Source organism: Martes martes, assembly GCF_963455335.1.
Source record: "Martes martes genome assembly, chromosome: 16".
Taxonomy (NCBI): domain Eukaryota; kingdom Metazoa; phylum Chordata; class Mammalia; order Carnivora; family Mustelidae; genus Martes; species Martes martes.
This window is the reverse complement of record NC_137904.1, coordinates 27221702-27363311: the sequence shown is the minus strand read 5'-3', so window position 1 is coordinate 27363311 and position 141610 is coordinate 27221702. Positions and strand designations below refer to the sequence as shown.

Here is a 141610-nt window from a genome sequence, read left to right as displayed (position 1 = left end):
ATCTAGCAGGCGAGGAAACATGCCAGTACTTTCTCTGTGACACAAGAACCCTTGTCTCCAAGCCACAGACCCCAATTAACAGCTTAGCACCAAAGTTCCCAAGATGCTTTCCTGTCTTTGGATACACTGAATAATGGAGATGTTTCTGGGGCTGGGAAGAGAAGGATGGGAGGTAGGATGTGAACCTGTAAAAATGTAGAAAGAGAGATTTCAGACTCCTGGGTGTTACACTTCCTTCACACTTTTAGGAAGGTGTCTGGCTCCTGAAAGGAATCTTGGCCCAAGTATAATTTTCTTGTAATTAAACCCCTTCCTCTGAGCTCACACTATCATCGTAAGTATTGAGGAGTGAGAGAAAGAGATAGGGTTTTGCCTCCTGGGGTAGACCAGCCGTTGTCCTGTGGGAATGTGAATCCAGTGAGGGTGACATAGCTCCCAATGGGGAGGAGCTTCCAACCCAACAAACTATCATGGCTGCCTCCCTTGGGACATTCTTGGGCTGATGGGGAAGATAGAATCCTTGTCTAGTGGGGGAAGTGGGGGGCTGGACTGAAGGAGTTAAAGGGACTGAAGGCAGGAAATATAAAGTTCAAATGCAAAAAGATGAAATAACCAAAGAAGAGCATTCAACTTGATGCTGGAGGGAAGAGGGAGAGAGGTAAGTCACCCTCAGGGAGCCCAGGGGTAAAGTCAAAGGGGGTGTGTGTGTGTGAATGCATGCGCACACATGCAATCACATACCCAGGACAGGAACTCCTTTGTTTGACAGAGACTGTAACAAGGAAACCTCAAGAAAAGGATTCTCTTGTCTTGTCATCTGGGGCAGAAAAGCTCAAATTGGAAACACTTATAAATATCATGCTTCCTTCTACCAAGTTGAAGTTGTTAGACTTTGTACTCTTTGTTGAGTTATGAGAAAAAGGTCTGGAAGTCATAAGAGCACACTTGGTCACTGTGTGACTTTAGAAGGCTTGTTTTCCCATTCTGGGCCTTAGTCGGGTTGACTGAATTTAGAAAGTCTCTCAGATCTTTTCTAGTCCCCGACATTCTTGTTTTTATTTTTGTTTTGTTTTCCCCTTGTGAGCCTTCTCAACCAGCTTCCTGAAGGGGGCAGGATCTGTCTGTGGTTCTGAAGACCACGGGGCCAATGAGAATCACCCATCTAGCCCAATTACAGTCATAATTGAAGTAATCTGAAGTTCAAGTGGCCTTTGCCTTCTTGGATTTTGCGGCGGTGTTCAAAGGCTTGTTGTATATCTGAGATGAGTGAAGCAAAGAAGAGAGGACAGAAGAGAACCTGTCATTCACTCAGTCCTCAGGAGAATCCTGTGAGGAGGGATTGTTATTATCAGACTAGTTTTAACGATGTGAAAGCAGAAGTCCAGACAAATTAAATATTTGGTCCAAACTGACCAGTTAGGAAGTGGTAGATCTTAGTTTCTGGTACAGAACCCATACTTCTTCCACTGTACAATGAATGGCAGACTAGGTGTAAGAACAGAATGGGTCTACAAGAATCTCTTAGTGAGTCCTTTCAGATTTCCCATCTCTTCCTACCTGCACCCCTGTCTTGGTTGTGGCAAGCAAAATACCAGATTTCTTCTCAGAGTCAGTCCATCCTTCTCCCTTCTCTGAAGAGTGAAGCTGGGAGGGGCTTCTCCCTCTTTATCCTTGCCCTCCAGATCTCAAATATGCCTCTTGGGAGGGTTTTTGTCACACAAAGTGGCTTTGCAAGATTGGAAATGTTCAAACAGCCCACTCTGCTCCACAAGGGTCATTTGGTGGCTCCCTAGAATACTAAATCTGCAGGTGGGGAGACATCCTGCTGGGACCACTCTACTCACCCAATAGCTCCTGCTGATGCCGTTCTTTCTCCACTTCTCACCTCTACATTGTGTACAGGGAATTTGTGAGTAGTAACTGCGTTAAGGGAGAAGAGCCCCCTCAAATGCCCAAAGGAAAACACTTTCCTGTAAATGTTAGAAATGTGATGGATTTGTCAACATTACTAGAAACCAATTGCATCAGTTGTGAAACACAAGTCAGGATTCTGTTTATTCTGCATCAGTGTAAAAATTGCTAAGATGTCATCAAGAAAGGAAGTAAAAGCAAAGGAAGCAGGATGAGAGTCACCAGAATCCTGGGTTTAGAAAACAATCAGGATAAAGTTTATTAGCATGAGTCAGCACCACGGACAGAGACAGAAGCTTGTGATCCGCCCTCCCCCTTTCTCTCTTTTTCAAGATGCTGTGCCTATGGCTAGGGTCAGGTCCTCCAACTGGCAGGCCTCCTTCTCCTGACCCCTGCCTTCCCTTTGCCCTAGCTTCGGCATCTCCTGGGGGCTGTGAACAGCTGGCACTGTCCTGGCACACTTACAGGATGAACTTGCTACTTTTCAAAGCTCAGGCCTCCGACATGGAGGGCATCTGGGCTGCTCAGGCCTCCTCCCCACAGGGTAGGTGACCTTCTTCTTTGATGAAGGAGCAGGTGGGTCGGTTTGGCTCTAGTGGGGATTTTTTGCTGTGACAGGTGGCCTAGAGCGATTGGACAGGAACCCTCTCCCTTCCCCCACATCCAGGAGACTCTGGCTGCAGGGAAGAAGGAGAAAAATTAAAACTACAGTTTATTATAAAATTAGGGCCATAAAACCACAGGCTATAGCAATGTAACAGCTACAACCATAAATATGGAGCTCATTCGATCATCGAATAGGCGATTTTACACATTAAGTAGAAACACTTATGTACAGGTAACAGAGAGCAACTCTCGTGTTTCTGTTTGTGGCAATAACTGCCCCTTTATGGAGTTCTTGTGGCTGCTTATTGTTGAATGGACAGAGGTCTGGGATGGGGTACGTCAGTGTATATAAAACTGTAGCCAGCCTCCAAGGAGCATGGGCCCAGTGTTCAGGTCAGATGGGTAATGCTTACATTGGGACGTAGGAAGCAGGACGTTGTTTGCTTGTTGTTGTTTTTCTAATCAACATTTTCATTAAGTTTTGCTCTGTGGTATGCAGTGTAACCCTATCTTTCCTCTTCTGATGAAATCTTCAGTAATACTGGCTTCACTTGCTAAGACTTTATGATGGATTTGGATCAGCCGTTGGGGTCTTGGACCTTCCTTAAGGGTGGGTGCAGGTTGCCAACCTGGAGCTCTCAAACTGGTTTCCAACTCTAGGTAATTTAAAAATGGTCCAAGCATAGAGCAGAAGCAGAAAGAGCTTTTGTCTTGAAACACCATGAATAATGAAAGTCCTGTTGTGTTTCGTGAGCTATCATCAAATGTGATACTGGTTTTCCATAAGACCTGAGCTTTTTGGTGGCAGGTTATTTCCCCTCCTAGTCCTTCTGTTTTTCCTGGCTCCAGCCTCATCAGTAGAGTCGCTCTCTCTCTGCTAACTCTAAGGACAATGCCAGCCCGGGCTCTTCCAATTGCCCAGGTTCCAGCTTGCCACATGGAAATAGAATGTTTTGAAGAATTCCTTGGGTTTTTCTCCCCCACCTCCCACCAACCCAATTTTTATTCAGCGAGTCATGGCCACTGTCAACATTCAGAACTCAGCTCTGGGGCTGGTTTTTGAGCTTAGGCTCCTCTCTTCTCATCCTATAAGGGTTTCTTTGGCCTCTCTGGATCTGTCAGGGTCACAAGACAGAGGTGGATTTGTAGAGTAGGGTTTTTTTTTGTTGTTGTTGTTGTTTTTTTGCTCCCTAAGTTCTAGAAAAGGCTTAGAGGTACAGTTGACCATTATCCAGAAATGTCTCTAACAACGAGTGATACATTCTAATCTCTAAATTCAACAAACATGCTTTCAACAAAATTTGATGAGCACCTATGGTATGCCAAGCTCTGGACACAGGAGTGTAAAGTGAATTAGACACAATGCCTTCCCTCAAAGCATTCCCAATCTGATGGGTGGGGGAGTTGTAAAAGTAACAAATAAGTGATAATGTAATAGGGGATGTATAACAATAAGACTATGTATAACAATAAGACTATGTAATAGGGGATGTATAACAGTAAGACTATTGCCATGTCATTATCTGGGGGCTAATACATTATCTGTGGCTAAAATACTTTAAGAACTGGGATGTGCTTAACTCCCACAAAGGGACCTAGAAGAGGTGAGTAGTGCATATTAAGACCTCTTTTGTGAAGGGAGAATGTCTGTGATTCCTTGTTGGAGGGTCATATCCAAGCTCCTACCTATGTCCCAACTGGAAGAGCCCACCTCATCTTCCCCATCCCTGCTCCAAGCTTTCCGATTCCAAGGTTAACTCCTTTCTGCCATTGCATTCATTACCCCTAACCCCCAACTTCCAAGCCCCTTCTGAGAAGTGAGTACCTCTGGGTCCAGTGTTCCCTTACCCACAGATAACATGTGATGGAGGGTTGACTGCAGTTTCATTTGTAACTCAGCTCTGTCTGTGGCTTCCTTCCACGCCCAGTTAATTGAGATTTAGCCATTTATATAAGCAGCAGAACTATCCTGCAGAAAGAGGTGAGGATCACTTGCTGGGGGACTCTAGGCAGTCTTTCTGAAGGAGGGGTGGCGTGAGATATGGGACTTTGAAAGATGTAGAGATATATAATTAGCTTGGTTTCATATCTGTGAATGTTGTAGGATGTGGAGGCTGGTGTGGGACAGGTAGCTGACTTACCCTCTTCTGCCTCCCTTGTGTGTATTCTGGGGAGGACCCTGACCAGGCTTATGCCACAGAGGACCCTGAGCATCCTTCCCCTGTCAGATGGCAACCCGATATTCTGTAAGCTGGCTCTTGTTCGTATTTTTTCAGAGGTGGGAAAAGTCATACCCTTCCCTCCTCTCTCCTGCAACAGTTATTTCAGTGATCTATACTGCCAGGAATAATCTTAATATGGCTGCAGAACTTTGTAGTTGATGAATCTTTCCACTTGGCTGTAAGCAGAGCCCTATAGTATGGATAAATTGGGAAAGAACTATCAGTTTCATTTTACAGACAAGATGCTTGAGCCTCAGAAAGATTGCCTCAGGTGGAGAGCTGGGACCAGAACTCAGGTCCCCTGACACCAAGGAAGGACCTTGTTGATCTACTAGACCGGAAGCTCTACTTCAGCCTAACCTGAATACCTATTGCTGAACATGACTCTCACTTCTTCATTCTTGGGCTTGGAGAGCTTCCACAAGGGGAATCCCCACATAATTTAAAATCTCCTGGGTTTAGCCCATATCCCCTGAATGGTCATGATAGCTGGCACTTACTAGATGCCATTTGTGGGCATTGTTCTAAGTTCTTCACATGTATTAACTCATACATTCACACATCTCTAAGAGGTCAGTCCTATTATTATCCCCACTTGACAAATGGGAAAATCAAAATACAGGGACGTTAACCAACTTACTCTAAGTGGCAAATGGCAGACTGGGCAGCCTGCTCCAAAGTCTATACCGTTAACCGCTATACCACAATGTCTCTGGAGGCGACATGTGCTCAAGCCCTTGTTCTGCATTTACTTGCAGTGTGACTTTGGATGAGTCGCTTAACCCCTCTGGGACTGAGCTTCATTCATTGACAGATAACAACAATACCTCACATTCATGGGGTACTGTGTAGTTTACAAAGTGCTTTGTCAGGCACCATCTCATTTGATCCTCACAGATGCCAGCGAAGATGACAATCTTGACTTTCCCCACGAGAAAGCCCAAGGCTAACTAGTATGTACTGACGTAAGTCCTGGAACCCGAGCCTTGGTGGTTTCTTTGATGTGGATTATGTGTGTCTTGGACTAAATGCTGTCCAAGGGTCCTTCCAGCTCTTGTCTTCTCTGTGCTGGGAAAATAAGAATCTGAGGTGGTCTCGGTCAATTTGGGGTGCTACAATAAATTACCATAGATCAGGATGACATAAACAACAAAAACTTATTTCTCGCCGTTTTGGAGTCTGGATGTCTGACATCAAATCGCCAGTATGGTTGGATTCTGGTAAAAGCCCCCTTGTGGGTTGTAGACTATCCACTTCTTATGTCCTCACATAGTAGAGAGAGTGTGAGAGAGATCTCTACCAACTCCTTCGTAGGAGAACTAATCTCATTCATGAACGTTCTACTTTCATGACTTAATTACATCCCAAAGGCCCCCACTTCCTAATACCATCACACTCAAGGCTAGGATTTCAACATATGAATTTAGGGTGGACACAGACATTCAGGCTATAACAGGGGTAATAGTGAGCTCTTAGCTTGTGGCCAGCCCAAGCTGGTGGTACGGATAGCAGGTCCTTTGTACGCAGCACTCAGACATCTGAAGCTGTCCTTTGTAATCCCTCACCAACCACAAGGCTTAATGAGAGCCTCCCACAGACCATCCTCCCAGTAGAAGCTGGCTTTAGAGAACAGCCATGAAACCACCTCTCGACCTTCTCTTCCTCAGTCTGAGAAGCCTCCTCTCCCTTGCCCTTTCATTTTTTTTCAGATATCAACCCTGAGGATGACCAGGAAGCATCTCTGAGCTGAGGCTTTGTCCCCAGAGAGGCAAAGGGAAAAAGGGCAAAAATATAAAATAAAGATTATACAGAAGAATTACCCTGCGTGTTTCTCCCATCTCCCTCATCTCCCCGTGTAAATTACCCTATTATTCTGCTCCCTTAGGACGCCTGATCGTCCTTATTTCTTCTTTTGAGCTAAAGTCACTCATGCAGTAAATTAGTTCTTTGCTTCGAAACAGCTCTGATTGTGGCAGTTGCCACCACCAGTAGCAGCACCACATCCCCCGGACAGTTTCCAAAAACAAAAAACAAAAACCAAAAAAACAAAAAAAAGGAGAAAAGAAAGAAATAAAGAAAAAACCCTCAACAACTCTCCCTTCCTCCCACTCTATTCACATGTATGGAAAGACATGGGGTGCCTATTTCCTGGGAAATGTTTTCTTCGAAAGGCAAGTAGGTGTTGAGAGGGAGTCCAGATGGAATCCTAACTAAGAAACAACTCAAGTTGGACATGGCCTGAAAACTTCCACTCTCCTGTCTCCCTTTAAAAAAACAAACCTTGGTTTACCTTGGGTTGCTGGGGAAGCAGAATAATCACATAGAGGTTAAGGACCCAGTGTTGGTGTCAGACACTCCTGGACTGAGTCCTGGATTCTGCCACTTTTTAGCTGTGTGACCTTCGGTAAGTGTCTTAAAAAGCCTTAATGTGCAAGTTTCCTTTAAACATTTATTCATATTCATTTTATTTTTCTATCTGACTGTCCATCAAGTATTTATTTAGTGCCTACTATGTGCCAGTTTCTGTTGGAGAAGTTGGGGGTTCAGCAGTAAGGAAAATATATAAAAACACCTGCTTTCATGCAGCTTACACTCTAGTGGGGTAATTCCAATATCTGAGGTCAAATGATGTGCAAGTAATTTCTCTCATTCTTTGGGTTGTCTTTTCAATTTTTTGATAATGCCTTTCGATGCCAGTAACCATATTCTTGCTTATTATGGCTTTGTAGTGAGTTTTGATATTGAGGAATTATGAGTCCTCTGACTTTGTTATTATTTATCGAGATTGTTTTGGCTGTTCAGGGTCCCCTTACATCTCCACATGAATTTAAAGATTGGCTTCTATATTTCAGAAAAAAAAAAAAAAGGCGATTGGAATTTTGATAAGGATTGCGTTGAATCAGTTAGTATAGGCACCTTAACAATATGGTCTTCTTACCTATGAATATGTGATGCGTTTTGTTGGGGAGGGAAAATTTTCCTCTACCTTTGAGGTTCTTTTGGCTGGTCTAAGAATTAAATTGATATGAATAGACTACAGGAGAAAATCAGGTTTAATCATGCACTTACAGGAGCTCCATAAGAATATGAGGCCTCCAGGCAGTCGGGCAATTGGGGCTTGTATGCCATCTAGAGCTAAGGAGAAGGGGGTATGGGTCTGGAAGAGAAGGAAGACAATTCACAGGAGCATGAAAAGGAGTAAATATTTGGTAAACAAATATTTGCTGGATCGTGCAGAAACAATGGGACACAGAGGAATTTTAACATGACTTTGTTGGATTCCTTCCTGTCTACCACACCTAGTTCACATTATACTGTAGTTGTCTATGGTGATAGCTCCCTTCCTGGAACAGGTTCTCTGTGTAAATTTCTTTTAGGGAGCTAGAGGGGAGGCAATAAAGAAAAACTTCTTGAGTCTCCTATTTCTTAAAAATAATCAACCTAAAATAAGCCACATGCCAAAGAGATACCTTATGGGGTGGTAAATTTTGCTCCCTTAAGTTTCCATTTAGTTAGGTCTTCTTTAATTTCTTTTGACCATTTTTGTGGTTTTCAATGTATGAGTCTTTTATCTCCTTGGTTAAGTCTGTTCCTAAATGTTTTATTTTCTTAGATGCAATTATAAATCTTTTTGTTCTCTTAACTTCCTTATATTGCCAGTACATAGAAACACAAATGATCTTACACCGTACAACTTTGCTAAATTGCTAGCTCTAACAGCTTCCTTGTGACTTATTTGGGATTTTATACGTATAGGATCATGTCATCTATAAACATAAGTAGTTTTGCTTCATGCTTCCAACATGGATGCTTTTTATTTATTTTTCTTGTCTAATTGCTCTAGTAGTTTAAATAGCAGTGGTGAAAGTAAGTATCTTTGTCTTGTTCTAACACCTATCTTTTGAGTTACCTTGCTTCTTATTACTCCTTGCCCTAGTTTCAGTAATTTTGGAGGGATGGATGGGACTATTACATATTTCTCTTACTTATGTTGACCCTAGAAATGCACTTAAGTCTGTTTCTGCAGGAGCTAGTCATTTTGTAAAAAAGACCTCTTAGGTTATTTAGTCTCCTATGGCTGGAAGCAACACAGGATGACACTGAAAAACTCTGACATAGAAAATAGGAGATTAGTTCTCATGGCCTAGCTTAATGGCCCTCTCTCCATCTCACCCAGAATAATAAAAACAAGCTGTATTATCACATTAGAAACTGAGTCCCAAAGAAAATCTGGAAGCTAATCAAACTTATAGGGGTCTGAGGTTGGGGAAGGCTCTGGGAGAAACAGGCTTGAAGGATGGGAGATGAATAGATCCTGTATCCCATACAATAACCAAGTTTGTTCCATTTCTCAGCTAGGTGTCTGTTGTCCAATCATGGAACCCCTTGGAAATGTGTCATCAGTTGCTAGGGAACTTACCCTGGAGAGCATGAGTCATACTTTAAGCTGTGCATCTGTATATTTATGAGACAGTGGCGGGGGTGGGGTGCGCAGGAAGAGAGGGAGAGAGAATGAGATAAGGGGGAGATATACTAGTTGTCTCATGGAGTCCTCTAAAGAAGAGAAGCAGAGAAAATACTTTGGCTCTTCCTCCTCTTTCTTTTCCTGTCTGTTCTTCTTCCTGGGGCCTCTGCACCATCCTCCTTTCTCTGGATATCTGGGCACCCCCTCGCTAACTCCTGTGAGCCCAGGTGTGTGAGGGCGGACATGCTTCCAACTGCCCAATAAGCTGTTGAGCTCTGTGACCTGCTGCCAATGCCTGGGGGTGACGTTGCCCAGCTACAGTTGCTGGGGGAACCTCAAGTTAGAATTTCTTCACTTCGGGGCGTGTAGAGTCTCAATCACTACCCTGAATTAATGTTGCTTTTCCCTGGCTAAATGTAAGCGAGTGTCGGCTTCTGGGATGATTGAAGTTAGAGCGTTCCTGCTTGGATACTGTCAATCACGCCTTCCTCACTCTCTGCTGTGTGCGCTCAGCCTGCACAGCCCAAGTGGGAATCATGGGGGGAAACACAAGAAACCACCGGCAGGCCTCTGAAAATCCCCTATCAAATGGTAGGTACATCCAGGGAGGACTTCTGGTGGAGTTAGTTCCCATGCTAAGAGCATTCCCAAGCTGATGGAAAAGACAACTTCTAGCCTAAGGAAGCTCCTGGTGTGATGGGGGGAAGACCAAGGTCCTATTTAAAGTAAGCACTTAGTCTGATGGGGGAGACCTAGTCCCTGCCCTGGGGAACCTCCAGTCCTAGGGGGAGGACACTCATTGGGAGATGGAAAATGTGGATGGCACCATGCTGTCCTTCAGATGTCCTATTTGATAGGTGTGATCAGGCCGGCTGGGCATGACTGTTGACAGAACTGCTGGGACTCATGCTGACTGACGTTCTGACGCACAAGAGCTGTAGAAGCCTAGCTGAACCCTTATTTCATGCATAAAACCCTGACCACTCCTTCCTGCTCTCACCCCAAGGCTATTCTGAGTTTTTTCCATTCTTGACCAGCTTTGCATCCCCTCTTTGGACTCCCCTTTCCCCCAAACATTTATTATGAAATTTTAAATCTGAAAAGAACTCTGAGTACTCGCCATTGAGTACTCAGCATGTAGAGTCTACAAATGTGAACATTTTGCTCTGTCTCCTATCCATATGTCTACGCCTCAATCATCTTATTTTTGGTATACTGTAAAGTAAGACACAGACCATCAGTATACGTTACTCCAAACACTTCATCATGTATATCATGAAGCAGAATTCAGTGTTTGCTAGTGGTTCTTTGTGTGTGTGTGTGTGTGTGTGTGTGTGTGTTAGGGTGTCAGGTGTGTTAAATTTGTATCAGTGAAATGGTTAAAAAATGCAGATTATAAGTATATAAGTATATTCTTCCAGAAGATTTGACAACTGCTTACACGTGTGTAACCCAAATCCCTACCAAGATATGGAACATTTCTATCACAGAGAAAGTCTCCTCATGCCCCTTTCCAGTCAATCACGGATCTTATCTTGCAGCAATCAGTTTTCATTTTTTTAAAAAAACCTTTCTAAGATTTCATGTAAATGGAACCAAATAGTATGTACTCTTCATGTTTTGGGAATTCACCCATTTTCCTGCATGTGTTGCCACTTTGTTCCTTTTGTATCACTGAGTAGTGGTAACAATTAGTTTTTCCATTTTCCCCCATTGTGTGGGGTTGTTTCCAGTTAGGGGCTACTGTGAATATACTTGTAAAAGTATTTTTGTAGATATATATTTTCTTTTCTTTTGGGTAAATACCTCAAAGTGGAAATGCTGGGCCATAGGGCAGGATACCTTTAGTACAGCCACCTTATTTTGAAATGTCTGTTCAAATATTTTGCCCTTCTCTTTATCGGGTCGTTTGTGTTTTTATTGTGTTTTTGTTCCTTATATACACTTGATATAATTTCTTTAATGGACATGTTTTGCAAATATTTCCCCCTAGTCTGTGACTTATTATCCCTTTTCTTTCTTGGATAGGAAGTAGGCTTTATTGGTGGGGCGTGAGTAAGGAGGGCACGATGCAGAAGCTGTCAGGAGTGCACGACTCACCATTTGTCCAAGGGGAGCCACAATTAGGAAAGTATTTAACCTCACAGCCAACCAGGATACACTGCTTTTCAGCTGCCATATCTCCAAATTCATCCGTATCAAACTTGGTAAATCCCCACATCTTGGAGATGTGGGGTCACCTGGCCACCGGGGAACTTGAACTTGGCTCTGTGAAGGGCTTCAGCCACATGTTTCTTGTTCAGCAGCTTGGCGTGGAAGGACATGATGACTTGGCGAGTGTGGACCATGGTCACTGTGCCCTGGGGCTTTCCAAAGACACCCCAAACACCTGACTGGAGCCTAGACTGGGAGACAGCGTGAGATCAGACATGTTCACTGGAAAGTGTGGTCTCCAAGGTCCCTTAGGACAACCCCTATGCAGCAACAGGCTCTGTACACCACTGAGGAGGCCGCTGTGTGCAGTCATTGCACACTATCATTTTCTTAATGAGGTATTTGATGAGAAGTTTTTAATTTTTATAAAATCTAAATGGTGATTTTTTTCCTTTGATAATTATTATTTTTTGTTTCCTGCCTAAAAAACCTTTGCCCATCTGTAGGTCATGAAAATACTCTCCTATGTTTTATTCTAGAAGCTTTATAGTTTTACCCTTTACCTTTAAATCTGTCATTCACCTCAAATTAAATTTTGCATATTTTGTGAGGTAAGGATCAGAGTTCACGTTTCTCCGTATTATTAGCCAATTGGACCAACCACACCTGTTGAAAAGACTGTTTTATCCATAGAATCTTTTTGGCTCCTCATTGAAAATCAAATGGTCATATGCATGTCAGTCTATTTCTGGACTCTCTGTTGTGTTCTATTGAATTACACTTATTTCTTTACACTACCATCCTGTCTCCAAGACAGTTTACCAGCTTTATAACAAGCCTTGAAGTTAGGCAGTATTAAGTCCTCTGACTTTGTTTTTCTTTATCAAGATTGCCTTGGATATTCTAGGTCCTTTGCATTTCCATATAAATTTTAGAATAAGTCTATCAACTCAAATAAAGCCTGCTGGAAAATGGGATTAGGATTGTGTTTGCACATGTAGATCAAATTGGACAGAATTGATGTTTGAACAGTATTGAATCTTCCCAGAAGACAGAAACATTTATTTAAGGCTTCCTAAATGTATCTCAGTACTTTTTAAGCAGTTTTCATATAGTTCTGGTACATCTTTTGTTAAATCTATTTTTAAGTATTTAAAAAAAATTTTTTTTTTGCTGTATTGTAAATGAAATTTTTAAAAAATGTCTTCGTCCAGTGGTTTGTGGCTAGTATGTGGGAATATAATTGATTTGTGAGTATTGCTCTTTTATCTTGTGTTTCTTTTTTAAGGTTTTATTTATTTATTTGAGAGAGTGAGAGAGAGCTAGAGAGAGAATACAAGCAGGGGAAGAGGCAGAAGCAGACTCCCTGAAGGGGGCTTGATCCCAGGACCCTGGGATCATGAGCAGAGCTGAAGGTAGCCGCTTAACCTACTGAGCCACCCAGGTGCCCTTACCTTGTGACTTTGCTAAATTCATTTATTCCACCTAGTTGCTATTTTGTAGGTTTTGTAGGTTACTTGGGATTTTCTACATAAAAAAAAAAAATCATATCACTTGTACATAAAATTTTAGTTCTTCCTTTCTGATCTCTGTGCCTTTTATTTCTTTATCTTGCTTTATTGCCTTGGCCAAAACCTCCAATGAAACATTAAATGAATGTAGTGAGAGTGCACATCTTTGCTTTGTTCTTAATCTTAGGGAGAATGTATATTAACTCTACTAAATATAGTGTTAGCTATAGTTTTTCATAGATGTACTTTATCAGGTTGAAGAAATTCCTTCTCCTCCTAATTTTTTCTGATTTAAAAAAAAAAGATGAACAGGTATTAGATTTTATAAAAACAGTCATGGTTTTTCTTCTTTATGCTGTTAATGTAGTGAATCACATTAATGAGTTTGAGTGTTCAAACAATCTTGCATTCCTAGGATAAACCTACTTGCTCGTGATGTATCTTTCTGTGTATTCCTGGTTTTATTTGCTAATAATCTGTTAAGGATCTATGTTCATGAGAGATATTGGTTTGTCTTTCTTTTTTCTTTTTTTTCCTTTTGTAATGTTTTTGTCTGGTTTTAGTATCAGGGTTAGTCTAGCACCATGAATCAAGTTGGGAATGTTTATGTTCCTCTATTTTTCTGAGTTTGTATAGGATTAATATTATTTCTTTCTTAAATGTTTGGTCAAATTCATAGTGAAAACCTCCAGTTATGGAGTTTTGCTTGTGGGAAGGTTTTTGATAACAAATTAACTTTATTTAGTAGATAAAAGGCTATTTAAGTTTTTCTATTTTATCTTGTGTCAGTTTTAGTAACCTGTATTTTTCAAGGAATGTGTCCAGTTTGTCTAAAGTTGTTCATAATGTTCTTATTACCCTTCTAATGTCTGTGGAAAATGTAGTAATAGTCCCTCTTTCAATAGTCCCCCTTAAGTCTCTGATATTAGTAATTGTGCTCTTTTTTTTCCCTTCTTCAACCTACGGACCCTCCCCCAATCCCTACTTTTTTGTTTAAACTAATGCTCTTGGGGAGCCTGGGTGGCTCAGTCAGTTAAAGCCTCTGCCTTCAGCTCAGGTCGTGATCCTGGGGTCCTTGAATTGAGCCCCACATCGGGCTGTCTGCTCGGCGGGGGGCCTGCTTCCCTTCCTCTCTCTGCCTGCCTCTCTGCCTACTTGTGATCTCTGTCTGTCAGATAAATAAATAAAATCTTTAAAAAAAAAACACTAATGCTCTTGGCTCTGATTTTCTGGGAAAGTCAAGGGTGGACCTCCTAGGCAAGTCAGTTCACCACTCTTTACTTCAACATGATTTATCTTCTCTTTCTTCCTTCCTTTTGACCTTAAAGGAAGAATTGTCCTTAATTCTTCCTGTTTGAATGCTCCTCTGACAGGAGACCCATATCCTGAACGCCCAGTAGGGTTCCAATCCCCCCAACACAACATTCTTCTTGATGCTTCCCTCTTTCCCTTTTATGGCCCACACTGCTCTCCAAGCCACGGTGTCCATAGGCATCTGCAGCCTCAGTTCTGGATCTGACAGTCCCAAGTATCAGAGTGACTTCTAAGTCTAGAACATGTCATGTTTCACTCACTGGTATTTTCCTCAGGCTTTGCCTCCATATGGAGTATGTTTTCCCCCACAGTCTTCCTGGAGAACATTTACACAGTCCTTGAGTAACTTCCTCCTTGAAGTCTGGTGAAATCAATCACCTTTTTGTTCTTCGGTCTACTTGGACTGCTACTGTGGATAAAAGCATCTGTTCTACATCATTGTGTGCATTTGTTGATGTCTTTGCTTCCCCCACTGATACCATAAAGTCCCCGGGGCAGGAACCATGTCTGTTTATATTTATATTTCTCAGTGCACACTGTAGGCTCAACATATGTTTGTTGACTGAATATAGAACATTCGCATTTTGTGAAGATCAGGGTTTCCAATGTGGAACTATTCACCCTTTTTCCCATCAGTCCTTTCTTCTCCTGTTCTCTTAATCCCCCTCCCTTTCTTAAAAGTGTGATGTCACTGGTGAGTACTTGCTCTTCATTATTTGCCAATTTCTGCTCTGCTGGGTCCTTTTCTTTTTCCTCCTATCAGTCTGTATTTTCTCCACTAAATTTTGAAGCAGCATTACATTACTCGTGAACCACGATCTCAAAATCTGGTTCTTAGACTTTCCCCTTGCCCCACTCCAATCCATCCTTCCTACTGTGCAATGACTAATTTCCTTAAAACATATTGGGAAAAATGGGACTACATCAACATAAAAAGCTTCTGCTCAGCCAAGGGAAAGGTCAAGAAAAAGAAAACAACCTACTGAATGGGAGAAGATATTTGCAAATGACATATCCAATAAAGTGTTAGTATCCAAATATATCAATACAACTCAGCACGAAAAAAATAAATAATCCAATTAAAAGCGGGAAGATGAGATCAACACACACTTCTCCAAAGAAGACAGATAGATAGATGGCCAACAGACACACGGAAAGATGCTCAGCATCACTCATCAGCAGGGAAATGCAAATCAAAACCCAATGAGATACTACCTTACACCTGTCAGAATGCCTAAAACAGAAAACACAAGAAATGAAGTGTTGGTGAGGATGTGGAGAAAAAGGAACCCTCATCAATTTGCTGGGAATTCAAACTGGTGCTGCCACTGTGGAGAACAGCATGAAGGTTCCTCAAAAAATTAAAAAAATAGTATTACTATAGGATCCAGTAATTCCACTACTGGGTATTTACCCAAGGAATATGAAAATATTAATTTGAAAAGATATATGCACCCCTATGTTTATTTTATTTATTTTTTAAAAGATTTTTAAAAAAATTTGTTTATTCATGAGAGACACAGGGAGAGAGGCAGAGGCAGAGGGAGGAGCAGACTCCCCGCTGAGCAGGGAGCCTGATGTGGGACTCAATCCCAGGACACTGAGATCATGACCTGAGCTGTAGGCAGATGCTTAACCATCTGAGCCACCCAGGTGCCCTGTGTCCCTATGTTTATTGAAGCATTATTTACAATAGCCAAATTATGGAAGCAGCCCAAAAGTCCACAGACAGATGAATGGATAAGGACACACACACGCACACTAGAATATTACTCAGTTGTAAAAAAAAGGAATGAAATCTTGCGATTTGCAACAACATAAATGGCTCTAGAGGACATAATGCTAAGTAAAATAAGTGAGAGAAAGACAAATACCATATGATTTCACTCTTATGTGGAATTTAAGAAACAAAATGAACAAAGGACAAAGGAAGCAAACCAAGAAACAGACTCTCAACTACAGATAACAAACTGATGGTTGCCAGAGGGGAGGTGAGTGGGGGGAATGAGTAAAACAGGTAAAGGGGAATAAGAGTACATTTATTGTGATGAGCGCAATAAGTAAGGTATGGAAGCAATGAATCACTATATTCTATATCTGAAACTGATACAACACTGTTAACTATACTGGAATTAAAAAATATATAACAGGAAAAAGCTTCCCTCACTCTTCGTCATTCACAGGACAAACCATAGTTCCCACTGAGTACCATTGCCTTCCGTGTGCTGCATACATGTTAGCTTAGTGTTACATCTTAGGGGCATGTATTAGTGTCCTGGTAAGGATAAGAAAACTGAGGCTTAGAACCATAAATTACTCAAGGTCATTCAAGTACTAGGAGGAAATGGACCTAGATCCCTGCCTTCCCTTGCAAGCCTGAACCTTGTTTCCTAATTCTCTGCTCTCCCCATCTTCAGGCAAAGTTGCCAGTAGTGGAAGCCTTCACAATTTTTTCTTTTTTCTTTTTTGTAATGCGAGGGCTGGCTTATGCTGTGATTACTAAAGCATCCACTTCAAAGACCGCGATCTCGCCATCTGGAATAAATATTTAGCTGGCCACAGGCTGGATAAAGAGCCGGGTCACCTCCTCCAACTGAGGCTTCTCTGTTTTAGAGATTGTGGCTGATTTTGATAAGTGACAATTGGGGCCACTTGTCTTTTCTCTTCTCTGTGCTTTAAATTCCCGCCTGTATATTTTAAATTCACCAATAAAGAGTGAGCCTGAGAGGTGGTCAGCCTCTAACCTTGACCCCAGTGAAAACAGAAGCCCGGTCCAGGTGGCCTCTCTCCACCTGTGACTTCACCGTGTGGCCCCAGGTGTGCTGTGTAATTTCCAAGTATTATAAGTAATAATCCTTTTTTTTTTCATTTTTTATAAGTTTTCTGGTGGTTGTTGCTGAAGCATATCTTGCAACCGTAATGAGAACCACAAGGGCTGATCTAGTCATGACGTTGGTTTGGAAAGGGGAGACGTCTGCAAGATGCTCACCCAGGCCCAGGTGAGTGCCCCCAGGCATTTCTAGCCCATAGCATTACCGCTGATAGGTTGAGACCTCCTCACACAGAAATGTCCTGTAGAGAACCCTGGGGCCTACCCTTGTGTGTCCTTCATGGTCTTCCAGAAGGGCCATGTGCTGCTACCCTGGGTCTTGGCTCTCACTGATCCCCTTTCCAGAATGCTCCCTCCCCAGCCCCCCCCCACCTCCATTTGTGGACACTTGCCAAATTTCCACCCCTCCTTCATGCCTCATGCAACTCTCACCTCTTCCTGGAAGCCTGACTGGTTATACCGTCGGGGATATCACGACCCTTTGATCGCTCCTTCCTGAAGGTGCTGGTTGCCTGAACCCCGCATAAGCCCTCCGAGAGCGGCTGCTGTTCATCCTGTCAGCCAGCACAGGGCAGGGGCTCACAGACGCTTCTTGTCATTGAGGATTTCCTGTTCACCTCACAGCTGGCTCATTTGCTCACTTGGTCTTTGTTTCCTCCCCCCTGCTTTACTGACATTTAATTGACATATAATATTGTGCAGGTTTAAGGCATATAATGTGATGGTCTGATACATGATATATGGTGAAGCAATCACTACGGGAGGGTTAGCAAACACCTCCATGCCCTCACATAATTACCATTTCCTTTTTATGGTGAGAACATTTACGATCTACTCTTTCTGCAGCTAATACAGTCGTCCCCATGCTGTACATTCGGTCACCAGAGCTTATTTTCCTTGTAACTGGAAGTCTGTGCCCATTGGCCGACATCTCCCCATTTCCCCACCTCCCAGCCCCTGGCAACCCTCATGCTCCAAGGAGTTTCTACAGGAAACTTTTCAAAATTCCACATGTAAGTGAGAGGATTCAGTACTTGTCTTTCTCTGTCTGACTTACCTAACTTAGGATAATGTCCTCACATGCCATCCTGTGGCCGCGAAGGTCAAGCAAGATCTCGTTCTTTTTTAAGGCCAATGAATATTCCGTGGTGTATGTGTACCACATCTTCCTTATCCACTCACCCGCAGTAGACACTTAAGTTGTTTCTGTGTCTTGGCTTACTGTCAATAATGCTGCAGTGGCCACGGGAGTACAAATATCTCTTCAAAATTCTGATTTCATTTCCTTTGGCTTTGTACCCAGAAGCGGGATGGCTAGATCGTAGAGTAGTCTTAATTTTGTGAGGATCTTCCTTCTGTTTTCCATAGTGGCTGCACCAATTTACATTCCCACCAAGAGTGTACAGAGGTTCCATTTTCTCTGCATCCTCGCCATTGTTTTTTAGGTCTGTCTTTCCCCACTGCCCCAGCTTTACTGATGTATAATGGACAAAATTATAAGATATTTAAAGTGGTATGATGGTGATATACATATACATTGTGACCCGATTCCCTCCATCAAGTTAAGCAACACACATTCCCTCACCTCAGATAGGGCATTATGCTAAGTGAAATAAGCCAAACAGAGAAAGACAGATACTCTTTGCCGTCACTCATCTGTGGAATCTAAAAAAAAAAAAAATCGAGCCCATAGAAATAAAAAGTAAGGTTGTTGGCAGGGACTGAGGAGTGGGGGAAATAGGAAGAGGTTGGTAAAAGGGTCAGACTTTCAGGTATAAGATCACTAAGGCCTGAGGATCTAATGTGTGACACCGTAACTGTAGTTGATAACATTCTGGTGTATAACTGAAATTTACTAACAGGAGAATTTAAATGTTCTCACCCTCCCAACAAAAAAACAAAACCCCAAACCAAAAAACCCCACTTTGATCTTTGAATAAGCCCGGTCAAGAACCAGTCTTTGGGAAGGTGACCTAGAGCTGAGACTGGTGACCGGATGCTAGGGACAATGACATGAGCACACAGGTTCTGGGACACTTGTTCTGTGCTAAGTTCTATTCTAAACCCTTTACATGGATTGCAAATTCAATCCTCAGAATAATCCCTTCAGGTAAGAACTTATTAGCCTCATTTTACAGATGAGGAAACTGAGGCACAGAGTTTTTTTTTCTTTTAAGAAATTGGTCAGATGGTAGCTACGCGTGTGGTGAGCAGAACGTAATATATAGAGATGTTGAATCACTATGTCATACACTTGACACTAATGTAACATTGTGTGTCGACTATACTCAAAAAAAAAAAAAAAAAAAAAGAAACAAGAAACAAAAGAAAAGAAAGAAATCTGCCCACAATCACACGGTGAATGGCAGATCAGGAGCCAGGCGTCTTGGCTGAGTCCAATCCAGACAGCTGCGGAGCTCCCGTTTCTGCGTAGGTTTACTCATTACAGACTAATAATGATAACCGCCACTTATTGGGTACTTAAAATGTGCAATATATTATTCTAAGCACTTTAGATGCCTTGTTTCGCTTTAATCCTCCCCCCCGCCACCAAAATCCCATGAAGCCGGTATTATGACTCACATTTCGCAGGCGAGGAAATAGATGTTCAGGGAAAGTTAACTCGCTCAAGGTCACACAGTAAGTAAGATGCCGAGTTGGGACCTGAGCCCAGGTCTGTCTGACTCCAAAGTGTGTGCTCGAGACCGTCCCATTCGGCTGCCTCTGGTGTCACAAGATCTCGGAATTAGAAGAGCCGCCTTTAGAATCTCCTGCTTGATGTGGAAGTTGTTCTGAGAGTCTCTGACAGAGGATCTTCTCAGCCCAATTTGATTGCTTCCAGGGGTGGGGAGCTTGCTCCCTCCTGGGGCAGCCCTCCCATGGTTGCACAGGGCTGATTGGCAGAGAACTCTTTTTTTCCAACAAGCCTAAGAAGTCCGTCTCCCTCGGTCCCCAGAGAGTCCCTTCCCGAGCGGCCTCTATCCCCCGTCCTTCAGGACAGACTGTGTGCTCCTCCAGCTTTGCCTGTGGGAAGACGGAGTCAAATCTCCTGGGCCAGATAGGGCCTGACTGGCCTAAAGTTGTGCAGTGGGGGTGGGGAACCAGGATGTACCAGGCATCCACGGGCAGAGATATTCTGGGTCTTTCATCTTAAGTGGTTTCTGATTTGTCTGGCTGAACAATTGCCTAGAGCCACTCCTGTTTAACAGTCCTGTAGACTCCAGGCTGGGCTATTGCAGGAGTAAATCACCCGGGCCTGACTTAGCCCCCACCCAGTCCCAGCCCCCCAGGACACATAGCCCCCTGGTCTCCATGGCAACAGGGCCATCTGTTTCACGCAGCATCCCAGGCCAGGAGAAGTTCATTCTGTCCCAACTCTGCTAAGTTATCGGTTGTGCAGGAGGAAGAGGGAGAAAGGAGCCTCAGGGCAGGAGGGTGGGCTTTTGTAGTTCCTTGTGATTGCATTTAGAACAAGGCAGCCTGTCAGAGCTGGAAGAGCCCTTAGAGGGCCACTGGCCCAACACCCTCACTTTATGTACAGAAACTGGCTAGAGAGAGGAAATGAGTAGTTAGGGACAAAGCTGGGGCTAGCGGGTAACCAATAAACATTTGCTAAATGAATGAATCACAGAATCAAAGAGTTGGAGGCAGCCAACAGATTATGCCAAAATTCTCATCCAGTGCATGCAAGTGTCCAGAAATTATACTCTACAACAGATGGTCCAAACTGGGCTTGAATGCTTGATCTGTGCTCGATCACTACCTTAACTGCTTCCATTGCTGTACTCTTTGAATAGAGAAAGCTTCTACATACTGAGTGGAAGCCTGAGTGCCTGTCAGTTTACCCATGGGTTGTGATTCTGTCCTTGGAGTCCCGAAGATTCCAGCCCTTCGTGGGTGTTGTCCTGTTTGACTAGCTCTGGGCAGGGGTGGGTGTGGGGTGGGGAGTGGGGGATGTCTGAGAAGGGGCGATTCTTCATCTTCTAGGGGTCTCGGGGGTGAAGTAATTGACCAGAGGTTGAGCGAGCGCCAGGTAAGAGTACCTTGGCCCTTGGGTGGGCCCTTGGGTGGGGGCAGTTATCTTTTATCTCCTCCGGGTGCTTCCCATTTCCCTCCCATCAGGTGGGCTGGCCCAGCCCTTTTCTTGTCTGTACCATCTGTGGAGTTAGTTTCTGAGCTGCCTCTGCTCCCCTCCTGCCTGCCCTGGCCTCCCAGGGACTTACTGTCTCTGTAAGGCAAGAAAGCAGCCCCCTCCCCCTCCCCAGCCCAACCTCAGGGCCGGGTCTTGTGAATGGGTGGAGATGGTGTCAGATCCCAAGTCAGATCCCAAGTCTCCAGCCCAGCCCCTCCCGCCAGCAGGCCCTGGCCCCAGGCGCCAGCAGCCTCCCTGATCCCAGGTGTGGAGGCTGAGGACATGCCAAAGGGCCAGGGATCTCTCACCTTCCTGCTGTAGATGCTCTGTTGTGTGATTTGGCGGGAACTATAATCTCCTCCTAACATTTCTGTTTCCCTTCTCAGTGTCCCTAAGTGTCTTGTATTTCTCGCAAGAAGCTCCACGTGGGGAAGGGTTTGAACGGGTGGGCTTCCGGTCACAGTTCCATTAGGGGGTCGCCTTGGCAGATGGGGACAAAGGAATAAGTGTTTGGGGCAGGAGGCAGAGTTAGGGCTGCAAAAGTGGCAGCAGAAGGTGATTTTGGGAGTCTCTCCTCCGTCTTCTCTTCCCATACATCTTAAATTCTGCCCCTCCCTCCCATCTTCCAATTAGGCTAAGAAGCTCAGAAGGGTAACAGAGCGTCCTTCCTGGACCTCAAAATAAGCCGAATTAATCACATGGATTGATAACTGGATTCCCTCTGCCTTAACTGGGAGCTTGCTTTCCACCAGAGGGGGCAGTGGTTTAGCCAATCAGTGCAGGCATGCAAATAAGAGACTCTCGAGTAGCCTTTTCCCTGGCCATTCATTGGCCAGACTTACACCCTCAGCTCTATGATTGGTCCGTCACAAGACTGAGCTTGGGAGTTCAGGTTGTTATTTTCTTGAATAACTGGACCAGTGGGGGGGGGGGGAGCACTAAAGTAGATAATTAGAACACGCACACACACACACACACACACACACACACTCTCTCTCTCTCTCTCTCTTTCAGTTTACTTTGGAATGCATTATATCACAATTTTACATCCTGTTTGACTTCAAATAATGCAACCATTAGTCGCCTTCTGTTAGATGGTGTGGGGCATTGCGAGAAGGTTGGGAAGGGCAGACAGGGACAAACGTGGGATGGATATGGTAGCTGCCACCGCCACCCCTACCCAGTCACACTTCCCCACATTATATCCTGTCTCTCTTCTGATTGGTGTCAGAACCCTCTCTGTGGCCCCCTCCCTCAGATGTGTTCACTGAGAACGCTCCCACCATTTAGCACCAGGGCCTCGGGTGCGCCCTGAGTGGGGCTCTGTGTGTACAGACCAGACATGAAGATGGATTGCTCCCTGCAATAAATATCGACTGATTCATAAATCTGGTTGCCAGATTCAATCAAATTCGCTGCCTGCATAATCCAGGAGCGTAAGATGCCAGCTAATTCTGTGTGGGGCCTGCTGATTCCCAGCAGAAGATGTTGTATGAACGTCAATGTCTCTCAGCTCCGTGCAACCTGGAGGCTGTGTGCGGGGGCTGGGGAGAGCACATTTTCCCAGCCGAGGGGGCAGGTGGTGAAGACAGAGGGAGCCAGGGGGCAGAATGTTCCACAGGGCAGGACTACCACCGCTTCTCTCTCACCATCCCCTAGGCTCCTCCTCTGGAGCCTGTCTTGACAGTAACCGCTGTCAGGCTGAACCTAGGGAATGCTGAACATCTGGACAAAAAGCACAACCAGCCAGCCCATCACTCAGCTATTTCTAAATACCCAGAGCTTTGTACTGAAAACAAAACAAAACAAAACAAACAAACAAAAAACCAAAAAAACCCCACACCCCACCTTGACGATGATGATTTTTCACTTTTCATCCAGATGTTGGATGTCAGGTAAATACAGCCTTGGGGGCCCTTAATTGCTCTTTCCTAGAACCCCTCTTGTTGATGTGGGGCCCCACAGCCCTGTGAGGGATTTAATAGGAGGGATAAGCCAGTTGCTCTTGCTGGCACATTCTTTTTCAGGTGCTTTGAGGCGGTTTCTTCTTGCACTGGGGTTGGCTGTATGGCTGGTGCGGCTGGGGTTGTTGGAGGGGAAGATGGAGGGACCCGCCCCATCTGCCTTCCACCACCCCTCCAGCACTTGGACCCAGCCTACGCTCACCTCCGCCCTCTCTCATTCTCTCGTGAGGCGTCCTTTCAGTTCCTTGCTTTGTGCAGCCCTTCTGCTCTTGTTCTCTTCTGGGCTCAGAGTCAGTAATCCAAACTGCTCTCCCCTCCCCAGCCTATTACAGGAGCGACTCCAAGAAACCAGCCCTGCCCTGCCCAACCCTGGACGAGGCTGGGTTCCCTACGCTCCAGATCCAGGAGAGGCAGGGCCAGGAGGGTACAGGAGCTGGGCGTGGTCAGGCCAGGGGCTTGGGTGGGGGGTGGGGGTGGGGTCTGCAGTAGGTACAACTGCTAAGAACGTGGGCTAGGCTGCTGGACCCTCTGGGCTCTCATCCCAGCTCTGCTACCAGCTCTGTACCTATTGTACCAAGTGTGTGGAGCATCCAGAGGGCGCAGGTCCCTGGCTGGTACATGAGGGTGCAAAAGTCAGTCAGAAATAGTCTCCATCACGCTCCTGTGTGATCTCCATAACGACTGCAGGCAAGGGGCAGAGGGCAGGCCTGGGTCGAATGTTCCAACCGTTTGGAGAGCCAGGGAAGGTCTGATGGAGAGAGGGAGGATGGCCTCTGCTGGGTCCCTGGAGGATGAGTGGTTATGATCGGTGTGGGAGGACACTTGGCGGGAGGGCACTAGCGTGAGCAAAGGTGCAGAGACGGGAAAGCACAGGGTCTGGAGAACAGAGGATGAGAGTGGGAGCTCAGCTGGAAAGGGAATGTGGTGCTGAATCGTGGAGGCCCTAGACTGCTCCGTGAAGGACTGTGCCTGATCCCATAGGCCGCGGGAGCCCTCGAAGGCTGTGCAACAGGGAGGGAATCAGAGCCGCATGGTGATATGGTCTCTGTGGTGGAGATGTGGCATCAGGGGGCGAGACTGCCTTGGGGGTGGGGTGCCCCAGCCCTGAGCGAGAGGCTGTGGAATGGAGTGGATAGCGACCCCACGTAAAGTGAAGGGCGGGTTCCAGAGAGCTGGCACACCCCACCAGGAGAAGTAGGGTGTGGGCAGCAGGGTGGGACACACCCATCTTTTGTGGTGGTTATTCAGTTTCCCTCCGGGAAAGGGGCACAGCGGCCACCCTCAGGAGGTAGGTCATGGGATTTGGAACAGAACCCTCCTAAATCCAGAGAACACTAGAGCTGGAGACACCCAGAGAGACCATGTGGTGCAGCCCTTGGATGAAGTCTCCAGACGGTGGAGGATAAGGGGTAAGGAGGGCCCCCCGCTGCTCCCACCCCCGCCGGGCCACTTCACCCATTCAAAGCTAGCCAGTTCCTCAGAGGTGGCCAGCTGGTGCTGCCCGCCAGACACCAGTGAGGCACGCGGGAGGGCAAGGTCAGAGCAGCGCTGGCCCCCCTCCCAAGAGCCCACGCTGCAGCAGGAGGGTGACGGGTGCTTCCAAGTCCACGCGTGTGATCCATGCTGCAAGAACTCCAGCAGCATGAGGTGCCGCCGTGTTCCAGCAACAGTGAGATATTCTCGGCAGCTCAAGCTCTTCCGTTCACCCCCTCTGCCTTCCCGTCAGTCTCTGGCTGCCTGTTGACTCTGCATATCTTTTTCTAAATTTTCCCCTTTCCTTTCCCTCCCTCCCACTCACACCCTCCGTGACTTCTAGGGACCCTCCTGATGGAACAGCTGCTTGTGCTGCAGTGGGGACAAATGGGCGGTCCTAATGGTCATGATCCTTGGGACCACGCAGCGAAAATGTCCTGCCTGGGTTGGCCTGGCTCCCGCCGCCCTCACTCCCACACTTGCTTGCAGCTGGCTGGGTTTACAAGTGCATGCTTGTGATATCCTCCCTTCACCTCCGAACACGCACCTAGACTGTGGCCCAGGTGGTGCTGGCTCCCACCTTCAGAAGGCGAAAGACCTGGGGAGGGTGCACGTGTGTGCCAGGCAGGACGAGATGCTGCGGGGATAAAGCAAGCTGGATGAAATCCATGCTCTCCCAGAGCATGCGTGGGATGGACAAACACATCCGTACATTAGGACAAAATATATTGTACTAGATGGCCAGAGGTATTAAGGAGAAAAGACGAGGAAGGGGGTTAGGCCATAGTGGGGCTGACTTGCAATTCTAGCTGGTGTTGCTGGGGGAGGGGGCTCTCTGAGAGGATGATATGTGAGTCAAGACTGGAAGAAAGTGATCCAGCCATGTGATGTCTAGAGGAAGTGCAGGCGGAGGGAACCGCAGTTGCAAAGGCCCAGAGGAAGGACTGAGCGTGCGGTGTGTGAGGAATGGTGAGATGGCCCATGAGATTGGGGAGGGGCGAGCAGCCTGGACTAAAGTAGGACGTGAGGTCATTGAGGTCACAGGGCCTGGGTCATACAGGTCCCTGGCAGCCAGCACAGGACTGTGGGCTTTTCCTCTGGCTGAGCTCCAATCCCTGGGGGAATCCTCCTCAGGCCCAAGCCCTGCAGGAGAGCAGCTTCCATGTTCTCCGGCAAGAGCCTCCTCCTCTGCCCCTTCTTCCTCCACCTCTCCAGAACTTTCTGGGATGGGGGAGGGTCCTTCCATGCTCCTGGCGCAGTACGTGCATTTCCATCGAGTCTCCACGCCTGTTCTGGGGACGTCCAGGTGCCTTGGCCTTGGCATGGCTGGGCTGTGCACACAGGTAGGGTGAGGCTCTGCGGGAAGAGAAGAAAGGCCAGATCCCAGGCAAGCGTCTGATCCGCGGGTGCCGCGGGCGGGGATCCACCTTGGCCAGAAGCAAGGTCAGCTGTCTGCCGGCTTGCTTGGACCTAGCACTTGTGACCGACAGTGTTGTTTTTCAGTGGATGAGATGACCCCCCCCCCCCAGCCCTACTCTGACCCTCTCCACCTGGCTTCCCAGCTTGTGGGATTTTCAAAAATAGTATTGGGAAGAGTGTGGGCTCTGAGGCCAGACAGCTTGCAGTTCTAGGTCTCCTACATGCCTGCTGTGTGATCTTGAACAAGTTGCTCAGTTTCTCTGTTCCTCAGTTTCTTCATCTGTAGAGTGGGCAGAGTGGAATGGTGCTGCTGTGGGAGGGCTGGGTATGACGATTGTGCCTGGCACATAGCAAGTCCTCACTGAATCTCGGCTTCTGTTGTGGCAGCAGTGAAAACAAAGGTAGATCCTGGGATCCTGGCCTCACTGGGGGGGGGCTGGAGGAGGGAATAGAGGCACCAGAGCCACTATTGCTCAGTGCCCAAGGTCCTGCTTGGGGCGCCAGGGGACTCTGCAGGTGGCTGTGGTTCTCGCACTGAGGGTCACCCCAGGACTGTTCTCATATTCGTGCTGCTCTCTGTGCAGCTTCTGTCTTCTCTCAGGTGCCACTTGCTGGTCCCTTTACCTCCTGCTTTTCTCTTTAAGTGCATGGTTTGTGCATGTGATAAAAAATGACCCTCTGCAGGAGAGGGAGGAGAGAGAAATCCACACAAGGGACCTCAGGAAATGTGGGTTCTCACCCTACCTGTGCTGTGTGGCCTTGGACGGGTCACCTCTCCTCCCTGGGTCCTGAGCAATCATTTCTGTGAAAGCTCCAGCTTGGCCCAGAGGATCAGGGGGTCCCTCTGGCTGGGAAAAAAATCTATTCTGAGGATCAAAAAATAAATCAAACCCAGGTTCTAGTGCCAAAGTTGAAAGCCTCTCATCTGTGAAAAGAGGGTTTAAATTACCCTGTGTTTAAAAAAGAAGAGAGAGGGGAAAAAAAAAATTAATGGGGCTTAGAATGGAAAGTCTGAGTGCAACCCGCTCTGTGGGCAAAGGTGGTTGGGGGGGAAGGGTTATTATCTTTAGCATCTGAGCTTTTGGAATCTGTTATCTCTGATTTAAAAAGTTTTGCAGGTGTGGGGAGGGGGTGGGGGAGTTCCAGATTAGGTGTTAGATGGGAAGCAGGTAGGCCTCAGAGTGGGAAACTGGGGAAAATGCAGGTGGGGGACAACTGGAGGAATCGGGCCAAATATGGCTAGTCTGAGGGTGGGGGGTGGCTCGGAGGCTGGACTGGTGAGAAATTTTCTCAGTCTAGAGAAGGAGTAAGGTTTGCTGAGGAAAAGCCTGGCAAATGGTTTTTGCCAGTGAGGTAGCCTCACAGGCCTGACTGGGTCATCAGAATTTGCATCTGCTTCCCCCTGTAGAATTTGCTTGAACATCAGTGCCAGCCAAAGTGAGGACTGGCACAAAGGATGTTGTGCCCAGTGCAATTTGGGGCCAGGCAGGACCGAACCAGGCTGTGTCGGGGAGAGCCGGGGCAGGCCAGGAGTGAGTCTTTGGCCGTGGCCATTGTGTCAGAGGTGGGGGTGTATAGAGCCATCTCAAGTGATTGGGGGACAAGGGTTGTTAACCAGCTGGAGGACTGGAGGAATTAGGTCACTGGGTGTGGACCATGAAGGACAAAGATTTGTCGGCAGGGTGTTCCAGGTCAAGGGATGGCATGACTCAAGGCTTGGAGGTGGGCAAGCGTAGGTCTGTTGGAGGAACAGGAGGTGGCCCGATGTCAGCTATAGTTTCTAGGCCCATTGGTCATTCTAGAGACCCAGGACCCTCTGACAGTCCAGTCTTATGTCTAGGGAACTCTGGCTCTTATCGGCACAGCTGATTGGATTACGGTATGCTGAGCCGAGCAGAGAGCCCTGCTCCTGGGAATTGGGAATTTGGACTCAGAACTAGTCAGATGGATGGTGGGGAGGTGAGTGGGCAGGAAGCCCATCATGGCGGCAGAGATTGGGGGCAGACCAGGTATATCCGCCTGCCAGCCCAGGGCTATGGGGCCCTGAGTAAGCAGAAAAAGCCAGCGTGTAACGAAGAGCAGGAGAGGATAGTAGAGAGAGGACGGAGGCCGATAGGACCCTGGAGACCCTATCCAAGGTGTCCCGTTCTGCTTCCATGAAACTCCCTTGAGTTAGTACCAGCGGGTTTATGTTTCTGGCACCAGCAAGGCCTGGGCTGGGCCCTCTGGCTTGCTACAGGATGGCGCACGTGCGCCGGGGAGGGGGCAAGTGTTAGAGAGGAGTCCAAGGCGTGGGGCCAGGTTGGGCAGGGTTTGGAACGGTGGGCTTCCAGATCCCATGTAACTCTGTGGGTCGTGTGCAGACGGAGGGTTGCTGAAGTTTTCAAGTGCCTCGGAAGCCCAGATGTTGTGGAAGGGAAGGGGGCGGATAGAGCCGGAAGTGAAGGCTCTGAGGGTCCCCAGACGGAGGGCCTCAAGGGCAGGAGGCATCTCAGAGGGTTGCTAGATGCTCCTTGCAAGGGCCTGGGCCCAGGTCCCCAGTGGATGTAGGAGGCACCTTCTGTCAGATTCCCTAGCATGCTCCCCGTCCCCAGGACCGGCAGTCTTGAGGAACCTGTCGCTGAAACCACACACCCAGGCACCCCCAGCCATCCAGATTCATGCCTGCCTGGCCCAGCCCACAAAAACAAGGGCCCTCCAGCTCCCAGCACAGTGGTATTAAAAGAGCCCGGCGTTTGGATTCTGACAGATCTGGGTTCCTATTCTGGCTCATACTTAAGAGCTGTGTGACTTTGAGCAAATCCCTTATCCTCTCTGAGCTGCAGGGACCTCATCTGTAAATCGTGATTGATAATTCTCCCACCTAGAGTTGTTCTGAAGATTAAATGAGGCACAAATGTAAGAGGCCCAGTGGGTGTCCAGCACGTGGTGTGTACCCTGAATTCCCTTCCCTCCGCCCTCCTCCTTCAGGAGGTAGGGCTGGTCCCATCTGTCTACACTGCTGTAATCGCTGTGCTGTAGGGTCCAAGAAAGTCTCCCCTCCCCAATGTCGAGGGCACACCTGGCACTTCCTGAGTGTTTAATATGTGCTTGCTAAATAAATGAATGCATGTAGACATGATTCCTAGAGATGCCGTACCTGGAATCTGGAGGCTACTACCTCTTTACCTAACTCTTCCTTCTCTCCACCGTGAGCGTCCACTGTATAGAGCTGGTTCTCTGCTCGGTCTGGGGAGACCAGTTTGCTGTCTGCTATAAGCTGGCAGTCCCCGGGGGCTAGACCCAGCTTCCAGCTACTTCTCATCTCCCTCATCTCTCATCTCCCAGTGGCCTCTCCCACTGGTGTCTGGGTACCCTGTGCCCCCTGCTCCCTGCCCTGTCCCTACCCCAGACTTGGCTGAGGCCTCCTGCCTCCCTGAAGCTGGGTCCCTCTGAGGCTATGAGTGGCCCCAAATTTGAATCCCACCCTATAACTTGACATTAGTCTTGTTGTCTCTGATACCCTGTCCTTTCCTCTTCCACCCCTCAACCCTCTCTCCTCAGTGATAACCACTGTTCAGAGCATGACAGGTGTTCCTCCAGACCTTTTTCTATACATAGCTTAAAATCCTTCCCTTAACATAAAATCCTAACTCCATACTGTAGCTGACAAAACCTTTTCTGAGCCGGCCTCTGCTTTCCTCTCTGACCTCACCCTCTGCTCCCCTCCTCCTCTCCCTCCATGAAGCACATACCAGGCTTCTACCTGGCTTCTAAACACTAAATAAACTCCTTCCCACCTCAGGGCCTTTGCACAGGCTGTTCTGTCTGCCAGGAACAATCTTGGCCTTATGGTCACATGACCAGCTCCTCATACTTAAGTTTCCACAAAATGCTACCTTCTTGGAGAAGTCTTCTCTAGCGACACTCCTTATTTTTTTTTTTTCCCCACAACGTGTATTATTGTTTAAAATTACAAACTGCTGATTTATTCCTCTGTGGGTCCATCTCTCCCTCTGGAATGATGTAAGTTCCACGAGGGTGGGGCCTTACTTTTTCTTTTTTTTCTACCCTGTATTCCCTAGTAGCTAGATGAGAAACAGCATACAATGGTCCGGTGAATATCTGTTAAAGGAATGAATCCTTCTCTCTCTCTCTCTCTCTCTGTGTGTGTGTGTGTGTGTGTGTGTGTGTGTGTGTGTGTGTAGTTTATTTAACTGAAGTAGGAACACCCTGTAGGTTTTTTTTTTTTTTTAACTTGCATCTTTCACTCAGCCGTGGGGCAGGGGTGTCTTCTTCCTTCAGCGTTCACTGTCAGTTTATCTGCCTGTCACTGCTAGTCTGAGAGCTCCCAAGGCAGGGCTCACCCAGGGAGGAGAGGGAGGCAGGGAGGTCCGTCTGTAGCTTCTTCTGGATCTGGCTTTAGTCCTGCTTCAGGCTGGCTCCGTGGCCCCAGGCAAGTTCCCTGGAAGCTTCTTTTGTCTCAGCTGGGATCCCGACCATGGTTCCCACTTTGCTTTCCAGCCCCTGAGGTTGAGTGTCAGCCTGTGCTCCAGGCCCGGCCCAGCTGGCTCAAGGATACACCACCCGTAAACCAACCTAGGGTTTTAGCTGGATCTGTGGCACCAGGCTCTGGCTGTAAACCCAGAAGGTGGCCCTACCCCTTGCCGCCACGGCCCTGGCCTCCCACCTCTGTCCCCTGGGAAGCAGAAAGGCTGTTCCCGAGGAGGCCAGATAGCCCTGAGCAGCCAGCCTGGCCCGCTTTGCAGCATCTGCCCCTCTGTTGGGAAAGCAAAGAACAAAAACAAACCTTGCTGTCATCATGCAATTAAGTGGAAATCAAATAATCCCAAGAACAGAAAAGCCAATTAATAAAGGAGCAATGAAAACTAACAGAACCATGGGGGCTGTGGGGAAATGTTGCGCAAACACAGAGCCGGATGCTGGAGCTTGTCTGGAGACGGCTGGGCTCTGGGCTGTGGCCTGGGGCGGGTGTGCAGTCTGAAGGTGCCCTGCTGCGGGGGATCCTCTTGGGCACAGTACAACCCAAGGGCGCTGCCCAACTCGCTGAGGAGACGTGGTCTCTGTCCTGGAGGTTAAAGATTCGAGTTTATTAAGTGGCTGTTATATGTCAGACCCGGTGCAAGGTATTTTTACACAACATTAATTCCCCAAAAGTTATGACGCTCAACTTGACCATCTTGTTTGGCATAAAACCCAAAGTGCTCCCTCCTGTGGCTTGCACACCCTACTCACTGAGGTCCCCATTGCCTCTCCAAAATCCTCACCTACAATTTGCTTCCTTCTACCATCCTGGTCTCCCTCACGCTCTTTAAGCACTGCAGGCACACTCGTGCCTCAGGGCCTTTGCACTTACTGTTTCTGCCTGCCTGGAACCTGCTTCACCTGGACACTCACAGGCCTTGATCCGCTCACTTCATTTTGCTCAAGTGTCACCTCACCCTAGAGGCTTTTCTTGACCGTTTTTCCTAAAATAGCACCTTACCCCACCCTTCAGTCCTCTATCCCTTTCTCTGCTAACTTTCCGGCGTAACAGTTATTCCCACCACCTGACCCTTTGTATGTTGATTTGGTTCTTTCCCCTCTCCTTCCTACTAGAACAGAAGGTCAGAGGGAGGAAGAGTCCTTGCTTTATCTCCAGCTTAGACCAGCCTTGAGCGGGTATTCTTCGCATAGGTGTTGCATGAATGAGACCTGTGAGGGACAGGGAGGTGGAGTTATTTGCCTAGCTCCAGCCCAGCATTAAGTGGCAGACCTTACCTGCTAGCCTAGACCCATTTGTCCTCATTACACAGCGTTCCAGGCTTCTGTGGCTTCTGGCAGGATGTAGGCAGACAGGGGCCTCCTCAGGATGCTTGCATCCTAACCCCTGGAAGTGTGACCATGTTAGATGAACAGCAAAGGGCAAGTAAGGCTGCAGATGGAATCATTCGTTTACTGGCTAAGCTTACGAAGAGGCAGCACGGTGCCCCGTTATGCACGTGGGCCCAGAGTAATCACAAGGGCCTTTCGACACAGAAGAGGAGGGCAGAAGAGGCAGTGGGGAGTGTGATGGCAAAGGCAGGAGTGAAATGACACAATGGGAGGGCTCCGCTGGCCCTCCACGCCATAAACCAGGGATCCCCGGGGGGCCTCTAATGCCTCCAAGAAGGAACCCAGACTTGTGACACGTTGGTTTCAACCCAGTGAGACCCGTTTCAGACTTCTGACCTCCAGCACTGTAGAATATTAAATCTATATTGGTTAAGTCACCAAGTATGTGGTCATTCGTTACGGCAGTCACAGGAAACTAATACACATCATGTCTGGAAGCTGCCTGGTCTCAGGGTGGGAGCTTGAGCAGAGGGGGTGGCTGGGCCTGGGGACTGCTCAGGGCACAGGCGGTCAGTGAACCCTAGCTCCTCAGGGCTGTGGGGTGGCGTCTGGGGGAAGGGGCTGGCCTGTGGACTGGGCTGGAGGGGAGAGCTGGGGGGAGGCAGGCAGGAGGAGGTCTCAAGCCTGTGCCCTTGGGCTGGTGGCTGCGGTGGGGGCTGGGGTGGACAGATTTTTCCAGAGCACTGTGAAGCCATGCCCCGGACCCCCAGTCTCTCGGTCATTGCAGGCACTCTGTCCTGATCCCTCCCTCTCCATGCTTGCCTGTGGCTCACAATTAAGCCCACATATACCCCGGTGGGTACCAAGTGCAGTGGACCTCTGCCCCGGCCTGAGTGAGGCTGAGGGATGGGCTGGAAAGGGAGGCCAGCTAGGAAGTGAGGTGCGGAGCAGCAGGGACAAACCGATAAATCCTTCAAGGGCATTAAAGCCTCCCAGGCAGCCCTGCAGAGGCTATCAGGATGGCAGGGAAATCTTGACCTGAGGGTACCAGGTAGGAGGCCCAAGGCCAAATCACATACGGACGCCTCCCAGTGTGCAGAGGCCAGGGAAGGCCTCAGGCCCTGGACATGGACAGGCTAGAACCCCACGCATGGCCCTGCTCACACTCACTGGGTATCCCTGGGCATGTTTGTTCCCAGAGCTTTCTTGTTTTCTGGCTTCAGCTGTCACATCCATAAAATGGGGACAGTGACAGAGGTTCAAATTCCTTACCTGGAATTCAGGGAGCGTACAGTCCCTGAAATCTTGAAATGAGTCTCGAAACTCATTTGGTGACAGACTTGATTTGAATTGACATGAGGCTATGAACACCGAGTTTACTTATTTTGTTTGATGTGAAGCGTCACGAGTCTCACTGCAGACATGTTAATGTATTTGATGATGGGATGCACCCCCGGGGGCTTTATCAAATAAACATTTTATGCACCGAATTACTTTTAAAACATCTGGTTCCCAGGGTTTTTGAAAACCATTTGGACCCATTGCCTCCACGCTATGGGGTTGAAAGGAAGCAGTCTTCTTTGGGCTCTTGGGACGCTGTGGGCACTCGACAGATGCTCAGATGACCCCTGGAAGGAGGCGGTAGTGTTCTCATTCTACACGTCAGAAGACAGGCTCAGACAGGTTAAGTAACTTTCTCTGGGGCGTCTAGCTGCTAAGAAGCAGAGCGGCACTCAAACACAAAATTCCTGGGCTTAGCCACTCTACAAGTCACTGAATTAGATGTCCGCCATCAGGGGACTCGTTCTTCCGAGAGTCAATCCAGGGTAAATTTCATCCCACGACTTCTGTCCTGTGCACCCCCCACTTTGGTCCTGCTGGAACTGGGACTCAGAGAAAGGCTAGCTGGAGTTCTCGGTTCCTCCTTTCTGACCAGGTAGAGGTTGGGAACCCCTAACTTCCACATTTCTGGATGACCTGTGTGCAGAGAGCTCTTGAATGCTTGGTCAACCATGACCCTCCTCCCTCCCTACCCTGGCCGCTTTCACCAGGGTCTCTGGGCATTGGCAGTGGCAGGCTCTTGCTTCATCATAGCTGTAGCTTGGAGTGGGCTGGGGTTGGCGTTCAAGCCCTCTTTGCTATTTGAAGTCTGTGTGACATCTAAGTCCATAGAGTCAGGGAACTGTGGGATGCTTGGGGGTCAGAGAGGGCTGGCTGGAGGTGCCTTGGTACCACTGGACCACCTGGGGCCATGCGGGGGCGTGTCCTATGAAGCCAGGGTCCCCAGTGAGGCCCTCTGGCGCGATGGCAACAATGTGCGGTAGGAATGGAAGGCCTGCTGGCAGTTGGCAGTTCAAGCAGCCCGAGCAGCCCACGCGTGGATCACCACTGAAGAGTCAGGGGAGATGGGGGTGTCTTGTACCCAACGACACTCAGAGTGTCCCCAGCGGAGCTCAGGAGCCCAGCAGCCAGAGGTGGAGTAGAGGCCAGAAGGGACTAGGGAATAAACTGGATGCTCCAATCAGAGTCCACGAGGATCTCGGTTGATTGGAGCAAACACCAGAACTGAACAAGGTGAGGCTTAAGAGGGACAAAGGGGACATCCCACTATGAGTGTCCCAAGAGCCAAGGTGGGGCCCAGCAGCAGGAGGGATGGTGACCTGAGGGCTTTAGCAGATAGATAGCGGACAGTAGGCAGCAATGAGTCTTTTGGGGGAAGGTATAGCTATCCAGGCAGGAGATGTTTTCCTAGGCTCTGCTGACGTAAGAGCCAAAATAAGGGGCAAGAGGGTTCTTCTGGGGCCAAGTCCAGTTCCTAGTGGAAGATTCAGGAAGGATATTGACAAAGCAGGATGTCCACATCCAGGGGTAGCCCTGGGGGGGTCTGGACCTGGCACTACACATCGGGGTTTAGGGTTAGGGATGAGAAACTTCCTGAGAGGTGCTGGCCCCTGTCTGGTTTTAGACAGCAGTGACCAAGAATGCCTCAGACTAAAGACTGTAGGGCATGGGAAAGCAGGAGGGATGGGGCCAGAGACAAAGCACATTGCGAACTGTTAGGAATACCAGGCTCAGGCATCTGTGGGGACTAAGACGCCCTCCGTGGGTGGATGGGCTGGCTCAGGGCGGGGCAATGGCCCTGGTGCTCTCAGGGTGTCCCTCTCGGTCCCCCAGGGCATGGCTGTGAGCGCCCGAGCCAGGAAGAGAGGAGCATAGTGGGGAGTGGGGTGAGGAGCCCGGGGACTGCTCTGTCGGAGACAGAATGGCAGCCTCAGCTGGCTCCGAGGCCCTGGGAGGGAAGGAGGCGGGCAGGGGCCTAGCGGAGTGCACTCTCCCTTTTAATTACCCCCTCGGCCTAATTGGTCTCCCAGCCTCCCCTCCCTCTGCGAGGAAGAGGCCTTTTGTTTGCCGCCTGCATGTTTACCAAGCAAATGGTTTTTAAAAGCTTTCGTAGACACAGAGAACCCATTTAGGAGGCTCAGCGGATAAAATTATTTATAGAGATGAATGGTTATCGTTCCTGTGCCTTTAGGAAATCAGGAGCCATATGCCCAGGCAGGCGGGGCTGGGGCGCCTCTGCTTGGCTCCCCGCTGGCCACGCTGGCCCCGCGCCTCCCCTGCACTGCTGGACTGTCCCCTGGCCCCGGTCCTTTCCGTGTCCTCCGCATCTTGTCTGTTTCCTTTCGGAGTTCCCTGTAGCTTTCCACGCCTCTGCTCTCCTGGCCCACCTTTCCCACTCTTCCCCAGTCCACTGGCCCCTGCTTCCCTTGGCTGGCTTCCTCAGCTCTCCGTTTGCGTTTGTCCAGGTGTCTCTGCCCCTCTCTGTGTTCTCGGCCTCCCTGCGTCTCTGGCTATCCTTTCTCTGCTTCTATCTTTGTAAGCCTGCAGCTCTGTCTCTCTCTCTGTCCTCCATCTCTGTCTCTGTCTCTCCTCCATCTCTGTCTCTATTGCTCCTCTATCTCTCTGTTCCCCCTTGATCTCTCTGTCCATTTGGTGCTGTCTCTCTGTCATTTCTCTCCCCCCCATGCCTTGGTCTCGGCCCCGCTTTCCCTTTCTCTCTATCCCTCTCTCTCCCGCTGTACCCCGGGGTACTTTGTCTGGCCCACCACACTGGGCTGCAGGCCGTGGGGGTGAGTCCCTCTCTAAGAGGGTCTCCTAGGCCATTGTGAAGCCCTGTGAGTGGCTGGTGGGAGAGGCGGCTCAGGAATGAGTTGGGCCTGCCTGCCTCGGCTGGGGTGAGTACATTCTGGCTGCATGTGTCTGGGGCCTTGAGTGGGGGCCCTCTGCTCCCCCCCTGTAGAAATAAGGCCCACAGTAGAAAAGCTTGCCCCCCAGGGTCACCCAGCAGATGAAGAGGGGACCAGAGAGAGGCGAGACTGAGAGCCAGATCACTCCCCAAGCCCTCACTTGTCCTTAGGCTCAGACTTACTGGGATGGGGGTGGGTGGGTAAAGTCTAAGGGGGCATGGGAGGCTCTCAGGGGTCAAGGATTCCAGGGGAGCTCTTGGGACCTGGGCAGAACTTTGTGAAATTTCTTTGAGATCTGGTCCACTGAGGCCTACCCCAGTTAGGCTCCTGTCTACCTGCTAAGCCTACCAAGTGCACCCCAGTCCTTCCCTGTAGTCTGATGGGGTCCCTCAGGTTTGGGAAACCCAACTGTGAGTCCAATAGTCTGCCTTCAGGCAGCTGTGCCTGAGAAAGCATCATCTCTTCCCTGAGCCACTCCCAGCTGGGGACCCTGTGTCTGGAGATAGAGAGGGGTCAAGCGTCCCGCTTTGGGAGGGCCTGGTCCGAGGGGGGAGATGTAGCCTCCATGCATGCGGCAGCCTTGTGGTAGCCCAGAAAACAGTGGTCTTTGGAGAATGGGGACAGGCTGGGCTCCAGTGCTGATTAATGTGTCACTAGCCGTGTGCCCTGGACTGGTCACTTGGCCCTTGAAAGCCTGGTTTCTTCCTCTAGAAGATGGTCTGGGGATACTACATCTCAGGGTTGATGGCAATATGACATGGTGATTAAAGCCCAAACTTGGGGTGGGAGATCACTGAGAAACCCAGGTCCTAAGTCGTATTTCCCCCCTTCTTCTTAGCTGTGTGATATTAGGCAAGTTACTTAACCTCCCTGAGCCACAGTTTCTTTCTCTATAAAATGGTGATAAAAATAGTCTCTTTCACCATAGAGTTGTCGTGAGCATAGTTCAATAAGATCTTGTATGCACAGTCTTGGCTTGGACAAGTTATTTAACCTCTTTGGGCCTTAGTTTCCTAATGCGTGCATTGGGGTTAATAACAGCACTCACCTTCCATGGTGGTGAGGGGGATAAATGAAATAGCAGGTGGAAAGCCACTGGACCACTGCATGGGACGGAGTAGGCATCGACCGGAGGCTCTCCCGTTTAGCACAATGCTGGGCCCGCAGGAGGAGGTGGTCCCATCCCTGCCCCTCCCCTCACGGTCCCGGCTTCCTCTGGCTTCCTCCGACACCCTTCCTCTGGGAGTTCCCCCTTTATCCTATCCTGTCTGCTATGACTAGAAAGAGGGGAAGCTGGGGAGCTGTGGTCTCCTGGGATGATCTCTGTCCACATTCCTATTCATCCATCCATCCATCTGTGAACTTGCAGCTGGAGCCTCCAAAAAGCTCTTTAATGAGCCCCTCTGGGGGCTTTCACATCACCTGCTTCCCAGGAGGCCCATGTGCTGCTCCCAGCTGGCTGGTGCAGCCCCGAGGAGGTGGAGTGGGAATAGGGTAGAGCATCCTGAGTGGAAGCCCCTAGGTGCAGGAACCTCTTACCCCCTTGCTCCCCAACAAGGGTACCTGGCGTTCCAAAGCCAGGGTTGGGAGCAGCGTGCAACCTGCATGGCCCTTCGCTACACTGTGGTGGACACAGCAAACTGGGCTCAGGGCTCTTGGGATTTTGGTGTCGGGTCCCCTGTGGTCATCCTTATTGTTCTGCCTGATCTGCTCATTAGATGGTCCTGCCCATCTTCCTCCCTGTGAAACCGAGGAGGGGAATTCAAATCCGGGTTGCGGGGGCCCGCAATTCTGGTTTTCTGACTTTGTACTTGAACTTACATTTAGAGACACTTTGTATCTCCTTATCATCTGGACCTCAATTAGCCGGTTTATAGGATGGAATTAACAACTCTGACCCCACTTAGCCTTTTATGGGGGGGTAGATTAATAATTAAAAACCACACTGATGCCTGCCAGCATTTATTCCGAGTTCAGTGTGTGCTGGGCACTGTGCTAGGGCTTTCTGGCATGGTCCTATTTACTGCTCGCGACCTTATGGGGCAGGGGCTATTAGGGTCCCCGTCCTCCATGTGGCAAAGCAGACAGGTGAAGCCCTTGGCCCAAGGTCACACAGCAAGCACCCTGTGGAGGAGCTGGGGCTCCAGCCTCACTTTGTCTGATGTGCTTCTGGTACACCTACCACTGAACCACACGGGGGACTCTAAAGACCCAGGAGCTTCGGTGGGGAAGGGTGCCAATTTCTAATCTGGGGAAGGAGACCCCACTGTAAGGACATCTTCCGAGGGGACGCTGTGGCGTCGAGGCAGGCCAGTTGCCCTGGAGTCTGGAGAGCTTTGCCTCCCACAGGAGGATCTTTGGCCAGGCTTGCTTGGGCTGGGTATGGTGGGAACATAAGGTCTCTCTGGTTCCTTAAGGCCCTACCTGATGCAGGGGCCAGCTGGAACATGAGTGACAGCAGGGCCGAGGTCTAGGGAAGTTGAGACAGACCCAAAAGGGGAGCGCTCCTGGTTGGCTCTGCCCTCAGAGCACTTAACACATAGCAGGGGCCTTAATTACTGTAGCTCGAATGACAGGGGCCCAGCATAAAGATCCGGAGTGCAAGCCCTGTTTTGCAGAGCCCTCTTCTGTGAAGCCCACGTTCTGGGCATGACTGAGAAGAGGGAGGTCCCTTTCTGCTCAGAATGTGGGGCTGGGGCCTCTCCTCAGGTCGGAACCCTGACGTCTTTCCATGTTTCTGTTAGCAACAATGTTGTGCAACAGCTGTTGGGAGAGATCACTGGAAGTCCCCCACCACCTTGGCCATGCCCCATGAGCAGCACCGGGACCGGTCAGACAAGTGGGGGCACACCGTGCCCCTGAGCCCCCCGCCTTCCCAGTTTCCAGATGAGAAACTGCCAGCCGTCTTGGGAGTATTCAAGGATAATTTATTTTGAAAAAGTACCATCATGACTCTCATACAGAAATAAAGTGAACACGTGTCAAGATTGTATTTAACTCATTAATTAGTGAGGGACCTCGTGAGATGTTACAACCTGTTCAAAGGAGAATTCGAAGTACCTCTCATATATAGTCAAATAAGGTATGCTGGAATGAATTTACAAATAGCTGCAAAAACTGGCAGGTCTAGTCAGTATCCACAGAACAACAATCAGTTGCATGCCTCAGAAAGCAATTTGCATTTCTATGGGCAAGAATTATTTACCTGATGATCACTTGGGATGTGAATGACAGCAGAGCAGGGGGCCAGGGAAGGAGATCAGAAGGGCCCCGTGGTTTCCGGAGCTTTCCAAGTTTGCAATGGGCAGCCTCCCTGCACTTGGCCGACCCACTCCCCGTGGGTGGGCATCATCTGCAGGGGCTGTGTGGGGCGCACCTGTGCACAACCAGGAAGCAGGCGGAGCTGAGCGGCCCCTCTGAGACCTGCATTTCACCTGCTGGTAAGCAGTTTGGGGCCTGAGCACTCCACCAGGAAGAGTCAAACAGTGCCGGTGACCCCGCCCCTGGAGGTGCCCTCTGCATTATGCACAGAGCACATTTGAGACGGTGGGGCCAGCTGAGGGAGGGCCTGCTGTGGGAGGAAGTGGAGAGAGGAGGAGGAGCTCTGGTGGGGACAGAAGGTTGGGGAGGGAAATTTTGCAGGGAGAAAGGGAGAAAAGCTGAGAGGTGGTTTGATGAGGAAACAGAAGTGTCAGCCTGGAAACCTGGGGCTGAGGTCCCACCCTTGGCCCTGGCATTGGTGGGTGGAGCGTTTCTTTGGTTGAAGGGGTGACGTAGGATGGTAAGATCAGCAGGGCCACAGTAATTCTGACTTCTCTGTGGGTCTGGTGGTACTTAGGATTGTGCTGTTCCCCAGACCTGCCACCCCCTTCCACGCCTCTGTGCCTTTGTCCATGCTGTTTCCTTTGCTTGGAAGGCTTCTCTTCCTTGTCCACCCGCCTGAGTCCTATTCCCTGGCAGGGCCCGTCCTTGTCAGAAAGTCACCTTTCTTTAGCGTTCCAGACTCTCCCAGGCGTCATCAACTCCTAGGTTGTAGGTAAAGAACGAGGGACTTGAGATCAGACACACTGGGGCTCAACTCCGGCTCTGCCACTTAGATGTGCTACCTCGAACAAGGCTAGCCTCTCTGAGCTTCAGTGTTTCTGTGTCTGAAAATGGGACCATTTCATTCCAGTAATGGCACCCACGTCTCAGTGTGGTGATGTTTTGGGAATCATGCTTGGAAATCCCCCAGCCCTGTCCCTGGCTAGAGCCCGTGAGCTGTTAATATACACCTGTAAGATGGAGCACAGCCCTCAGGTCACCGCGGTTGGTTGTGACCATATGCCCCACCATGCCGGGCTGTGTCTCATCTACTTGCGTGCCCCCATGCCGGGTCCAGTGCCTGGACCTTAGCAGGCTCGCAGTGAATCCCAGTTGGGTACAGTGATTTTGGAAATTAATGGCAGAAGTGGAGCGACAGGGAAGGACTGAGAGGAGGAGAGGCCCAGCTGGGCAAGGTGTGGAGGTCTGAGCTGCCAAGAGGAGCTGCCAGGGACAGCGATAATTAGCTTGGGAGGGAGGGGTACGGGCCCAGCTAAGGCTGGCTGCCGGTAGGAGAGCTGGCATCTGGCTGGGGACTTATCTCCCAGGGCAGGAGCCCTCTGGATTTTCTCCAGGACACTGGAACTGTCCCCTGGACGTGCCCAAGGATGGATGGAGATGAGGGTGTGGGTAAGAACCGATCCTTGGCTTTCTTGCAGGGAAAGAAAAGAAAACTTGGTGGCCATCCCGGGGGACTCCAGCTAGGAGATGATCTCACCATTCTCCCTGAGATGGGGACCAGGGCAGGAAGGAGCAAAGCACTTGCTGGCTGCTTTCCTCGTGCTGCCTCATAGGAACTGAAGCCCAGAGACAGGCAGTGACCTGCTTAAGGTCGCGCAGCAAGTCGATCCATTCTGCTTCATGATCACATTTTACAACCACAGAATTGTGGGAGGTAGGGAGGACAGAGCAGGTTCTTTCCATTGGACAGATGAGAAAATGAGCTCTTGGAAGAGGCAGGCACAAGCCTGGGACCAAGAATGAGTCAGCAGCGGAGCAGTGAGCTCGAGCTCAGGACCCCGGTCTCCTATTTGGAACAGGAGTCTGTCCCTGGCTCTTGGCGGGGCTTTGTTCCACTTATAACCAAGTTTTGGACCCCAGAGCTCAGTGATGGGACGGTGAGAGGCCATCCTGTCAGGGCTTAGGCAGGGGCACCTCACCCCACTGGCAACTGGCTTGGCAGAGTCCCAGGCTCCCAGGCTGCCCTGGAAACGGAGGGGCCAGGGGCTGCCAGGTTTGTTGGCAGTGTGGCAACCCCACCCTGGGAATGGGGAGAGGATGGGATTTGGGCAGTGGCGTTGGGCGGTGCTCCAGCATCCTGACTCTGCTCCTGGCAGTGCCCACTTGGATCCCAGCTGCTCTGGGCCCTGTCCTCCTGCCACATAGGGTCCGTCCTGGCAGCTGATTCCAAGCCTGGATGCTGCCTAGAAAATCCACCTCTTCCCTACCCTTTACTACATCATAAAGGGGAACCCAGTCACCCCATCCCATGGTGGGAGGGCAGGAAACTCAGGGGCCCTGAGCCTCCAGCCTGCCTCTGCCCCCATCACTCTCTGTTCTAGCTGCCTGTCTGCTCTGCCAGGCTATGCAGAGGCTCAAAGGGCAGGTGAGGGGGGGTTAACTCCCCTTCCATGGGGATCCTGGGCCTCCCAAAGTGGGAGGGTGGGGAGGGGGCAGGCAAACACAAACATTTACTAACAGTCTGTGTGTGCCTGTAGACATCATTAATCCTCCCAAAGACCCTATGAAGTAACTGTCCTTGTTCCGATTGTACAGACAGGGAAACAGACGCAGAGACGCCAGTGCAACCGCACAGAGTCATAGCTCGGAGGTAGTGGGCTCATCTCTCATGGGGGAGGCCTTTGGAGCCGGGCCTGGCTGAACAGGTAAGGACGTCTTCAGGCAGAAGAAAGAGCCAGGAGGCTCTGGGGGCTACAGCAGTAAGGCTGGAATGTCCATCTAGAAAGTATGGGCTGCATCCTGTAGGCTTTATCCGTTGGGGATGTGACTATTTGATTAAGGTCTGTCTCTCTTCCCAATTTGTAAGCCCGGTGAGGGTCAGGGCTTGTCTTTATTTACTTCTCCTTCCCAAACTTGGCACACCATAGATGCTCAGTACATCTTTGTCCGTCGAATGAGAAGGGCCTGTTTGAGTCCTGTGCCCAGCACCCCTTGCTCTGCCCCTCCCTTCACCGTTCTCCCACCCACCCTGAGCTTTCCACCGGTAGGTCCTTCATATGGGATTTTTCTGCTGGCTCTGGGACGGCCAGAGGGCCAGAGGATCCTTCCCTCTGGGCTGAGTCACACCACCCAGCCAGGCTCCTGGGCTCCGGTGGGGTGTGGGTGGGGAAGGGTGGGGCTGGGGCTGGGGTGGGAGGAGGCTCTCCTGCTGCTTTGGCCTCTCTTCTGTCCCTCCTGCGCCCACCCGTGCCTACCATCTGTGGGGGCCCTGGGCAACGGTGCAAAGGGAGGCCCACACACCATACGTCTAAATCCCTAAATGTCACCGAGACAGCCACCTGACAGGCAAACATACCTGCGTAATGACAAAATTGCAGAGAACGCATGAGGCTACAGTGGTAAACTACCGAACAATCCGATGATGCCTATGCACGTCCCGGAGTCCTGTTGGTGGGCTGCTGTCTGGATGAGTAATACAATAAAAACATGTGAGGAAGCCGGACGCCAACGAGTAGGAGACACAGGATTCTGTTCACGTGAGGTTCAAGAACAGGCAGGCTGCATCTGTGGTTACAGAAATCAGAACATCTGTGGCTTCTGGGAGGTGGGTTTCAGGGAGAAGGAATACGACGGACATGTCTGGGGGTGTCTTCTATCTAGAGGGGGGTGTTGGGAGAATGGGGGTATACACCGAGCCAGACTCATCCAACTGGATTCTTCAAATGAGGCCGTCATACCATACGTCAATTACACCTCAAATACAGTAACAGAAAACCCCGTTAACATCAGAATCACGAGAAATTTAGAACTCAGGATTAAAAATCACACAAAAATAGCTGTGCGTAATGCTTAAACTGTCACATATTTACTCCACGAAATTTATTTCTCTTGCCATCATGTCATCAAAATCACCAATTTTGTTGTTATAATTAGGATTTTTGTATAATTCGTGTTCTATTTACAGGAATGATCTAAGGCAACCTTGCCCGGTAGAAATAACATGAGCCAAAGATGGGAGTCACATTTGTAATTTTCTGGCAGCCACATTTTAAAATGTGAAAACAAACTGGTGAAATTCATTTTAATAATATATGTTATTTAATCCAAGGTATCCAGAATGTTTATTTCAACAAGTAGTTGATATAAAAAATTACTGACATTATTTTGTGCTCTTTTTTCTTATTAGATCTCTCTCTGGAATTTTGTGTGTATTTTATACTTAGAGTATATCTCAGTTCAAACTGGTTACATTTTATGGGCACCTGAAGGGCTCAGTAGGTTAGGGGTCTGCCTTCGGCTCAGGTTGTGATCTCCCAGTCCTGGGATGAGCCATGCATCAGACTTCCTGCTCAGCAGGGAGTCTGCTTCTCTCTCCCTGAGTGCTTCTCCCCACCACTCATTCTCTCTCTCTCAAATAAATAATATCTTAAAAAAAAAAACTGATCACATTTCAAGTGCTCAAGTATTGTATAGAGAGTGGCTACTGTCTAGGGTAGCTCAGCTAAAGGATGAAAAAAAATCACATGCAATCTTATTCCAAGTGTACAAAATTTGAATGTACTTTCATTTAAATACTTAAGTCCAACTGATAGAAAAAAATTCAAAACTTAAATTTTGTTCATGTTTTTTAAAAGCACAAAATGATTGATTTAAATCAAAAGATGTAATTACCTATTGTGATTATACATTATAATTAATGAATATCAAAAATTTAAATCAAAATTGTTTACATAATGAGGAAATTTTATTTTAATTTTTTGGAGAAGATATTTATCATTCAATTTTTTTTGAAGATTTTATTTATTTATTTGACAGACAGAGATCACAAGCAGGCAGAACAGCAGGCAGAGAGGGGGAAGCAGGCTCCCTGCTGAGCAGAGAGCCCGATGCAGGGCTCGATCCCAGGACCCTAAGACCATGACCTGGGCCGAAGGCAGAGGTTTTAACCCACTGAGCCACCCAGGCACCCCTCATTCAATATTTCTGTAAAAAATTTTCATAAGAAAATGGCATTAACTGTTCCATTTTTTATTAACGTAATGAATCAGTATCATGCTTTTTACATCTCGACCTGCCTATAGACCATATGATTAATTTGACTTGCTCAACGTAACAGAATGTTCCTTAGTTGCTGTGTCAACTGTGGCAAATACTACAGGTAATAACTTGGTAATTGGGAGTGCTTCCAGGAGCATTGATTGGAGCAGTCAGATAGCTAGAAAAGGACACTCGGCATTACTTGGAAGCGATATTTGTTTTTCGAGGATCTGTTGCATTCATGCTATCTAAAAGTGAGGATGTTCGAAGAGCTAATTAATTCTTCTTCTTGGTTACCTAAGGGTTTCCGCGGCTCTGTGCTTTCTCCACGCTCCCCATTCTATCAAGTGGAGCATGATGGCAGCGGCGGCAGCAGGTCCCAGAAAGCTTCGCAGGTATCTGACTGGCGGTGTTTCTCTTGGAAACCTGCAGCAAACGACATGGATGGGGAGATGCTTGTCCCTGGGGCCCTCACCGGGCAATCACGAGGGCGGGCGCTTAGGATCATGGATCGTCTGATGCCGGCCCTGAGCATATCCTTCCCGAGCGGCAAGAGGCGCCCTTGTGTTCTTTATGGGGTGAACTCATATGTAGTGAGTTCCAGCAGCTGCTGCCTGGTGTTATAATAAAGCGGTAGCGCAGTCACCCCGTTTGCTCAGGGACTGTCTGGGGCCGCTTTTGAACTGCATGGGAACGACCACACTGCGTGGCTGCAGGCCTGAAATAGTTGCTACCTGGGGCTTTAAGATAATTTGTCGACCCAGGGCAGGGTCTTGCCTCAGTCTGAGTGGCTCTTCTCCTTGGGGCTCCTTGAGCTGAGACCTCCCATGCCGTCCAGATTCTGGACAGACTTTTGCTATTGTTGCAAGCCCCTTAAAGGAGGAGATCTAGGGGACCAGGGAAGTCCCTCCCAAAGCACACCTTCCAAATTAAAGTCTTTGGGCCTGAAGTGTTTTCTGCAGTGAGTTTTCTCTATGCATGGCATCTGGGATCATATTCTCTCCTTAGTGAGGCCAAAGCAAGCACAGGGTTGGGGCTGACCAAGAGAATGGTTTTTTCCTTCCCCGTTTCTGTCAGTCACTCCCCAGCCCTTATAAGAAGAGCCATGGTGAAATTTCCCACAATTCTCCACTCTCCTCTGAAGAAGCAGAGCTGATACTAAGCTCTGTCTTCTGGCCCCAGTGTCCTGGACAAGGGATATTGGTGAGCTGGGCGCCTTGCCTGACTGGGGAAGCCTGGTTCAGACCCAGACGGGGGCCAATGTGGTCAGAAATGAGGGGTGAGTAGATAAAGGGCAAAGTGTTGGGGTAGGGGCTGCTCACCCCTACTGCAGTACTGGGCACCCCTGTTGAGGTATTTTGTTCAATTTCACACCCGTCTCCCCAGTAGAGGCATCGTTCTTGGTCAGCCCCATTGGGCCTACACAGTACCTGGGACATGGCGGCTCCCTGGTCCGCGCGTGTGGTCAGCCATCTTGGCAGGTTCTCAATGCCAGGCACGGGTACGGATTACAAAGATGACTCCCTCAAGAGGCTCACTGTCCAGTGGGGGACACAGAGGGACTAGCAGCTTGGGTCCTCGCATTGAGGGTAGAAGCCTTAAGGAAGCACTCCCTCTGAGAGTTCCAAGTAGGCATCATAATTCAGCTTGTGGGTTTGGGAAGGCTTGGGCAAAGGGTGACAGATTAGACCACTTGTTGAATGAACGCGCGAACAAATGAGAGATGAGAGCCTAATGCTGGGTCTGTGAACTTTAAAAATGTGGGAAGGGATTGCTTCTGAAGTTCTAAAAAATTGAATCCGTTTAAAACGTTCCCGAGCTGAAAGTAGGACAGGAGGAGAGGCCTGGGGGGAGGGGCTGCCGGGAGCAGGAGGGCCTAGGCCAAGGGGATGGGCTCCTGGGCCTCCTGCCCAGACTCACGGGGCAATCCCCATAGAGCTGCCAGGCCAGGGAAGTCATCGCTGCTGGCGTTGAGAGAGATGAGCTGTCGCAGTGGCTCGAGGACAAATCTCTTTTAATTCTGTTCTTTGGAGGAGGGGGTGGGGTCGGGCAGCGTCAGAGTGAGAGATTGGCTCTGTGAGTAATGGCCATGCCAGCTCCACTAACACCCCTGGTGAGGGATGATGGGAGAGAGGCCCCTTCCCCTCACCTTTCCTGGGGGCTTGCCACCAGGGGACAGGAGGGGACTGCTGTCCACCTGGCCCTGATCTGGGCATGCAGAAGCCGATCATCTCAGAGAGCTGAAGCTGGGAAGGTCCTTAGGAACCATCTTCCAAGGGCTTCTGAAGGGGCCTCCATGGGGTTTTTAAGGAGGAGTCCATGGGAGGGTCCTCAGAGGTCCACCACCCCCACTGAGTAGCAGGTGAGATTTTGTATGCATGGGAATTTGTTTGAGAAAAGTCGTGGAGATACGTTCATGGTTTTCTTTGGCTTCTCTAAAGGATTGGTACTTCTCACCCCAAGTTAAGATTCTGCCTTCTTGCTTAGCAGATGGGGAAAGAGAGGGGCCTGTCCTATGTCCCATGGCAGGTGTGTGGATGCTGGGGGCTGGGCTGGTTGTGTTCATCTTCATTTCCCCATGATCTCTGGAGGTACTGAATGAGAGCATCCCAGTCTCCTGATCCTCCCTGCATGGCCTTTCTCCTTGCACACCACGTGGCAGAAGGGCTGGGGGCAGTGAGAGGCAGGGGTGAGACTGGGAGATTCTGGCAAATCCTGTTATGTGTGGTGTGTGCACGAGCCTCCCTGCCTGTTTCCCCAAAGGTTACTAGGGGTGTCGAGGGGGCTTTGGTGTTCCAGGAGGCAGACTGAAAGCACCTGTAAGGACCCCTCATCTGGGGCAGCCCATCTCTGTACTCCCGCAAAAGACACCTGTGTGTGGCAGGGGGAGGGGACAAAGGGCAGCCTCATGGAGGTGTGAGGCAACCACAGGCTGCAGTGAAGGCCAGGCAGGAGGGTGTCGTAGTGGTCCTGGTGAGAAGTAGGAGGTGGGAGGACTGAGAGAAGAGCAAAGAAGTGGTCTCTGTCCCTCATGGTGACAAACAGGGGAGGGGTAGATTTCCTGTTGGTGCTAGGAAGTTTGAAAATGTGGAAAGGGGATTGCTTCTGAGGGTTCAGACTGTATCTAGCCCTAGTCCCTGCTTTGGCTTCGTGTCGCTCTAGGCAAGACTGGTCTATGGGTTGGCCTCCGTTTTCTCGTCTGTTAAATGGGAAATAATCACAGTAGCAACCCTTCTTAGCAAACAAGGCCAGAAGGCAGGAGGGCGGGCATGAAACACTTGGATGCCTATGGAAAACGGATGTGGGATTGTTGACAAGCCTTCCAGAAAGGTTGTGTAGGAAGAAGCGATAGGGGTGGGGAGGGGAGGAAGGGGCAGGGAGAGCCAGAGAAGGAAGCATCAGACTCCACTCAAGGTATCTACTTGCCTTCCCCAAAGCACAGCTACTTGACAAGAGCATCTGACAGAGCCTGACAGGGGATGGCCTTTGACCTGGGAGGGAAATGGTGAACCATGATTTTCCACATGTTCTAGTCCAGCCCTCGACTGCGGTGGAATACAGATAACTCACTAGAGGGGAAGACGGGAGCGACGGAATCCAGAAATAATATGGCCACAGGAAGCAGAAGCGGGATAAGAATTATTCAGCTGCTTAAAGTCAAATTGCTTGTAAGATCCATACGCAGAGCAGCAGGAAATAAAGAAAGAAAGCTGGGAGGATCTGGACAGGCTCCCTGGAGGAGGTGACTCATGTGCTCGCTCTGGGTAGGATCCCAAGAGGGACCCATGGAGAGGAACAGCCCAGTGTGGGGGACCGCACAGGTAAGGTCGAGGCTTCAGGAACAAGGGAAGCCCAGCCGTTTTTTTCTCCTGGATCCATCTCAGAGGTGAGAAAGGTCACAACGTGGGCTCGTGGTCCTGCCGACTTCCTAACTTTGGCTTCTTGAGGGTGTGTGTGACTCCCCCGACGGCCCCACCCCGCAGGCTCCCCACAACTGGGAAACGCATCCCAGTGCTTTCTGTGGGCCTCCCAGCCCCTGCGGGAGGCACTCTGAGCTGGGCTCCGCTCCAGGCTATTCTCCGAGAAGCTCGCCTGTTTACCACTTCGCTGCAGAGCAGATGGATGGCATGGAGTCCCCATTTTTCTCCCTGAACAGCGGGGAGAATGAATCTCACCAAGTGTTGCCGACACCGTCCTACCAGGTTCCCCATCCATCTCGGACGGGGCGGCTGACAGAGCGCTGGCCTATCCCTCAGCTCTGCTCTGGGGCCCAGCGGAGAGGGTAAGACCAGACAAACATTCCTCCCTGCGGCTCCGTCTCTCCCCGAGCTGGGTCTCTGGACTGGACGGTGCTCGGAAGCAGATGCGGCTCCAAGACAGAGAGAAGAGGAGGCTGTGGGCGGGGGCGGGGTGGGGGGGGAGATGGATGGTTGTGCATTCAGGCCTGATAGCCTTGGACAGTCTTAAGCCTTGTGATACAAGGCTGTCATTTCAGTGAAACCCCAAAGGGCAAGACTTCTCAGGGATAAGGCTGCTAGGAAGATGGGATGGTGGTCCAGAGACCCAGACCTGAATCCTGGCTCCTTCCATGAAATTCTGGGACTTGGGGCACATCGTTCTACTGTTCTGGGTCTTGTTTTCTTCCACAACTGGAATGGGTTCCTCGCAGTGTTTGTGAGTGATGACAAACTGGGGATTGAAAGATATGGTATGGATTCCCCACTCCCCCCATTTATTGATCACTTACTGTGTGCTTTAGACTGTATGGAAAAGAGGGCTGATCTTCACAAGAACCTTGTGTCGAGGACAACTTCAGCCCCATTTTACACGTGGGATAACTGAGATGCTGAATCGAAGTGACCTTCGAGGAGGAAAAGGCAGACCCAAGACTCCAGCCCAACCCTGTCATTTCCACAGTCTTTTCTTCTCACTAGATGATGTGCCCATCCCAGGCTGCAGGGACTCTTGGGGGCCTAACACGTGGAGAATCTCATGGAGAAATAAATAACTGAAAGGAGGGATTTGAGAGTCTTGAGAGAGCCCTTGGGGAAGGCATTCCCATTCTGGGACTCAGGTAATGCCTCAACTGGCTCTATCTCTCAGTGAGCCCCAGGCCCCTGCTGCCACCTCTCCAAGACCTGACCTTTCGGGGCCACTCTGTCAGTCCCCACTGGTGCACACTGGCCCCAGGAGATTGCCCACACTCCTAGTTTGGCCCTGCCTGCCCCCCAGTTTGCTTGCGGAGCTCCGGGAGAGAAGCCTGGTGTGTCTCCCCAGGCCCCAGGCCCTGCTCTTACTTCTCTGACTCTCTGGAGTTTGGGTTTCCTTCCAGAGGGAGTTCTCCTTCCAAGGTTTCTAGAAGAAAGTTTTGACCTTCCTAAGGCCTTTTCTATGTGGCCATTGGACTTGTTCGACCTCCCTCCCTACCCCTTGGGAAACCCTCTAGGCAAAAAGGTAGAGCCTGTATTTACAGGAGAGCGAGACGTCACCCATGGGGGTGAGCCCGAGCACACGAGGGTAGGGGTTCCTCCAGTCTGTCTTTGAGCACAGCTCGGACCAGGCCTGCTTAGAGCCTGTGGGTCGCAGGAGGGCCGGGGGAGGTAGGCAACGCCCACAGTGTCCCTGGGGCCAGCTGGGGCTGCCTCCCCACCTGCCTGAAGCAAGCTTGCTGCACATTTATTCCCTTCCAGCAGAGGGACCTGGAGGGCAGAGTAGCCCAAATAGAATCACACACCCTATCCCTGTGCAGTCTCATGGGGGGACCGAGCTTCAGGCCTTGGAAGGGGAGAGGAATGGGAAATGGCGAGGGGAACCCTGTCGGCAGGCCAGCCAGCCTGTGAACACAGCCCAGAGAAAGGCCAGTGCGAGATAAGCTCCCTGCTGTCAGGCTAGGCCTTATCTCCAACCTGCAGATGCCTATCTCTGCCTGCCTGCATGCTTAAGGCCCTCGGTGGTCCTCTGCGCCCTGTGCCAGGCTGAGGAGTGGGAGCGGGGTCGGTGTGGTCTGGCAGGCTGCTCCCTGGCCTGCCTTAACCGAAGCCCTGCTTCTCTGAGCCCAGTGTCCCTGGCCTCGGCTCCAGGGGCCCGCTCTCTCCAAGCATTCCTGTCCCTTACGATGTCACCTGGACCAAGTTTAAGGCACTCCAGCTTTCTCCTCCCAGCACACACAAAAGATTCAGTTCAGACCTCCTAGTTTTAGAACAGCTCCAACGAATATCAGTAAAGAGTCTGTCCCGAAGACGATTTTAAATGTAGGTATTATGACACCAGCCCGGATTCAGATCTCTTTTGGGTTGTCAGACCAGTTGATTGAACCCCTCCTGCCCCCAGATTAGCAAAACATCTATATCTTTCTTTTAGGGACACCAAGCCTCTCCTCCAAATTGTTGAAGTACCCCAGAGAGGAGGCTCCGTCCAAGAGGGAAGTCCCACATCTAAACACCAAGCTGGAAAAAAAAAGGGGGGGGGAGTATCATATGGAGAATCAGATCATGTGTCCTATCACTTTAGTAAATTCATGTTCCCTGAAAAACGATAAAATAATAGCTAGCATTTACTGAAGTGTGAGCTGCGGGCTGGACATTTTCTGTTCTTCACATGTAATAACTCATTTCATCTTCTCAAGAACCCTGCAAGGTGAGCGCTATCTTATCCCCATTTCATAGACAGGGAACTGAGCTCAGGGAGAAATCAATTTCTGCAGCTTTCCATGGCAAAGTCAGGTTGGCCGGGGTGACCCCAAGTCACTTGGGGTGCCCTTCCTGTGCAGGTAGCCTCAGCAGGGCTTCCTCCATCCACAGGAAAGGTGTTAACCTCTCCAGATCTCTGTCCCCTTTTCCCCCAGGGGTCTTCATGACTTCTGTGCAAAGAATGTTAGCCCAGAGAGCCAGGGCGTATGCCACCCCCCACGAGGGCTTCTGGTCCTAGGGTCTACCTCACCAGGCACCCGTCCAAAATAAATCATTTCATTAGAGTTAATAACATAGTCCCTTAAACTGCACTGTTTCCAAATAGAGGGCCCTCCAGTCTGCTTTAATGAACAGATAAGAATCTTTGTAATTAACTCAGTGATGGCTTGCATGTAAATGGGACCGCTTCTGAGTGCTGGGAGACTAGTTATTTATTTATTGTTTTAAGTATGGGGTAAATATGCTCCTGACCCGCCTTGGCTCCAGCAAGGTCCCATGCAGCCAACCACCCCTCCCAGGGTTATTTCTGCTGATGGGCAGTAGCGCCTCTTTGCAGAGACCCCCTGGGTACAGGAGAGCCCAGAGTGCTGCCTGTCTTCATTCCAGCAGGGCCCTCTTGGTGAGGCCCACCGTCCTTCCTTCAGCAACTCTGGGCCGCCCTGCCTGGTGGCATGGTGGGGCTGGGGCGGCTCTGTCCCATTATGCGCTCAAGCATTAGCCGCATCTGCCTATCGCCGTGCTGGGCTGTAGCGGGCACATGTGTGTGTGGGCCTGTGTGTTCCTGTGTGCATGTGTGCCTGTGTGTGTGCGTGTGCGTGTGTGTGTGTGTGTGTGTGTATTGTGTGTGCATGCATGCGGTTCGGGGCAGCGAGCTTGGTGGGCATGTGGGTGAGCAGTGGTGCTCAGAGGGCATGCACTTCTGTGCTCTGTGCGCACATCGGGCACGTGTACCCACGCATGTGTCTGTGCGCTCTCCTTGTCCAGCCACTCATCGGAGCCCGGTTCCTCATCTTTTGACAGAGGCAGCAGTTGAGTCACCGGATGCTTCTAGGGCTTTGTGGTGTCTGTTCATGGAGCAGAATTTGCTGGGGTGGAGGGTCAGCTCATGGCTCTGGCAACTCTGGAGTTTTCCCAGAGGAGCCCAGCTGCTGACAGTGCTCTGGGCTCCCCCGCCTCCCCTCTCCCTTCCCTGGGAGAAGCCGTTCCTGCCCAGAGGGTTAACCCCCGTCTAGCTCCCGTTCCCTGGGTCCACCGCTTCCCTGGATCCCGAGAAAGCCATCTCACCAGGGGTCTGGAATCTGGACCAGAGCAGCAAGGAGGAGGGCAGAGGCAGGAAGACCCTGTGGGGTGGGCAAATGTGTGTGAGGGAGGAGGCCTGGGACCAGTGTCCTGGCTCTAGGGGAGGGCAGACTATGTGTGGAGGTGGGGGGGCAGAGAAGGGGGAGGCTAGGGGGACCCTTCACTCTCTGTAACTCTCTCCTACTCTCCTCCCTGAGAGGTCCGGGGTGCAGGACTGAAAGGGGAGTCCACTTTCAGGGCAAGTGCTGGGCTGCAGGGCTAGGTGCTAAACATGGGACCCAGAGATCCATGCCAGGGCCCTGCTCACTTTCCCTCGCTCCCTGGGCTTGCTGTCAGTTCTCCTAGCTGGCAGGACACCTCCTGGAGGGAAGGGAGCAGCCCCAGTGCTCCTGCCTGAGGTCCATGCTTATTGCCCAGGGCAGGGATGCCAGGCACCGTGAAGCCTGTGTTTGAATGTATGGATATGAGTCTGTGTATGGGTCACCTTTGGGCTTCTGATGGGAGGGCACAAAGGCGCAGCCCTGGGAGGGCCCTCTGATGACATCGAGTCCACACCCCTTGTCTCACAGAGGAGGGCTAGAGACCCATGCCAGGTCACACTGTGAGGGGGTGGCCCAGGGGACTGGAAGCCAAGACTCTTGGCCCTGATGCGGGCCTCCCCGCTGTGCACCAGGCTCCTTTCCCCCACCCCTCGAGGGGCAGAAAGGGTTAGGGCCTCTCCCCAGGCTCTCCCACACCTGGACAGTGGCACTCTCCCCAGCAGCCCAGGGCTTCTCCAGCGTCACCCAAGGGACTGTCACCTCCTCCCCTCCTCACACCTGCTCCTCTTGGTCCGGTGCCTGCAGAGCTCTCTCCGTCCAGCCAAAAGAAATCCATCCTGCCTCTCAAGCTTCTAAAAGCTGGAGTCTGACTTCCCAGCCATCTGGTAGACCCTTCTTCATGCCTCCCTTCAGCACCATGGACAACCCGGCTCCAGGCTGCCTTTCTGGATTCCTGCCCGCCTTCCACATTTGCTTCGTTCTCTTTGCTCTATGGGCTAGGTGCTTGCACTAAGTACTTTGGGCTTACTTGCCCCTGTTTGTATGTCCCTCTGATATATGGTGTCCTTTCTTCAGGGTGTGATCCGTTTCTCTCATCAGACAAGGTGTTTGTCAAGGGTAGGTTGGCTTGTTTTCCCCCTCAGACTGGGAGCTGCTGTAGGACAGGGCCTGTTTCTCTTCTCTAAGACTGGGAGCTCCCAGGGAACAGAATCCGGTCTCTCCCCTCCTACCCAGAGCTCCCTGTGGGCAGGGGACCTTTCAAGCTCTGTCTTAGCCCCGAGACTCACAGCCCCTCCAGCACGCACAGGGATAGTTACCATTCCCACCCTCCCTTTGCTCCTCTGTGCACTTCCCACCCCAATGTGGCAAATCCAAACCCACGGTGGCATCTGGGAGAGGGTGGCAGAGCTGGCAAAGCTTTGAGAACAGCCAAGGACCACTGAGGCCTGTTACCCTCCCTGCTACCCAAAGCAGCTCTATCTCCGTAAGGGCAGGGTGGCGGGGTTTGGGAAGAGGTGTGACCTGGCAGGGCGGGCTGGTGCCCAGGGCTTCACACCTAAAGACACACAAACCCTCAAGAGTGCAGGCACTCGAGTCCCTCGGGTAACCGTGGAGAAGCCCCTGGATTCTAGCTGAGGATCCTGGCTTATTCACACGTGGGGCTCAGTCAGTGGCCGAGCGAGAACCCGCACCAAGCCCCTGGACTCGCAGCCCCGTGTTCTTACCTCTGCCTCATAATGATCCTCCAAGGAGCGTCTGGGTGGCTCAGTGGGTTAAAGCCTCTGCCTTCAGCCTAGGTCATGATCCCAGGGTCCTGGGATCGAGCCCCACGTCGGGCTCTCTGCTCGGCAGGGAGCCTGCTTCACCCTCTCTCTCTGCCTGCCTCTCTGTCTACTTGTGATCTCTGTCTGTCAAATAAAAAATAAAAAATTAAAAAAGAATGATCCTCCGAACTCCAGGTCCCCGAGTGGGGGGTGGTGTGGGGCAGTGGAAAGATCTGGAACTTGGAACCCTGTGCTCTGGATTTGAATCCTGATGCTGTCTGCTGTTTATTTGCTCTGTGTCATGAGAAAAGTGGTGGAATCCTCTCAGTAGGAGAAGGCATGGTCTCACTAACTGGCAAAGAGGCCACAGTGCTCTTCTGTTCCGTCTGTCCCCACACACTATCCATGATCTGTGCCTTCAGTGGTGGCCCCGCAGGTTGCCCCCATCCCTGAACACATGAAATCTCTAGAGACCCCTCCTTATGCCCCTCTCGACCTCCAAATCTGTACAACCTCATCCCCCTCCAACCACTGATGTTGCTTAAGGATGCAGCAGGAAGAGGGTATCTTTGTAGCTGCCCACCAGGTCACTTCCGAGCTGGAGACCATCGGCAAGTTACTCGCCCTCTCTGTGTTCCTACATCTTTAACGTGGCAGTAATAATTCCTACCTCTCTAGACTCTTGTTAGCGATACAGGTGTTGAAACAGTGGGGCTTCATGAGGGAGGTCAGTGGACACTGCCTAGCAGGGGTGATTTCTATATTTGTCCAAAAGGGGAAATGAGGGCCCAGAGCCAGTGGTAGACTGGCTGAAGGTCACATAGCAAATATACTGTCAGACTCCAGGCGTCCTTGCTGACCTGTCCTAGGAAGTATCCTCCCTTCAAGTGAGGGTTTCCTTTCTCTGGCCCATTTGTTGCATTTTCAGCCGTCTCAGTTTGGCTTCAAGACCTCCCCCTCTACTCCCGAAGCCTTCTCTTCAGGGGAGCAGCGTGCCTGGCACTTAGTAGGCACCTGTAAAGACTTGCTGAAGACAGGCATGGAGGCACATGCAGGGCAGGTGCGGACGGGTTGCAGGCAGGGGAGAGGGTGGTGGGCAGGGAGCTGAGCACCAGGGTGGGCAAAGCCTCGAGGTTCTTTTTCCATCCCTCCAGCTCTGCCTTTGCCAGGCCTGGCTGTCTGAGAAATCTCATTTTGCTAGCAAGCTGATTCATGGGCCTGGGGTCCTAGTGCTCCCTGAGCAGCTCTCTGTCAATAACTATTCTTTACAAGGTCCCTCGATTCGTTTTCGGGGTTGAAGACAAATTTTTAAAGAGGAGTTCAGTGCCAGGGCCATTCCAGAGGGGCTGTTAACTTAATGTCCTGCCTCGTTCCCTCCAAGCCTGCTCCCTCTTGAACTACACGAGGGTCAGGGCTTGCCATTTCCAGCAATTGCTTCTGAGTTCTCGCATTTGGACGAGGGGTGGGGGGCGAGGAATGGAGAGGAAAGGGCACGGATTACAGGACAGGGCAGCAGGCCAGGCTCTGGCTCCGTAATGAAGTTCTCTGGGTGACCCTGGGCCAATGGTCCCCTTCTTTGGGGTCCCCTGTGTATGAAAGTGTGGAGGCTGACAGACACCATCACGGCGGCATCCCCTTGGTTTCCTGGAGTGACCTGGTCTCTGTAGTTCATTTGGGCAGGAGGTCTCGGTGTTGAGCAGCGGCTCGTGTCCCCTTCCCCCTCATCCCCACTCAGGACCAGGGAGTTGGCAATTCCGCATCCAGCTCTGTTCCTGCTGCCCTGGTTCTTGTCCCTTCTGCTGCAGTATCCTCCGAACTGGTTCCCCTACCCCCCTGAATTTTCCTCCAGTCACCGGGTCAGAGGGAAGTAGCCCAAACCTCAAGTCTAAACCTGACGTCCCCCACCCCCGCCCCGTCCATGCTGAACTCAGCACACTGCCTCTGGCTTCTGCAACTTTGCATGTGTATTTCGTGCTTCTTTCACCACTGGGGACTCCTATTCCAGAAATATGTGCATAGAAAAATAAAGGAAACATGTGCAGAGATATGGCAAAAAAAAAAAAAAAAGCACAGGGCATGGGGTGTGCAGCCTTCGGGCCTTTATGCCACCGACTTCCCCTCCCAGAATGCCCTTGGCTCCGTCCTTAGCAAACTCAGTTTGAGAATGTCTCCTCCCACCTTTGTGTCCCACCAACCAAGGTTAAAGCATCACACATGGCATCAATCATTCCAGATAACTGTGGGCAGCTGACTCGTCCATCTTCCCAGCAGGGCTGGGGCTCCTATGGGACAGGCCCCTGGTTTTGCCTCCATGCTCCCCAACAGGGCCTAGTGACCAGTAGGAGCCTAAGGTGTTGAGTAGACCAATGGATCTTGAACATGAAGGCCTGAGAAACTCCATTTGCCGAGAACCTCTAGGAGCAGGGTCTGTGCTGGGAGCTTTGGTCCGCACAGCAACCCGAGGGCTGCTGTGATCCGTTGAGCAGATGACTGTGGAAGGCAGGCGTCTTTTCATGCTGGGCGGCAGCATGTTGGGGCAGGTACCAGTGCAGCCCTAGTCCTGTCCCTGGTACCTCGAGGCACAGATTTCGGTGGCTGTAGCCACCTGGCTGGGCCCCTGGAGGCTGGCCTGGCAGCCTGTTGGGCTCTTGCCTCTGGCCAGGCCTCCTGTCTCCACCCCCATCTCCACCCACCCCAAGGCTGGGGAGTGGCAACACGGGGCTGTGGAGGCCCTGTGCAAACACACATGCCAGATGTGCCCAGGGGCTGTGGACTAGCCCTTTCTAGTCCTCCTGACAGGGAGAGGCCCATCCAGTCGCCTTTGCTCTCTCCTGCCTGGCTCTCTGCCATAGAGACAACCCCCCCGCCCCCGCCCACCTCCGCCAGGCTTTCCTCTATGGAGAAGGGAAGCCTCCCTGAGTGTGAGAGTGAAGGGACCTGCTGGGGGCGGCGGGGGGGGGGGGGGGGACTGAAGGTGGAAAGGAATCCGGACACCAATCTTTTTTCACCCCCCACCCCACCCCAGGCTTTTCTCTGGAGGCCCTGAGGCTTGCCCCACCTTCCTGAACCAATGAGGGCAACTCCTAAAGGAGGTACCTCTTTGTGGGGGAACTTTCTGGGTCAGCATGTCCTCAGCCCCAGGGTCCGAAGGGATGTGAATGTCGGAGCGGCAGCAGGCCTGTGGCCTGGCTCAGCCGCGTTTTGATCTCAGGTCATTTAGTGTGTCCAGAGTGTGCGTGTGCATGTGCGTGTGCACGCACGCACCAGGGTGAGACACAGAGCCAGGCACTATGCACTTTCTCTTCTCCAGGAGCTGCTGCTCCGGTCCAGTCTGGTCACCCCCATTTATTTAAGAAAATCAGACACAGTGGTGGGTAGAACCCGAGAGAGAAGTGGCTGTGGGCTGGGAGGGGTGGGGAGACACCCGGCTCCCTGCTGCCTTGGCCTGTCCCAAGGTTCTCCACAGCATGTCCCCTGGTACCCTCTCCCCCTCCCACCAGATTCCGCTTCCTGGGGGGAGGGTGGCTGGCTGCCCCTGCGGAGAGGAAGGCATGGTCAGCAGAGCAGGAGGGGTGGGGCTAAGGCGCAGTGTTGACCTCGCTGTGGGCTCAGCAGGGGGACCCGGCATCCCTGGGCTGCCCAGACCACAGTGCTGGGGTATGGTTTGCGAGGGGCAGACCCAGGGCTCCTCCCCACTGAGGCCCCTGCCCACAGCCAGTTGGGACAGAGGAGGGAGTCCTGAGATCTCAGGAAGGTGCCTGGCTTGGCCCAAGACCCCTCTGTAGGGTCAGCTCCTAGGTCCTGGGAAGGGACCAGGGGCACGCAGAAGCCAGCAGATGCTACAAGTGTCCCCCCTGCCCCCCACCACCTATAGTTTGTCCACAGCAAGATCCTTGGCAGGGCAGGCCGCCGCCGCCTCCCCACCCTGCAGGACAGAAATCCCTGAATAGTGGTTTGAGAAAAGTCTTTGTGCAGCTTGTGACACAAGACCCCCCAAAGCCCCCCCAACACAGGGGGAAGACAGGGGACACGGGGGGCAGGGGCACAGTGTGGCCCACCTCACCCCAAGCTTGGCCTCCATGCCTCACTTTTGGGGCAGGGGGTTGTCTAAGATGGGAGGAGGTCTGGAAAGTGTGGAACAAGGCCCGGGATTGCTTTCCTCCTCGAAGCTCCTGAGGAAGGAGCCCTCCACCTTGGGTGGCAGAATCGGGTATGGGGTGAGGTGGCGGGAAGGACCCCATAGGGTAGGCGGCCGCCCAGCACGGAGCAAAGCTGCAGGGGCAGGGAGTACAAAATCCACGTCAGCCGGCCTGCGTCAGTGTGAGCGGGGGTCCCAGCCATGTCCCCCACAGAGCCCACCCCCCGGGGGACGGCGCCTCTACGCGATCTCTTTGATTCTGCGCATGTAATTGTGCAGGTCTGGGGGTGCCGTGGGCCGCATGGTGCCCGCCACATCCGGGCAGCCCCAACCCAGGTCCTCTTCGTCCTCCTCGTCCTCCTCGCCGGCGGGCACCGAGTCATAGGCCAGCTCCTCCGTGGGCAGCGTGGTAAAGGTGGTAAACTTGACCCGCTTGCGCTTGGAGGTGGGCGAGCTGGCAGGGTCCTCGGCCTGGTCGCGGGCCGAGCCGCCCGAGGAGCCGTCGCCCCGCCCGTGCACCTGGCTCTGCACGCTGGTCTGCGAGCTGCCACTGCTGTGGTGGTCGCCGTGGCAGCAGGCAGGCACGGTCTCCAGCGGGTTACCCGCGGGCGGAGACAGCTCCCCCTGCACCCGCAGGGGCTGCCCGTTGCCCAGGAACACCCAGTGGTGAGAGTGGTCCATGCTGGTCTGGCCCTCGGGCGGGATGCGCTTGTGCCGGTAGCGCAGCACGAAGACGATGCAGTTGATGAGGAAGACGAGGATGGCGAGGCAGAAGACGCCCAGCAGCGCATACATGCCGATCTCCAGGTCCGTCAGCCCGCGCGGCATCTGCAGGAAGCCGGTGGGCAGCGGCAGGAAGTCTTCCGTGGGCGGCACGGCGCTGGCAGTGCCCGGGCCCGGGGCCTCAGCTGCTGGCATTGCTGTGCCCGGGGGGCCGGCTCCCCGGGCCTCGTCCTCGCCCCCGCCGGGGCCTGGCTGGCTGGGCCCCGGGTAGTCGTAAGTGGGGTCCTCCTCGTCCCGCCCAAAGTGCACCCGCAGGCCCACAGTGGTCGTGGCCAGCACACTCTTGCGTTTGGTTTTCTGGCAGCTCTCAGCGATGGTGAGCTCTGCGCGTAGCAGATCCCCAGCGCCCTCGGCTTCCGCCACCACCAGCGGGAAGGCCCGGTCCTGGGTCACCGTAGCCACCCGCTCATCCAGGCTGCTCACCAGCAGCCCATAGTCCCGGGGGCTGTAGAGGGAGAGGGGGGCTGTGGTGCCATCACTGTAGGAAAGCCAGAGACTTAGAAGGGCTTCCTGGAGGAGAAAGAAGGGGATGGGAGTCAGAGAGCTAGTCCTGGCTGGCCTACCTGCTAGATGCTGGGCAGATGCTGAGCCCTCTGAGGACAGGGACTGCGGTACTGTGGGTCCTGGCTGTATTCCCAGCCCTGGGACTGTTCTGGCAGGTGGCAGGGCTTAGGAAGAACTGTGGGAGCAAGAAGTCCTCCTCTGGAGGTTGTGGGCAGGTAAGGGGCATGTTACTGACCTAAGACTTTCCTTGTCCAGTCATCCTTCTCCCCTCGATAAGCTGAACGTATGTTCTGCCTTGGGTCGACCTCGAGCCCCCTTTGTTGCAGGAGTAACCCCATATCCCCATGCCTGACCTTGGGATCATCCCCATTAGACATGTGGAGACTGAGAACACATATCCTATCCCAGCCTTCTCCTCTGTTAAAACATTCTGAGAATTGCCTTCCCTACAGATGAGGAAGCAGGGCCCTGAGAGAAGGGATTGGCCTGGGGTCATGGAGCAAGTTAGGGGCAGGGGGACTCCTGGCTCAGTGTTTGACACCTGCCTTCTTGCTCCCTGTGCTCCTGCCTGTCACCTTTCTGCCTCTGTCCTGTGCCCCGGTGCATCTGTTGGGGGCTGCAGCTGGGGCTCCAGAGATGGGTGAGGGTAACTCCTAGGGGTGGAGGCAGAGGTGATGGGCTGTCTGAGAATCCAGGAGGGGGAGCCCTCAGCGGGAACATCTCGGGGTGGCAGGTGCCAGAAGCAAGATCTTGGCTGGACTCCCTGGGCAGATGGCAGGGGGATGGAGTCGGCCAGGTGTGCTGGGCACCAATAGTGGACAGATCTTCCATTAAAGCCTGAATTTGGGGGACTCATGGCACAAGGACAAACTGGAATTTCCTTCATCCTTTCACACTGCAAACCCCCCGGCCAGCAGGCTGGGCATCCGGTTACCTGCTTGAGGAAGCTGAGGGTCTGCTGGGCAGCCGTGGTGGCCAGGATAGTGTGACTGCTCCCTGGGCTGGGCCGCAGGGAGAGGGCGAGGCTGGCCACCACCTGGGCCTGCAGCTGTGTGATGCTGACCTTCTCCTCCGTCACTGTTAGCAGCGTCTCCCCAAGCACAGACTCCGTCAGTGGGGACACCACCTGAGACAGAGTGGAGCAGGGGTGGGCCAAGGCCAGGAAAACAGCATCCCCAAGATTCCCAGCCACAAAGGAATCCCAGTGTTGCTGGAAGAGAGGGCCAGAGCGCAGGGTGGGGGTGGGGGGGGCAGGCTGGGAGGCAGGACTCTTGGGCCCTGCTTTAGGGCTGCAGCTGGAAACCAGGGTCCAGAGGCCAAGTGAGGTTCAGGGGCTTGCAGGAGCCAGGCAGGAACACAGATGAGAGAGGTGGACAGATTCTAGGGCAAACAATAGCCCCACACACTGATAAATAGCGATTGATCTTGGGGAGACAAAAGGGAGTGGTGGGGACTGTGGCAAACAGAACTGGTGCTCATGCAGTATTGACTCCAGCCAGTTAGTGCCAGGTGGGAATGCAGGCCCAGGGTTGCCAGATTCATTGTCTGTAAAACCGGAAGTCTAGATCTTTAAAAACAAGAGAGCTCCCAATGTTTCAATGATGAATCAGCCACTTTACAGATAAATGCATCTGGAGGCGGCTTGTAGCCGATGGGTCACATTATTCACCATCTCTTAGAGGGAAGATTTCTACCCAGGCACCCAGCTGTAGAGGAGGAGGGTCAGACTTGAGTTCCTAGGTCCCCAAATTCCCTTTCCTGAGCCCCCTCTCCTCACCCACACCTGCTCTCAGGGACCACACCGAGCCATATGGGGTTGGTAAAGGTCGCTGGGGCTTGCAGGGAGATTGTCCTCCAAGGAGAAGTGAGAGGATCTTAACCTCTGACGGTGGGGTTTCAGGAGGTGGGGGGAGCAGGGCGCGGGGCAGTGAGTGTGTTTTGGGGGCCTGCCGGGGTTGATCCCAGGGACAGAATCCCTGTCCCTCCTGGGACGTCTGTGTTCTCTGCCCGCGCAGTGCCCCTGTGCCTACCTTGAAGGGGGTGGTGCCCGGCTCCAGGCCCGCTAGCGTGCTGCTGTCAACCATGCGTGCCACTCGGGGGTCCCCCACCCTCATGAAGTCGCTGACCAGGTCGGTGACCTCCACCAGCCAGTCCGGGCCCAGCATGGGGACCACCTGGTCGGCGCCCTCGGACGATGTTGTGTGGAACTGCGTGAAGACCTGCAGAGTCGCGTGCTGGTACTGCAAGGTGCAGCCGCGGCTGGCGCTCGGCCGCCGCTCCTCCTCCTCGTCGTCCTCGTCCTCACTCTCCCGGGCTGACCTGGAGTGGGGAGGCCGGGGGTCAGGGCCCCTCACCGGCCTCTGACCTGCACAAGTCACTCCCTCACCCGTGCGGGCTGCGGGCTCCGCCCTGGCTCCCGACCCCGGCCCCACTCCTTCTGTCTCTGACCAGCTGGGAGCCAGGTGTCCCCAGCCTTTTCTGTCCCAGAAAGGTAACTTCCTGCCCCTCCCTTGGCACCCTCGGCTTTGCAGGTCTTCACCCATGCCTGGAAATCAGCGGCGTCGGACCCTGAGAAGCGCAGTCTCTTTCTCAGGACTGAGCACACGCCTGGCCCTGTTCTCCGCTCTAAACTGGGGCGAAGGCACTCCTTGCTCAGAGCGCCAGACTGCTCGGCTGGGGGTGCCCTTACAGCTGGGTGCGAACAGAACTTGGAAGGGATGAACTTGGAGATTTGGCTGAGATTTCCAAGCAGCGTGTGGAATGTGTGGCCTGGTTCCTCCTGCTGCTTACAGGAAAACCCAAGAGGAAAGAGGTAAACTGAGCCAAGCACCAGTAAGCAAAAGGGAGGCAGGACTGGATGAATCGGGAAATTCAGCTTATCCAGGTTGCCGAAGATGCTAAAGCCAGGAGATTCGTGGTCCGGAGAGCATGCTCTGGAGAGAGCAAGCCAAGGACATGGTTGGCGTTTTGCTACTGCTGTGGAAAAGAAACCAGAATATCCATCCACAGAGGGCTCTCTCACCTGGGCTAACCCATCCTCCATGCTGAGGTACATGCTAACGTGCCCATTTTGCAGACGAAGAAATGGGGCGCACAGAGAGGTTGTGTTAAGTAGTCCAAGGTTGCCCAGCTAGGAAACGGTAATCAGGATTTAAACCCAGCCTATCTCACTTCACAGTTCACTATGCCCTCGTGAACTTAAAGCCAGCCCAGGAGCTGGTCCCAGGGCAGAATCACAGTCCCCCTCCCAAACCCACTGGGTCAGAATTGGCACTTTAACTGGCTCCTTGGGCAACCACGTGCACGTTCAAGTTTGAGAGGCTCTGATCCACACGGCTTGGCTCTTCCTGATCTCTGCATAATTGAACTGAGCCCAGCTCTTCCTTGGCCACCACTTCTCCCCCAGCCCAGTCCCTCCCCACTTTGCTGCCCATCCCTCTTCCTCCCTCTGCCCTGCCGGCTCTTCCCTCCAGCAGCAGTGAGGGGCGAATGGAGTACATGCCCCTGAGATGCACACTCAGGTGCATGAGGTGCCCCCCAGCGAGGGCTCCTGGTGTGAGTCACTGCATGGCTGGGTTGGTACACAAGAGTGTGCCCTTGGCGTTCACAGGCTGAGGCACCCACATACAGGTTTGGCCTGGCTGCTCTCTCACCCTGTCTTCCCAGCCATCTCCTTTCCACTCATTCTTTAAAACTTAGCCAAGAGTCACCTCTTCCAGGAAGCCTGCCTTGACTTACCCTAGAGGAAGAGGTGGTTCTCTCCTCTGTGCCCCTTGATTCCCCACACAGAGGGCTTCCTGTGTCCACCATGTCTTGTGGCATGTACAGGACAGCCTTCCTGCTGGACCCAGACCTTGGCTGGGTCAGGCACTGGTCACACTCACCCCATGTCTCAAACACCCATCAGTGCCTGGCACACAGTAACTGCTCAGTTAATGTTTGTTGACTGCCTAACAGACCAGCAGCCTGTGTACAACAGGGGCCTTATACACATACGTGGATCAGACCCCATGCCAGGGCCGTGTCCACCTGTGAGTATCCCGAGTATCCAGTGTGTAGAAGGGCTGTACCTCCGGTCGGGGAGAATAGGCACCCTCCAGCCCTTCACTTGGCTGAGGCGTGCATCCGAGAGCTCGATGTGTAGGGGCAGCTTGGGGACCCAGACTGTCATTTCCAGAGGGGCATTGAGGATGTCATAGCGGAAGGTGACCCTGGCGTTCATGGACCCGCGCGACTCCTTTCCACTCACAAACACATAGTCGCAGCTGCTGGATACCTGGGGAGGGGGAAAGAGGGAGGTGTCAGCTTCGGGTGTCCCTGTTCCCATTATTTCTTCACAGATCATCTCTCAGTGGCTACTACAGGAGGTTTTTGCTCCCTGGCAAGGGGTGAACATGCACCTGCCTTTATAGGAGGTTGCTTCTGATGGGGCAGACCACACCTCAGAGGAGCCTTAAGGCTGAGGGCCCCCCAGGCTGGCTCCCCTTCCCAACATGACTGCTTGTGCCCTGGGCGTGGGTGTCTTTTGGTGGCGTACTCCACGGTAGAGAGGGATGTGTCCTGAACTCATGATTCCCCCATGGCCCCCCTGACCCTGTGGCCACTGGAAATTAAGCAGCTGGTTAATTTCTGAGGCAGGGACTGTTCTAGCCAGGGGTGGAGGTAGGGGATGGAGAGAGGAAAAATCAGGACAGACAGTGGGTGCAGCTTGTACAAATGCGTGCCCACCAGGACCCCGAATTACATTCCTAGAGGTTCCTTGGGTGGGCACGTGCCTGCTGAACACATCTCGGAGGACACCTGTGCCAGTCCGCAGGACAGATGTGGGTGGGTGTATACGTCAAGTGTGCCCAGTATGTACCTGGCACACTCTGGAGTAAATCTCATGTGCAATGCGTTGAGGTGTTCCTGCTGGTACACGCCCATGGGTGCACACTCTCACATTTGGGGAGGATCTGATCATGTGGCTGGTGGGCTCATGACATTCTGAAGACTCTGCTGGGGGCCAGGGAGGGTGCCAGGACTCTGGCTCATCTCTCATGAGCCCCTGGCTGTTCGCAAACTCCTGCTAGCTCCCTTAATCATCTCAGGTGGGGGTGGTGGGACGTGGGACAGCAGCCCCACCAGAAATGCTCATTTCCCACTTCAGAAGGCAGAGAACTCCATCTGAAGCCTGGCAAATTCCACTCTGAGTGCTGGCAAACTCCATAAAGAACCTGTGTGTATTCCATCGAGAGTGGAAACAAATTCCATTTCGAATCTTTGTGAATTCCCTTTGGTATCTAAGCAGTCAAGTCTTTGTTCTGGTCCACTCTGCAGCCGGAGTGGCAGAGCCTGGGGGACAGAGGCAGGATGAGGGCCTTTGCAAGCAGGTCCGTTTTTTCTCCTGTCCCAGCCTGACAGCCCTGGAAAGTCCCACGGGCCTGGGCAAGGTTTCTACTCCCCAGGCACCAAGCCATCTGCTCTGGCTCATTCGGGGTGAGGGGTCATTCTTCCTGGATGCGGGAGGGATGAGGTGAGGCTCCAGCTCCCCATACCTGGAGGGATCTGGGGCAGAGTGTGGAGAGACAGAACATACACACTCCAGCCCCAGTTAGCCAGAGGGAGAAGGACACCCACGGCCCACTCCTCCTGCTCTCCTTCAGCCTGAGCTATTTACAGGCTCAGGGAACAGATTCCCTTTCCTGATCATCTGATTTGGGCACCTGCTGGAGGCTGGCCCAATAAACAGCTCACCCACCACACCGACACCAGGACTGCCACTCTCCTGCGTCACTGCCTGTCCCACTGCCTGTGACTGCTGTCGGAAGGGGTAAATCTGGAGGCCCTCCTGAGGAGGTGGCAAACTAGGTGGGTCCCTTGAGTCAACGGCTGTCCTGTTTGTCGGGCTGTGAGGACCTGGGGCCCGGAGTGGGTCTCTGGGAAAAGAGCTGTGGGAGGGGCCTGTAGGAGTTGGAGGATTTGGGAGGGGGTGTGTGCCCTGAGCAGGTCCTTCCTTATATAACCTTCACTCCTGGCTTAACTCATATGCTTCTGGGGCTTCATCTCTGAGTTGAATCTCCTCCATTCGGGCACCAGCACTGGGTTCAGGGCATGTCCTCAAGAGGCCCCCTTCCCACCCTTGTTGCCTTGCCCAGTGTCTGTCCAGGCAGGGGCTCAGCCATCACTTGCTGTGTTGGATTGAGCTCAGGCTGTCTGCCTTCTCCCCTCTGCCCGCCAGATGGTCTCTTTCATATTCCTGCAGGAAGCCCTCCAGGACCAGCAGTACCCAGGGCTTTTCTTCACCCCCACTAGCCACGGATGCCTGAAGCTATTCCTGCCACCCCCCCACCCCCTAGTTTCTCCTCCTCTTGCCTGCCACGGGGAGCTGCTTGGGATGCGAATTCCCCTCTGGCTTGGGTTTCTGCTCCCCCTGAAGGTCTGATGCCCTTTTCCCAGGGGGCCCCCATCTCTAGGAGACCCACCTTGATGATGTCCTCATTGTCAGATTCACATTCCACTAGGGCAGAGACATCTAGGACGAGACCAGTCACCTCGATGGCGATGACCTTGACTGGGATGGCCACCGTCCTGCCCGTCAGGATAGCCGTGTTGATGATTTCGGTGTCCTGCAGGGAGGGTGGGGCCCTGCTGAGCGAGGGGCACTTGTGTTCCTCCACTCTCCCAGGACACGCCAGCCAAGCCCAGGCTCCTGACTACCCTACCCCTCGGTTGCACGGCCTTCCCCTGGGGACTCCTGCACACATATGTGCAGAGGTGCAGCTGTCCAGTCTCACTCATCTTCTCAGATGCTCTGCTCGCTTGGCCTCCTGCTGTAGCCTTCTGGTCTACCTCCCTCTGGTGCCATGAAATAGCCCTTCCCCGGTCCCCCAACCACCTTCTCTTTGAAAACTTATATGCCTCTCAGAGTCACATCCAACACATCTGCCTTGCCATTGCAGGTGCCCTGGGCTGTTTGCAGATGATCACTCTAGCCTCACCACCCCATGGCACCCTTCCCACATGCACTGTACCTTAGGACAGACTACTCCCATTCCCATCCCCACACCTTTGCCCATGGGATCCCTGCCTAGAGCACCCTCCTCACCATCTCTGATTGTATGAGCCCTTCCTTCCACCTGTCCTTCAAGGCTCAACTGCATGACCCCCTCCTCCAGGAAGCCTCTCCTGAGTGGCCTCTCCACGGGTGACTTTTCCCACCTCTGGCTCCCTGAGCATCTGCAGTCCTATTCCAGTGCCAGGCACAGAGCGCCGCCTGCTTCCAGTGAGCGTGTGCGTGTGCGTGCGCACACACACGCACACACCCCTCCACTCACAGGCACGCCTGGGTGCAGGACACAGTCACACACTTGGGCACAGGCCCCTGCGTACACATGCACTGATCCATACACATGCTCAGCCGGGCACATGCTGGTCACACACAGGCACCCATGACAGACACATGCGTCCACGGACCCGGCCACCGCCCCGCTCACCATGGCCAGGGGCAGGATGGCCTGCACATCCCGCTGGATGACCGTCAGTTCGGTGACCGCCCGCTCCAGGTCAGGCAGGGCGCTGTGGCCGCGGTAGTCGACGTGCCACATGATTCTCCGCTTGACCGACTGGCTGGTGAAGTTCTCCATCTCAAAGTCCAGCTGCAGGATCTCCAGTGGCCCCTGGCCTTCCCTGTAGGGTCAGGGTGGGAAGCAGAGCCCGGGAGGAAGGGCTGCGAGCGGCCCAGAAGCTCTGAAACCCCTGGTGGGCCCCCCAGCCCTCCTTGGCATCCTGCCTGCTGGGGCCTTCGAGCCTTCTCCGGCCACCCCTGGTGCCCCAGCCTGGACCTAGAGTCCCCAGCACCAGAGCACCGGCCCTTCTGCCAGCCTGGCTTCCTCCATCAAGGGTCTCCCCACCCCTTCTTGGTGCCGTCCAGCAAGGAAGTGGGCAGAGGTACTTACCAGGGGGGCAGCGGGGTGCCCTGGGCCCAGGCCACATCCACGGTGGCTGTTGAGTGCTTTGCCCCAGTCAGCAGCTCCGAGGTCACGTGCCACTGGCCGCTCCGTGACTTGGTGCCCAGAAGGGTCACACCCTTCTTGGCCTTCACCCTGGGACAAAGTGGAAAAAAGGACAGGGAGACGGTCAGCCTAGGGCCCAGTGACTGCCTACCTGGGCCAATCCCGCCCCCCAACCCCAGGATGGGGCTGGGAGTAGGGGGAACAGGTGAGTAATTCACCCCAGTAAATTATCCTGGACTCAATGCTGGAGATGAACCTGGGGAATCTGGTATCATGTAGCTGAAACCTCCAACCCTCCGTAGAGGCTTCAATCGCTTCTACAATATCTCTCTGCCAAGTTTTTATCAAACCTCTACTTGCATACCTCAGTGATAGGAAACTCACTACTGCACACATCCCATTCCATTCTTAGAAAGCCCCTAAGGACTAGAAACCCCTTTCCTACATTTAGCTGAAGTATAACAGTCATGGGTTCTGCCCTGCAAGAGAGAACAACTCTCCTTCATCTCAATTGTAACAGTTCCTTAGACAGTGGGAGGGGAGCAGGTGTTCCCTGAGTCTTCTTTGTTACTTTTTGCCATAGTTTCAAGTTAACCCTTGCAGTTAGAGTTCAACCCTTGCAACTAGGTCTAGTCACCCTCCTCTGGACACTAAACACGTGGGCATTGTGGCCTATATGAAATACTTCAGCTGTGCTCTGATTAATACTGACTAAAGAAGAGCAGTGACCACCTCCTGAATTCTACATGTTCTACTCCTATTAATGCAGCCCAAGATCTGTGATGACTGATTTAAATCATATTCACATTCAGGTATCAATAAATCAGGTCTATTCCCTCTCAGGAATATCTGAACTTTAAGGTGGTACCCTCAGGAGAGAGGGCAAAACTTAACTCAAAGAAGTTGGAGTTTAATGGCAATGTTTTGGGTCCTATGCATAATGCCTGGGGCGGGGGAGATATTTTGGTGGGGCCCTTGATAAGGCCGACTTAAAGTATTTCTGAGTTTGTGAACTGTATCCTGTTCAGGGTGTAGAAAAGGCTGGGACTCCTGAAAATTTTTTCTCCCAACTCCAGGATTGGGTAAATATTCTGACACATGGACAGACTACTGTTCATCTTTTGGCTCCCAGTCAATGGGCTGCTCTTTGATCTCCATTTCTTCTCTTTGGCCTCGGTCTCCTCATTTGTAAAATGGGAGAGTTGCACCAGCTAACATCTATGGGCCCTTCCAACCCCATTCTATCATTCTTGATACCTATGCTTGTGAAAACTGACATTTCTCCTTGACCGTTTCCCTGAGCTACAGAGGTCAGAGGTCAGGCAGAAATTTTTGCTGTCATTAAGCCAGTGAAAACACTGAGACTCAAGTAAGTAAGGCATCTTCCTGAAGTTGCTCAAGCGATAAATGGAAGAGGTGGGATTAGGATGCTGGCCAGGCAGGCAGGCAGGGGTTCACCCTCCAAGGCAGAGAGCTATGCACTTGACCTCTGAAGGGAAGGCAGAAACCCACCAGCCCCCTACCTGAGTGTGAAATGCTCCACGCTGGGGCTGGAGGGAGAGGAGGAGTTGGGGGCCAGGTAGAGGAGAATGCTGAGCACCTCCCCAGGCTTGAGGGGCCGATCCGGCAGGCGGATCATCAGGTTGCTGTCCAGCCGGTGCTCCTGCAGGGCCCTCCTGGGGGGCGGGCGGAACAGGCTGATGCTCCCGATGCGCAGGAGTGGGTGCTGGGTGGGGCTCTCGGCACGGGCACCGGTCCCCGGCCCGGCTCCCCGGCGTGCGCCCCCGCAGCCGCCCGACGCGTCGGGGGCATGGAGGGTGTAGTAGAGCTCGGCCTGCTGACTCTCCCCCGTGGCCTCGGGGTCTAGCCCGTCCGGAGACTTGCGGCGGGTGGTGGGCGGCGCGGCGGGGGCAGGGGGTCCGAACCAGGCCAAGGGCAGCTCTGCCCGCACCAGGCAGGTGGCCAGGCCCCCGCTGAGGCGGCAGGAGCTCTTGACTTCCCGGGCGTCCCGGAAGGCGTGCAGGCGGACACAGGGCAGTCGCTCGGTGACGCCGAAGTCGTCCCAGTCGCGGCCAGCCACGTAGAACAGCACCTGGGCCACCGGCTGCGAGGCGGGCACACGGGCGCGGACGATGAAGGCTCGCACCTTCCAGTTGACGGTCAGGCGCTCGGGGATGTCCAGGGTGCTGGATGGCTGCAGCAGCTCCCGGGCCACCACCTGGCTGGTGCTGAAGGGCCCCAGGGAGACGTTGAGGACGGGCAGCTCCTTGGTCTGGAATACCACGAAGGGCTCCGAGCGCTGCAGGGAGCCGTTGGCGACCGCAGGCGGCGGGGGCCGCGCGTCCCGCAGGAAGAAGGCCAGCCGAGTCCGCGACAGGCGGTAGCTGACCGGCAGCACGGGGCTGGCCTGCAGCCCCGGGGGGCTGGGGCTGGCTGGGTGGGAGCGGCCGGAGGCTGTGGACAGACAGAGGCAAGAGCCCGGAGGGGTCAGCGGAGGCTGGGCTGGGACCTCTGGGCACCCCAGCCTCCCACCCCGTGGGGGGCGTCAGCTCCAACCCCCGCCCCCCACTTCACCACTGCCTCTTTTGCCCCAGCATGGGGGCAGGGGTAGGCCTGATAGCAGTGCAAATCATGGTGAAGCTTCGAAGACTTTCTCCCCTGGCATCCTCACCTGTAAAATGAGGATAAAATGGACTTCTGCCTGGAAATGTGGTTGTGAAGATTTACCAGTAGTGTGCACAAAGGGCTGCGAGCAGAGTGTGGCCCTGGGAAGGCCCTGGGGGTCACAAGCTGCTCAGCACTCCGCAGGCATTGGCCTGTTTGATGCTCAGATGGACCCTCCCAGCTAGGTATTCTACCACCTCCTTGGATTTGATCTGTTTTCTATAAATAATTTCTCTTTTTTGAGAGCCTGTTCTTGTATCTCACAGGTCAAGGTGTGGAATGCTTAAGCAACTTACCCAAGTCACCTGAGCGACAGGAGCCAGGAGTAAAATTTGAACCCGGGGCCACCTGACTCTCAAAGCCAAGCCCGTTCCTGCCCCAACTGCCTAAGAGGGTGCAGGGCCCCCGGAGATCCCTTATTTCCCACTACTCCCTCCCCCCACGCGCTATACACTCAGGGAATTTGACCCCAGTCTCCCAAACACAACGTGGGCCTTGGGTCTGACGTCTCTGGTCCCCACATTCGTGCAGGACCCTGCCAAATTCTAGCAATTCCGCTTGTTGACTCTGGCGTGTGTCCCAAGCTGCCCCCGTCCTCCAACCCCAGAACCCTGCCCCAGTTCTGGCCTGGATGCTGTTGCTAGGACAACAATACATGGCATGACTGGGTCTCCCCTCTCCCCGTAGTCGTCTCCCCGGCATCCCCTCCCTGCACAGCAGCAGAGTGATGTGCTCGTCTTGGACACAGATGGGAGCTTGTTGGCCCCTCACCACCGGCCCAACTCCTGTTGGACACTGTCAAGGAATAGGAAGGACCAACTTGTGGGGGTTCGAGGTTTGAGAAGCAGTTCTGGATCTTGCCATGGACTCCTGAGTCACTTTCCTCATATTTAAAATCAGGGTAATAATAACAAAGCTGATCTTGAAGGATGTGGTGCTGTCACTGTTCTGTTTTCGAGAATCAAGTAAGAAAGCACTCTGTAAATTATGCAATGCCATGCCGCTGTCTGTAAATATTAGGAAAGAATCTCTCCCTTTTGCTTACAAAACAAAATCTAAACTCACCTTGAGCCGGACTGTGACCCTCTACAATGGGGTTTCAGGCTCCCCTTTCTCCACTGTTCCCCCCAAGTTCCCACTGCCAACGTGACTGGACAACTTTTGGCTTTAGCACTCGCCTCCTTGGCTCCTGCCATGCCCTCTAAGTCAAATTCGCTCCTTTGCTAACTGCACACATCCAGATAGGAATCTTCCTCCACGGTCCAGCACCAATGCCACCTCCTCCGTGAAGTCCTCCAAGATATGACCTCAATTCCTGGGATGTTCCTTCTCTGAGGGAACCTCTCATCTTGTCTTGTGTGGAAGTTAGTTATCTATGAAGCTGTGCACTGAGCAAGCCTTCCACAAAGTGTGGCTGACTGGTGGGGACCCGCGTCGTAAGGAGACTCCCAATCAACGCTATAGTAGTTACTTGAAGTTTATGCACATTTGTCATTTTAACACCGTCAAAGAAACCTTGACAGTTCTACAAACCTTCCCGGCCAATTCCTCATAAAGGCAATGGACTAAAAATTCCCAGCTCTGGAGACTCTGGTGTTTAAGTCCCATTTTTTTTTTTTAAATCTGTGGTTTAATTTTCTCATTCAGAAAAAGAAGCATTTGGCTTGGGGCAGGGCATAGGCCCTTGGAGTCAGGTGCTCTAAGAGGAGTGGCACCTGGTCTCATGCACCTGCTCAGGGCTTTCTCTGAGTGGTCCTTGGGACCAGCTGGGGAAACGGCCCATGGGGGTGCGGCCCATGCTTTAACCACCAGACTGCTTCTTCCATTCCCAGGAGAACTCTGTTCCTGGGCCACCTTTCCCCCTGGATGCTCTGCACCCTGTGGGGTAAGCTGGCTGCCATTGGTGGGCTAGAGGTGGGTAGCTGAGTTCAAGAGGAGGACAGGAAGATGCCTGGAGAGATGGGGAGAGCCTTCCTGGCAGGAATCCCTGCCACACAGTTACTCCAGGAGTCTCTGATCCTCGCCATCGTTGGGAGTCTGGCCCAAGTCACGCATTTGGGGTCCGGGACAACAATCTGAGCCAGGGCACAAGGAGCCAGCCAATTGCCTTGGAAGCAGCGAGAAGCAGGCAAACAAAGATTTCAAGACTCAAGTTCAAGTTTCTCCCTGTGACACTCGCTGGCAAATTACTTCCCATGTTGGGCCTTGGTTCCCACATCTAAAATTGAGGGGGTGATATCGGCCCCCTCAAAGGGATGCTGAGAGTAGCTAAGAGGCCAAGGGGGTGGAGGAGGGCACTGATCTGGGTGGCGGGATGGCCAGGGCTGGGATGGGGAAGGGTGGCCATGCCTGTCCCGCTGGGGTTGTGGAAGGGCAGCTGCCACAGCTGTAAGTGCTCCAGGCTGGGTGGGGCTGCAGAGATCATAACCACTGCCCCTGCCTTGCTTACCATCCCTGGGAGATCCCAGACGCCGCTAAGTGGCACTTAGTCCCCTCTGACCCTCTCACTGTCCCAAGCTCCCTGTGGGCCATCTGGACCCCTGGGAGGCACAGCGGGGGCAGAAGCCACCAGATGGGCAGCAGATGGGGGCATGGAGGAGGGGACTGGAGACCATGTTTGCATGCATCCCTTTGCCCTCAGTGGATTTTTGGTGAATGAGGAGTTCTCGGAAGGAGCTGCCCACGGACTGGGGTGCCATGTGGGGTAGGAGTGTCTCCTGCAGCAGCCGAGGGGACACTGGGTGGCACTGAGGGGGAGGGGTCCCGGCACTGGGCAGCAGCGGATAAGGAGGCTGAGTTTCTGAAAGGGGGAGCCACCTGTGTTAAAAAAAAAAAAAAAAACAACAGCTTGCTTTCAGACGGGGGAGCCAGAAAAGACAGTATTAGGGCGCTACAGTGTTTGTATTTATGTCGTCGTGACACACGACAGCCCCTCCAGTCACCACCATGAGTCATTCTACCCTCCGGGGCCCTGAGCCTCCTCTGTGGGGGCGGTGAGTGCTTCTGAGACTCCAGCACTAACCCCTACTCTCCTGGGCTCACTGACTCTGCAGCCTGAAGAAGTTGCTCTATCTTTCTGGGCCTCGGTTTCCCCAGGGCTGTGGGAGAGGCTCTGGAAGTGTTCTGGGGGTGGCGGGGGCCAAAGGGGAGACCTGTGGAGCCGTCGGCAGACAGATCAGGTTTTCAGGGATGCTCTGTGGGAAGGTGTGTTCACGCTTGTGTGTGTGTGTGTGTGTGTGTGCAAGTGTGCACGCTGGCCTGCATCTTGGCGTGGAGCAGGCCCAGCCTGAGGACGGAAGAGCCGCTGGACGGTTTCCTGAAGGACCGCGGGTGGGGGAGGAGAAGATCTACACAGATCTGAGGTTGGGGGTGGTCAGGGTGGGGGGGGCGAGAGGTGCTGTAGGGGTGTGAGTGGTGGACAGCCTGGACCCCCAACAGAGGGGCAGCTGCTCCCACGGGCTGGCGCACACCTGCCCCTCCCTCACGAGGCAGCCCCTAGCTGGTCTTCAGGCTTGGCCCCTCTCCCTGCTCCCCAGATCACTTGCCCTCCAGACCTCTACTTCCTGCTCTCATGTTCTGGGCCCGCTCGCCCCGAGGACCAGGCTTGACCCTGTCTTCCTGTCCCGCCTCGGCTCCCCTCGGAGCGGCCTCCCCGCCGGAGCGGCAGCCGGGCTCTTCTCTGTGTACACAGCCTCGGGCCTCCTGAGGCATTTGGGCCTGGCCCCGGGGATCCTCTCCTCACAGAAAGGGCTTCTACACATCCTCTCGGGCACATGAGGGGTGTTATGAGTTAAATTGTGACCCCTCCACCCCAACTCATTCATGAAAGGCCTGACCCCCCAGGAGCTCAGAACGTGGCTGTGTTTGGAGACATGGCCTGCAGAGAGGTGATGAGAGTAACATGAGGTCATTAGGGTGGGCCCCAATCCAGTACGACTGGTGTCCTTACCAGCAGACGGGATCAAGACACAGACACCCAGAGGGAAGGCCGCGGGAAGACGCAGGGAGAAGGCGGCCCACTGCAGGGTAAGGAGGGAGGCCCAGGAGTAGTCCTCCCCACTGACTCTCTGGCCTCGGACTTCCAGCTCCAGCACTGAGAAGCAAGAGTCTGTCGTTTTAGCCCCCCAGCCTGTGGTGCTGTGCGAGGGCTGCCCAAGCAGACAGGGGATTGGCTATGTGTGCCCCTCACAGCCTCAGTCTCCCCAGTAGGGAGTGGAGACACCGTACTGGGGACGAAGATGGACTGGGAGAGTGCACAGGGATAAGGATGGCGGCCAAGCCACTCCCAGCCCCTTCCTGACACCACACCTAGCATGTGACCCTTTCCTGCTGAGCTGACCCCGGAAGGTACACCCAGCTCTTCACAGCGGGGTGTCTCAGAGGGGGGTGTCTGTGGGTGCCACAGCCTGCACTCCCATCCCTCCCCGCCCAGCCCCTTGGGGAGCACCAACCCAGGACTGCTTCTGGGTTATGCTCCCCTGAGAGGCAGTGGCCTTCATCGTTCCTTTCTTGTTCCAGAAAGACATGATGGCATGAATAGAGGCTTCACTGGCCCTGTGTCCAAGGGCATTGGACTGGACCCACCAGCACCCAAGAGAAGAGGGCAGGAGATGAGGTGTGGGGTCCCCTCATCCTTCTGTGCCTGGTCCTGGCACTGCCTCTCACCATGGCCACCTGGATTGTGCTTCCCTACTGCTTGGCTCTGTCCAGCTTGGGCTCTGACCGACCTGGAGCTCGGCTCTGGTGTGTGTGACACGCAAATGATCACCAAACTGTTTCACCTGTCACTCCTGGGAATGCTCCCCGCAGGCAGGCCCACGCGCCCCTTCACCTGTGCAGAGATCTCTCAGGCCACACCGAATATCAGGAGGCACCTGCTTAGTTATGCTTTTGTCTTTCCAGCTGGACTCAGGTATGGGCAGATACTAGGTTAACGAATCTCGATTCTACCGTCTTATGAGGCCTGGGGCACCTGTGCAGGGCCAGTGGCTGGACAGAGGCCCTCCCTTCTCATCTCAGCTGGCTGTTGTGTCTGGGAGCACAGTGGGGTCCTCTGGGCACCCCTAGGAAACCTTCTCACTTTCTCTCCAGGCGCACAGGCCAGGCCCTGCCCTTTCCCCCCCAAACCGATTGGAGGCTAGAGCCAGGCAGGCCGGAGACGGCAGGGGGGTGGGGGGTGCCTCTGGCCATCTCCCTGCTTCTATCTAATCAAGATCAGATGCCTCCTGCTTCTACCTCTAATTGTCCCAAAATTAAAACTAATCACTGGCAAATCAGAAAAAAAAAAAAAAAAAGATTGTCATTAGCTTTGGTGAGTTTGAGGCTGAGGGACCAAGCAGGGTGTCAGCAGGGCCCGAGGGCGCTGGGCTGTGCTGGGAGCGGGCTTGGTTACTCACCTGTGTGTGTGCGCGTGTGTGTGCCACACCAGATGTCAGTGTCAGGGGACCCTTCGGCACTTGCTCCCGAACTTGCCTGAACGTCAGACTCAGCAGGAGCAAACAAAACAAGCGCAAACCGACTCTAGGGCTGGACCTGGGCTTAACACCATCCTCATTGCCAGGGCAGAGATCCGACGATCTGTATGTTTAGCAAGCATCCCCCCAGGCCTTGTTATCACAGGGTCTGGAAAACACAGCGCTAGGCTGGAAGGGTTGGGAGATGCTGAAGGCTGTGGCTTGTACGGCGTAATTTGGCGCTGCTGACAGCGGATGATGAAGGACCCAGAGTCTAGAACAGGGCCTGGCACACACAAGCACCAAATCTATGAATGGATGAAGGAATGAACGAGATGCAGCAAGAGACACGGTTGCTGCAGATGGCCAGGATCCCAGGGTCCATGCGTCCGCTGTCAAGGGGCCAGGGATGGGCTTTGCACAGTGAAACCACCCCCCGCCCCAGGTCAAGCTCAAACCTCTAGGCCCATAGCAGGGTTGGGACTTCAGGGGAAACCTCTCTGGCCCAGGAGAGCTTCAGGGGAGGAATTTTCCCTCTGAGGGTGCCTGGAAGATGGCTCTGGCCAGGAAGAGGGGTGCCCAGCTTCCAGTTCTGCTCTTCCTTGGCTAATGGGTTAGATCTCACCGGGGCAAGCCTGCCATTTCTGAGGCCCCGTTTCCCCATCAGCAAAATGGGGAATCATGAACCAGTATACCAGGTACCATGGAGAGGGGGTGCCTTGCTTGGACAAAACCTGTCTTGAGGAAGGTTTTTTCGGTTTTTGTGTTTTAAATTAGTGATACCAGTATTAGCAAGGGCTGTAAGGAATGGGGGCATCCACACATCCTACGGTCAGAGGGTACACGAGACAATTTCCTAGAGAGCACTTTCAAAATATGCTTTAAAGACCTTGACACCGTTCATGCTCCTTGACCCAGTGGCTCCCCTTTGGGAATCCCGTGTGTAGACATTAGCTCAAAGATTTATGTAAAAAGATATTCACTGCAATGTTATGTTTCTCAGTAAAAAATTAGAAACACCTAAGTGTCCAAAAGCAGGGTTTGGTTAAATAAAAGCAGATGCTTAAGAACGGATGTGTGCAGCCATTACAGGTCTAGTTTTCAAAAAAAGAAAATATTGACTCAGAAGGGAAAATGCTCACAAAATAGTTTGAATTAAACAAAGAAGGGTATAAAACTGACTCTATGGTGTGATACCAATTTTACATAAAAAGATATAGACCCTGGGAGGAAAGACATCAGAATGCTAATGGTGGTTATATCTGGGGGGCGGGGATTCTCGGTGATTGTTATTTTTTTACTTTAGGCTTTGATGTATTTTCCAGTTGTCTGCAATGAGCACGCATTGCTTGTAAAATAAGAAAGGAAACAATAAATGTCATTAAAAAAATGAAGGAAAGTGTTTGAAGCCGTTCCAAGATTTTTTTTTAAAGGAAATTGGGGAAAAAAAGAGAAGAAAAGAAAGAAAGAACCCGTGTGGTTGGGGAGCCACACAAACTCACACTCAGATCCCAGCTTTGACGCTTCCTCGCTGTGTGACCTTAGGTAAGTTACTTAACCTCTCTGGGCCTCAATTTCCACACCTATAAAACGAGGATCCTAGAACCCATTTCCTGACGTTGTTGTGACTAAATAAGCAAATTGCTGGTACAGCGTCCGTGCCCAGCGTGCATTCGTTTATTCATTCAACACTTATTGGATATTTCATTCTGAGGAGGGAAGGGCCGACCTGCTTTTCTCTAGCACTTGATGTATTGTTTAGCTCACAGCAGTCTTCTGTCAGTGTCTGTTAAGTTAAAAAGGACAAGTACAGAGATGATAGGTGCGCGGAGCAGAGCGTCCCAGGGAGCTCAAAAGCAGCACGAGGCTGGAAGGAGTACGTTTTGGGGGGCCCTGGAATCCAGCTCAGGCAGACCAGCCAGTGGCCTGCTGTGTGACCTCCGGCCCGTGTCTTCCCTTCTCTGGGCCTCACTGGGGAGAAGCAGATAGTCCCTGCCCTGCGTGCCACCTGGGTGACCTAGGCGCGGGCAGGTGCCATGTGTGTGGGGAGTCTGGTGGGTTCTGGACCAGGCAGAGGTCCGCTGAGTAAAGGGGAAATGACAGCTGGGCCCGGTGGGCCCCGAACACTGCCCTGCCCGATCTGCTAGGACAGGGCCTCCACGTCTTGGGAAACAGTTTGGGTCTTGCACGAAGATGCCGGCCAGAGAGCCAGCAGGGGATTACGCCCAGCCCGAGGCTCTCCTCATCATGCAGAGATGCGTCTGTCTTTCTTATACGACAAGGATGTCATATAGGCTGGTCCGCGGAGGACGTCCCCACCCAAGGCTGAGGCTACCCTAAACATCTCTTTGAGGAGCAGCCCAGTAGAGGGATGGGTGCCTCCCTGTGGGCCTGAGCTGTCCACCTTCCCCTCCCCGCCAGCCCCACTCTCCCTTCCCTCCCCGACTTCGCTATGCCCCTCTCCAAGGCAGTTCCATCAGGGTGTCTCCCTCCCAGCCTGGCTCCTGAGCCCCCCATGCTGAGGCCCCGTGTGCCTGGAGCCCTGGCTGGGCTGGGAGCAGCCAGGGTGCGTACAAGAGCTAACCACTCCTGTCGTGGGCTGTGGAGGGTGGGCTGGAGGCAATCGAAGCTTCCAGAAGCCCATAGCCCCCGGGTGGCTCTTGCTCTCCTCTTTGGAGGCTGCAAATCCTTGGGAGGCAGCTTCCCTGTATGGTAACACCCTGGGAGAAGCTGGGGGGAGGGGCTGGGACAGAAGCACCCATCCCCTACTCTGCCTCAGTTCCCTGCTGCCTTCTCACTGCCAGGAGCACCGGTGATGGGTCACCAGGTCGCTTCCCGCATCTACCTGGGAACTCCCTGTCTCTTCGCTGTAGGGACGGCAGGGTCCCCACCCCAAAACAGAAGGTCAAGAAGGCTCCCCTCAAATGGGCTCTGCCTTCATCAGCTGTGTGAGTTTGGGTAAGCAGCAACTGAGCACAGCTCTACCTCAGTTTCCTCAACTGTCAGGGGGGGTGTCATAGCAGTCCCTCCCTCTACCTCAAGGCTCCAAAAAGGAAATGCATGGGTTGTAAGTGGACTCATAAAGCCCTTCAGCCACGCTGTGCACGTCAGCCCCTTTAAATGTCAGCTTTTGTTTGAGAGTTACCATCCTCATCACTGAAGGGACACCACACGGCCTCCTGAGGCAGGGCCTGGGGGTCCCCCAAAACCCAGTGACTGGCTCCCTTCCTCCCTGTGCCCAAGCCTTCCGCTGTTGTGACCAGGGGTCACCTGCATGCTGCGCGGTTGCTTCCTTTATCCCTAGCACCCAGCACAGAGCCATGAACCGGTGTATGACTGGGGGTCCTGGGAGGTCGTGTCTGCTGAGGTATACACATGCACGGACACACACACACACACAGAGGCCCATACACAGGGTCTGTACCAGTCATCCCCCTGCAGGCACCCTGCCCTACTCTTGTCCTGGGACAGCTATCCTGACCTGGCCACTCCTTTGGCTCCCTCAGACTAAAATCCCTCCCTCCACCAGCTGTGACCCATCATCTTCTAGAAGAAGGAAGGAAATCAGAGAGACGCAGGCAGAAGAGTGGAGGGGAGGAGGAACCACTGGCAGATGAGAGGAAGAACCAAGCTCAGCTAAGCTGGGGGCTTCCCAGGGGCCCAAAGAAGGGCCACGGCCCCCAAGGAGCTGCCACTGGGAGGCCCTCCTTGCTGGCCTTGACCATCCGGTCCTGCTCCTGGGTACCTGGAACCTGGGGAGGGAAGAGCTGCACAGCAGGTCAGAGACCCCTGGAGCCAGGGCTCCTGTGTCCCGGCTCCCTGCTGGCCCCAGGGTCACCTTCCTGCTAGCCCTGGAGCCTTGGAGCCAGAGGGGAGCGACTCCGGGAATGGTTTCCTGGTCCTGAGAGCCTGGCTGGGCCCACTCACTCCCTTCCTCTCTAGCCTCTGCGCTGTCTGTGGAATGCTGTAAACTGCACCGGCCAGGCCAGAGGGTACAGAGGCTCAGGGCCCACGAAGAGAGGGAGGCTGAGAGGGGATAGCCTGGGAGGGGGTGAGACAGACCTTTCGGGGGAGTCCAGACGGTGACCCCAGGGCTGGAGGAAACTGAGCACAGAGGCAGGGTTCCTGGGCTGGGTGAGTCCTGGAGAGGAGGAGTTAATCAGCTTTGGGGACAGAATCCTGGTCCCTTCCAAAGTGCACAGTGATCCTGCCCCCACCCCCATCCCAGTGCCTGCTCTGGGGGCCTGCCCTTAGGAGGTGGGAGTGTGTGTCTGTTAGTCTGTCTGCATCTGTGAACTCAGAATGGGGACCAGAGGCTCAGACAGGCTGCTGCGGACAAGGAGGCCTTGTGTTTCCAGGCAAGCATCCCTCACCCCTGGGGAACAGCTCTTTTATTGATTTCTGAAAATCCGGAGGGGACCCTATCCTCACCTCTGCCCCCTGCCAACTCCTAGGGCGAGGGCCAACCTCAGTCTGCCCAGCTGTAATGGGCCTGATGTGAGGTTCCCTTTGTGGTGGAAAGGGCTGGGTGGGGGCTCTAGCGTGGAGGAAGAGGGGCTGTGGGGGGGCATCCTATGTGGCCAGGGCTGGAGTCTCCCAGCGGCTGTGGGTCTCAGAACAAAAGGAAACTGCTGGAATAGTCCCTGGTTCCCGGCTTCCCCGACCCAGCTCCGGCCATGTGAGATGGAGGCCCCCAGAACCCCAAGCCCACATCACTCCAAACATCCTTGTTTCTGGGATTTCAGGAAGATCACAGGTGCCTGGGGGGATAAGGCAATGGGTCCCACTGCTGTGCTCAGGGAGGGGGCTTCTGCGGACAGAGCCCTGCTCTGCCAGTCCGGTCCTCGGGCCTCGGGCAGGGAGGAGGGAAGGGCAGCTACAAGCAGGGCACCCTCCAGGGAAGCAGGTCTGAGGGAGGTGGGCCCCCCACGAGTCGTGCCGCACACTCGAACTGCCCCTGCCCAAGAGCCTGGAAACCCAGGCTTGAGCACCTCTGCTGGCTTTACCTGGGAGCTGGTTCTGGCTCCCAGGAGAGCTGGGAAGGGGGGACGGCGGAAATGAGGCAAGAAAGAGGAAGGGGTTGGGGGGTGGTGGTGGTTAGGAAAAGGAGAGAGAAAGCTAGAGTCAGGAGAGAAGAGGGAAGGTAGAGAAAGAAACCAGGAGAGGGAGAAGGGGGAGGGTGAGGGAGGAACACCTCATCCCGGCAGGTGCCTGGGGGTGGGTGGTGGGGATGGAGGACAGGGCAGGGAGGTGGGCAGAGGGCAGGGGTGGGGGACACAGGGCAGCCCGGCCTGGGAGCTGCCACGGGAGCCGCAGGGGAGGGGCTGTTCTCTGAGTTACACTAAATGACTAATGTGCATTATCCTAATTATAGCGAAGCAAGCTGAGCCTTCCCACTGGCGCAGCGCCTGCATCTCCTAATAAACAATTAGCTGCAAACAACAGAAAAAGAAAGTGTGTGTGTGTGTGTGAGTGTGTGTGAGTGGCTCCAGCCTGCGTCTGCCTGAGGTGGGTAGGGGCGGGTTTGGAGCTGGGCCTCGGAAAGGGGGACGCTGGGGGACAGCTGGGGAAATCTCCATCACCCCTGTAGCCCACTCCATCCTGGTGTGTGGGTCAGGGCTGCTCTGCTCAGAAGGGCCGCAAAGGGCAGGGCAAGCTCCTGGGGGGGCCCGGCTTAGACCTTGGGGGGGCCCGGCTTAGACCTCGGGGCTGCTTTAAGGAGAGCAGACCCTGGGCTAAGTGTATTGCTCCGACCCCACAATAAACCCAGGAAATAACATCCCCGTTTCTGCCAGGGAAGGAACGACAGCTCAGAGAGGCTAAGAGGCTTCTGGCCCCAGGCCCCAGAGCTGGGGTCAGGCCCCAGTGGGCCTCTGGATTGCCCTGGCCCTACTTCCGGGCAGCACTGGGAACTGGAAGTTGGGCACCCGGCGTACTGACCGATGGAGCTGTGTTTCGTTCCAGAGCTGCTCTGGGGGTGGGCGCTACCGTGAATGCGGGACTTGGCTGCTCTGCCACAGTGCCCGTGTGCATGAACCGCCTCTGACATTCTGACCACAGTCCTGAGAGGTGGGCCTTCCTCCGATCCCGTTTTCACTGAGGCCCAGCGACAGGAAGGTGTTTGTTCACGGTCCCAGAGATTTCGCTGCAGAGCGGGGTTCGGAAGTCAGACTCCCTATCCCTGGATGGATCAGCAGGATGGGTGGTGGGGGAGGGGGGATCAGCTGGGGCTGCATGGCTGGGCCCTGGGCAACACAGCCCCTTTTAGGGAGTTTCCAGTTGGGAAGGAGAGAGCCGCCCACTGAGGGGCAGAGCACATTCCAAGCTGGTCTGGGCATCGGGACCTGGAGAAGGAGCCCAAGATGGTCTTGAGGCTTTGAGCCTTGGCTAGGCTTCCCTGACTCAGTTACAGCTGTCTCGTGCCTTCCCAGAGAGTCTCCTGTGACCCCCAGCTGGGGCCTTGGGAACTGGGAGGCTGGGGGTGGGGGAGGCCCCCCTCTTAAGCTGCCCCTGGGCTGGAACACATGTGTGTGCCAGAGGTGGGGCCAACTTGGGGACCAGGGCCTTTGCCCCCTGCAAGGAGTGACTTGGACCTCAGTTCACCACCTGTAGGGGAGCAGTGTGACCCATCTGTCTTGGTTTGCTTGAGACTGTCATGAGTTTTGTACAGACAGTCCCTCAGTCCTGGGCAAAATGATATACCCAGTCACCTTAAGAAGGAGGTTAATCATCCCTTCCCTCTGTGCCCCACGGGGTTGTGACAGGGCCCGGAAAGAAGAGTGACCACGTGTGCAGGGTAACTGTGGGGCCTGGCCCAGATTCCCAGGTGCAGGGTGGGTGGAGGGTGGGACCTTGGGTGATGGGATCTGCCTGTCAGCTGCGGGGAGATCAAGCTACTTAATCTCTGGGCCTCAACTCCCTCACCCACAAAATGTGGCCAACAAAACCCACCTATATACGGGTGTTGTCAAGAGTAGGTAAGGGAATCCATACTGAGGGCTCTCACGGACCCCGGCTCACAGGTGCTCCCCATCGCCCCCTCGGAGCCCTCCTGATCTGCTCTGCCTCACCCTCACTGCCCCTCCAAGCCCAGGCCCTCTGGTACCTGGTTGCTCTTGGCCCCACACTGACTGACTGACGGGCAGTCGTCTAGCTGATGCTCCATGGGCATTTCTGATCCAGGGCTGGTCAGGGGTCTTCAAGACTCTCTGATTGGAACCACCCACTTTACAGGTGAGAAGACTGACGTTCAGAGAAGAGAAAAACCCTGCCCAAGATCTCATAGCTCCCGCCTCCCCCATGTACCATGCAGCCTCATTGCTGCCCATTCCTCCTCCTCGTGGGATGCTTTCTATCCTGCTCTCAGGGTCAATATCCCAGGAGCGTTTCATTTCCACAGTGCCCTGCATTGCGTGTCCCAGCCTGTTCTGAAGTCATCTCCCACTCCCCACACCACACACTTGGGTCTGGGTCACTCCAGCCCTGTTCTCTGCCTCTGCGCCTTTGCAATGCTGTTCCCCACACACTTTGCCTGGTAGGTATCGCTCGTCCTTTGATTTCTCCCAAATTTGATTTCTCCCAAATCCTTTGATTTCACCTCCTCTGTGATGCCCTCCTTGACCACCCCCAAGGCTGGGTTAGGTACTTCTGAGCTGCTTGCATCCATCATTCTGCATTTTTCTCTGTACGGCGACTCGTTTTCTAGGTTTTGCTTTCTCTTAGACCGAAGCATTGCTGAGGGCAGGGACTGGGCCTTTCACCTTGCAGCCCGACTGCCTAGTACTATAGTACTCAGTAAAGATATTCAACACATATTTACTCAGCCCCTTCTCTGCTCCAGACCCTGCTGGGAGCTGCCAGGGAGACAGAGATAAAGAAGATAGTTTCTGTCCGTAAGGAATTTGCTGGCAAACAGGGAGAACAGACAGGTACATAAATAACCACGCTAAAAGGTAGGAAGTGCTGGAAGGCTCAGGGGGAGCCAGATGCCCCGGGGGTGGGGGCGGGGAAGGAGGGGTGGAGTAGCAGGGGTGTCCACGAGTGGGAGAAACGCATCAACTCAGGAGCGTGATGGGACCTGGCAGGGTGGGGGCTTCCAGGCGGAGGGAGCTGGGTGGCAAATGGGGCCTGGGAGTAAGGTTGCTCTGGGCTGGGTGGCATGAAACAGAGAGCTGGGGAGGATGGCAGGGGGCAGTGATGGAGGGGGGTGAAGGCCTTTGGGTGCCAGATGGAGGAATCTGGGGATTTTATCCCAGGGGTTTTCTAGCTGTATACCCTGGAGCCCTGGGGCTCTGCAGATGGGTCCGAGGCCCTACATGGCCCAGGGTGGCACAAGGAGGGGGTGTTACAGGGGTCCTCAGTAGCTTCCCTGACTACAGAAGCTAGTCAGGGATTTTCACAGAGGCTTTCACAGGGCAGGCACCCGCCCTGGCCTCCAGCTCACCTGATGGCCCCCTCTGTTGACAACAGCCTTCTGCTTCCTCCTCTCCTGCCCGGTCCCTGAACTGGGTCCACTCAAAGCCAGTCCTGCCCGCTGTCTCCAGAGCACCTGCTGGGAGGGCAGCAGAACTGAGCCCAGGGCCCTCCCCACCCACACCTGGAACACGCCTCCTTTAGGAAGCTGCGTGGGCTGCTGCAGGCAAGACTGGTTGAGGAATTCCTGCTCCTCATGCGGAGGAGCCTGAGTCGAGGGTGACCGTGAATCTGAGCAGTCGATGCTGAACCGTGTCTGCTGTGGGGGCCGGATGGGGACACAGTGGCCCCTGCATCTGTCTTTAGTGCCCAGACCCTCCTGACTCTGAGCCCGAGATGGGGTATTCAACGAGCCCTTTCTGAGCTTCCTTACAGCCCTCAGATTCCAGAAGACGCCACACAAGGGCAGGTGGCATCGCTTTAGTGTGAAGGCCACCCGCTCCCCCCATCTCTGCTGAGATCTGCTCTGACACCTCTGTGCTCATAATGCCCCACATGGTTCTCGGGGCGCAGCGGCTCCAGTCCTCTTTCCCGAGAGGAAGTGACAAGAAGGCAGACAACAGACTCCCCTTCTCAACAGTCCTTTGCTCACTCCGACTTGGGGGCAACCCACCCTGCAGGTCAAAGTCTGAACTTGCCCGGTGAGGATGTGCTAACGGCTGCCTCCCTCTTGGGGCGCGCGACGAACAGCGATGGGGACGACAGTGCCATTCGTGGAGCCCGTCTGTGTGCCAAGACCTTTATGCAGTCTTCCTTCTGTTCTCCCACCAGGCCGTGTATGCAACAGCCCAGGGTTATACAGGAGGGCGCTATGGCCTAGCCATGGCCCAAGGTCACAGCTAACGATCATGACTCTGGAATTCAAGCCCAGGTCTGACTAGCACCAAGGCACCTCAGGATGAGAGGGAAGAGGAAGAGATCTCTCTGTGGCTCCAGGAAGCAGGAAGGTTAGGACACCACCCAAGGACAACCATGACTTCCCGATCTGAACACCCGTCACCTTGTACCCTTGTCCGCCTCCCCTGTGGTCTGTGGTCCCTTGGGCATGAGGACAGACTCTCATCTCATCATTGTATCCCCAAGCCCCAGAGGACATGTATGCTTTCCTAAATATTGGACTAATATCAGCCAATGGAATTTTGGGGCAGGAAGACTTGGAACTAAAAATGAGGTGGTAATTTCTTGGGGTCCAAGCTGTCCAGCAATGGAAAGGACTGCCTTGTGGGGGTAGTGAGCTCCCCATCCCTGGAAGGATCCCAGCCACCTGAGGCTGACGATCTCCCTCAGGGGCTTCTGGACAGGCAGAGGGTTGGCCTGGAGGAACTTCCAACCATGAGATTCTGTGAGGCTACTGTTCTTAGGAACTGTGTCAACATGTAAAGCTGGAGGAAGAAAGGAAGGAATAAGGGAAAGGAGGTGAGAGGGAAGGGGTGAATGGGAGATGCAGAGTGGGGAGCTGTCCTTCAGGCAGGGCGAGTGCAGCCAGGGAGGGCAGTTGGGATGGAGCAGGAGACATCAAGCTGTCGTGTGTCTGCTCGTTAGGGGAAGTCATGGGATTGGGGTGGCACACTGCTCCCAACCCCAGGTGGTCCAGGCCCTCCCTCTCTCTAGGGACACAGCACAAATGCAGAGTATGAGGCTGCGTCCCATGCCTCCCTAGGCATGTCCTGTCCTGTTCCTGGGTCCCAGTTTCTATGCCTGTGATCTCTGGGGCCCTTTCCAGCTCTGAGTCTGCCTCAGTTTCTCCCTGGGTGACAGTCGGAATTGTTGGTCTCGGTTCTTCAGTGCCCTGTACCCCGCCATGGCCTTGTGGAGATGGGGTGGCCTTCCCCACCTCCTGATTTGGAGCTTGGCCACAGCTTGCTTAAGCTAATGAGATTCTAGAGAATGAAACACACAGAGGCTTGAAACAGGCTTGCATCGTTGGGCCTTTTCACCACGAGAAGAATACGCCCCAAGTAGCATCTGATCCAAAGAAATGCGAGAAACGTGGAGCGACGGGCGCCCAAATCGCAGCTCGGTGTCCATCCGGCCAGTGCAGAACAGCCAAACCCCAGACACCCCACAGACTCACGAGAAAGAGACACTCCTTGACCCGGAGGGGTGGGGCTCGTCTGTTATGCGGCTTTATCGTGGTAGGAGTTGACTGATAATCATTCCTAGACGCGTGGAATCCTGTGAAAGGTCGCCTCATTCCTTCTCCTGCGGGCGGACAAGCCCAGAGCTTACTGTAGGCACAGGGCGGTTCCCTGCTGGGCTGCAGCCCCGGTGGGACAGAGGGACAGGATCAGGCTGCCCTGAAGCTAGAGTGTATTGGGGGGAAGCTGGTGCCTCCTCCAGGCTGGCTCTGGATGACCAGGGAAGGGCCCCCAAGGAGGCTGCCTGGAAGGGGCAGCTCCTCCTGTCCCATGTGGCCCTGGAGATGGGGGTGCCGGGCACACCTGACTCCCAAAAAGAGATACCTTCGCTGGCCCCAGCTGTGAAGAGCCATGCAGTTCTAGCGCCGGGCTGAGCCTCACTCATCACATAGTTCATGCTCAGAGGGCCCCAATTGCCCGTGTGACAGTCGGGGACAAGGGACCTGAGTCTGCTCACTTAGGACTTCATGGCTGATTACATACGGAAATGCAAGCTGCTCTTCAGGCTGCCGAGGACAGGCGCGTCCTCTCAGAGCTGCCCACGCATACCCGGCCCTTCCAGTCTTGCCCCATTTTTCTGGGCAGTTCTGGGCAGCGGGGTTGCCAGCAGTGGGGGTCTGCAGCTCAAGTTTGGACTCAGACAAACCCAGCTTTGAACCCCAGGCCCGCTTCTCTCCAGCTGTGTGACCTTGAGCGAGCTGCTCAACCTCTCTGAGCCTCAGTCGCCCGTGCGTTAAAGTGCTGACAATGGTTTGGATGCTTCATGGGGCAGCCGTGAGGACAGGGGGGTACACGCAGGCTCGCACGTGGCGCCCGGCAGATAGGAGCTCGCTCAGGAATAAATGCTAGCCATTGTTATTGATCATAAATCCCACTCATTAGACTTAGGACTTTATCTTCCTAAAAATGCATTTGTTCCTTAATCAGTCCTTCAAAGGCTTTCCATGTGCCAGGTGGGGCCGAGAGAGGTCACCACTGGACTCTGAGGGGGACAGACCCACAGGGAGCTAACTTGGCTGCTGGGGTGTATAAGGCAGGGAATCATGTGGTCCCCCCGGAGGCTCAGCTGGCCCCTCAGCTGGGGAGCGTGAGTAGGATTTCGCCAGGAGGAGCCAGGGCTGGGCCACATGGGACATTTGGGGCGTTGTGAGTTCAGGCACCGAGGGCCATCCGGGTGGGGGAGCACCCTGAGAGCACATGTTTGGGGGGAGAGGGCAGAGAGGTGGTGAAAGCACAGGAGAATGGGTGAGGCCAGATCAGGGCCCCGGATGCCACCGTGAGGAGCTTGGAGGATTCTATCCTGCACATGGGCAACGGGAGAGGGAAGCTAGTAAAGGTGGGAATGTGGTGCTGATGTGGTCAGATTTTCATGTTGATGACAGTCCCTCGGACACAGGATGCAGTTGTGGTGGTCCAGGGGAGAGACATGAGGCCCGGGTGGTATGGTGACAGCGAGGAAGGGGGGGACCCTTCCTGAGAAGTCGCTGTGAAGCCTAGACTCAAGGGCCTGTCTGTCTGAACCTGGTCCTGGCTCCACACCCCAGTTGCTGTGTGGTCTTGGGCAAATCACCACCCTCTCTGGGCCTGCTTCCTTGTCTGCAAAATGTGAACAGTACTGGTACCCATCGGGGTTGTTAGGAGGATTCTATGAGTTAATATGTGCAAAGCCCTTGGGAAAAAATGCCAGGTCATGAGTAAGCTCTTGCAGGTGACAACTACTTCTGCTGTCACTTTATAGCAGCACTGCCGATCAGACCCCAGGCTGGGTGAGGGAGGGGGCAGGCGGGAGAGGGAGAGGTCTAGATGGTGGGCACTTTGCCCACTTTGGCCTCTGGGTAGAAGCAGGGCAGCTCCGCTGAGGGAGGTGGGGCTCAGGGGGTGACCAGCCCCTGTGGGGCTGTGGGTGACCTCAGGGAGGAAGCCGTGCAATATGCAGAGCAGACGTGACTGGGTGGCTGGGTCCGGCGCCCAGGGCTCAGAGAATGGTTGAGACAGCCTAGGGGGAGGGCTGCCCCCCAGGGCACACGGCTGAGAGTGCAGAGGAAGGAGAGGGGCCCCAAGGAGGCTGAGAAGGCAGGGTCAGCGGCTGGGAAGGGAGGCTCAGGGGAGAGAGCTGGCCAGAGGAGGACAGGGCCACAGATCACACCTAGAGAAGGAACAGCCCCTTGTGGGCTCCCTCCAAGGTCAGGGCCAAAGTCCACTCCACAGGACCACCCACCTTGCCCTGTGTGCCCCCACTGTCAAACGGATGTCTGTATGGGAGCAGGCATGGCCCACCCCTCCCCGCCCACGGTACCTACTCCAGCGTGGGGGTTTATTTAATATGACCTGGAAGGCCACACTTAGCTAAGCCTGGGAATTGCCCATGGAGCACATCTGCACGGCGTGCTGGCCATTGAGCCGTCTCCTCCCCTGTGACCTCTCTGGGCCTCGGTCTCTCTCCCAGGAACGCTAGCAAGGGCTAAGCTGGGCCCTCCCCGGGCCCCTTCCAGCCCTGACAGCTTCTGCCCCAAGGGTTTAGGTGGTCTGTGAGTCTGTCACTCAGCGTCCTGCCCTGCGGGCCCCCGAGACCCACAGACTGGGGGATCTGAGGTCCTAGTTTATCCACGGAGGTAGTGACCCAGGAGAGGACACCTGGGAGGTGAGGGTCTCCTGCCTTTGTCACTATCCTACACCCTGACCCTCACCCACCCACTTCCTGTCAGCAAAGGTGCAGCCCCAAGGAGGACTTCACAGAAGAGCTTAGCGCCAAGAAACTACCGCTGGGCCCCGCACAGGCCAGCTGGTCTGCCTCCATCCCGGGAAAGCTGGGCCTAGGCTAGGCGACAGGTCGCACAGGAAGGCCTCCTTGAGAGGCCATGTCCCCACGTGGCCCTGCGCAGCTGCCTCTGGTGTTCCGCACCAGCCCTTCTGGGGAGGTCTCCTGAGAGATGACTCTCTTCTCTCCACAGACGGTTCACTTACTTCAGCCCACCTGGACCCGCTTCCCCATCTTCTGCCCTTGGTGTGAGTGGTTCTGGTCATGAGGCGGGTGAAGAGGCCATCTGGTCTCCAAAGGAAGCTCAACTCATTCCATGGTGGACGCTGACCCCAGGTGCGGCCTGCTTCCAGATTCCCTTCTCCTGCCCACCTCCCCTGGAAACCAGTGCCCTGGGCGACGCCCTCCTCTGGCCTGAGGGTTAGGCCCAGACTGAGTCCATGGGGAGGGAGTGTGAGCTGTAGTGGCTTTCAGGGGACACTGAGAAGCTCCTCTCCTCATCCCTGCCAGCCCGCCAGTGTGGCAGTGTCCCGCCGGCTCTCCCCTCTACAGAGCGGAGGCCGAGAGGGAGCACTCCATCTTGCAGGCATGGAAGAGAGAAGGGCCCCTTCCCCTCCACCTCCCACCCCTTCTAGGATGACTTGGCAAATATGACAGCTGTAGGGCCCTAGTTCACCTTCCTTTTCAGGTCCGAAGTTGGGTAAACTAAGGCCTGGAGGAGTGAAGGGGCCTGTCTCAGCTCCCACAGCTCGAGATTAAGTGGAGCTACATGTCGGTCTGGGAACCTGGCTTCTGGCCCTGTGCTCGCCTCAAATGCTGCTGCTCCCACCCCTCTCGTGGGTGAGGCCAGGCCCGGACACTCACAGGGCCCAGCTTCAGGCAGCACTAATGTCCCTTCCAGAAGATGGCTGTTCTCTCCTGGAGACCCTGGCTGGAGACCCTGATTTTTGTCCCCACCTCCCTCTTCTGGAGGAAAGTGGAGCCCGATAGAGTGGGAAGTGGTTTCCAAACGGTGTTCCTTGGAACCTCGCAGGGGCACAGACCGAGCGCCTTCAGGAAGCTGTAGAGTCCCAGTGGTGTGGGGAGAAGAGTGCGGGACCAGGCTCCGAACGCCAGGCCCAGATCCTTCCAGTCCGCTAACTCGGAGCCGTCTCCTCCCTGGAGGACCCCTAATTGCTCATCTGTGGAGCAGGGATTAACCCTCCCTGACCTACCTTCTGGGGCAAGTGCAGGGGTGACAGCTGTCGAGGCCATCAGGAAGTGCACCAGGAGGGGTCACAAGGTTCAGGAATGTCCCTGAGCCTGGGGCTTTGGGATGGGGGTGGGAGAAAGGCCACCGAGGCCAGGGCACTGCCTCTTCCTTCCCTCCGCCCTGCTTCCTCCCTTGGAAGCCCCAGAGGGACTGCAGCCATTACAGAGAAGGGACTTCAAGTCGACAAAGACAAATTGGCTTAATTGACCCAAATTAGCAGCAGGGAGGGCCCTGATGGCCCAGCTGCTGGTACGTTTAATCACTGTCACCCTGTGTGGTCAGGGGAGGACCCCTCCCCCAAGGCCAATAGGGTCACCTCCCCTGTGAATGGCTGCCTCTCTGGAGTCCTTGGTCAGCAGGAAGTAGGACTGGGACTTTGGGGACAAAGACAGCCTTCGGCAGGAGGTCAGAGCGCCCTGTGGAGCTGAGCCCGGCTTCAGGAGAGACAGCCTGGGCTGGGCTGGGGCAGCCTCAGGAGCCGGGGTGGAGGGGCTCTCTCAAGCCCCTCATTTTGAGTTCTATGGCTGCCCTTTGGAGATAGACGGATGCCCCCGGGGCGGTCCGGCCCGCAGACGGACCTTCATTCCTCCCTGGAGATGCTGCCCCACTCTTGTACTTTGGAGGCTCAGGGGAGGGAGGGCACTGACCAGGCCTCTGGCCCAGCCTCTGCTTCTCTGTCAGCTTTCCACAGAGTTCCTTAATGACGTTGGGATGATGGTCAAGTCGGGGTCTCCTGCAAACCTCCAGAAGGTTGTGAGCCAGACCCCTCCTTGGTGTCTGGTGACACTCTTCCCAGGACTCTGGTCAGCTGTCACCACCCAAATCCTGGGTCATGAGAGGGCAGTAAAGACACTCCTCCCCGCTCCAGCCCCCTTCTGGTTTCGGCCTGCTCCCTGGTGGAGACTGTCCCTTCTCTCTTCTCACAGCAAACACAGTTAGAGACCCATGGTGAGCTGGGCCTGGACTGAAGCTCCAGGTCAGGGGCTCCCGTGACCTCACGGCCTCCCTCTCACAGCTCCCTATCTCTGGCTATTTCTGTTTGGAATCTCTTATCTGCCGGAGCTGTCCTTGCACACCCTGTGGAGGCCATGTGTGCAAAGGACCCTGACATCTGTGTCCCTCATAGCGGCATCCCGGGGCCCCAGCACTGCCCTGGCCACTCCAGCCCCCTCTGCCCGCCCTGGACACCTCAGCCTTTCTCTGGCTTCACTCCTCAACTACCACTCAGGCCCTCCTCCCTCTGACCCCTCTCTGCCTTCTCCATAAATGCACCACAGAGCTCAATCTGGGTACCCATAGCCCATGTCAGTGCAGGCCCCGAGGGTGGGTCCCATGCCAGGGAGCTGAACAGTCTCTCTCTCTCTCACACACACCCCCACACAAACACCCACACACACTCCAACTTATCCGCGGGCTGCCCATCAGAAGTTCCCTGGAAATGGGGTATGAGAACCTAGAGCCGCATTTCAACATCTTCCTCCATAGAGCTGGTGTTATCCACAGCAGTTCTGTTCCCAGGCGGGCCCACCAAACGGATGTCGCCTATAATGTGTCCCATAAATATTTATTGGGCACCTACGATGTGTCTCATGAAACCGAACAGGGGTTCTAACCGTGTTCCCTTGAGTTCTGGGCCCTGAAACAGAGGACTACGTGAGAGAATCAGAAGATGAAAAACCAAAACCAAGTCTCTCTTCAAATCACTTAAAAACAGGACAGGCCCGTGGTTAACTCCCTGTCTACTCTCTTCCTCCTTCCCAGCACCCCCAGCCTCTGGACCTCAAGGCCTCCAAGTCCCCTCCGCACAGGATCGCAGCACGGCAGCAGCCCCCCTGAGCCCATCCCGGTTCTAGAAGCTTTATAAGATGCAGGTTCCGGGCCCCTCCCCAGCCACACAGATCAGAAGGTCTCGGTGGGTCCTAGAAGGGGACGCCTGCCCTACTGCCAGCTCTCCCCTCTTGCTCTAGTAATGAGTCTCAAGGATGACCTGGGAGCCCATGCCACACCCCAGACCTGTGGCTTTGGAATTGCTAAGGCTGGGACCAAGGCACAAGCAGTTTTGTTTTTTTTTAAACTCCTGGATGTGCAGCCAAGATTCCAGAACTGCTGCCTGAGTTGTTCTATTTCTCTGTCTCCCCTTTCCCTAGACCTGAGCCCACAGACACCAACACTCACACCTGCCCCCCACTCTTCTCACTCCCATATCTTCTGGGGACCCATGGCCCTGCCTCAATGGTGACACTTATTTCCATACACCTGGAGTCAGACAAGCAAGTATCTGCGGGATCTGGAATGGGGATTCCCCATCTTGGGTAGGTCAAGTTTGTTTGAATGGGCCAGAGGCTGTGCTTGGGCAGAGGGGGCTGGCTGGGATGGCCCTGCATCTCTCCCAGCTTGGAGGGGGGGTCAGGGGTCCTGTGGGTCCCCACTTGCCCAGCCCCCGGAAACCCTGCACTGCTGGGCCAGGGCCGGGGCCGCAGCCTGTGTCCCACAGACTCATGCCGAGTGCAGGATCACATCCCCAATTCCGTGGAAGGTGATTTCACATTTGTAACAATTACTCACTTAATTGGGTTCCAATTAAATTGGAGAGGAAGCGGAGGGCTGTGTCTGTGTTTATTCTCCTCCTTCCTCCTTCTGCGCATCAAAGAGAGTGCGGGGAGGGTGACAAACGGGCTTTATCCCATCTGGAACAATCCGCCTCCTGTCAGGAGTGGGCAGGGCTGTCCTGGGGCTGGCCCCACCTGCCACCTTCTGAGCTGCTCTCATGCCTGCATTTCTCATCAGAGGCTGGACTCATTCAAGGGCCCTAGGGGGTTCTGGGTGCCAAGGAGAGAGCCCTGTCTTCTCATGGGCTTCACCCTCAACTGGGGGACTGAGTCTGGACCCGGGGAATCGGGGGGGGCAGAGAGGTAGTGGGAACCACCAACAGAGTGGATGGGGGCTCAGGGCTGGGTTAAGTAGACCCCTGTCTTGCCAGCTGGGCTCACTGGGGAGTCTCCAGGCTGTCCCAGAGCAACAGGGGGAGGTGGGGCAGATAAGCCCTCAAGGAGACACCCCTACTCTCCATTTAGCCAGTAGCTCTGCATTGTGTAGCACCTGTGTTATATGAAACTCATACACTCTATGTAATATAGAGTATAGACTATGTATTTCCCTTGCCAGAAAAAAAAAAAATTGCTGATTGAGTCCAATTCTGTCACATCCTAGAAAGGGAAACTGAGGCACAGAAAGGGGAAGAGATTTGTTCAAGTCCATGCCACCATATTAGGGCCTGGTTTGTTAGGATCAAGTACTCCTGGCTCGATCTCAGCCCCCTGTGGCTAGGAGATGGTCTTGGGGTGAGGAGGATTGGGGAGAGGTTATGGAGGGAACGATGGGCCAGGCCAGGGTCTCCATGGAAGCACCTCCCTCCTGCCTCTGGCCTCTCTTCCCCAAGAGGGACCCCTCTCTGGTCCACACAGCAAAGAGGCCAGGAGGTCATGACGGTGACCAGGGGCTGAGGCTGGGCTCATGCCCCCGGGCGATGCTAGCTCAGCTGGCCCTCTGGCTGGATACCCTACCCCCAGGAAAGCCAGGCTTGTGCCAGGGGGCCCTGGTCAGAGGAGCTCCGCAAAGGGGCCAGATCTGCAGAAAGTCAGTGTCTGGTGCACAGGAGGTATTTAGGAAAGCTTTGTACAATGAATGAATGAATGAAAGCTTGATTGAGTCAAGGACACGGAGCCCAGTCTAGGAATCAGGACCCAAGCTCCCAAGGTGGGCTGAAGGAAATGAGGTTCTACAAAGAACTGGTTACAGAACAAGGGAAGTTAGCCCCGCCCAGAGAGAAGCCCCTGCTTGATGGGGCAAGTGCCCCTGCTCCTGGGAAAACCTCTCATCTGACGATGGAGGCACTGTCTTCTCTGGAAGACTGATGAGGGAGGCACAGCTCCATCCTGGGAGAGTCCCCAGCCTGGTGGAGGTGGGGGTGGGGAAGGGGAAGGAAGAATGTCCCTGTCCTGGGGCTCTCTCTCTCTCTGATGGGGGATGCCCCTGACTTGGGCGGCCTCCTGCCTGAGGGAGGAGATAAGGCTGGGTCTATGAGGCCGTGCTCCTCGTTCCTGGGTTAAGGAGTGGAGGGTACTCTGTCTGGGTGCCGGGCAGGAAGGAGCTGGGAGCGGGAACCAGGCAGGGGGAAAGCCATCCACATTCTGGTCAGGCAGCCACTCGCTGAGTTATTATTATTTCTTTTTTTTTGAGCTACTTAGAGCAATTTACAGAAATCATTTAGGGGCCGTTTAGGGAGAAGAGAAAAGATGAAGACTTTTAAAGGCAGGGCCCGGGGATGGTTTTATGCAGATCAGCTTCTCAGGGCTGCCAAGGAGAATCTGGATTCCGAGGGGTGTGGGGAAGGGGAGGGGGCCTGTAGGGTTTCTACTCTGACAAATCTCCCGCGGGGGTCCTGAGGCAGCAGCCCCGGACAGAGGAAAGGGATTAGTGGGGAACATATGTCAGGCAGCGGGCTGAGACCCATGAGGAGGGAAGCCAGCCCCAGGGGATGAGCCAGTCACCCTGTGCCTCAGTTTCCCCTTTGGTAACTGGGGTGTGTGCATGGATGAGTTGACGGCTCTGGGACCCCGCTGAAAGGGGGTGACTCTTCCTCTATGATACCGGGGCGAGAAGAGAGGCCCTTGGACCTGGAGCCACAGACTCAGGAGATAGGGCCCAGGGGGAATGGAAGGTAGTGTCCAGAGGAAGAGGCAGACCTCCCCATCTGTGACCTGGGCCGGTCATTTCTCCTCTCTGATCCCCACCTCATCTGTATAATGGGGATCAGGATGGCCCATTTCACAGGCTGGGCTTACCTGGGATAAGGTGATAGAGTGTGTGCTAGCCGTTTTGGAACTGTCCAGGGCACTACACTCCTTGGTCTTGGTGGGGAACGGTGGTGACCATCAGGGGTGACGAATAGCCCCTCCTCCTGTCTCCCCCACCCCCACCCCGGTCCCGACAGGAGAAACTGTTCTTCGAGGGCTGAACAGGAACCTAAGTGACCTACGCTGCGCTGGGACCAGAGGCCCCAACCGGGATGCCTGGGGAGTGCAGGTCACGTGCATGTGCGTCCACGTGCGAGCGTGTGACGTGGCAGCGGCGGGGGGTGGGGGGAGCTGGCGGGCAGAGGGAAAATAAGGAAACGGGTTGCACATGTAGCAAAGCCTTCCCCACACTTCCCATTTCACGCTGTTTGTGATGTGATTATTGGAGACGGAATCTGGTTACTCCATGTAAACACCATGCCTGTTGAGACAGACAGATCCCCCAGATACAGCCGCTGGGGAAGCCAGACGTGGCAGGGGGACCCCACCTCCAATACCCTCATGCCAGACCTTTGAAGACACAAGGACAAGCCTACCGGGGTGGGCATGAGGAACCTGGGTCTTAGGCGTGGCTCTGCCGTGCCCGATCTCGCTGTGTGATCTGTCCCTTTCTGGACCCTCGTTGTTGCTCTCTCTCCAAACAGGGATGGTTCAAGGATGAGAGGGGGGCCTGACACTCCCATCTAGCTCCCCTGACCCGAGGCACTCTGACGTTAAGGATCTCACTGCACTGAGCCGCCCCCGTGTGCCAGGGTGCAGATGCAGTTTCAGAGGGCACCGGCTTTCAGTGCGCTCTGCAGGCATGGACGGAGAGCCCACCGCAGGTAGGGCGTCGTGTATGGAGACTACGCTGCCTGCCGGTACTTCAGGAGTGAGGGTGATAATATAACTGGTATCTCTTGTCTACCCGGCACCCAGACAGAGCCGGGGCCATCACGTGCACCAGCTCACAGAACCCCCGTGATCTCAGATGTAGGTGCTGATGGCAAGGAGGTTCCCTCGGCGCTCCCCTGGATTCTGTCCAGCACTCAGCAGGAGCCAGGTGGGCGCGGCTCAGGACGGAATGGACACCCCTGTTGCTACTGGGGCTCAACGCACCAGGTCACAGAGATTTGGGCAGTGATTGTGGCAAAATGACAGGATGCCACTGCTGCCGCTGCGGCCATCCCCCAGAGTCCAGGGGAGGACCCTCTGCCACCCCGCTCTCCTGCACTTGGCCACCCTGGCCTGGGTTCTGTTGCACAGAAGGTGTCTGCATCCTTGCCCCACATCTGCCAGTGACTGCGTCGTCACTGCTGCATGACCACTGTTGGTCACAGCGCTGGGCGCGGAGCAGGTATGCAAACCATGGGCTGAACAAAAGTATCGTTACCATTTCCTGAGCACTTAACTACCAGCCGGGCGCTGCTCCAAGTGTATTACGTACATTAATTTATTCATTGCCACAACCCTATGAGATGGGTACTCTTGGTCTCCCATTCTATGGAAGTGGAAACTGAGCCACAGAACAGTGATGTAATTTTCCCGAGACCACAAAGTTAGGAGACGGCAGATGAGTGTGGGAAGGAAGGAAGGACAGGAAGGAAAGAAGGACAGAAGGGAAGGACAGGAAGGAAGGAAGGGAGAGAGGGAAGGAGGGAGGGAGGAAGGACAGAAAGGAAGGGAGCGTGGGAGGGAGGGAGAAATTGCTCTTTGGTCTATGTCATCCACTTAACTCTCAGAATCTCTCGTCCCAGCTGCAACCTGGGGAGAAAGGTGAAAGGAGGGAAAGATGCCACCTTTTTATTCTTTCATTCCATACAGAGGTACTGAGCATCTCCTGTGTGCCGGGCACCGATCCAGGTGCTGGGAATGAGTAGAGCAGTGAATAGGACAGCCAGGACCCAGCTCTCAGGAGCTCCCATCCCAAGGGGGGTGCCAGTCCCTGAGCCAGCAGACACGTAACTACACATCATATCAGGTGAAGAGAGACACTGGGGGGCAGAGTGAGGTGTAGGCAGCGCTAGTGTGGCTAGGGGATGGCCAGGGAGGGCCACTCTGGGACATGCATTTGAGTGGAGGCCTCAAAGGATGGGGGCATTGAGTCATACCTATTGGGGGGAAGAGGCCAGGTGAGGGGCAGCAAGGGTCGAGTCGCTGAGGCTTGGTGAGGATAGCGGAGGACAGGGTTGGGGGTGGGGCGAGCTGCTGAGAAGGAAGATACTGCCAGGAAAAGGGACAGATCATGCCAGCCTTGTCACCCACCATAAGGACTCTGGCTTTCCCTCTCAGGGAGGTGGAGGGCTCTGAGCAGGAGAGTGACTTGATCTGACACGTGGTTTATATGATTTCAGGACAAAGCAGGAAGGAAAATGGCCCCTGGGAGGCGACTGGGAGCCCCTGCACGGATAGGACACTGTAGCCAGGGCTGGGGAGGAGCTGGGTGGGCTCCTAGTGGGCAGGGAATCTCCTAGGACTGCATTTGAAAGGCCAGTGGCCCAGCCCGCCGGCCCCAGGGCCCCCAAAGGAAGCTCCCAGGGGGGAATTTGGTAGCGCCCTTGTGGAGCACCTAGCCCTGGCCTGTCCAGGACACCAGCCACACACACTCACTCTCTGCTCCACTACTGAGCAACAGAAATGGGGCTAGGGGGGATTGCCATGTGCTCCTACAGGAGTCAACCATAAGGGATTTCGAAGATTTAATACAGAAGTCAAAAGAAACAACGTAAAATAGCTCCTTACTAATTTTTATGCTGATTAAATGGAATGCTAACCTTTTATATATATTGGTTAAAATATATTTTGGAATATATTGGAATGATAACCTTTTGTATATGTTGGTTAAAATACATTAAAGTCCATTTCCCCTGTTTCTTTCTACTTCTTCTCGTGTGAGAACTAGGAAAATGTAACTTACACAGGTGGCTCAGGGGTCTATTTCCATGGGGCAGCCCTGATCCAGTACAGAAGCCCTGGTTTCAGAGACCTGGGCATTGAACTCCAGCGGGAGGAAGGCTCTGTCCGAGGCAGGTGGCTGGCAGAAAGAGCCCAGAGGCAGAGGAGGGACACGGCGGGAGGCTGGGGAGACAGGGGCCCCGTGGATGGTTTGGGTCATTTGAGGTGACCGCTAGGGGCTCATGATGAAGAAGAAACGGTCACAGCGACCTATACCAAATCCCGACTTTGCCGGCAGGATGAAGGAGCTCAGGGACCCTGCCCTCAACTCCCCTACATGATGGGTTTGTTTTTTTCCCTCCAGTCTGTAGAAGAAGAATCGTGAGACCCAAGAGGGAGACCAGGCAGCTCTGGGACGAGGGTCTGCACATGCTTTGGGCAGCAGGATGCATCAGAGTAAGTGTTTTAGGAACGCCCCGGGCTCCGCATCTATAACCCGAGACCTGATTTTTGGCCACGGCTCAGAACTACCGTGCAAGCAATGCATGCAGCCACAAGCCAGTACGACCCAGGCACTGCAGTGGGGTCAGCTGTGGGACCCAGGAATGCCTCCCGTGCCCCGGGGTGGGAATGGGGGCCCTGCAAGGTCTGTGGCTGCTTTCCTGGTTAAGGACACGAAGAGAAATGGAGGGAAGGCAGGAGAGGGGCTGGCTGCTGGCCACTGCTGTGTTTAAAACAGGCAGCATGTTGCTAGGAGGCATCAAGGGTAAGAAAAATAAGACCCCAAACAAAACAAAACAAAACAAAACAAAAAAACCCAACCACCGGAAAGCAGAGCTCCGGGAAGCCTTTGGCACCGTCTTAACCCGTGCTTCCCAGCAGCGAGGCCTGGCTTCAGGCAAGAAAGGAAGGACACAAACCAAGCCTACCACATTTACCGAGGTCTCCAGCAGGCCCACAGCTTTTGTTCTGGGCACTTCTATGCTTGAACCCTTGGAGTAGCCCCACCCCGGAGAGGTGATAGTATTACGCCCATTCTGCAGATGAAGAAGCTGAGGCTCAGGGTGATAGGCCGGTAAAAGCTTCTGGGTCACCCAGCTGTACTGCCGCAGGGCTGAGAGTCAAACCTACATTTGCGTGATCTGAAAAACCTACCACTGTTCTCTGAGCTGATGTGGCTCCTTCTGAGGATTTCCCGGAGCCCAAGGGCTGGCAGTGACCCCTGGGATCTGACCCCTTGGCTTCTGGCTGCCAGTTGGGCTGGGGAATGAGGAGGGAGGCTGGGTGTTTGTTGAAAATACTGAGGGAGATCTTGTCTCTCTCACTTCTCCTACCAGGCCGTGTTCTCCAGACTCCTGACACTCCTGGACCCCCAGGAGGTCAGAAATGGCTGTGGGTCTTAGGCGAGTCCCTTTGGCTCCCTGGGCCTTAGCTGCCAGGACAATCAAGGTAGCTCCAAACACCGAGGCTTAGGCTGCAGGCTTTGGACCTCACATCTGCTGTCAGATCTCAACAGAGGCAGCAACCAAGGAGTAGAAAGAAGTCAGGCCATGGGCGAGTGGCAGAGCCAGCCCTTAGCTCTGTCTCTCTGGTTCTAAGAGTGGACTCTTTGCCATAGGGTGGTGCTCTCATGATGGCTAGTGGTTACTTCCCATCCCCAGTGTCCTCACTCGACGGTGTCCTTCAGCATTGCTCCAACCTGCAAATTGCCCACAACCGAGTCATTGCAGAGAACCCTGCTTTGATCACATTACTCCTTCACTCCAGAACACTCAGTAACTCCCCAGGGCTCCATGGACATTGAATCAAAGTTCTGAGGGGTCTCAAAAGAGCATCCAGGTAAATAATTACCAACCATATACCCTGCATTTAGCCCCTGTCCTGCTACTCCTGCCCAGGCAGCCTTGGCTCTCCCTCGCTGGACTGAATTTGTAGGCCAAGAGCCATTTTTGCCCTGCATTTCTGTCCTCCCCAGGATAACAGACACATGGTAGATGTTGACTGATTAGTCTTCAGGGGCAGAACTCTCAAACCTCATTAAGGCCTCCTGAAGTGGTACCTCCTCCGTGAAGCCTGCCCTGATTTCTTGAATAGTTATGAGATTTCTCCCTCCATGACCCTCTTCATCCCTCCTGACGCACCTATGACCGCATTGTATCATAGTCTGCAGACGTAGCTCATCTGCCTGGGGTGACCCCTTAAAAGCCCCTCCAGGGACAGGCACCATATTTTCTTCATTTTTACATTTAACGCAGTGCCTGGTATATACTAGGAATATTAATAACAGTGGCATTGACAGCCATCATTCTGGGGCACTTAGTATGTGCCAGGCACTATTCTCAGTATCTGACATGAAACACGGACTCATTGATGTAATTATGATTAGAACTCTGGAAGTTGGGTACTTTCATAATCATTTGCAGATGGTAAACCAAGGCACAGAGTCACACAGGAAGGGACAAAGCCAGACAAGGTGGTTATACAGTCCAGAGCAGGGACGAGTGAGGGTAGAGGAGGAGAGCTATGAATATCAGGACTAAAACAAAACAGAACAAGGTCTACTCCTGGCTCCATGGGAAAGATTCCTGGTGCCCAGCCTATGGGGGTGGTGCATAGCAGGTGCTCAGTTAACAGAAGTGAGGTAATCAGATAATTCCATAGGTGCTCTGACACAGGCTTGTGGTCAGTGAGGGCTGGGCTGGAGGAGGGTTGCAGGGCCCGAGTGGGGAGGCTAGTCTCCTGCACGATGCCAGTGCCCCCACTGCTCACCCGACCACCTCCCCCAGCTCCAGCCTCCCTTCTCCTGTGTTTCAGACCTCTCATGCATGGGGCAGGCGGCTGGCCGTTTTTCTCCTGCCGAGAACAGCCACAGAAAATTGAGATCATTTCTCTGCTGTGTTGGCAGCTGAGAAAATGGTAATTTTTCCTATTTTCAATCCAAGAGTTCCTTCCCATTGGACAAAGGCCCCATACCATCTCGCTCTCCCCAGAGAGGGATAGGGCTGGTGAGGGTGTGATTCCCCACTCCCTGCCCCCCGCCACCCTGGCTCAGGTCACCTCCCTGCCTAAGAGGCGTGGGCTGCACTGATCCTGCAGCGGCAGGGGGCTTGACCGAGCACTTGCAGACATAAAACAGGGACAGGCAGAGAGGTCAAAGCAACAGGTAATCTGGAGTCACTGCAGGGCGCTCAGGGATCCAGGGAAATGGGTTTTGCTTTCCCTGCACACAATCTGGCTGCCATCCTTCCCAAATCAGTGGTGTAAGATTGCTGTCCAAACAAGCGCCTATAACCCCCCTTGCTCCTGAAGAGAATTTTTTGCAAAAGGAGATAATTAGTTAAAAAAAAAAAATCAGAATCTGTGAAATAAGCCGAAGCTAGCTTAGCATCCCAAATCCCCCAGCTGAGAAGAAGGCACTGGCATCTGGCTCCCACCATGGAGGCGATGGTGAGGGTTTGGGCAAGATGAGGCCGAGGAAGAACCCAGGGCTGCAGCCCCGTTTTATAGACAAGCAGTCCAAGCCCATTGGAAGAGGCCTGGACAGCCACATGGCTGGCTGGGCAGGGCTGGACATCAGCTTGGCCCCTCCTTGGGTGGTCTCTGCTGCAGTGGGGCCCCGGTGTGCCCTGCTCCTTTCCCACTACCATGGGGTAGCCATGGGGCATCAGGAAAGGAGGCCACAGCCAGGACTGTGAGGGTCAGTGGGCTAAAGGGAGCAGACAGAGGCCCCCTCCTGTGGCCCTGGGTTGGGGGGTGGGGAGCAGTCCCTGACCCTGCAGTTTCTGAAGCTCTGCAAGCTTGCAACAGTGGGTCAGCTCGGGTCACCCTTGCTCTAAACCCTGCTATGGCTCCCCCTTTCACTGAGCCTACAAAGCCATGTTCTTACAAGAGCCTCCCTCTCCTCCACCCGTTTCCCCAACCCTCCTCTTCTCATGAGTCCAGTTCCTCCGGCCTCCGCCCCTCTGGCGGTCCTCGCTGTGTCAGAATGGTCAAGTCCACTCCTGCCCTTGGGCTGCCATCGGCAATATTTGCATACTTGGTGTGGTCCCCACCCCTGCGAGTGTGCTTAATGACACTTATCAGGCGAGAGCATTCATTCTGTACTGCACAACCCCTCCGAACACACACACATTCCCAATGTCCCTTATCCTACCGTTTATATTTTCCGTAACCTCCTTTGCCTTCTAACAGATAATTCACTTATTGAATGTATGTATGTATTACTTGCTGTCTGCCTTCCACCACACCTTCCACCAGAATACAGACTCCTGAATGCACAGAATGTGCTATATTCCCTGAAGATGGGAAGTGCCTGGAACAGTGCCTGGTCCACAGTAACCACCAACTGAATGGAGTTGACTCTGGAGTGGAGTCACTGACGGAGTGACAGGGAAGGTGTCTCCGTGTGCAAGTATGTGCACAAGGGTACATTCATTGACCCATCTGACAAATCACTGGATGTCTATTTTATTCCGGATGTCCCAGTAGACCCTGGGAGTATAGTGGCAGGGAGGAGCCACACACCATCCAGGTCCACTCAGGCTAGTGGCCCGCAGGGAGGTCACACAATGCAGTTACACACAGGGCAAATCGGCAAAGAGTTGCAGAAGGTAATGGGTCCTTGCCCACCTGAGAATCAGGGTGGGTCTCCAAGAGGAGGTGTGGTTACATTCAGACCTGAAGGCTGACTAGGAGACAGGTATGGGACGGTATTCTGGTGAGAGGCCACACCATGCACAGAGGGGCACCATTCATTCAAGGGATGAAAGAAGCCTAGAGAGCAAGGGGGAGAGGGGCTCGAGAGGAGGGGGGACTCACTCAGGTGTATGGGTCCACGTGTCTGTCTGTCCATGTCTGTGCTTATCCTCTGTACGTGTGAGATGGGGAGGTAAATGACAAGACTTCCGTAGTCAGGGTCCGAAAATGTGACTTCAAGAGTTGGTGTGGCGAGGACTCCGCAGAGCCTCGGTTTTGCTCTCTGTAAAATGGGGATCTGCTGCGGAGATCCAGCGAAAAGGTGGATCTGAACTCCAAGGAGCCGTTCAAGCTTTCAAGCGTGTCCGGCTGTGCCCATGAGTGTGTGGGTGTGCATGCAAGTGTGTGCCTGTGCCGTGAGCTCCCAGAGACACTGTTCTCCTGCCGTGACAAGTCTGCTGTATCATCCGTACCAAGCCGCCAAAAATATACTCGCTCCTGGCCCAGCACCATGCTCTCCAACAGCCCCGGTGGCGGTGGGGAGCGGAGGACGAGGCCTGCAAGGTGGGGCCCTATGCTTCTGGGCAGAGGGGGCCTCTCATCTCTCACTCTCAGACTGTCACCATGCAAGGGGACAGAGGCCACCTCTGAGGACTAGGGCTGTGCCTCTCCCATCAGACTGGGGCCTCTCTGGCATGAGACTGTGTCCCCCTTGTCATACCGGGCACTTCTCGGGGGCAGAAGCCGTTTTCCCTTCTGTTTCTCCCTCAGAAAAACAGGGAGGTTGGCACTCAGTGTGGCTGTGGCTCATTCAGTGTGAGGGCTGGCACCCTCTGGGGCTGTGCCCCTGGGCAGGGCTTCAGGGTTCAGGGGACCCTGGCTGCCAGGGGACCACCATGTGGGGTCTGATGCAGTTCGGACCTGGATTCTTGGATGGAGATGCCTCTGGAAGCCTCGACTATTGTGACTGTCATCCCACTTATCCAGGTGAGCCTGGGCACACTGTTCTCCCGGCTCTGCGGGCCCCGAGGTAACGGGCCTACGACACGGACGAAAGCTGCAGAATCCACCAGCAAGCCCACGTCTTGCTTCCTGCGTCCGGTCCGGTGTGGACAGAACAGGAAATGTCCCTCAAGAGAAGAGAGCAACCCATTGTCCATCCTCTCAGGCCAAAAAGGTGTGGGCAAGAATGTGGGAAGAGAATGCAGGAGGGATTCAAGGGCTGATAAAAAGCAGAACTTTCCAAAAGCAGGTAATCCTCTAGATAATTTAGGCAAAAAGCGATTTTCTTCAATTACTTTTTTTTTTTTTTTACCTTTTTCTGCCCTGAGTTCCTTATTCTCACATTCACTCCTTCCTGCACCAAGTCCTGAGTACCAGGCAGGCACGTCTGTCTCCCACTCCATCCAGCCCACGGAGGTGGAAGTGTGGGCATGGGGGACCAGGAGAGGTGGGGCTAAAAGGGGGAAACATGACCGAAGAAAGGAGAACATGACTTCTGGCCTCTCCACCTGTGTTCCCAGAGCAGCTTGTCCCCTGTCTGTTACTGTGCTGGCCTCCCCGGCCCAGTGCCTCCCTCCCCAGGGCGGGCCGTTTGTCTCCCAGAGACCAGTGTGGTAGCTAGCCCCGTGTTGGCGCTCTCTGACACATTGCCCCATCCTTGGGGACAGCTGGAGTACGGCAGAGCTGGCTGAATTGATGGTCAGGGGCCCACTTCTCATGTTAAAAGACAGAAAAGGAATCTAGAAAAAGAAATTCATCTTAAAAAAAAAAAAAACACAACGCCCCACAACTGGCTCATTAATCTCTTATTAAAATTCTGTGCTAAGTGCTGGCAAGGAAGAAGTAAGGAGGACCCTGGGGAGGGAATGGGGAGAAAGAAACAGATTCCCTTGTTAGCACCTGCTGTGGGCATCCGTGGAGGGAGGCCCCGCATCGGGTGGAGACACATAAGGGACGAAACAGCAGGCTTGTCCATCACAAGAGATGTGGAAGGGGGCATGCTGGGCACCGTCCCCTGCTTAGCAGAGGAGGAAAGAACTCAGAGAGGAAGATAGCTTTACTGTAGTTGCACAGCAAGTGGATGACAAAGTTAGGACTTGAGCCCCTGTCTCCTGTCTCCTAGGGACTCCGATTTCAAACTGCCTTGAATTTCAGAACCTGGGCATTTTTCTGGTCTCCTCCACTGGACTTCGAGCTCATGACAGAGAGCTGAAGACCAAGTCCGGAGCCCCACCACACTCCCCCGTAGTGCTCGCCAAGGTCTATTACCACCCCTGGTGGTTGCCTATCCTGACTGGTTGGGACTTGAGGCTGGCTTGAGGCCAGAAGTGCATCTTTGCACAAAGCCCTCGTGAGATGGGATAGCAGAGGTGGCAGGGGTGTCTGTGGAGTGGCCTGGAGCCGACCACCAATCCAGGAATCCCCTCTGGGCTCCAGTGCGGGTTCTGATTCCAGAACACACGGGCAGGGTGACCTTGGCCAGTCCCGTCCCCTCTCCCAGCGCCCACGCCCCCATCTGCATGAAGGTTGGGGTGGGGCTCTGTGTGGGTCTTTCAGCTTCCGATTGTGGATGGACATCACCATATGCAGTGCAGCAAAGCCAGCCCTTCCTCTACTCCCACCATGTAAGCCCCCCACGTGCCTGCCCCAGGTGGGCGGGCAGACCCTGGTGGTGGGAGTTGGTGCCTCTAAGGTTCTGTATTTCTGCAGCCTCATGGGCACTCACCGCCCATCTCAGGTCTGGGGGCCATCAGTTCCAGACTGGCCCCCCAGCGAGGGTCTAGGAGATGGCCACGTCCTCCACTCATGTTCCAATGTGGCCTTACCCCGTACAGCCAAGCACTGAGTTATCCTCAGGATCTAATAAAGCTTCTGCCACCAAGTTTATAACACATCCCCACCTACTGGTCTTAAATGTAACCGGGCTGTGTTGTGGTGTAGGGCTCCGTGTGGCCAGCAGGAAGATGGGTGTGTGTGCTTGCAGGGGTGGGGGGGTGGGAGGGCGTGTTTCTCCTCACTCCCAGCAGTGAGGGGACGTCCCAAGGGATAGTGCTGACCCTGTTCTGCTGTGGTCCCTCCTGCCTCTCCAAAGGATCCCAGAGTTTGGGTCATCAGTGGGGTGGGAAGAGCATGGACCCAAGCCACCAGGGAAACTCGAGGTTGCCAGGTTGCCTGTAGGGACACATGCATCTGAGGTCATGTAGTCAGAATGCCATGGGACCCTACATTCGCCTGGGGAGCAATGTTACTCATGTCACTCCAGGTGTGTGTCTCCTGTATATTTCCCTCAAGAGGGTGTGGCATGGCTCTGTCCCATTCCTTTGCTCTTTCCCAGTGTCTCTCCCTAGCTCCTCCCTGTCCCAACTTCTGCCCCATGTCCCAGAACTCCCTTTTCAATTGCCACAGGGAGCCCCCCCCACCCACGGAGCTGTCATCCCACCGCCATTCATTTCTTCAGAGCGCCTACTATGTGTCACAGACTGCAGAATGGGGCAAGAATGAAGAACGGATGGCACCCGCTCTCAATGCAAGGATGTGGACACCAGGAGGGGTGCACACATGAATATCCCCACGCACACCCTGCACACATGCGTGCGCACACACTGTGGCTCCAGCGGGGGGGTGGGGAGTGCTGGGAAGGTGGCACAAAGAGCACTTGCTTCTGTTACAGGGTGGGGGTCGCCGGTGGGAAGCCAAGGGGGAAGAGAGTCAGGCTCCCTGGGGGAAATGAGGTTGGAATTGGGTTTTGATGGCTGGGTTAAGAACTGGAGGCTGGTATTCCGGGGGGTGGGGTTGCTGGGCGCAAAAGCAGAGAAGCAGGAAGGTGAGGAGAGGGATACCTCCTAAGACACATGGATGATGCTGGGCAGGCAGTGCCCGCCCCCGAGGGCAGATCGAGATGAGATTGTATAGGGCCTTTGATTCTCTGGGCCAAAGACAGATCCTTGATTCTATAGGCAGCAGAGAGCCAGTGAAGGTTACCGAGTAGGAGGCTGACATTACCGGCTCGACCACAGACTTCACCAGCACCCTGCCCCCCTACACTCCCATTCACACTAAAAATGGAGCAGAAAGCCTTCCCAAAGACCAGATGCAGGAAAGTGGCCTTCTCAGATGTTCTCTGGCAGAAGCCTGGAGATCGAGAGGGGAGTCCGGGCTCCCACCCCACAAGCTGAGCTGGGCCCTGAAAGGTAGCAGGGCTCTGTTCACATATGGTACCTGCCCAGTAGTTCCAGCAGAAAGTGAGAAAGGGGAGGGAGGGGGGCCACACGGCTTGTGGAAGTTGGGGGACATGAGGGAGACAGCCCAAGGTCACCCTGCCCGATGGTGCCAGAGTCAGTCAGACAGCAACCCAGGCTATTTGGCTCAGTCTGGCTGTGTGGTCAGAAGCCTGTGGGCTCAGTAGCTTGCCGGAGAACCAAACCCTGCAACTCCTCCCTCCCCAACCCCGGCTTCTTTGAAGAGCCCAGAGATCCCAACCAAAAGCTAGCTTGAAGTGTGGCAAAATCCTTTTCTTGACAGAGGAATGGTTTGGGTGGGTGGATATCAGGCAGCCTTGAAGGTGGAAGGTCCAGGGAATATGGGTTTTATTGGGGGGTGAGGGGAAGAACTTCTGTGATTCTGGCCTTATCCATCTCCGGGGGGGGGGCGTCCCCTAAGCTTTGAGCATCTGCTGGTACCCTTCCTTGAGGAAGGGGAGACTGAGGCATGGGATGGGGACTCAGGGAAGGAACTCGGAAGGGGAGCTGGACCAGCCCTGGGTCCTGTGGGTATCAGCACTGTGGTAAGAGCTGTTTGCATGGAGGGACAGTGGAGAATAAGCCCACGGGTCTGCCTCCACCACTCCGGGACTAACCGGGCACAGGGAAGACACAGACATCTAAGGAGAAAACGAAGCAGACTGCTAACACTCCAGAGAAGCAAGCGCAAGGACAGCCAGGCCCTACTGGGGCTGGATCTTAGGAAGCAGGCAGGATTCTGGCACAGGAGGGAAGAGAAAGGATCTTTAATGCCAGGCTTGAGGGGTCGGGAAGCTGGGCAGTGGGAACCTAATAGGAGCCCCTGCGCTGCCCCCAAGTGGGGCCATGGCTGGGGTTTAGAACAGAAGCTGGGCAACAAGGCACAAGACTCGGAGGGGGGCAGAACCACGCCTAGCCCCACGACGGAGCTCAGTTTCCTCCAGCTAGGCACCCAGACCCCCTGCTTAGCAGGGCCCAGTCCCAGGCTCAGCCCCTGCAGCTCCAGGGCGCAGAAGTGCAGAGCCCACAACCCCACCCCCTCCCCGCCCTAAGTCTTGCACACGGAGGGGAGAATTCTGGTTCCCAGCTGCATTCCCCCTGCTCCCACCCCCTCCTGCTGCCCTGCCCATTCTTCTGATAAAGAACTGAGCTTGGCTGGGTCTGGTGGTGAATTGAACTCAAAACCGCTCTCATTCCAGGGTCACCCCCAGCCGGGAAGAACCAATCCACCCTAGAGGGAGGTCAGCCTGTTCCCCACCCCCTCCTAGCCCCAGGACCTTAGATTCGGGGAGCCGATTCCTTTCTTTATTCTTCCACCTTGAGAAAGCGCCTTGGTCAGGGTGAGGGGCAGCTGGTTAGAGGCTGTGGGCGTGGGCAAGGGGAGCTTAGAGCTTGGGCAGGCTCCTCAGGACCGGGCAGATGTGGGCAAAAGCTGAGCGCGACCTATCCAGGGTCCTCCATCAATGCGCAGAGCCTACTGCTCTCTCCATCTAAGTCCCTCTCCAGCCTGTCCAGGCTCACCCCTCAGCACGGGGTTAACAAAGCTTTCCCTGCCGACGCCCGTTAGGGAAATGTGTCCCAGGTCTGTGGGCTTCAGGTTGGGAGGGGGCAGAGGGCCTCTCTTCTCCATTCTCTTCCTCCGCCCCAGCTCTCTCCCTCCCTAATCGGTCAGCACCCTCGCCTCCTGGAGCGCCTCCAGCTTGCAGAAGGCCCGCTGCAGCCTCCTCCCGTCGGATCGGAGTTCCCACCGTGGGGGGCTGTTCAGAGACCCTCTGTCCCCTACCCGTATTCCTGCTGTCCCACTGCCAGAGCGCGCCAACCCCGGGCCCTCCCTCTCCCACCCCCTTTCCCGCGGAGCCCCGGGCGAGCCCAGGGAGCAGACGCAACAGATTGCAGAACGCGAGAGCGCGGAGCCCGCTCCTTCCGCGCGCCGCCCGCCGCCCCGGCCTGCGCCCGTGGCCCAGACCCCCGCGGCCCAGACCCCCGCCCTCCGGGCTCGGCTAAGCCGGCCATTTAGATGCAGCTCACAGGACGGCGGGCGGCGAGCGGCGAGCGGCGAGCCGCCGCGGCTCCCCGGGCCCCTGTCAGTCCACTTCCTTCCCGAGGACCGCCGCAGGAAGCGAGGCGGCGGGCGGCGCGGCCCGGTACCGGCCTGCGCACCAGGCGCGGAGAAGACACGATCCCCGCGGACCCAAACGGCCCCCAGCCCCGCCGGCTGCGGGGGTGGGAGTGCAAGGAGGGGCGGCCCGGACGCGATCTAGCGGATCCCTTGGATCCCCGCAGATTTCCGTGGGCGGACACGCCCCCAGACTCTTGGGTTTGGACCCTTCTTCCTAACCAGGAAAGCACTGGAGTGTCCCCCCCACCCCCGCCCTTTTCCGGGGCCGGGCTCTGTCCCCAGGGCGGGGCTCGCAGCCTCCGCTCCCGCCAAAGGGCTGGGGGACCTGGAGGTAACTCGAGCTGCAGCCCGAGATGCCAGGCTGGGAGCAGCGGCTGCGAGTCCGGGGTGGGGGCTCGCCTTTCTCTAGTCTCCCCTGTGCCCCCTCCAGCGGCGCCCGCCGCATCTCCACTTCCGAGTCCGTGCCGCGACACTTACCGTGGGCGAGCAGCGCCGAGAGGCAGAGCAGGGCGGCGCCGCCGCGGCCCGACATCCTTGGGGCCATGGCCGAGGAGGGAGCGGGAAGGGGCCCAAGGGGCAATAGTCGTCGATGACTTGGCCCCAGGCTGGGTTCGGTCACATCCAACTCAGGGCGGTCGTGGCGTCCGAATGTCTCTGCTGTAGCTCTGGGGACCAGGGAGTGCAATTCGGGGACACTTTGAGGGGAGGGGGCGTCCCAGGCGCCGCCGGCTACACCCTCGGAGCTGGTAGGGGCGCAGCTCCGGGCGGGAGGAGCCTCCACCTCCCGGGGCTGGTGCCCCCTGCAGGATCTGTGCGGCGAGGGGGGAGCCGCACGTGCGGTCCCGGAGCCCAGTGGCCACCGGCGTCTCGGGGACTGACTAGAGCCAAGTGCTGGATCCCCCAGCCCCGAGGCCCAGCTCCAATCTGAACTCGCCGGAGGGTGCAGATTTCCGAGGCAAGCCCCAGTTCCTTCGGTGTCGGTAGTAACCCCACATAGATAGCGCGGCTTCCTTCCTCCAAGCGCCCTGCAGCAGCCCCAGCATAAAAATCCCAGGTTAGGAGCAAATGAACGCTTTCTTTCGCAAAGAAAGAGAAAATCCAGGCAACTTTAATCCATCTGGAGCAGGAAAAGTTTCCGTGCAGTGATGAGACTGGCAACGCGGGTCGCCGCCACCCCAGGCGACGCCGGGACAAAATGCCCGAGGCGGGCGGCCCGCGGCTCGTCCCCTCGCAGAGCTCGCTGCACGGCTCCAGCGCGCTCTCCAGTCTCGACCAGGGCCCGGGCTCCACGCAAGCTGGCTCAGCGCCGCCTGCTCGGGCAGCGGCTCCGCGGCTGGGGCGCGGGTGGTGCGGTCGGAACCGGCTGCCCCATGGAGACCCGGCCTGGAGAAGCGGGGAAGCGGGACAGCCGGCTAATGCGCCGGACCCGCGCCCTCCCTGCCTGGGGCGCCGACTCCAGCCTCCCCGCCGTCAGCCGTAGTAGGATGGCTAGGGGCTCGGCCAGCCCGCGGCGGCTCCGGGCCGTCCCCCTCTCCTCCCAGGTCTCGCTGTCTCAGCAGAGGGGCGCGCAGCTCCGCCTCGCTCCTCGCCTCCCCCGGGGGGAACCTGCACAAACCTTGAACTTTTGCGGGGTTCAGAGTCTCCGACGTCTCCGTCTCCCCGCCGCCCCCGCCCTGCCCCCGGACGCCCGCTCGCCCGCTGTCTTGGTGCAGCTGGGCATCGGTTTCCTCTCTCTCGGAGTCAGTTTGGGCGAGCGGAACGCCGCGCCAGCCGGGGCTGCGGGCTGCGAGACCCGGGCGCCACGCCAGGGGCCGGGGCACCCGGCGCCCGCGCAACCCGCGGCCAGGGAGGCGGCAGCTGGTGCCTAGGGGGCCGAGCGGAGAGGAGGTGCCGGCAGGGGGGCCGGCTCCCCATGGACGTGTGTGGGGGGCGAAGAATCAAGGAGCAAAAAGCGAGAGGAGGTGGAGGGAGCCACAGTTGCACGAAGCCGCCGCCGCCGCCGCTGCCTCCTCGGCGCTCGCGCCGGCTGCTCCGCCGTAAATGACTCGAGAGAGACACACACACTCGCGCCCGCCCGCCCTCCTCCCCCGTCCGGGATTCAGCGCCCACCCCGGCAGTAGCGGGCGCCGAGGCGGGCGCGCTCGCTCCCTTCCCCTCCCCTCCCCTCCCAGATTCCCCGTGGTCACGTGGGCCCGGAGCGCGCGGCCCACGACTCGCGCGCTTCGGAGCCCCCCCTCCCACGCCGTTTCCCCCCTCCCCGGTCCACGTGTCCATTCCGCATTCCCAGCCTGGGGGCGCGCGCGGCTCCTTAATGAGACTCGGGCCGCGGCAGACCTAGCGATTCTGTCCGCCTCTCTTTTATGTTTTATTTTTCTTCCCCATTGTAGGCTATCGCTGGGGCCCGAGTAGGGCCGGCCGGCTGCGGTGGGCATTTTCCCCGGGGTAGACGCCACCGCAGCCACCGATGTCCCTCTTCAAAGGAAGCACGCTCCTCGCCAGGCGCCGGCGGTGCTTTACAGCCGCTCTGCCCGAGGCGCGGGTAGGGGGCACCCTACCCCCACCCCCAGAGTCTCTGGGGGTACTGGCTGGGAATCCACCGAGCTGTCGCGCCCAGCCCTTCCGCCGCGCGGGAGCTCGCCGGCTCGGCTTCCTTTGGGATGGATCCCGGGAGCAGCTGGGGAAAAACCCGTCCGTTGCTGGGGGTGGGGGGCGGAGAGGGAGGGACGCGCCTTCCTACAGGTTGTTTTGCAAGCCTTTAAAGGGATATGGGGGGGGGGTGAGGAACTGCCCCTCCTGCACACTCACCCAGGCACCTGCTGACGAGGGGGAGGGGTGGCTGGGGTGGCGTTCTTTCCCACCGTCAGGCCGGTTCCATTAGAGCGCAACCCAGATCAGACCCGACAAGTCAACCGTCAACCGTCAGCCAGGCGTTCGATCAATGGCAATGATTTTATAACATCCTTGGGTATCCTGCCCCAAACCCCAGGGGCCGCATCTCAATCCCACTCAACTCGGGACAGACAGGGTCTTCAATCCTATAGACATCGCTCTTATGGGGGAAGGGGGCGGTGGCCATGGATCTTGAGGGTCACTCTCTCAACCAGTCTGAGAGTGTGGGGTGAGGTAGGTCGGAGCAAGGCCAGCTGGGGTGCTCTGTCTCTGCCCACCCCCATCCCCCCATGTACCTGACTCTGCCCCAGACTTCTTGGCCCTGTGAGTTTCCTTTTCAACCAGGAAAGTGACATTTTCTTTTTGGAAAATAGGCTTGGACGTTCCTGGAAGCCTCCCTCCTCCCTGGCTGCTGGCTGTTGCTGCCTCAGCTTAGAACTGGGGCCTGCGGAGAACTGCTGGCGCCCTTCCCCCACCCCCACATCTGTCTGGAGCTCTGAGGTGCAGCTAGGGAGAGCTGGCCGGGCTCTGGGAGGCCCTCGGGATGAAAGGTGCTGGTCGTCAAGGAAGATGATTCTCATTAAGCCCCTAATGCCTGATAGCAATTAATGTCACCCAAGGGCTTATTAACCATCCCACTGAGAGGCAAGCCAGCAATCAGGCTCTGTGTGTGGGAGAAAGGGGGGAAAGAAGCCACTTTCTCAGATAGGAGGGCTCCAGGAAAAAGAGGAAGAAAGCAGGAAGATCTTCCATCCCTTTCCACCAGCTGGAAGGGGGACCGGGCCTGTAAAGAGTAAGTCTTAGGGAGAGACACAGATTGCTTTTCTGAGCTGAGGACCCACGGCCCCCAGTGATGGGGTTCAAGCTTGTCCTCAACAGGTGTTTGCACCTGACATGGGTCAGCTGTTTCAGCCCATTCTCCTGGCCTTCTCTGAAAACTGAGCACAGAGTTCTAGTTCTTCTCACTAACTGCCTCCCCACCCACCCAAATATTAGGTGAAGGGAAGATAAGCCTCCCTTCACCCCCTCCCTTTGCCCCCCTCCTTTCACCCACTTTGGTGAACTTCATGATCCATAACAGGATCATGGGCCCTGCTCACAACCGAGAGCAAGGTAGACCTAGCCGGGCCTCATGGAACTTATATTCTAGAGGGCAAGACAGACATTAAGCTTACGACTGATCACCTCTGTGATAAGTTATAGGTCAGCATGCATTTTTCTCCTCTTATGGTGGAGACTGAGGCCCGGGGTCAGGAAGGTGGGGGGCGGCCTGCTATGTCATTTCAGACCCAGGTTCTTCTGGTACCCTCTCTGTGGATCTACCCTTCATGGGCGGGCAGCTGGGTCTGATTACCCTCTGTTGCTCCAAATGGCAATGCGTCCTCCCTGCCCTAAGGAAGCAAAGAGCTGCGGACAGCCCACCTGGGGAGTAAAGTGCCCCAAATACTCCAACCTCAGTACCCCCATGGGCCTGTTACTCTCGGCAATGCCAGTTCTAGGACTCAGGGAGAAAGCTGTTGGCAATGACAGCCAGCTGTCCCCAACTATTCCAATCCCATGTGTCATTTACCTGGAAAGGAGGCTCATACCTTCCTTCAGGTCTTTTCTACCATCCCTGCAGACTGCTGTGGCCTTACCTGTGAGCCCCGTGGAGCCCAACTGGAACCTGGGTAGGAGGTCGGAGGAGCAAACCCAGCGGGACCCCAGGCTGGATAAAGCGCCTGGCATCTGTGTGCTCTTCTGCCCCAAACCTTTTTATCCAGGTGGTGACATCTCCTTTCTGCTGTTCCCATTTTGTTTGGGGCCAACTATCTTTCCAGCCAGAGGACTGGCAATGGCCGGGCATTTCCTAGATCCCCAGCTCTTGGTTGGTGCTTGTAACAGCCCCACTCTCCTGCCAGGCAGCCAGAGATCAAGCTGGGCTCTGTGTCAGGCCCCTGTGCCCTGCATGGGTATCTCTGAAGGACTGAGGCTGAACCTGGCACCCACTTCCCCTGCTGCTAGGCCTGTCACCATGGCCTGTGTTTCAGGATGCCTGCCGACAGGGGAGGATAGGACAGGCCAATGTGGGACATCACCAGGAGGAACTCATCATTTGTGGGAAGTTCCTGGGATTCCCCTAGAATCCTAGTCTGGCCCTGCTGACGAGGGGCTTGGTGATATCCTAAGCTAGGCCTCTCATTTTCCAGCTGCAAAAACAGAGGTCCTTTCATTCATTCATTTTCTTAAATTAATTCATTAATTCAGTCATTTTATTAATTACTTTGACCTTTTTTTTGTTGAGCTCTAGTTCTGTGTGAAACACTGTGCTAGGTCTGGGAACACAGGGGTTGGATGAGAGAGACAAGAGCCAGATGGAGAAGTTCAAGAGCTTAGTTCTACAGACCCATATTAAGTGGCTGGTCACATTAATAGCTACCATTTACTGAGTGTTTTTGCCATGCCAGGCATTGTGCTGGGCATTTTGCAAGCATTATCTGGGTGCTCACCTCAACCCTGTTCAGTAGACACTGTTCATACTGCTGTTTTCCAGAGGAAGAACGTGAGTGAGGCTCAGAGAATATAAGTGTCTTGGCTAGGCTCACACAGCTAGAAACCCGACTAACCTGCGTAACCACTTTAACTGGTGAGTTGTAAGTCCCCACGCTTCCATTTGACAAAGCTATAGCCTCTGGCTGGAGAAGATCACAGTCCGTGGAGGCACTGGGCACAAACAGGCCATTCAGTGCTGGGAGGGCACTGCTGCCGAGGCCAGCTCAGGGATTCTGGGGGGGTACCCTCATGGTGAGAGCAGCGCCGTGCTCCGACTCATTCCCCAGTGTGAATCCTCTGTCCCAGTCAGGCCAGGCCAGCCAGCACCATCACCAGTCATGGCCCTCTGCATGCAGGCTCATTCCTCTCCCCACACCTTGGCTCACGCTGTGCCCCTGCCTCCTTACTCTTCTTCCCCGGCTAAAATCCTGCCCATCTTAACATGTCCCCCCCGCTCAGGGGCCTCCAATATGAAGTCTCCCCAGATTCAGTGTGATAGGGTTACGTGGCTTCATGAGAAAAAGGAACACACAGAGGGTGTGGAATGAACCAGGGTCCAAATCCTGATTTCATTACCCTGTGCTCAGTTTCTCTCTGTCCTGAGCACCCAATCATTACTACACAGTTAATTCCCCGCCCCCCAGGGATGGGGGTCATGTTCTCAATGAGGATTATGATCAGAATCCACTCCCTTCCTGTTTTGTAGATAAGAAATCCAAGGCCCAGAGAGGGCTAGTGACTGGCCCAAGGTCACACAGCCAGTTATTGACAGATAGGAAGATAAGCTCACATATGGATAGGCCTGGCTTCCAGCCCTACCGTGTGGTCATCCCCAAAGTCTAATCACCTGTCTCAGTCCCGCTGTGGCCTTGGGAACCAATCTTCTCATTGATGGAGGGAATGAAGCTCCCCAGGTCATTATTTTGGGGGTTCATCCCTGATTCGGATCAGCTCAGAACTTGGATTCATTTTGTAACTGCGTTTACATACCCATTCATTCGTTCCACCTCCCCTGAGACACCTGTTCCCCTCTGAAGCCTTCCCCAGCCCTGCCCATACCCAGCCTTACTCCAAACCCTCTAGCAGGCCTTGTTTCTGGAATCTAAGCGTGCAGGGCATTGTGTCGATGTGTCTTCTGTCCTCTATAAGGGGGAGACCCAGGAAGGCCAGCATCATGTATCTCTTGTCCCCATTGTATGCCCCTGGAGAGGCATCTGTTGGGTGCTCAGTTAGTGGCTATTGAATAAAGGAATTATTGACAACCTACTCTGTGTCTGGAGCTAAGCTAGCTGAATAGAATTGTCTCTGCCCTCAGAGAGCCCACCATTGTTGGAGAAGGTAAGTGGGCAGACACAGGGATTGTGAGGCAGGCTAGCTGGACGTGCTTCCAGAGAGGGAGACACAGGGGCTGTGGGGGCTGGGACGAAGGACGTCTAGCTCAGCCTGGGTCTTGGGTATTGCAAGAAAAGGGAGGGCTTCCTGGAGGTGAGCTTTGAGCTGAAGAAAGACAAGCTAGGGTATGCCAAGAAAGTGTGTGAGGGGGGGGATGAGAAACAGGAGAAGAGACTGCTGCTGGAAGAGGGTGCCACTTTCCTAAGGGCCTGGAGCTGGGGGTGGGTGGGTGGGGGAGATAGAGTATGATCGGGAAACAACAGGGCTGGGGCATGGAGAGCTGGAGTGGCACTGGAGAGGGAGGCTGGAGAGGCAAGCGGATACACAAAGGTCTATGCCTGTGATGATGCGCACTCTCACGTTATTCTATTCAGTTACACACAACTTCACACACACATGCATGAGCAAAGACACTGAGATGCTTATAAAGCATCTTAACAGTGCGTGAGTGTACAAGCCCCACACGCATGCACACACACGCCCTTCCCCCCCAACGCTCTGCAAAATGAGTTGCCCCCTGAACCATCTGTTTAAGGTCTTTCTAGTTTCATTTCCCTAGAGCACTCCACCTTTGCTTCCTCGTCAGGCAGCACACTCCCCCAACCCCCACCCTCTGCCGGCCTTAACTCTAGCCATCCCCCTTCCCTTCCTCCCCTGGGCACACACTGACAGTAAGCTGGGACCACCCCTGGGCACCTGGCCAAGGGAGGATTTGGACTCCGGCCATGTGGGCTGGGCTCTGCTCTCCCATCTTTTCCTCCCCAGCCCCCACACGGCTTCACTTAATTCCAGGGCAAAGCTCTGATCAAATGTGAAGCAGAGAAACAGAGAGCCAGAACCAGAGAGAGAGAGAGAGAGAGAGAGAGAGAGAAATACAGAGGGAGCAAGCACGCTGTCTTTGCCACGGCCCAGCAGCTAAATGGCAGCAAACTCTTGCTTTTCCTACAACTCACTCAGCTTCTCTTTCGTTAGCCAGCTTGGCTGCCAGGTGCAGGTGGAAGAGGGAGAGCCAAGGGTCCAGCTTCTCCGCAGCCCCTTCTCAATCTACTGTGATGCCACAGAGGTATCGAGCTAGTTCTGCCAGGCTCCTGGGGTTGGCAGTGCCCAGGGCTCCTGCTTTGGGCGGAGAATGCCAGGCTGGGCTGCTGGGGAAGCTGAGAGGGGAGCCAAGGGTGCTGAGGACTGGCGAAGAAGCCCTGACCCCTTAGGCTTGTGTTGGTCATTCCAAGTCACCTGGGAGGTCCATGCGTGTAACAAGTGGGGACGGGAGACCCGGAGCTGTGAGCAACGCACCTGACTTCGCACGGGGAGCTCATTCAGAGTTGGGGTCCACACTGAGGTTCTTCGTCCTGGTCCCTTGGGAGGGGAACCCTTGGTTTAGTTTCCCACCCCACCCCCAAATCTGATTCTCAGCTTCCCTATGTCTCCCTCTTGTTAGAAGCCCAGCTCCCCATGTCCCACTGCCTGCAGGATTAATTCCAAATTTCCCAGATTTGCATTTAATGCTCAACACACACACCCGTGCCTCACCTTTTGGCCACTCTCCCTCTAACGTGAGCTTTATCCATCTCTGCCTTGGGCCCCTTTCTCTTCTCTGTCTTGGAATACTTGCTCCTCCTTCCCCACCTCCTCATGGAGCCTTTTCTGCAAAGCCTTATTCCTCACTCCAGATGGAATCAATCACTGTCTGCCTTGTAGTTAGGGTTCACCTGTTCCCCCCATTCACTTACAAAATCCTTAAGGACAACGATGATATCTTATTCATCTTTAAGTCTCCCACGACACCGAGCATAGTTCCGTCTCTGCGTTAAATGTTCAGTAAATGTTTCGTGAACAAACAAAGGAAGGGCAGGGGGCAGTGGCCCAGGGTACTTCCTCTCCATCACGCCTTTGAAACTTCACTGTGATTCCGAGTGGTACGTAAATATCCTCCCCACTGGGAGATGAGGAAGCCGAGGAACAGAGAGGCAAAGCAACCTGCTCAGTTACACAGCTTAGGAAGTGGAGGGGCCGGGGTTCGAGTCTGAGTCTGTCTCCCTCTAACGCTTGTGTTCTTCTCACCTGTTCGGAGCATGTCTTCTGAGGCTCCTCTCCCCAGGACTGCTCATGCTTACGTCAAAATCTGCCAGCAGGGGACACTCGAAGAGAGTCTAGGGAGACTGACCCTCGCTCTCTCCTCGGGCTAAGTGAGGGCATCCTCATTTCCAGCTCAGTACTGGTCGTTCAGATCTCACGGGCAGCTTCCAGGGGTTGTCTAGGGCGTGGTTTGGAATGTAATCCCTGGAGCCAGACTGCCTGAGTTCAAATCCCAGCGCTGCTATCTACTAGCTGTGTGACCTCGGGCAACTTATTGAACCTCTCTGTGCCCAGTTGCCCATCTCTAAATGAGGATGTTGATCGTACCTACCTTGCAGGGTTACAAAGCACTTTGGAGCAGTGACTGACTCATGGTAAATCACGTGTGAATTTGCTATCATTACTATCCACAGCATGTTCCTCCTCTGGGATGCAAGGCGCAGTGGGCTTGCCTTCTCCCTTCTCTGTCTGAGAAGAGTGGCCTCCATGTTTCCCTGTGTGTTCTTGACCGGCCCTCTAAACACTCGAGGCCTCCTATGTGAGATAAGGAAGCAAAATTGGGCAGGGAGAAGAGCTCCAAGGAAAAGCCAAATCAAAGTGACTTTTGTGGTGACAAATGCTTAATAATAACTTTACAAATCCAGTCGAATTACTATGAATAACAACCCTCTTTTTTTTTTTTTTTCTTGTATGGATACTGCTCCCGTCTCCCAGAGAGTATGCAGCTACAACCCTGAAATCCACCCAAAAGAATCATTACCGGGAAAACAAGCTAAAAATAACCCCAAAGGAAGCAGTGCCAGCTCAGAAGCAGTTCTTTGGAGGTGAGGGGTGTCCAAGGAACTGTTCTGTCGCTTCTGGGGTAATAAAGTCGAATTCTTAAATCTGGAATTGCTTTGGGAAGTCGGTCCTCTCTCCCTGGCCCCACACAGTCTGGGCCCCTAGGTCATCCTCGGGATGGTCCCTGGGCCTCTGGCCTCCTGCCATCTTCGAGTGACCTAAGGAGGACTGTGGCACGTTGGGGCCCTGCTTCTGGTCCCACTGCTGGCTTGGTTACTCCCTTGTGGGGACTGGCCTCCCTCTTCCCTCAAGGCCTAGGATCCCTGAGCTGGCTAGACTGCTTCTCTGTCCCATCCTGTGAGCTGGTCTGACCCAGAGGCTGCTGCCCACCCCTAAGGGTCTCCCTGTGCCACAGAGACTTACTGCTTGCTCCTCAAAGCAGGTCCCATTTTCCAGGTAAAGAAAGAGGCTCAGAGAGGCCGAGTCACTGGTTCAAGGACACACAGGAAGGAAAGCACAGAGTTAGAATTTGAACTCAGGCGGGTCTGCTGAATGCCAAAGATGAGAAACGCTTCTTTAGGAAGCCCTGAATTGAGGGGCTCTTCCTCTCTGGGGCCCACACAGGGTGGGGTACAGGGGTGCCCAAGATGTGGCAGAGACCATGTCTGACATTCAGATGGAGTTTCCCAAGGCAGGGGCTTTGTTTCCGCCATCAGGAAGGGGCTGTGTTCCCCTTTCAGGCCTGGGGCGTCCCCTTGGCAGGGCCTGTGTCTCTCAGACAGGGCTTCTCACAAGGTAGGGATAGGTCTCTCTTCCCAGGAAGAGGATTCCCCAAGGCAGGACTCGCCACTCATCCTAGCACTTGCCCCAAACGACACCATCTCTTGTCAGCCTGGAAGAAGCCTGGGGGCAGGGGTCTCTCAGATTGAGGGCTGCCTCAGGGAAGGGCTAATGCTGCCCCATGAGGCAAGGGCTCCCCTACCAGGGGCCCCACACTCCTCAAACCAAGTTCCTTCAGACCCTCTCCCTTTCCAAACCTCAGAGTTCCTGGCTGGCCGGTGACAGCCCAACTAATGGGAAGGGCAGAGGCATGAACACGGGGCTCCCCTTGGTGGGGCCCATGACTGTTTTTCTCCTCCCAGGGAGATGGATGCTTGTCCCTGGGAAGGCTGACGGCTTCTCTTCCTCAGAGAGCTGCAGTCCTCTTGATTGAAATGTGTCCCTGTGGTGACGAGGCCGGCTCTGGGCATGGGGGCCGCGGGTCCCCCCTGCCTGGCCTGCAGGCTCCGTCCGTCTGGGGAAGATAGATGACGTTATTCCAAGCCGAGATGATGCAACCAAGGTCAGAGTGAAGTGTTTAATTGGAATGTCAGGGGCCGGGGCCTGGCTCGGCCGAGGTGATTGATTCCCTGGCGGTGCTTGTCAGAGGCGCAGCCGCGGCAGTGGGGAGGAGGGGCGGGCGGCGCGTGAGTGACCCTGGGGAGGCCAGTGCGGTGGGAGGCTGCCAGCCGCTGTCCACTCTGCAGTGAGGGCAACCAGTGTGCCTCTGCATCTGTCAGTGGTTCTGCCTCCTGCAAAGGGAAACTGAGGCACAGGCAAGATGGCGGCATAATGGGAAGCATCACTGGATGAGAACGCTGGAGCTCCAAACCTCAGCCTTCAATTCTGGCTGACAGCTCTGTCTCCCTTCTGCTCTCAGCCCTTCCTGGTTTGGGTCCTGACCCCTCCCTGTGCTAAGACGAAGGCCCTGGGAGAGGGTGTGGTTGTCCCAGGACACGGACAGGACACGGCCCATGCTACCTCCTCCCCTCACCCCTCTGGCTCCAGCCTGCCGAGGACTGGCACGTGGCAACGGAGTTTGGATGCCACTGACCCTCATTTGCACCGGCAGGAAACTCTCTCGTAGTCTCCAGAGACTGAGTTGTCACTCCCGTGTGGCAGGAATGGAAGCAGAAGGCCGGGCTTGGGGCCACCTCAGGGGCAGCCCTCTTACATCCCACAGTGGTCCTGTCCCAGGAGCCTCGGAAGAGCCTCGGGTAGGGAGTGGGCAGCCCTGTCCGTCCTGTCTACCGTCTTAGAAAGCCAACTGCAGAGCAGTGCTGGATGGAAAGAGGCCAACGCTGGGCAAACGCGAGCTGTTCTGGGTATGAAGAGCCATGGTGAGTGTGCTCACCCTCCCTGCCCGTGCAGCTGTGAGTCTAGGGAAGGAAGCGGTGGCTGAGGTGGCCAGGGAAGGGGAGCTACAGTGAGAGAGGGGACACTTGGGCTCCAGGTAGAGTGGCATCTGCAAAGGAGGGGCTGGAGGAGATGGGAAAGCTGAAGGTCTGGAGCCTGGATCTGCAGTTTGGGGTAATTTGAAGGGGAAGTTGGGATTGGAGGTCTGGGCTCACAGAAGATGGAGAGAGGTCCCTGGGTGTGGGGTGGAGGGGGGCTGCTGGCTCCGAAGCATGCCCACTGTCTTACCTCTCAGGCTCAGAAGGCTGGATCAGGGCATTATCCTGTGTTACTATGAACATGATCACCATGGTCACCATCACAGATCGCAATGGTTACCTTCATCACAGCTCTTGTGACCACCATCACCATTGTCCCTGTCATTCTACCACCATCATCCCCACCATTACTGCCATCATCACTATCACCATCATCACCATCACCAGCTCCATTATTTATAGCCATCACCATCATCACCATCACCATAATCACTGCCATCACCGTCATCATCTCCACCACCACCATCATTACTGCTGCCGTCATCACGACCACCATCACCATCACCACCACCACCATCACCAGGGTTATCATTGTCACTGATCCTCAACCATCATCTTTGTCCTGCCTTTCATCACTGCCTGATGCCTTACAATTTATTCCAAAGCACTTCCATATCCTTGCTATAATGAAAAATTAACCAGAGGCTCATGAAGCAGGTGGGGTTGCTCTGATTATCTCCATTTCCTAGCACAGGAGACTGAGGCTGTGATGGTAAGTGACATGAGCAGGGTCCATGCTCATGGACCAGCTGTTGCTAGAACTGAGTTCTCGTCCGCTGGCCCAACGTGCTTCTTACTCCGCCTTGCTGCTGTGGGGTCACCACTGCTCCCCTCTCTCCTGCATACCTTGCTCCCACTCAGCATCAGCATGAACTGGCAATGAAGACTCTGGCTTTGATCAAATACGAGAGGCTCTTGCCACAGTAGTACAAGCTTTGGTGTCTACCCAGGGGCAGGCCCCTTCTCCTTGTTGGGTCCCCATTCTCTCATCTCCACAAGTACATTGGGGGTCTGATGAAGTCTAAATCCTCTCTCTACCTGTTGGTCCGTGATGGCACAGAAAAAGTCATAGAGAAAGAGAAAAAGATAGAAAAAGACAGGGACACGGAGATATACACAGACATAGACAAAGACAGAGAGCCAGAGACACCTAGGGAGTCGTAGCTGGAAGGCGGAGTAAGATCCAGGAAGACATGGGAATAGAGACAGAGACGGGAAGCAGGATGGGGACTGAGAACCCATCAGAGGAGATTCAGGAAGCCAGAGCCCAGGAAGAAAAGCCCAGTGAAGCAGCTACTGCTCTGTGTGGCACTCTCTATGCTGGCCCCTGTGCGATTCCCGAGCGAGAGCTGCCTGAAGAAGGGACAGCCAAGGTAGCTCCAGATGCTTCGGAAGGGCTGTGGCTGTGTCCACAACTCCTGCCACTCGGTGTCTGCGTGTGTCTCTGCGTATGGAGTTGCAGCTTCGGAATTCTTCGTCTGGATCCCAGGAAGGATGTTGGGACTCCTCTCGCATTCTGCCTCCTCATAGCCCTGCCCCCACGGCCATGAGGTTGCTGATTCAGCTACGTCTGGGTCTGGCCGTGTTGCAGGAAGTCCTGAAAAACGGGAGGTGGGGCTCTGGGTGTAGGCCACGTCCATAAGGGAGCCGGGATGGGGGCCTGTGGGGGTTCCCCACTCTCTTACACAGAGCTGGGGATGGCTTTGTCCCTCTTGCGAGGCTCCCTTGTCAGCTTACAGCTACAGAGCCTCCGCAGCACTGGACTCAAGTTCAAGGCACCAACTCACACAGAGATCTTGAGCAAGACTCTTTTTTCTTTTTTAAGATTTTATTTACTTATTTGACAGACAGAGATTACAAGTAGTCAGAGAGTCAGGCAGAGAGAGAGGGGGAAGCAGGCTCCCCGCTGAGCAGAGAGCCTGATGCGGGGCTCGATCCCAGGCCCCTGAGACCGTGACCTGAGCCGAAGGCAGAGGCTTAATCCACTGAGCCACCCAGGAGCCCCTTGAGCAAGACTCTTGCTCCTTAGGGACTTGGAGAGGCGGGGAGGGGAGGGAGGAGCACCACCTCCTGCCAGCATGGGCAAGGCTCTTCTTGAGCAACTAGCTGCCATCAGTGTGCTCCAGGCTCCCAGACCCCTGTTTTATGGGAAGACAGGCCAGCGCTGCCTCCCCGCTGGGAGTTCCAGCAGGCCCTACATGGCCAAGCACTCGGCAGGGCTGTCACTCGCATCTTCCATCATCTGTTTAATTCACAAATCCGACATTATCATGTCTTCCGTTTGGACCTTTCTCTTACTTCTCAGGGCGCTCAGAGCAGAAGTCATGTGTTTCCATCAAGGGCCCCTGGGAACTGTTGTAGCGCCAGACCTGGAGGTGCTCCTACCTCACCCCTGTCTAGGCCAGTCTCCTCTCTGCAGAGTCCTCACTGTAGGGACAGCCTCAGGGCCCCCTCTGGGTTTCAGCTGGCTGTTCCAGGACAGGCAACCCAAGGCTGCAGGGATCTGGAGTGCACATGAAAGTCCAGGAAAAAGAGGCATCTTGGCGAGCGAGCACAAGCGGGGAGGGGGCGCGAAACCAGGAGGAAGCAGGTACTCCAGGCAGGAGGCTCGGTTGTTCCTGGGCTCTGCTGGGGAGTTTCAGCAGTCTCCAGCCCCCAGGTGTCCCACCAGGAACACCCCCCAATGGCAGAGGGAGGGTCTCAGCAAAGCAACACAGAAATGTACTCCCTGCTTGTTCTGCACCCTCGGTTCCCCCACTCACTCCTTTCCTCTGGTTTCCTGCCGTATGTGTCAGCCGCAGAGGACCATGTTCTCTGAACACATCATGCTGTTTAGCTGTTTCAGACACGCTGTGTCTTTTGCCTGGAATGCTCCTTCCCAGCTGTGCCCAGGACACTCAGCCCTCAGACTGCCTCCTCTGGGAAGTTTTCCTGACCACCCCCTGCCTCGCCTGCAAGGCTGATAGCTCCCTCCTCTGCCCCATAGGCCCCTGCAGTTGCCCCTCAGGGCCCGGTCTCTGTCTTCCCCATTAGACTGAGAACTTTGCCAAGTGCTGGGACCATGGCTTTCATCTCAGCATCCCTAGCTGCTGGCACAGGGCCTGGCATGCAGGCGGCATTGAAGTTGTGTTGGACAAATGAATGGCTTCAAAAGTTCCTGCACTGACAGAGGGAGTGTGGGAGGAAGAACAGGTTGGGGTGGGCTGGGGACAGAAGGTGAGTGAGGTTTGGCAGGCTGACTTTGGGCTGTCTCTGGATTTGGACGTGGAGGTGCCCAGGATAAAAGGGGCATTTGGGTCTGGAACTGGGGAGCAGGTCTGGACTGGGGAGAGATGTGGGAACTGCACATTTATGGGTGGTGGCTGGAGCAATAGGGTGCATGCTCATGGTCAGGGACAAAGAATAGAGAGAGGAGTTAAGGCCCCTGAGCAACGATAGGTTGGAGGAGGACAGACTTTCTCCTTTCTCCAGCTCCCTGAGCTGGGGGCCGCCCATCCATCCTTTTGGGGCCAGAAGCAGCCAGCTACGTATTGTGGAGGAGGGAGGTGCTCAGGTTGAGGGAATCTTTGCTGCTTGGAGCAGCTATATCCCTCCCTCCAGTCCCTAGGTTGTAGTGGATGACAATTTTCCTCATTAATGAGCATATGCAGACAGGCCACTGAGATTTTCTTTGGCTCACTCTCTACTGGGGAGACAGGATCCCCCTCTCTCCTTCCATGGGTGGGCCCTACCAGCGAGGGATGGGTCAGCCTCCCTTACAAGGCATGATGGGACTGCAAAAACCTGGTGACAGCAGCGGGTAGCCGGAGTGGGGGGAATACACAGGGGAGGGCAGGCTTGGAGCCTGGGACCAGGGAGGAGGACAGGTCTCCTCAGTGCCTTAGCCCTTGGGAGAAACGGCCACCACGTCTGTAGTGCCCTCTATGAGCCAGGCATGGTGGCAGGCACGATGAAGGGCCATCTCTCTGACATCCTTTCTGGCAGGGAACTTGCCATTTTATAGACGAGGAAACAGGCTCAGAGAGGCTATGAGTCACATATGTAGTCACACAGCAGGGAGTTGCAGACCAAGTGTTCAATTTCAGGCCTCTGGGACTCTGTAGTCCATATCCTTCTGGAAAGTCACACCGGGAAGGAACGTTTCAGAGGACTAGGCACGCTTGCCCCAGAGGCTGGACCCACCCCAGGAGTTGGGGCCTTGGGACCGAGTGTGACTGCTATCCTGGTTCCTCTCTGCGGTCATCATTAGTACTTCTATGAAGTTACTGCCAGCTGTGCCCCCCCCTTTCCTACACAAGAGGATTGCACTGTCTGGTCACCTCGAGTGGGGCTCTGGGTTAGTTCTGACTCCAGACTTGTGCGCAGAATGGACGTCTGTCACTTCCAAGCCAAGCACAATTGCCAGAGTGAGACCCTCCATGGTACATCTACCGACAGGAGAGATGTTAGCTGTTCCATCAGTCTGGGGCCCAACAATGTCTGGGATCAGAGTTCCCTCTTGACTGGGGTGATGGATATCATTGTGAGCAAGAAACAATGTGGCTTTCAGACACTGAGATTCGGGGGTTATTTGTTACTGTGGGGTGGTGGGGTCGATTCTGACCCAGATGTACTTTCTCCTCATTGTTGTAAAGAGGCAGGTAGGCTTCCAAGGCTCTGCCCCTGCTGGCCTTGGACCTTTGCTCCCCGAGTGCTTCTTCGGAAGGACCGTGGGATGTGTGGATGTTCCCACCAATGTTAGATTGGGATCCTGATGCTGCCCTGAGTACGGAATCTGAGAGCCAGGATTTCTGGGAGCCTCCCAGCTCTCGGATGCTGCCATCAATATCCGCAGATAGCTCTGAGCTTACCAAGACTGCTCATGTTCCTGTGTATGCCCAATTTTTCTGAAGGAGACACAGCCATGCCCTTTTCTCAGATGGGCTGACAGGGACCCAGAGGGCATAAGAAACTTAGCCAGGCCACCACTCCTGGGGTGGATCCAGCCTCTGGGGCAAGCGGGTCTAGTCCTGAGAAGCATCTTTCTTTTCTTTTCTTTTTTTTTTTTTTTAAGATTTTATTTATTTATTTGACAGACAGATCACAAGTAGGCAGAGAGGCAGGCAGAGAGAGAGAGAGGAGGAAGCAGGCTCCCCGCTGAGCAGAGAGCCCGATGCGGGGCTCGATCCCAGAACCCTGGGATCATGACCTGAGCCGAAGGCAGAGGCTTTAACCCACTGAGCCACTCAGGCACCCTGAGAAGCATCTTTCTAGTGTGACTTTCTGGGAGGATATGGACCATTTGAGTTGAGAGACCAGGAAGTAGAATTCAGATTCTTGGCTCCATTCCCCTTGGGTTTCCCATACCATGGACCAAGAGTAAAGCCTAGATTCCTAAGAAAGAATGCAAACCGAGACAAGGTCTTGATAGCCAGTGAGAAAATCTCCTGCCAATGGGGAGAGTAGGAGTCAAAGGGGAAAACCCAAAGAGCTTGGAGTTCACGCTGTGGGGTAAGCAGGCTGAGTTGGCAGGAACTCTGGATCTGCCTCCTGCTTTGCCCTTACTCCATAACTTCTCCTTTTCTTCAACCATGCCTCATTTTCTTCATCCATGAACTGGAGCTCTCCTATGGCTATTATGGGGATTAAATGAGATAATACATAATACATGATGAAAACACAACAGTAGCTGGTTCTCATATGTGAGAAATAAGCATCTGTTCTTGTGTCATCACCATCCCCTACCCCACCCCAAACACTGTCATTCTTATGACCTTGGATAAGTCATTTCTGCCCTGTGGCCTCAGCTTCCTTACTTACGAAATGGGGGCAGGAAGTATGCACAAGCCCTGTGATAATTACAGAGTTTACTGCGCGTGTTCCCCCATGTGCTGGGTACCCTTTCTAAGTTCATGACCTCAATTAATTTTCACTTGCCTCCTCCAACATCAGCTGGTAAGTAGAACGGGGTTCTAACCCAGACAGCCTGAGTCCAAGGGAGTCTGCTAACTACTCCCTTACAGGCTTTACACCTACAGTACAAAGCCCCCCAGGGGGTAGCAGGTTGCTTGTGCAAGTCAGCATGGGATGCCGCTGGATGGGTCTAGGGCCCCTGATAGGTAAACTGTATGTGTAATGATGTGTGAGCGGTGTTGAGCCTGTGAGCGTTAAAGGCATGTGTGTGCCCATGTACTTGTGTGTGTGTCCCTGGGAAAGATCCTGTGTATGTTCTGTGTATGTGTTGGTCCAATACACTTGGGGGTGTGATTCCTTGTGAATTGAGTGTGTGTAGGTGTTACTGTGTGGGCTGTATGGGCCACTGGGGATGTATTTGTGATGATATGTGAGTTATGTGGTCTGGTTGCGTATGTGATAGAGCATTGTGTGTGTGCGTGTGTGTGAGAGCTGCCACACGCTCTGGTTGTGAGTGTGCGATGTGTATCTGGGTGCCACGAGTGTGTGTTCACTTGTGCATCTGTGTGGGAACCAATAGGCTCTGCGTGTGTGTGCGTGTGTGTGTGGGGGAGCCAATTCTGGCCCGTCTACAGGGTGCTGGGGTGTATTAGCATGTGCACCAGTGGGCTGAGTGCCCTGTGTGTGTCTCTGAGAGCCAGAAGGCCGGTGCTACGTGGGCTGGGGAAGCTGTGAGTTAGAGGGGTTTGAACAGGCTTCCTGGCTGGCCGAGGTCCAGCACTCCCCTCGCAGCCTCTGCAAACACTGCCTAGCAGACGGGCTGAGTTTTTATACATGTGGAAACAGCCCTCTAAATATTTACCCGCCAGCCTGGTGGAATGGCCTGCTTCCCTTCTCTGCCTTCCCTCTGCAAGCAGAGCCCCAAGTGTGAGCTCAGCTCTCCTGCCACTCCACCTTTGGCCCTCCCTGGGGCTTAGCCCAGGTCCCTGCGGCCTCCTAGGAGCAATGAGAAGGGGAGCCGGAAGCCTGAGAGCAGCCCAGCTCTAGTCCTCTCATTCACGCATCTCTCATACCTGCCACCACATCCATTCAAAAGAACAGACATACTCTTACACGCTCATGAACATCCCATCTCTGTTGACCTCACTGTCATGCTCATGTACTCCTGAACGCATAACCTCGGCCTTGACGCCCACTCCCACCTCCTTTCATGTGCCTGCCTGTCACCCTCACGCTGCTCTCAGCCCTGCCCATGCCTGTAGATTCAGACTCCACCTTTTCCACCCTCTCTGGTTCTAGAAATTTCTCTCCATACTGCTCAGCCTCCTCCCACCCTGCTCTCCAGAGTGGGGAGCTCGTGGGCAGGCACCTGCTTCGTCAGAGCTGGGAGAACCTAGCATGGCTAAGGCAAAACTCTGTCCATGGTTCTTCTGAACCATCATAGGTCCAAGGCATTTTACCCCTCAATCTTGGGACACCTCCCAAGATTGTGGGAACTCCCAAGCAGTGGGAACTCTTATGTGCAGGTGTTCCGGGATTCTCAAAGAGTCAGTAGTAGGAGAAAAAAGATTGCATACGCATGCACATGTGCACAAACACTGAGAGATAAAAGAGAGATAAAGGGAGACAAAGAGGGAGAGAAACAGAAAAGGACACAGAAACAGAGAAACACACACACACAGGCAGGCAGACAGGAGAAGCCACTGGAAAGTCAGAAATGCTGAGAGATTTCCAGAGAGGGGAAAAAATGGCTTTTGTTTTGACACCACTTTCAAATCATCCTTCTTACTAAGAAGTCACATTATTTTCCTCTGGGAAGATGGGGGAGTATTTGCCCCCTGATTCTATCTGCTGGAACAACAACTAATTAAGGGCATCCCTCAGATGTAATTCCTTGCCAGGGCTGGGATTCATTTAAAAGGGGAGGCTGGTGTAATCTTGTACTCAGATGTAGGATCCATGATAGGGCCCCAATGCCCTCCTTAATCCAGGGCTGGTGTCCTGTCAGGGCCCTGTCTTCCCCTGCCACCCAGGTAGACTAATCCCTCACTTCCCCCACCTGCCCTGGCTGATTAGGATTTTTAAGGTCAGACATCATCTGAAGGAAACAGCTCGAAACAAGCAGGCCCTCTGCTTGCTGCCTGACCATATTTGACATCCCTTCCCTACTTCCAATCAAGCTGGCTTCTCCCACTCTTGCAGGTGACTCCTCCAGGGTCACTTTCCTCCTGCTTTGACTGTTAGGCATTTTTCCTGTGCTGGGCACTCTGCTAGCCACAGTGAGCACATTTAAGCCTCTCAATTACATTGGTAGGTGGTGGTTATTCCTAGTAGACTGATGAGGCAGTTGAGACATACAGAGAGGTTAAGTCACTTGCCTGAGGTCACACAGCTGGTAAGTGGCTCAGCTCGGAGTCCAACATCCTCTGTGAATAGGGTTTTCTTAGAGGTTAGGGGTGTAACGTCTTCTGCTGGCAGCTCTCCAAGGGCGACCCTGCATGATTGTGAGACAGCTTGGGTTTCAAAGTTAGGAGTCCTGGAGAGGACCTGGGGTGTCCATGTGTTCTGGTGGGATCCAGCTGGGGCCCTTTGGGAGCACCTGAGGAAGTCAGGGGATGGGGGTGGCGGCAGCAGCCCAGGGTGGGCAGAGGCTGAGTGCACTCAGCCAACCTCGAAATGCCACGGCCTCTGGCTGTAGGCGCGGGTGCCCCTGCCCATAGCAGCACAGCCCGCATGGCAGGGCGGAAGCCCGACTAATGGCTATGTTTATAGCTCAAAGCATTATTAGCTCTTAGGAGCGCTCAGCTCTCGCTTGTTGTCAACAGCTGAGCTTATTGATTGAGTGACTTGATGTTTTTGCTTATTAAGTGCCCGGGAGTGTCGGCAGATTTGGGCCAGCCTTGGCTATGGGGAGGACTATGGGAGCAGGGGGGAGGCCGTCTGTCTGCAAACACATTCCAGCCTTGCTCGTTTGTTTGGGCGCATGTGTTGGGATGATGGCCCCATGTGTGTTCCCTATGGTTTCTGAGCGTGGCTTTAGGAGGAGAAACCTTGTTTCTCGTACGCAGCAATCAGAGCAGCCCTGGGGGCTGGGGGTCTGGGATTTGGATTTGGAAGGCCTGGCTTTGAATCCTGGCCTTATCTTTCCAAGCTGCAAGCTTGGACAAATCCCTTACCGTCTCTGAGCCTTGGCTTCCTTATCTGAAAAATGGGGATTAAAATAATACCAGCTTTGCCTACCTTCGAGATGGAGAGTTAATGAGGTACGCGGTTTGTAAACTGTAAAGCGCTGTACACATGCTAGGGAGTGTAACGGTTACCACTACTGGGAGCTGAGCTGCGATGCTCTAATTAGATTTATGTTTAGGGAATAGGTTGGCAGAGTGGAAAATGAACAAGAGGAGTCCTAGGGGAGTGTTGGGGACCCCAGCTCTGAGGGACCTGGGCTAGGCTTTGCAGCTCATATTTTAGGAGACCACTAAAACTGGGCACCTAGAGACCTGGGTTCCGGGCCTGGTTCTGGCATCCAGGTGCTGTGCAGCCTCAGGAAATTTGCTTTCCTTCTCTGGGCTTTTCTCTTTACTTATCAAAAGAAGGGTTCGAAGCTCAGTGGTCTCTAGGGCCCTCTTCAGCTTTGCCTTTGAATGCCTATAGGAGTCACAGAGTCTTTTCCATCCACATGTGTGGACATCGGTGGGACTCACGATATTCTGTGTTTTCAAGATATCCCATGTAAGTTTCACTGTGCGTGTGTGCAGGATTCCAGTGCCCCCCGAGCTAGTGTGTATTGGCACGTGGACAGGCTCCCTGCACCCCCCAGTGCCTGAACACATATGTGCCAGTGCATTTGCTCCTTGTTAAGGCAGACGGGCTGGAAAGCTAGCTGACTGCCTGGGCTCCAGCAGCTAATGGGGAAAGCCCATTTTAATAGCTGATAACAAGATGGATCCATTAAAAGAACAAATTAACTGCAAACCCAAAGATTACTTCTGTTCTGCTGTCGAAGGGCTATAGAATTCCGGCTCCATTTGTTAAATGAGCACCCCAGCCCCCTGCCTCCCCAGGGGTGGCTGCTGTCAGGACAAGCCCGCCAAGTGTCCCTACCCCCTTCTTTTCTGATGAAAGTGCTTCCTGCTCCCGTTCGAAGCCCTTCTCGGCTACCTCCTTGGTGAAGACTCCCTGTCCTTCTGCCCTGGTTGGAGGGAGCTGCCTCCATCCTTGCTCCGAGCACCCCAAGTCTTGGCTGAATGAGGTGGAAGCTGACCTTCCCTGACTTACGGTTCAACTCTACAGGTTTCCCACCTTTGATTCTGCTCTCCATTAGGGCAGGACACCCCCTGCTCTGTCGCTTTTTTTGGATCGCTTGGTGGTTCATCCATTCACATATTTAGCCAGTGTTTTGAAGACCTACTGTGTGCCAGATGGTGTGTTAGGTCCAGTCCCTGCCCTGAAAGAAGGGCACACTGAGAGGCGAAGCTCTCATGCTGTGCAGAGGGTCCTGCAGAGGGGGAGGGAAGCAGAGGAGAGAGTGACAGGTCCCACTTGGGGAGGTACGGAAGGGGCATCTGAGCAGCATCGTGTAGCATCTGTGTTTTCCAGGGGGTGAAGGACTCTGTGTCAGGGGACCAGCATGAGCCTGACATGTGTAGAGCTGCTTTAGGAGTAGGACCTGGTAGAGGGCCTTGTATACAGTTGGTGCTCAATTAATGTTTATGGGGAAATGAAGGGTTCATTAAGGGTCCATTATGGGCCAGGCATTAGCAGGCGCTAGAACGACAGCCTCCATTTCCTCATCTGTGAAATAGGGATCATAATGTGACTTCCCTCGCAAGGAAAGAAGGTATGGAGGTGATGTGCCTGGCACAGTGTGCCTTTAGGAAGCAGGCAACCTAGACCCCTGCCTTCTCCCACCTGGGGAAGGCTAGCTCTTCCTTTCCAGAGCAGGAGGGAAATCTAACTGTTTGAGGCCAGAAGGCCATCCTGGGTGAGCAGAGGACTGGTCCTAGGATGCCAGAGGGAGTACTGTTCCAGGCCTCTGGGCCTTTGCATGTGCTGTTTCCCCTACCAGGAGGGCTCTTTCTACAATCTCACTGTGGAAAATGCTCACTCATTCCTTAAAGTTCTGCTAAATATGATCTGCTTAGGGATGTTTCTACCAAATCTCCTTGGGGAGGATGAATCCCTGCTTCTCTGGGTTCCTCTGCATTTCCTCAATTGTAAGATGCCATCAATTGTGAGATGCACCATCGATTTAATAATAGCTTTAGGGAGAAAAGAAACCCTGCTTTAAATGTACATATCTGCATTTCAGTAACGTGCAAATGTTTTTGAGAAGTGCTTTTTAGAAACAGGGAAATGCAGTCAATGCTTCTCTTGTGGTACAAGGGCTGCAAGGACTGATTTCATTCATTCATCCTTCCATGCATTCATTCATTCAATCAATATTTATGGAGCTCGGTTCTAGGCACTGAAATGGAGCCCTGAACAAAACCAAGTCTCTAACCTCATGCGGCTTATGTTCCATTGGGCGAAACAAGTAATAAACAAACAGATAAAAATCTAACGTAAATAATTTAAAAGGAAGGTCACAGTAAAAGCTTTGAGAAACCTAAGGCAGGGTAGGAGGATGGAGAGGGATCGGGGATTGTTCTTTATTTATTTATTTGAGAGAGAGAGGGAGAGAGCAAGCTGGGAGGAGACGGAGAGGGAGAAGCAGGCTCCCCGCTGAGCAGGGAGCCCTGTGCGGGGCTCAATCCCAGGACCCCAGGATCATGACCAGAGCTGAAGGCAGACGCTCAACTGACTGAGCCACCCAGGCACCCCAGGGATTGTTCTTTTAATGAGGGTGATCAGGGAAGCCCTCCCTGAGGAGGGGATGTTTGTGCAGAGATGTGAAGGAAGGGAGAGAAGGACCCACGTGGAGATTTGGGAAGGAGCGTTCCAGGCAGAGGGCATGGAAGGGCAAAGACCTGGTGGTGGGACCGTTCCTGGTCTGTTTGAAGAAAAGGTGGGGTGCGTGTGGCTGGAGTGGTAGGAGTGAAGGGAGGTGCTGGCGCATGGGGTCAGTGTGGCCAAAAGGGCCCCGAGACAAGAGAAGTTTTGGGCTTTTTATCCTGTGTGATGAGAAACATCATCTGTTTGCAAATGGGACCCCCATGTCCCTCAGGCCTATTAGATCATAAATTCTCTGAGTGCAGAGAGCCCGGCCCTCAGCACAGTGCCTAGCATACAGTACGGGATTGTCGAATGAAATCAGTGGGCTTCCAGCAGCCCCTGCCTGGGATGGTGGTCTAGGGGAGCTCTCAGGGTCCTGGAGGGACTGTGGGCAAGGCCTGAGGCAGCAAGGGGGGCCTGGGCAGGAAGGACCCTCCTGCTGAAATGTACCAGCCACTGGTGCCTAGAGCTGGTGGCGAGGAGGCAGTTCCCACAGCGGCCCCTGTGCTACTCACGTTTGCATGTCCCATGGTGCCTAGAGGCTTATCTGGAGGGAAGCAGGCATGGGCAAGATAGCCGTTAAAGGAGTAAGGATGAAAATATGAAGCCATTATCTATCTGCGGTGCTTTCCAGTTCAAAAAGCCTTTCACACGTGTGTTCTTATTTAATCCACACCTCTACCCCTTCTGGTTCTCTTTTTACAGTTGGGGAAACTGAGGCCCTGAGAGGGTCAGGAGGTTCCACAGTGACACGAACCATCACTGTGCAATGTCTCTGCTCTGAATCAGGACACCTGGACTCTTCCCAGCTCTGTTACCTGTTCACTGGGTGACCTTGGGCAAGTCACCACCCTCCCTGGGCCTCTGTTTCCAAGACTGTCAAATGAGAGGTGATCTAGATGTTTCTCAGATGTGCTTTCTGGGGGGAGGCACGAGGGCAAGTCACTGCAGAGGCTGGACTTCAGGCGGACGTCCTCCTCGAGGGGCTGTAGGCGCCGGGACAAGTGGCCCCTTCCTCCATGAGAGGTTTTTGCTCCAGACCCAGTGTCTCTGCCAGGCCAGGATGCCCCTGCTTCTGTCCTCAGAGACGCTGCTGTCTGCCCACCCAGCCAAGACGCCCGGAGCCGCCCCTCTGCCTCCCTCCCACATTCCACTGCTTCCATGGCCTTTTGCCCGCTGTCCCCGACCCGTCCGTCCCAGGGCGTGCTGGCAGCTCTGTCTTCCCACTCCCGCCTGGGCCGGGCCAGCAGCCTCCTTACCGCCTGGCCCCAGGCCCCCTCACCTCTAATCCATTCTCCACACCGCAGCCAGAGCCATCTTTCCAAACTGCAATTCTGGTCATGTCATCCCCCGGCTTAAAACCCTTCAATAACTTCCCTTTGCCCTCAGGACAGAGTCCAAACTCTTTAGCATGCTCAGAGAACGCTTTGTGGCCTGGCCGCCGCCAGCATCCAACTCCCACCATCCCTCTCTTCCTCCCTCCTCCCCTTCCAGCCAGAATTCTGCTCCCACTAAGCTTTTCTTACCTCTCTGAACATGCCACGTCCATCCCCTCTCTCCTCCCCGCCTTCGCACACACCGACCCTCTTGCTGGAATACTCCTCAGGTCAGTAGGGCTTCTGACCCAGACCCCTGCTCCAGCCCTGCACATTTCATTGCCCTTCAGGACTTTGCTTCAGGAAACCTCCTCCTGGAAGCCCCTGTCAATCCCACCCTTCACCCCCAGCCTGGCCAAACGCCCTTGGATGCCCACGTCGTACAGACTGCAATCATCTGTCCCCTGGCCCGTGAACTCATAGGTAGGGATCCCATTCAGCTCTGTGTCCCCAGGTATTGTGGGTGCTCAACAGACACTTGAAGTGAGGGACGTCCTGAATGAATGAATGAATGAATGGGTATGGGAGAGTCCGTTTATATTCATTCATTCATTTATTCAACAAATATTTGCTGATTACCTATTAGATGTGGGGGCTGGGGATCCAATACCAAGTCTGACAAGCACGGCCCCTGCCTTACATGGAGCTCGCGAGTCTGCAGGTAGGGATTCATCTCTCTTACATCTCGGAGGCCTGGGAACTTAGATGTTTCCTCTGCTTGGACCGCTGAAGAAATCCTTTTCAGCTAAGAAAGTAATTCAGGTGCCCAGGCTAGGTAGAGGCTGGGGCCAGGCCTGGCCCTGCCTGCTTCCTCTCTCCCCATCCTGAGGACGTCCTCGCCTTGAAGGAGGATTGCTCCCCTTCTCTGGGCCCCACCCTCTTCTTCCTCCCCCTCCTCTCCCTCCGCTGCTCCATTTCCAACCAGGCAGCTTAACTTAGGCCTCCCGGTTGGGCTTTTAATTTGGATTTATTGCCAGCCGTGATTGTATGTTAAACAAACTCCAGGCGATTATTAAAAACATGATTATCATGGTTTATTGTCTTGCCAGGTCCTCGGTGGGTGTTCTTGTGCTGGGAGCCGGTCAGGCCTCCCTGATGCTGAGGGGTGAAGACCCCCAGAAAGGATCTGCCCTCCTTCCTGGCCTTGTCACACCTCACTGGGGAGGAGGTGGCCATGGGGGGGGAAAGGACACTTCTGAAGGAGGACAGAGGCCTTGCGGAGGTGCAGTGATGTGGCAGGGAGAGCCCTAACCTGGTACCAGGGAGACCTCGTGCCAGCTCGCCCCATGACTTCTCTGGGCCTCAGTTTCTTCTTCTGCAAACTGGAGACCAGGGCCAAATGACCAAGTGCTCCAAGGGCTGAAGTTCAAGTGTCTCCGGGGGATAGAGGGCCTTCTCTGTGTTCCAAAGGAAGGCTCAAGCAGGAGACACTTACCAGGCCTCCAGAGCATTCCATCACGGATGTTGGGTGAGATTCACTCAAGCTAGTTATGTTGACCCCGGAACATCCTCCTGAGGTCAGGCAAGCTGGCTGCTCTTGGCAAGTTCACCTCTGGTTTGGGGGACCACAGGACACCCAGACAGTGGCACTGGCAAGGTGAGGCCGGTGGAGAAGAGAGGTCTCCTGGCTTGGGAGCCACGACCCTGGGTTCTAGTTCTAGCTCTGCCACCGACAAACTTCTTCTTCTGTAAAATGAAGAGGTAGTAGACAGGTCAATAATCTGCAAACTTAAAAAAATTAATAGTGGTTGTTATTCATTGTTTTTTTGTTTTGTTTTGGTTTTTTTCCTTTCCCCAAGGAGTATTTCCTGTAGCAGCCAAAGATACAAGGCACAGGTGGGAAGGAGCTGCTTGGAAGCCCAGAGCCAAGAACCCGGCCCACCGATCTCTCCCTTGGCCCCTGTGTCTGCGCCGTCTGGAAAGCGGGTCTACCCTCCAGCTCTCGATGCCTTACTTTAAAGTCAGCTGGGATGCCCCTCAGTCTGCTTCCCAGCATGCCCCCTTGACCCTCCCCGCCTCCCATTAGATGGGGAGGGTAGACAGGCTATACTCCCACTTGGGAGAAGGTGAGGCCCAGATGGCTGAAGGGGGTGGTCTCCCAGAGCTGGGATCAAACCTCCTGACTCCTTTGTCTCCAGCCTCTCCACCAAGCACACGGGGCAGGGGTGGGCAGAGCCCCCGTGTCGCTCTGGATACCCACATGCCCGCATAGGCTGCGGGTCTCCTGCCTTCCTCCCCCATTCCACCTCTACTTGGTTCCTCAGGCAAATGCTTGGACCAATCCCAAGCCTGATGAATCTTTGATGAATTCTGAGTAAAGGCACTTTTAAAAATTCAGAAAGGTAGGGAGGTGTCAGGACCGAGGGAGGCAAGATGCTTCTGCTCCCCTCCCATCCTTCTCCCCACGCCGGTAGGCTAATGAGGCCTCAGCCCGGGAGCACGGAGCTGGCGGAGAAGGGCGGGACACCGCTGAGCCACCCAGACCAAGAGAGTCTGCGAAACAAAGCCGCCTCCCTCGGGAAGGCTTCCTGCTAGCCCTTCTGACTGAAGCAGAGGCAAATTCTAGAACTGAAGGCTATTAGAGATAGAAACCACTTAGAAATACCATCTAAATCAACCTCCCTGCCCTGTAAGGAGGTAAGGAAACTCTCAGAGAAGGGTGGTATATGCCACAAGTCAGGCCCCAGATGACCGCAGCAGGGCTGGATCTCAGACCCCTGTGTCCCCGGGCAGTGTGGAGCTCAGAGCTCAGAGGCTACCTCTGGACCCAAGCGCCCGAGACAGGCTTCCTGCTCCCCATTCAAAGCTTTGCATTTCCGTTCATCCCTGACCCAGCAGACCCGTGTCCACGATGTACAAGAACCCAGGGGACAGCTTCGCTATCCGTCAGTGAGAGCTGGAAGGACAGAGACTCTGGGAAGTGGGAGCAGAATGAGACAGCCCCCCCCCTGCTGCTGGGTTTCACTGATGCTAAGAAACAATCACCCCTCCACCCTCGTCCCCCCCCACCCCCCCGGTCCTGAAGCCTTAGCAGAACTGGGTTTCTTCCCCCACCCTGTTTATCCCCAAACCCTTCAAGCTGACTTTTTGTGGCTCGATTTCCTCTTCACATCTGTTCCCAGTGGCTCTTTCAGCCCAGTCTGGCCGAGATGAATCCATGTCCAGACAGGTGCTGTCTTCCAGCCCTGCTCCCTAGCTGTGTGACTGTGGGAGGTCACAGAACCTCTCCAAGCATCTTTCCTTCTCTTTAAAATGGGAGATGCTGAGGATTACCTGCGATGAAATGGGGAGAAACTGAGCCTGATAGTATTCCCATCACCTTCCAAAATCTGGTCTCCGAGTCCTAAGAAAGTCAGGACATTTCCCATGACTTTGTTCATGGTCTTCCTTAAATCCCCACCATGTGTGATTGTCTTTAGAAATCCTCCCAACCCGGGGGGCAGAGAGAGCTGCCACACAGCACAACTCAAGGGGGCACCATTCATACTACTGGATATGCAAAGAGCACCCCCTGGGGTTGTTCGCAATCTTCTTGGCTCTATGTGGGGCCGCCCTCCACAAGAGGCCGGCGTGGAAAATCTCAGTCCTTCACTTCTCAGAGGGAGAACTCTATTGGGTTTGTTTTTCTCCTGCTGAAGTTCCATTCCCTTCTCTTGGCAGTGATACTTGTTATCTTGACTGGTTCTCTGTGTTTTGAACTTTACTCCCAGAACCGAGATTTTGACTTGATTCCCATAATTTAGACTTCAGCTTTGGAAACAACTTCTCCCTTCACCCATGTGTCCTGCTTTTGATTTCTGAGCACGTAAGATTCTAGAGACACATTTTTTGGTCTATTTCAATTGCACATTTGTAGGACTTGTAAATATAAAAGAGGCCCATAAACTGAGAGATGCTAGGTAATGGCCTCAAAACAATACATTTTATATCCAAACCTGAAGAGCGGGCCCTAAACCGGGCCCCTGGGTTTGCACCCTCCAAGTCTTCGGATCCAAGGTGAGATTCTTTACGGGCTTCAAGGGCGGGGGCGGGGGTTGCGTCTACAGTGCTCAGAGCCCAGACTCACATTTGTATTTATATTTGGAATCCTACCACTTCCGCCCCGGCTGTGTGCCCTGGGACGCATCACACAACCTCTCTGAGTCTCAACTTCCTCGTCAACAAAATGAGGCTAATATTACCGACCTACCTCACCGGGTTGTGGGACAGTCAAATGACCGCCATCGTAACGCGTTAGGTCTTGTCCCCGTCCCCATATCACAGAGGTGAAAGTAGAAGCCCAGAGAGGTCAAGTTGGGTTTCCCAGACACAACTGGGATTCACCCTAGACCTGCCTGACTCTGAAGTTCATGGCTCATCTGTTAGCGTAGTCTAACGGGACGCACATGTTTTCCGCATATGCGTGTGCTAAAATGCATGCAACCCCAAACTTACCATGCTAGCTGTGCTCAGTGTACAGGTCAGTGGCATTAAGCACAGTCACACTGTCGGGCATGGTTGTACCACCGTCCTTTTCCAGAACATTTTGTCTTCCCAGACCGAAACTCCATACCCCGGAACAGTAATGCTCCGTTCCCCTCTCCCTCCAGCCCTTGGGATCCACGGTTCGACTTTGTGTCTCTGAATTTGACCACTCTGAGATCCTCATATAAGTGGAATCACCCAGAATTTACCTTTTGTGACAGCCTTATTTCACTTGACATAACGTCTTCGAGGTTCCTCGATGTGGTAGCGTGGGTCAGCACGCTGAATACTGTTAAGGCTGAGCGCTATTGCCCTGCGTGGACACGCCACATTTCTTTATGTAAAGATGGGCTCTGATGCATGTGATGAACCCAGTACGGGGTGGGTGCGCGTCCGGTGGCATTACCATTCTTGGGGCTTATTATTTAATTCCGTGACTGTTGCGAAGCACTTGCTGCAAAACTCCACTCTTTGATAAGCTACTAATAGCAATGACAATAATAAATACCCACCCAAGGAGAAATCCTTTCTTTTCTTCTGTTTCAGGATTTCCCTGGTCTGGTGTGACCACACTCTCGTGTCTTGGGAGCCAGCAGGGAAGCTCGTTAACTGTCTCAGCATCGCTCGTGTCCGCTAGCTCCCCGAGTTCTGAGGTGCACCAAAGTCTGAGCGCTCTTATCCTGGTCTTTGAAATTTTCCCCGGCAGTATCTGGCAAGCCGCCACAAGACCAAGGTCAGCAGGATGTGAGGGCAGAGGAGGGGAAGCCCAGAGCTTCTGAGCAGTTTCTCTGAGACCGCAGGTTCTGGCTTTGTGACCAACCCCATTCTGACTTGCCTGTGTTGGACAAGCATTCTGGCTCTTTCTGGGGAAACGCCTGACACCAGAGATGACCTACTCAGACCCGCAACTGGAACTGAGGCAGACAGCTGTACCCCTCTCACCTACGCCCACCCGGTGGGTCAGGATGGGATTTTTGGCTGGAGACTGGCATAATTAAGAGCTTTGGCGAAGAGGTGGTTTGTTTATAACTCACTTGTGTGGACTGAATGTCGGTTTGTCCCACCCCCTTCTCCAAGAGTCACCTGCCACGAGCCCTAATCCCCAGGATGGTGGTATGAGGAGGTGGGGCTCTTGCAAGGTAATCAGGTCATGGGATGGAACTCTTATGATGGGATTCATGCCCTTACGAAAGAGCCCAGCCCCTTGAGAGGTGATCTGACTCTCTTTCTGGATCACGTGAGGATATCAGCTGAAGTTCAAGCAGGAAGTCAATCCTGGCTGAGACAGGGAATGCGCTGGCATCTTTAGAATCCCCTTGCCCAAACCAGGACAGCCAGTGGCCCAGAGCAGGGTGGAGAGAGAGAGAGCATTGAAGGGGCAAATGGAAGGCATCTGGTGCCCTGGCTTCTGCCTTTCCATTTGCCTGGATGTCCTTTCACTCACTCTCTCTTGCGGGACTGGCAACCTCCTACTGATCCTTCAGGACTTAGCCCAAAGCTACCTCCTCTGGGAAGGCCTCCTTGATCTCTGCAGGCAGAGCTGATCTTCCTGCCCCAGGGAGCTTGCGGTTCTAGCCTGGTATCCGCCGCATAGTTGTGACTGAGAACTTTGCTCATTCATCCCGTTACCCAGGGTCTTTTTGGGGTGGAGGGAGAAGGCTGAAAGGCTCAGATTTACTCATAATATAAAGATAGAGGTAAACAGCACACTGTGGCATTTTTATAAAATGATCACATTTTCCTTCTAAGAATCACGTTCTGATTAAGAACCCTGTCAGTTACCGTGAAGCACAGTCCCAGATTTAGCCTTCGGTTTGTTGAATGGGTCTGGAGATCAGCTAGAGATTTTGAATGTAATAAGATTTTGAGTGACGAAAATAAGGCAGTCAGAATGTTACACAATTCAGAATTCAGCAGTCTGTCCCAAGCCTCCCATCACTTCCTTCCCATTGTCTTGTTTTCCCTGTAGCCTTCAGGTTAGACGTCCTGGATAACGTCCTGGCCGCAAGAAGCTGTATTCTTACTGGACCAAAAAAAAAAAAAAAAAAAAAAAAAATTACTGTGTCACTTTAAAGTCACCAGTTTTGAAAAAGAAAAAAAAAAAAAAGTACAAAGTCCACTTGCTTATTCAAAATAATGGTTCTCTCAAATCTTGCCATGTTCTGTAATTCCCACTCTGGATTCAGTTCTGTGACTTTTTCACTGCCCGGGGACATGGCATGGATAGAAACCAATACAATGTCAAATTATTGACCACTGTGGATGTGGCTTAAGACACCCCTAAAACACCTTGGATTATCTGTTAGGTATTTCCTGATTTCAGGGTTCACACCCTTTGTATATGACAGACAATCTCTTCTAGATGCCCTCCGAATGGTCCATTTCGACCGCTCAAGGATTGTTTCAGCGGACATGGATAGAGAACCTACTGTGTGTCCAGAACCAGGTCAATGTGAGTGGCGCCCCCTGGAGTGTCAAGTAGGAACAGCACAACCTGCCGCGTGGAGGGAAGAGTTAGGTTCTACCTGTGGACTTTTTTTTTTTTTTTTTTAATAATTCTTTAATTTTGGAATACTCTTGGATTTATTGGAAAGTTGCAAATGTAGTACAGATTGTTCCTATATACTCCCCACCTGGTTTTGGGGGCTCCTCGTGAGAATGGCCTGAAGAGGAAATATACTCACCGGTCTTTGCACCAGAATCGCTTCTGCCTCTCCAGAGTTATTCCTGTGCTTTACTTTAAGGAACACCATGAATTGCACAACGTTGAGGCGTTCTCTTCTTGCACTGACTGCTAGGAAGCTCAGAGACAAGCATCGGCTCCATTCCAGCAAGAGTGTGGAACTCCCGGCAGATGTTTTAGGTACGAGCTTCGCCCTTGCTTTCCACCCTGTTCTTCCCATAGC

The 141610-nt window shown here is 53.9% G+C and overlaps 1 protein-coding gene across 1 annotated transcript; it reads right to left on the bottom strand.

The window, feature by feature from the left end:
* Positions 1-58533: 58533 nt before the first annotated feature.
* Positions 58534-109640, bottom strand: TMEM132E (transmembrane protein 132E; the record flags this gene model as incomplete). Its single annotated transcript, XM_080826101.1, has 9 exons — positions 58534-59586; positions 60515-60706; positions 61611-61899; positions 63651-63856; positions 66045-66188; positions 67056-67248; positions 67518-67664; positions 69098-70028; positions 109574-109640. The coding sequence occupies 9 exons, from the start codon at positions 109638-109640 to the stop codon at positions 58534-58536; spliced, it is 3222 nt and encodes a 1073-aa protein (XP_080682227.1).
* Between the last annotated feature and the right edge of the window lie 31970 nt (positions 109641-141610).